This window comes from Phaeoacremonium minimum, assembly GCF_000392275.1.
Source record: "Phaeoacremonium minimum UCRPA7 unplaced genomic scaffold PA7_03_scaffold_610, whole genome shotgun sequence".
Lineage (NCBI taxonomy): Eukaryota > Fungi > Ascomycota > Sordariomycetes > Togniniales > Togniniaceae > Phaeoacremonium > Phaeoacremonium minimum.
In genome coordinates, this window is record NW_006921512.1 from 727,736 (window position 1) to 869,585 (window position 141,850).

At 49.2% G+C, this 141,850-nt stretch overlaps 19 protein-coding genes across 19 annotated transcripts; 11 read left to right on the forward strand and 8 right to left on the reverse strand.

Moving 5' to 3' along the window:
- Positions 1-6,873: 6,873 nt before the first annotated feature.
- Positions 6,874-7,613, forward strand: UCRPA7_8876 (putative endo alpha- protein; the record flags this gene model as incomplete). Its single annotated transcript, XM_007921383.1, has 2 exons — positions 6,874-7,146; positions 7,218-7,613. The coding sequence occupies 2 exons, from the start codon at positions 6,874-6,876 to the stop codon at positions 7,611-7,613; spliced, it is 669 nt and encodes a 222-aa protein (XP_007919574.1).
- Positions 7,614-8,231: 618 nt separating this feature from the next.
- On the forward strand, positions 8,232-9,055 carry UCRPA7_8877 (putative cell surface spherulin 4-like protein; the record flags this gene model as incomplete). Its single annotated transcript, XM_007921384.1, has 2 exons — positions 8,232-8,546; positions 8,594-9,055. 2 exons carry the CDS (start codon positions 8,232-8,234, stop codon positions 9,053-9,055), a joined length of 777 nt encoding a protein of 258 aa, XP_007919575.1.
- Positions 9,056-25,653: 16,598 nt separating this feature from the next.
- UCRPA7_8878 (putative small secreted protein) lies at positions 25,654-26,070 on the forward strand (the record flags this gene model as incomplete). Its single annotated transcript, XM_007921385.1, has 1 exon — positions 25,654-26,070. The coding sequence occupies one exon, from the start codon at positions 25,654-25,656 to the stop codon at positions 26,068-26,070; it is 417 nt and encodes a 138-aa protein (XP_007919576.1).
- A 3,568-nt stretch (positions 26,071-29,638) lies between these two features.
- On the reverse strand, positions 29,639-30,846 carry UCRPA7_8879 (putative zinc-binding alcohol dehydrogenase domain-containing protein 2 protein; the record flags this gene model as incomplete). Its single annotated transcript, XM_007921386.1, has 3 exons — positions 29,639-29,673; positions 29,790-30,752; positions 30,834-30,846. 3 exons carry the CDS (start codon positions 30,844-30,846, stop codon positions 29,639-29,641), a joined length of 1,011 nt encoding a protein of 336 aa, XP_007919577.1.
- Positions 30,847-32,504: 1,658 nt separating this feature from the next.
- UCRPA7_8880 (hypothetical protein) lies at positions 32,505-32,963 on the forward strand (the record flags this gene model as incomplete). The annotated part of the gene is made up of 1 exon (XM_007921387.1): positions 32,505-32,963. The coding sequence occupies one exon, from the start codon at positions 32,505-32,507 to the stop codon at positions 32,961-32,963; it is 459 nt and encodes a 152-aa protein (XP_007919578.1).
- Positions 32,964-33,708: 745 nt separating this feature from the next.
- On the forward strand, positions 33,709-34,666 carry UCRPA7_8881 (putative carbohydrate-binding module family 1 protein; the record flags this gene model as incomplete). The annotated part of the gene is made up of 2 exons (XM_007921388.1): positions 33,709-34,409; positions 34,561-34,666. 2 exons carry the CDS (start codon positions 33,709-33,711, stop codon positions 34,664-34,666), a joined length of 807 nt encoding a protein of 268 aa, XP_007919579.1.
- An 818-nt stretch (positions 34,667-35,484) lies between these two features.
- Positions 35,485-35,970, forward strand: UCRPA7_8882 (hypothetical protein; the record flags this gene model as incomplete). Its single annotated transcript, XM_007921389.1, has 1 exon — positions 35,485-35,970. One exon carries the CDS (start codon positions 35,485-35,487, stop codon positions 35,968-35,970), a length of 486 nt encoding a protein of 161 aa, XP_007919580.1.
- A 23,717-nt stretch (positions 35,971-59,687) lies between these two features.
- On the forward strand, positions 59,688-61,628 carry UCRPA7_8884 (putative major facilitator superfamily transporter protein; the record flags this gene model as incomplete). Its single annotated transcript, XM_007921390.1, has 5 exons — positions 59,688-60,032; positions 60,091-60,179; positions 60,263-60,471; positions 60,534-61,395; positions 61,451-61,628. 5 exons carry the CDS (start codon positions 59,688-59,690, stop codon positions 61,626-61,628), a joined length of 1,683 nt encoding a protein of 560 aa, XP_007919581.1.
- A 493-nt stretch (positions 61,629-62,121) lies between these two features.
- On the reverse strand, positions 62,122-62,604 carry UCRPA7_8885 (putative metal tolerance protein 3 protein; the record flags this gene model as incomplete). Its single annotated transcript, XM_007921391.1, has 1 exon — positions 62,122-62,604. One exon carries the CDS (start codon positions 62,602-62,604, stop codon positions 62,122-62,124), a length of 483 nt encoding a protein of 160 aa, XP_007919582.1.
- A 9,302-nt stretch (positions 62,605-71,906) lies between these two features.
- Positions 71,907-72,813, forward strand: UCRPA7_8886 (putative short-chain dehydrogenase reductase family protein; the record flags this gene model as incomplete). The annotated part of the gene is made up of 3 exons (XM_007921392.1): positions 71,907-72,124; positions 72,182-72,534; positions 72,596-72,813. The coding sequence occupies 3 exons, from the start codon at positions 71,907-71,909 to the stop codon at positions 72,811-72,813; spliced, it is 789 nt and encodes a 262-aa protein (XP_007919583.1).
- Positions 72,814-75,241: 2,428 nt separating this feature from the next.
- Positions 75,242-75,616, forward strand: UCRPA7_8887 (hypothetical protein; the record flags this gene model as incomplete). Its single annotated transcript, XM_007921393.1, has 2 exons — positions 75,242-75,440; positions 75,510-75,616. The coding sequence occupies 2 exons, from the start codon at positions 75,242-75,244 to the stop codon at positions 75,614-75,616; spliced, it is 306 nt and encodes a 101-aa protein (XP_007919584.1).
- A 249-nt stretch (positions 75,617-75,865) lies between these two features.
- UCRPA7_8888 (hypothetical protein) lies at positions 75,866-77,272 on the reverse strand (the record flags this gene model as incomplete). Its single annotated transcript, XM_007921394.1, has 1 exon — positions 75,866-77,272. The coding sequence occupies one exon, from the start codon at positions 77,270-77,272 to the stop codon at positions 75,866-75,868; it is 1,407 nt and encodes a 468-aa protein (XP_007919585.1).
- Positions 77,273-85,325: 8,053 nt separating this feature from the next.
- Positions 85,326-86,728, reverse strand: UCRPA7_8889 (putative regulator of g protein; the record flags this gene model as incomplete). The annotated part of the gene is made up of 4 exons (XM_007921395.1): positions 85,326-86,158; positions 86,220-86,374; positions 86,423-86,504; positions 86,560-86,728. 4 exons carry the CDS (start codon positions 86,726-86,728, stop codon positions 85,326-85,328), a joined length of 1,239 nt encoding a protein of 412 aa, XP_007919586.1.
- A 2,378-nt stretch (positions 86,729-89,106) lies between these two features.
- UCRPA7_8890 (putative cytochrome p450 pisatin protein) lies at positions 89,107-90,672 on the reverse strand (the record flags this gene model as incomplete). Its single annotated transcript, XM_007921396.1, has 1 exon — positions 89,107-90,672. The coding sequence occupies one exon, from the start codon at positions 90,670-90,672 to the stop codon at positions 89,107-89,109; it is 1,566 nt and encodes a 521-aa protein (XP_007919587.1).
- An 11,381-nt stretch (positions 90,673-102,053) lies between these two features.
- UCRPA7_8891 (putative aaa family atpase protein) lies at positions 102,054-103,760 on the reverse strand (the record flags this gene model as incomplete). The annotated part of the gene is made up of 1 exon (XM_007921397.1): positions 102,054-103,760. One exon carries the CDS (start codon positions 103,758-103,760, stop codon positions 102,054-102,056), a length of 1,707 nt encoding a protein of 568 aa, XP_007919588.1.
- Positions 103,761-104,581: 821 nt separating this feature from the next.
- UCRPA7_8892 (putative iron sulfur assembly protein 1 protein) lies at positions 104,582-105,127 on the reverse strand (the record flags this gene model as incomplete). Its single annotated transcript, XM_007921398.1, has 1 exon — positions 104,582-105,127. The coding sequence occupies one exon, from the start codon at positions 105,125-105,127 to the stop codon at positions 104,582-104,584; it is 546 nt and encodes a 181-aa protein (XP_007919589.1).
- A 668-nt stretch (positions 105,128-105,795) lies between these two features.
- UCRPA7_8893 (hypothetical protein) lies at positions 105,796-108,057 on the reverse strand (the record flags this gene model as incomplete). The annotated part of the gene is made up of 6 exons (XM_007921399.1): positions 105,796-106,807; positions 106,857-107,116; positions 107,242-107,354; positions 107,410-107,563; positions 107,619-107,822; positions 107,974-108,057. The coding sequence occupies 6 exons, from the start codon at positions 108,055-108,057 to the stop codon at positions 105,796-105,798; spliced, it is 1,827 nt and encodes a 608-aa protein (XP_007919590.1).
- Positions 108,058-124,087: 16,030 nt separating this feature from the next.
- Positions 124,088-125,992, forward strand: UCRPA7_8894 (hypothetical protein; the record flags this gene model as incomplete). The annotated part of the gene is made up of 1 exon (XM_007921400.1): positions 124,088-125,992. The coding sequence occupies one exon, from the start codon at positions 124,088-124,090 to the stop codon at positions 125,990-125,992; it is 1,905 nt and encodes a 634-aa protein (XP_007919591.1).
- A 1,573-nt stretch (positions 125,993-127,565) lies between these two features.
- UCRPA7_8895 (putative het domain protein) lies at positions 127,566-129,008 on the forward strand (the record flags this gene model as incomplete). Its single annotated transcript, XM_007921401.1, has 1 exon — positions 127,566-129,008. One exon carries the CDS (start codon positions 127,566-127,568, stop codon positions 129,006-129,008), a length of 1,443 nt encoding a protein of 480 aa, XP_007919592.1.
- Positions 129,009-141,850: the final 12,842 nt, after the last annotated feature.

The window sequence follows — 141,850 nt, forward strand, 5'->3', positions numbered from 1 at the left end:
GATCCGTTCATAAAAGCCTGTTCTAGTCTGACTGGTAATGCTCATCTGCCTTGTCTTAGCTATACTACATCCTGCTAAATTCCAACGTGAGGTGAGGTGGAGAAGATGTCACAGAAGTCTTCCAGGCCGTGGCTAATGAGGCATGTGTAGTACGAGTCTTTCTGGGCAGCCCCGACTGAGACCTCCCCGATTTGGGTCGCTTTGCTCTTTGCGATTTTGAATTTAACAGCAAGCGTGCATGAGATATCCAACCAAAACAAAAGCTCAGAGAACTCCATCCCCTCGGCTAGGTTGTTCTCGAAGAGGATGGAGCAATGCCTTGTTCTCGGAAACTATGCCCGAGCGGACGAGTACTGCTTAGAAGCCCTATTAATTCATCTGCAAAGTTGTTTTTTGAGATCGAGGGACTCAGACGTCAATCTATGGCTTTTGATGGGGGTTGTCACACGGCTAGCCATTCGCTTAGGGTATCATCGCGACCCTTCAAAACTCCCGAAATCAAGTCTATCTCCATTCGATGGCGAGATGCGTCGCAGGGTATGGGTCAGCATATTTCAAGTCGACACGCTCATGTCATTTCAGATGGGGTTTCCCAGCATGATTCCCTCTGCATATTGCGATGCTCAGCTACCCCTAAATCTGGAGAATCATGACTTTTCCCCGGAGAGTGCGGTGCTTCCTACGTCACGTCCGCTTTCCGATAATACTCCAGTGCTATATACAATTGGCAAGGCTGCCGTTGTGGAACTATTCAGAACCGTTGTCGGCCATACACGTTCTCTGATACCCTCGCCTTATGAGACCACACTGGCTCTGGATGCCCAGCTCCGAGATGCATATGTACAACTGCCAGTCAGCTTAAAATACAAACCTCTGAGCCAATCTATCATTGACAGTCCTGGGATGATCATGAAACGTACAACTATCGAGATACTTCACCTCAAAAGCGTCATAGTTCTTCACAGGCAGTACATCACTTCACATCGCCAGAATTCTGCCTACGATTTGTCACGGTGTGCGTGCCTCGAGGCAGCCAGTACTGTTCTCGACCGACAGGCGGAACTGCATCGGGCTACCCAGCCAGGAAGTCATCTTCATGATGATCGATGGATGGTGTCCGCTCTCACTGCGAGTGATTTCATTCTCGCGGCCATGATCATCTGCCTCGAACTTGCGATCAGAACAAAGGAAGCAGATACCTCAACAACTATCAAGACGTCCAGATACGAAAGCTATAGTGCCGAGTACGCAGAATATCTACGTGGGATTCAAGTCTCTCACCAGATCTGGCTGGTAGCGAGTGCATATTCTGTAGAAGCGCGCATGGCTGCACATGCCCTAGGGTCAACGATCGAGAGAGTGCAGGCTCATAGAGAAATGCTATCTAAACGTCAGACATCCAATGCTCTGAACCCTGGAACATTCCAGCCGAGCTCAATGTCCCAGGTTGAACTGCCTCTTGCCTTGGACCAGGATTTTGGACTTATGGATGGAATGGAATATATTGATTGGGTGAGTACTACAAGCCTATTTCCTAGTAGTGCATATTGCAACTATGATCTTGTTTTGCTTTGTGCCGGACCAAGAGCAACTACTGACCTAACATGTCTCTATCCAGGGCGTCCTTGACAATCAATTTCAGATCCCGGATGGTGTAGAAGTAGACTTGGATTCGTGGATCATTGACACAGTTGGGCCGTGGGGTCCCTCACAGTCGTTCTAGGGAGTGTGGCCTTTAAAGATGCTATCTTGGCAGGTGCTATCTACCCACACGAACTTCATTATGTATCACAGACTTGTTTTTGATGTGAAGTCCTAACCATTAAAGCAACGAAGAAGTATTTACACAAATAAGCCTTCAAACTGTCACAGCGGAACCAAGGGTGTAAGTGACAACCGAGCCCGACAACTTTGTCCAGTAGATCAGCGGCTCAGTCCCAACCTTATCCTGTGTATTACCACTGCTGGATGTTGTGGCTGTGCCGGGGAATGTCACCGGAACATTAACGGCACATGTATTGCCGTTAGCCTTGACCGTGACACTAACAATGGTTTTCCCATCGTTGGCATAGTTATAGGTCAGGTTGGGATTGCATGCGCTACGGGGTATTATTAGCACAAGATCCCAAGTCTCATGTGGCCAACCAGGATAGGACAGGCTCGATACTTACTCAAGAGTAACACGGTCTGTAAATAGCTTTCCTATATCATCATGCTTTAAGCTGAAGACAGGCCATTTGGTAAGTCGCACTAACTCCTGGGTGATTGTCTCAACCCAGATTTGCAGCAATGACAACTTGCCAGTTTGAGAGCCGACAGTGATGGTGTCGGTATCCCCTTGACGCATATTAGCCTGATGGAACATGTACCTGTAGAATGTAATTGTTAGCATCTGTCATTATGAGTAGAAACGATATGGAACGCAAAAACGTGACATGACGTACGGATCAGGATGAAGACCAAGTAGGTAACGTGTGTTCACAGCACGAGCGTCATTGAGCAAATCTGTAAAGGTCCCACTGCCTCCGGATGTAGCGATCCATTCTGCAAGAGTGCATGCAGCTTTGTCACAATTGTAATAGATTGTGGTCGCTTTTTATAGAAGTCAGCAATAAGCTTGTCGAAAGAAACACGTTTGACTTTACCCCATCTAGGAATAATGATAAGGCCAGCATAGCCGTTGTTAGCAACATTGGTGACAAGAGGATAAAATGAATTTGTCTAATCTGAGGGTTAGCCGAAAAAGAAGCTATGGCAATTGAATTCTTTCTTACCGGATGACGCAGTACGGGCCGAGTGTTGTCGCCAACGACATACTTGATGCCGTTATCCATCCAGGCCTTAATGGCGTCACCATTATGTAGACCAGTAATAGCAGGAGGGATTAAGCCGGTGGTTGAGAACTTGTTGGATGTCCACAATCCGATCTGCTTCAACCAGGCAATATTGAAGTAGATTTCTCGTGAAGCATCATGGTAGGTGGCGTTATTGAGCTCCTCGTGAGTGAACGTGTGCGACAGAGCGGCGAACGTACTGGGGTTGTTATAAAACCATGTGGCAATGCTATCGAGCTTTGCGCAAGTCAAGCTCCAGGTGTAGTTATTGAATTCTGGTGGCCACAGATCAGTACCAGTTCCCAAGGGCTTCTGAAACTCCAACGGGGTATCCGGAGGCGAGTCATAGTCTACGGCGTAAGGCGGTGTGCAGGCAGTTTGTCCCTGGCTTGTGTCGGTAGCGACATCGATATCGCCATTACCATTATGGCCAATCTCTACGAAATAATTAGATCCAGTATTAAGGCGTGTGTTGATGTTTGTTTGCCAGGTTTTGTGGGCGTTTAGATCACTAGTACGGATGCGGAAAACAGAGCCAGACGGTGAATATAATTCGGTATCCAGGTGCATATCATCTACTTGTGTATTCAGATACACCTTACGCTTTCCGACAACTTTAAGAAGTTAGTAAACCCTCATTACCTTTTAGGAGGAGGGTGCTTTGAACACTTACACAGACCGCGCGTTATCCAGTGGATGTAAGCGTGCTGTAGATAATTGGAGGTCAAAGACCAGTCCGTAGCCCACCCGATGAAAAACACCATCTGCTTGCGAGTGCCAATAGTGTTGATCACTGCGGCAGTTGTGTCAGTTGTGAAAGACCCGGATGGTGCAAACTTGGCAATTTGCTTGGCAATAGTAGCATTGGTGATGGTAGCTGGGTAATGCCATAGCCCCTGGGTGCTCACAGTGGCAGCACTTTGGAAAGATCAGTAATATCCACGACACTTACTACGCAGCATGACATACGTTTTGATATTTGCTGTAGGAAAATCTGTTGCGTCGGTGAAGCTGACAAGCTGTTCAACTCCTGTATTACAGCAGCCTGCACCGGCGATGGCTGTAGTAACACCTAATTCCGAGTTAGACGCTATGTTCTCCAAGTACGACCCGTAGATTAACTGGTCACGACCAGGGACAGGACTTACCCATGTCAGGGCCAGGGTACACATCTAGCCTTACCATACGAACGCCAAAGCTTGTCTGATAGTTGTACAACGTCTGCCATTGAGCAGTTGTGAGAGCGCTAGCAAAGCCGGTCGAGTAACTGTACGCGACCTCACTCAAAACAACTATGCCACCATAGTTACCGACAGTGGACGATGAGTTTAGAGTTGGCAGGGTGATGCCACTCTGTGGTACAATAACGGTTTGATATGGAATGCCATATCCCTGGAAGCCGGACGTTGCCGAAGTTGCGGATGCAGTATCACGAGCAAACACAAGAATTGTGTTAGACACGGAAATCGCGGCCTCCGAGAGGCTAGCCTGCAGAGCCAACAGCGTGCCCAGGGCAGCGCCCTTGATCATCCACTTCATGTTGTGTAATATTTCTGATCAGTGAGACAACGAGTGTTTGTATGGAGAATGAGAGACTAAAAAGGCATGAAGGATCCGGTAAAGATAACAAGTAGACTGTGCCGGAGCAGGCAGCGAGATATCGCAGACAAATGGGCACAATAAATCAGCCTAAAAGCCAGAGACGAAGGAGTCGGGTTTTAAGAACTGATCAAACAGGCGGCTGAAAACCCTTCATGAGATGGACTTGTGAGAACCACGGGTGAGCCTAAGGTGAAAGCTTGTTGACACTTGCCCAAGTAGCACTCCTGCATTTTTTCGTCCCACAAGGCTGGCCAGGGGTCAGATTCCCTTGTCCAGAAATTCTATCACTATTGGAGAAAAAACATATAGAGACAACGAGTGTCACTTCAGCTCTATTACGAGTAGCTCTGACCCTTCAATCGGGAATAGGTCAATGAGACTATTGAAAGCGGCAGTCGGGAGGGCGTGTCAGTTGTGCACACACGATGCCTGCCTGATATTGAGTGACACCGCATATTATTCCCTGATACGGAACCGTCGCAGGACCGTTGTTCAAAAACGGTATGTCTACCACCGTTAACCAAGTTTCCTGCTTTACTCGTATATGCGATCAGGGCTCTAGGAGCTGGATTGGCCAGGGAAACTTGCCACAACCACTAACCACACAAGTCGCAGTGAGCTTTGGTGTCCCAAGCAGGAGAAGACCAGCGAAAGAACAAAGTACATCCCTTGGATAGGTCGATCATAATAGCATCAAGTGGGTGTAGCCAAAAGGAGGCGGCTCACATATCACCACTGGTGGGTTCGGGGAGCCGGAGAGAGACATGCCAAGTGGGTGCAAACCGAGCCCGGGACGTACGTATACATGCATACATAGTAATGCATACCTGCATACAGGCCATCATACAGTGGCCCAAATATCCACTTGCCCTCCTTGGCTCCTGGGCACACAGCAAGGGGTTAGACGTTAGCGGGTGAACGGCACTTGGGATAGCTCGGGTGGCTGAGTCTTGCGCTGGCAGTTCCGCTGTCTCAGGGACGAGAGACAGGCTCAAGCAAGAAAAAGGAACAGCATGCATCGGGCTAAATAAAGACACGCTTCTAAAATTGCGCCATTGGCCGGTGGCCGTGCTGACCTGAATGCGGTGTGAGGTCGAGTGGCTATCAGCGAAGGGAAACAATTGTTAGTGTGTCTGGGCAACTTCGTGTCCTAGGCGCCACAACAAGCACCCCGCACGACCTGAATCGGCTTCTGTCTTTGACATCAATGTAGTCTGACTACCGAGTATCACTTCACTTCATCTGGTCCATTGAGGCTAACACCTCTTCCGAGGCCTCCGTATTGAACCTGAAGAGTCCTGTCAAAGCGCCTTATGAGTTAGTGCCTCAAAGCGGAAGCCCTTGCATTATTCTCAGCCTCACTTGCTGCAATTGCGCGATCTTGGTTTCCTACAGCAAAAGTCTCGCCCGGCTGACCCGGCGCACGATGCAGTCGGCCCACGATTACGGCTGTACCCAACTTAACAGTCACGACTTAGTCTAGCGAGCCTGATCAGTCGAATTCAACGTACGCACCAAGACTCCTGTGAGGGTCTTGGAGAATTACGCGCTCGGGCGATTGTCTCCTGTTGTATTGCTTGAGCGCGGAATTGCTGTTGTCTTACAGCATGTCGGGATAACCTTACAGCACTGCTGTCCTGCCCCCAAGCCTCTGTTATCCTCGGTATGACTAGTCTCACATTGAGCACTCTCTGCGCAACCCTGGGACTCGAATCTTGAGAGTTGAGAAGAGTCTTTGTTCGCAGCTTTCTCAATTGACATCAATATCGGTCTAGATCGTTTCCACCGCAGCGCGCTTAGCGGTTCCGGCGCAGCGGAAAGCAGAAGGATCAATTGCCCTGTCTGTGCCGCTTCTAGCTCCAATTCTGCGCTGCTGAGCCCCGTGCAACGTCGCACCTCATTTCGCCGGTGCCTGTTCGGACTCGAATTTGCTTTCTACTTCCCTTCTATGCCTCAAAAAGTCGCTGTGGCTCCCTGTTCTTATTGCTGCCGGTTCTGCGAAGTTCCTCTTAAGTTCCGAGCGTTTCCTGGGAAACAGGGCCACACACTTGTCACGATGACTACAAGAGAAAGAGCAGTGGACACCAGTCCTGACGGCCAGGGCCACAAGGGAGATTTGCACGGAACACAACAGCGCTCGGGTTTTCGACGGCGCACGATAATCATTTCAGCAATTGTTGGTGTGATTATTGTACTGGGACTCGCCCTCGGACTTGGACTGGGACTAGGCCTTCACCATGGCGAAGGACGAGGGGAAGGGGAAGAGACCCCGACGCCTTCCGGAACTTCGACACCTGTTCCGACACCGTCTTCCACGCCGGCCGGGGTGTGGCAACCAGCAGTCAATGCGTCATGGCAGATTATCCTCAGCAAGACTCTGGACATCGATGAGAGTGCCCCGAGCGTGGAGCCTGACGTCGCTGTGTTTGATATCGATATGTTTCTTCATCAGAACAACACTATCATCGATAGCTTGCACAAGCTTGGAAAGAAAGTCATTTGCTACTTCAGCGCTGGGTCCTACGAAGATTATCGTCCGGACTCATGGCAGTTCAAGAAGGCTGATCTTGGATCAGAATTGGATGGCTGGCCAGGGGAGTATTGGCTAAACATCAGCAGCCCTGATGTCCGCGATATCATGGCTACCAGGATTGAGATTGCGAGTCAAATAGGCTGTGATGCCGTAGATCCTGACAATGTGGACGGCTTTGTAGGTAGCATCCCTCAGAAATCCCTCTTCAGAAGACTGACTGACTGACTGACTGGCTTGCTTTCAATTAGCAAAATGAAAACGGATTTGACCTGACTGCGCAAGACTCGATCGACTTTGTTAAGTTTCTTGCAAAAGAAGCTAGGAATCGCAAGCTTGGGGTTGGCCTGAAAAATGCAGGCGACATAATTTCCGATGTCCTTTCCGTTGTTCAGTTTCAAGTCAACGAGCAGTGTGCCGAATATGACGAATGCGACACCTTCGCCGCCTTCATCGACGCAGGCAAGCCTGTCTTCCACATCGAGTACCCCAAAGGCACACCCGACAGTGTCTCGGCGAATGCTTTGACGAGCGACTGCTCGGCATCAGACTCGGACAATTTTAGCACAGTCATCAAGACGATGGATCTAGACGGATGGGTCGAGTACTGCAATGGGCAGAAAGCTGAGACTGCCGTGACATCATGATTGGCAGAATGCCGACTCACCACCTCCGAAACCATGCAATATCTGACGCACGCACTTTGGGATGGGGTTGGAGCTAGGCGTTTTTCAGATATCGCGCGATTTGATTCATGTCCTGGCTAGGTCCGGCTGCCTTTCCTACATTGACACCGCGATGAGCCTCATCAAAGCCCTGCATTCTCTTCTACCCCACACCCAGCTGCCGCTGCATCTTCTCAACCAAACTCCTGTCATTGTTCTTCCCCACCCAATTGCCAACAACCACGCACCCTTGATGTGCCTCGTTTTGTTCTTGCCAAGACAAGCCCCTTTCAATAATCCGCTTCCAATGCAGCTCTTGCGAGAACATGCAAGTAGAATAAGCCAATTTAGCTTCGGTGCCTGGTTACTTAGAGGTGTTGGCTAGGCACAATCGCATGTCAGCAGGTTTTTGCTTCTGTCCTGTCAAGCGAATAGAGATTCTGATGTCGGAAGGTGACACTTCTCTAGGTCACCGGCCCAAAATCAGACCGTCGGACCATCCCAGTTCCTGCATTTCTAGCCGCCATTTCTCACATATATGCCGGAAGCGCCCGACCACACCCGTCTCAGCCCCATTTCTTACAACATCCAGTCACACAAATGGCTCAGCAAAAGTCACCTTTCATACTTGTTCCTCTGTACATATACCCGACTCCGACGTCCTGGGAACCTCTTTTCTTGGCGGCGAAGTCGTGCCCGGATTTGGAATTCTTGGTTGTGGTGAACCCGGGTAATGGACCCGGACCTGAAGCGATGCCTGATGTGAACTACCTTGACGCTTTGGGAAAGCTGTCCATGATCCCGAATGCCAAGGTCATTGGCTATGTGCACTGCAGCTACGGCAAACGGGCGACCACGGCTATCGAGAAAGATATCCTAACATATCAAGGCTGGAAAATCAAGGACGGCATCAGTGTAAACCCACCGTTGCCTGATATTATTCCGTCACTAACACCTTCTAGCATATTCGCATGGAAGGCATTTTCTTTGACGAAGTTCCATCCAGTACTGTCTATGTCCAGTACATGGCGAATCTGTCCCGAGCCGTGAGGAAAGCCCTGGAGTCGTCTGACGGCGAAGCTGGTCGAAACAGCACAGTGATTTACAATCCTGGTGTCGTAATTGATCCTGCTTTCTATCAAACAGCCGACTTTGTTGTGGCCTTCGAGAATCAGGCCACGCAATGGGACTCAACCGTCGTACGAGGAGCCATGGCTGCGCTTCCTACTACCTTACGGGCCAAGTCTGTGGCCATCGCGCACAGCTCTCCTAACCTGCATGACGCCTTACAACTCGCCGAGAAGGTCCATCGTGAGGGGTTTGTAGGTCAATTCATCACCACCCAGCCCGGATATACGGCATGGTGCCTGAAATGGGATGCATACGTCCAGAAGGTTCGAGGGCTTACTGGACATGAGCAATAGGGTATTGGCCACTGGCCAGTGGCGATATTGCGAAGGAGCATGCATCATGCAGTGCTGACTATATTGGTCTTGTCAATTCCTACTCAATACGAAATCTGTCTATCTATCAATCCCACGTTCGCCTGGCAATGTGATTATTTCGCCATATCATGATTGCGATCGAGCCGACATCTTGTCAATCTGCCAAGAAGCGCTTTGCTTGATGACCGCGTCTGTAGAGTTGAGGTTGCTGCAAGGATTCAATATCTTTACGTAAATCCAAGCCTCTGGCTTTTTGGGGGCCGGTACCAGGAAGCATCTGATAAAGTCGTGGCAGGCATCAAAGTGCGGAGAGGGGCAGATGCGAGTGGATGTTGAGGGTCTGGTGGCGTCGGCCAGTGGTCAGAGAAGCATGCATATATGCAGACTCGATAATCGCATACATTCCACCCCTGTAACTAGGCATGCACCTTGTCCAAGGTATAGGTACCGATTACTTAGGACCGTATTGATACCCTGCCTGTAGACAGTCAGAAGTCGCATGAGGCTTAGATCACATCATCGAATTGCAACATGCGTAGCTGCAACGGCTGCATTAGAGCATTTAAAAATGCTACCTTATACGAACCTGCTCAACTTCATGTTTCATGCAGTTGAAATAATCCCTGGAAAGCTGTGGTTGAACGTGCGTTAGTGCTGGCTGAGTCTACTGTCTCACTGGAGGTTTCTTTTTCTCCCGCGCCGTTATTGACCAGGACACGATGAGTTGCAAAACAACATGGCAGGTTCAGTGAGCTATTCTCAGCTGGCATACGCTCCCTTGACCCTTGCGGCTCCTCATCCATCCGGACAATGGACCTCGGGGAATGTCTGAGACAACATTGGCAACGTGTAACCGCCACCTGCTTTGCTGGATCCACTTACCTAGATCTCCCGTTCAGAGCACTGCCATCTCGTATTTGATTGAGATGTAAGGCAAGGAACAGTTCCAAAAGTAGATCAGGACTGGAGATTGCCCTACAATACTTTCGCAGAAAGCCGGATGATTCCCCACCTCTTAATATCCCGTGAAATTTGTTTAGCAGTTTAGCTAAATCGTCCGTTCGCTTTGCCTCGCCTTTGCCCACCATCGCTCCATAGCAACGATGAAGCCTTCGTTTCTTCTCGTAGCTGCTATCTCAGCATTATCTTTGGCAACACCGATGCCAGATGATGACTTGGTCTTCCCCGCTGGACTTGTGCCCCGAGCGAAGCACAAACCCCATTACCATAAACATCGCACTCCTGACTTCCGCAAGCCCTGTGTCTGTCCTCAGGCTGTCTGTCCCTCGTTCTTGAATAAGAAGAGCGTAAGTGCAGTCTTGGTTTGACTTGATGTTTTCATTCTGCCAGGAAGTCGTCGAACGACGGCTAACAATGCCGTTTTAGTTGTGTGAGTGCAAAGCCGCTGCTGCTGAGGCATGCTACTTCAACTCCGAGCGCGGCTGCACTAAGCCAGTTGCTAAGGTTAGTAATGAAGTAAGATCTCTCATTGTGTTGCTTCCTTAACAGCATTGACAGGCCTGTTGAAGAGGGCAAGAAAAGTGGCGAGCTTTGGTGGAGCTTTGTTTGGTCAACTCGACCACCGGGTTCATCGAGGTGTTGAGGGCTTAGGTAGATACTTAGTTAAATGTCAATCAATTATTAATCAAGTATCATCTATGATTTCCAAAGTTCACATATGTATGTATGCTTATGGGACCAACCCAGCACAGTATAAGCCTAATCTTAGGAGATGACATTCAAAGTGACGGTGTGTTTCTCAAGCTCGTTGCTTTGGCATGGTAGTCAAGCTGGGGGAGCTCTCTCCAATTTCAACACTGTGAGTCGAATCAGGTGCATGATATTGCAGGCAAAATCAATCACCAAAAAGGAAGTTGCCGTTTTAAGAAGGGGCGATGTTACGGCCCTAGGATCTAAGTAGGCTAATGAATTAGAGTTGTTTTAGGTGCCTATACCTTATTGTCCTACCCCACCGCACCAACCATGGGTCTATCCCGTGAGGCTCAGAGACGGCGAAAGCCTAACGTCACCTCAAATTTTCCTGGCATTACCATTGCCGCGCCATAACCAGATTGCACCATTAAATCATCTTAGACGAGATAATACATGTTCAAGCGAGTGTATTTACCGCAACTGGCTTTTCCCTTGTGTGTAGACCGGTGCTTCGCTGTACGTAGTTCCACAAATCAATGGCACACCGAGTGATGCTTTCGCGCGGCCGCCAGCCAAGCTCACTCTCCGCTCTACGGGTCGATGCGACGCACACACCGACATCGCCTGGCCTCCTCTCAACCCACCGCAATGGTATGGGTAGTTTTGCGGCCGCCTCCAAGCTCCTGACAGCTTCAAGCACGGTAGTGCCCGTTCCACTGCCCAGATTGTATGCGCGAAACCCGGACTCCACTGTCTCTCCACGTGGACGCAGAGCCGCGATATGTCCTCGGGCGACGTCAAGGACATGAATAAAATCACGGATGGCAGTGCCATCGCGTGTAGACCAATCGGCACCAAATACCTCAAGTGCCGGTCGTTTACCGATCAAAACTTGTGCAAGCACTGGGTAGAGATTGGTCGCTGTGGTGCGCGGGTTCTCTCCTAGTAGACCCGACGGATCGCCGCCCACAGGATTGAAGTATCGAAGCGCGACAATGTGCCATCTTGAGTCGGCTACAGCAAGGTCAGAAAGGATGGCCTCGCTAAAGTATTTTGTACGCGCGTAAGGGCATGTCAATCCTGACACGACGGGTTCGATACGCGTCCGCACTCCCAACTCGTCAATCACATCTTCTCGATGATGTATGAGATCTTCTTCGCGTAATGGAGCTCCCAGGTCTGCTTTAGATCCGTAGACTGTTGCAGAACTGCTGAATATGAAGTTGCGGATGTTGTATCTATCCAGTAGCTCCAGGAGTGAGACGAGACCGCTCACATTATTCTTGTAGTATTGCAGAGGCCTGCCAATGGATTCAGCGACCGACTTGTAGGCGGCAAAATGAATTACACCGGTGATTCTCGAACGATACAGCATGTCTCTGTAATCTCTGTTTCCGGAAGTTGGCGTCGCGAGATCTGCATAACTTTCTAGAAGAAAACGCATTGATCGACTACGATAGTCGACTCTATGAAAATGTAACAAGGGCACAGGAACATCCTTTGACAAGCAATGTTGCCCGATAAGCTTCTTTATATTGTGCAGAACACTTTCATATGAGTTGCTGAGATTGTCGACGACGATTACTGGAGGTAGTTAGAAGAGAATGGAACCCTATCCAAGGCAATATTAGAATTTTCATACCATTATAACCCTCTCTCAGCAGCTCTAGAACCGTGTGCGAGCCAATATAGCCGAGGCCGCCGATCACAAGGATGTAAGATGGACTGTCCGCTTGTGTTGACAATATGCCACTGGTTTGACCGTTGAAAAAGATTGACGGTGGAGGGTCGTCGATCTCTGATATGTCAGGAGTTGTAAGCGGTGATGTTGCAGAAGAGAGGTCGATCATGGAGCCATCCAGTGATGACGGTGGAGAGTCGGGATACATGTCGATGGGCACGTCTGGAGAGGACATGGACAAATCACTCGCCATGGTAGAATAGGCACTATGATTGCGCTTATGGCGGTATCATGGCAGTGAGAAAGATGGGTGAGGTTTTAAACGAGTGAGGATTGGCTTGGTGAAGGGAAAAGTGCAAGAAAGCCAAATGGTCTATACTTCGATCCGACGTCAACAAGTAACTAGAAATTAGGTCATAACAGGGCATGAGCACATTTGGGGCTGCTATTGTGATGAAGAAACAGCTCAGAGGTAATAAGATGTCAAAACAGCGAGTACAAGCCTTGTCAGCTTTCAAAGATCAAGACGGACTTCACGGCTCACAGCGTAACGGATGTGTCCCGACTGAGAGATTAAGATTAAACAAGGGAGATCAGTTTGATCAGTAGAGCCCTTATTGAAGGGCATAGAAGGACGGATCCAGCAAAAGAGGTGATACGGTCATCGTCACGATTTGACCCGTTGTCCAGCCAAACTTACGAACGGTAGTGCAGGGTCGTATGCTCTGACATCGGCCATGTAATACGGTACCGAGACGGTGGTGCAATGATCTGCTCATTTTATTGACTTGACGTGTCCGGCGTTCACCCCGAATGCTTGCATCAACTCCCAATACTATTGTGGTCACACAGTCCGCATGCGAATACCTGAGGTGAACGCCTGACCAAGACAGTCATATTGAATATTGGGTGAAGAAAGGGACTGACTTGACGGAGACCTGACATACGTGGTGGCTATCACACGGTTACATGGAGGCTCTTCTGACGTGTGATCATCCACAATCTGTCTTCCTTGCCTGAGCAGCTGAAACGTACAGGGCGACTATTGAAAGCTCATGCGGATCTAGTCGCATCATATGACCTCAGATAGGCACCATATTCTTTGAATGCGCTGTCCAGCATACAGTTGGTTATTCAATACGGTTGAGAACAACTTGCATGGCATACTGCAGACCAGCACGAATATCTGGGGAAGTATCTATAGGTGTTGGAGAGGGCATGGGTTCCTTGCGTTCAAATACGAGATACTGGTAACAGACCTTCTCGGATGTAGCGGAAATGGAAGCTTATGCACTCAGACCCGCTGTCACTGACAATAGACCTTTGTACCATGCATTACTTCTTGAGTAAGTATATCAGGTGGGCTGGAAGGTCCCTGGGTAATGGGCTGACCGAACTCATCATCCTATAATAGAGCAGAGACATTCTGCTACGTCTAATGAGCGAAACCCAGCTATGGCGCATTCACGTATTAAACTGCCGTATAAAAGAGGCTCCAGACTTGACGAAGCCCTGAGTACATTTGGAAATTCCAGTGCCCTTACATTTGTGTGACCTTGGCAAAGCCCATCACGTCAATGCTGAAAGGGCAGTTTAATCAGGATTCTCGGAATATTCCCGCACTCGAAGAAAATAATGTTACACAAGGTCAGGTTTGGTACATGTACATGTATTAAAAAAGTGAAAGCTGTCAGGTGTTAACCCACTTAAGAAGAATCTTGCGTGGCTCCTACGTATCCGGTCTCGTCCACTAAGTTTTGTAAAGACGGTCTATCAACACGTGTTGATAGTCAAGGTGCTAAAACCTGCATGCCAAGAAATACCTTCTCTTCCTGTGTCAACACGACATGTCCTACAGCAAGCTAGAATCAAAGTTTCGTCTAATCCAAGACATTGATAGGCTTTAACAGTATGGCGCTATATCCCAAAATTAGAAATGGATGCCTTGCTTAAGGTCTAAAATTTGTGTCTCAAGGTCGGTCCGGAGATTTATTGGCCGGTACTCATGGTCTGCCAACAGGCTTGTCATGAACCAAGATTTGGGACTGTGGGCCACTAGACTTATACGAAGAGTAACGGCGTAGATAAAACATTGGACATGTCTTGTACATATTCCAGCCCCGTCTTGCATTGCTATACATAACCTGCATTTGTGTCGGGCGAGACTCAGCTGCAGCTGTCCTGCGATCCCCGCACAATGAACTCGCATTCATGATCTCCTCAGCTGGGTTGGCAGAGTGAAAAGGAAAAAATCACCAATAGGCAAGGATGCCGTAAGACCAGGCAATCAACCTATTATCGGGTCACATCACAGCAAGGATGTGACACCCCGGCACGGCACGTCTGTTTCGCTGTTTTCTCCACTAGGCGCCATGGCGGCTCTTGGCAACTCGGCCGGGGTAAGATCGCCACTTTCCGTTATCTGCATAACTCGCTTTTCTCGATCATCAAATGAAGTCGCCCAAGTACTGTACTTGACGCAACATGCGGCCATTTTCGACGTGTAACTCAGATACGCTCAGTCGCACCGTTTTACATCATGGGTCTTAGCCTCCCTTGTAGACTATGTGAAGCCTTTCCACTACGCCACTAGCCTCTTTAGCTAAACTCCCTGCTTCAACAGCTATATTCCGTCCGGTACCATGCGCGATACTAAGCTATCAAAAACTGCCATTTTTGGGAATATGATCGTGCAATCGCCGGCCCCACTTTGTTTTCCTTGTGACAGAAGGTTCTGAAACTGAAGCTCGTATTGCGGCTCTTAATGGTGTGAGACTTCCTACAGCTCAAAGTAACAAGAACTTGCTTGCTTTGTTGGCACGCTCTTGTGGCATTGCTAGTGCATCTATTGATTCACTTTCTTGATCCATTGGCTCCTCGCTTCCAAAAATGGCCGAAAACTTGGCTGTTCGACTAGTGGATTATGCCTCATCATATGGTAACTCGGGTCCGCCCGTCATGACTCTGTATGCAATAATGGCTCGTTAGCCATGACAAGGTAGGTCACGACGAATTGATTTGCTCCTTCATGGGTAGGCTACCATGTATCCTACCATATGTTGAATGTCTGTGGGCGTCTTGTAGCAGTAGAGTTAATGCTTAAGACACTCAATCTAGTTAATTCTCACCCACAGGGAGAATGCTTGTTCTTCTCCTACTATTGAAACGCACTGCTTTCATCTTTCATTTTTCAGCTGAGCCTCACCTATCTTCATGTGATTGAGTCTTGAACCACCCATTCATTGCTTTCCAGAGGCGGATCTCATTTCATTCATTTTATTTGTGGAATCGTAAAGTTATCCTTTTCGATTTGTATTATATCTCAAGTTATTGTTCACATGGCGTCTTTTTACCAACCTACTGCATCTAACGATGAAGACACATGCGAAGGTTGGCAGGTGTACTGCCCAAGTCTTCTTTCATCGTCGGCGAGATTAGAGAACACTTATCAATATGTTACTCTCATTGTTGCTTGCGTTGGTTTAGGGCTGCCTTTTGTCTTTTCTGTCGGACGGCGATTGCAAGATGTCTTATCAAAGATGAGACACAAAAGTAGTCGGTATGAAAATCCGCACTTTATGATGCCCGAGGAATGCTTCAACTAATTGCCATAAAGTATTGACCATCAGAAGTCTTCAAAGAGGGCGAATAGTACAAGCAGCTTTCAACCTCAAATTGAAGGCTTGTCCTCAGTGCACTCGTTCTATATCTTCAGTGAGCAAGAGTGCGCGAGGCAAATGCATGTGTGTCCGTCGGACTATGATCTACACATTGTACCTTTAGATGTTGTCAACGAAATTCCGACTCAACAGACGCGTAGCAAATTAACTCTCGGTATCATTGCCTTCGACCATGCGGATATCGATAATTTTCCAGGAATCACCGACGATGCATTCAGAGCCGTTCAAGAGTACACTATAGCTGGTGTAGTTCTTACCGCCGCTAAACTTAACGACATTAGCCCAACTAGCGTCGTCTTATTTCTGATGGAGCTACGGAACCGTGGTCTATCAATCATTATCAAGTGTCACCATGATGATCACCTACTGCACCAAATAGACCTAAATGTGGTATCTGGAGTCATAATCGAGAATGCATGTATCCTACCAGATGGCGACCGTCGTGATTATTTTCGCTCGCAAAACTTGCGAGACATCATGACTAGATGCTCCGAGGAACGTATTCAACGACCGGATTTCTTTGTGGGTTTTCACGACTTGTGGGAAACTAGGCCATCAGCTTCAGTGGTCCGAAGAGCCAACAAGCTTGCCAATCACTTTGGAGCAATTCTTCAACATGGCTCTTCAGCCCCTGATACTCTCAACACAGCAAACCTTAAGCGGTCTCCTGCCAGCATGAGTGGCTTTGAGTATCTGCGCAGATCAGAGACTTCGGAGTTACAAAAATCCTGGATCAGTCGCAAGCGAGTAGTTAAGGTTGAGACAAGTCTCTCAGACGGACCAGAGCAGGTTGCCAGTTTGCCATTTGGTGGCATACAGAGAGTGCTTCCAGATATCGACCACCTCATGCTCCCTGCACCATTGCCTTATAAGCTACAAGCTATACGCTGGGAAGATCCACCGGAGTTACCAGCACCAGGTTATGTCCAGCTTGCCCCAAAGCGAACGGACTTCTGGGATTTCTCTGCTGATGGAGAACAAGTCTCGTTTTACGGCTGTGTGCCACTAGTCGCTGGGGCATCTCCGAGGCATTACGACGCCGTGCTGAAAACACAGACTCACCTGCGAAGGTTGAAAATGTTGCAGCATCTTGATGAAGCGGAAATCAATAGGCATATCGACACGCTCGTCCGTTTTTCGCCTGTGTCAAAATATCAACATCTAATAGACACCCTAGTGGATGGCTTGACCAAGCAACGCGTAAATGTCTGCAAAGGTCTTGGGACTGGATTTACAGTTCCAGACAGCTCGGCCCAGTTCTTGGGGCTGTCTGTGGCGCTTTCTGATTCTCCGACCGGGGAGATTGATCTTTTCGTTTCAAGGAGATCGCCTAGTGATATTAACGTCATCTTACACACCTGGCTCGCCCATCATGGTGTCCCTCGTGTTCATCGTTTCGATGAAGAGATGCGCCTCGAACGCTTGTTAGACCCACTCGTGAAATCAAGTCTCCCTGTTTGCATCAGGCACGACCTCGAGAATGCAACACCTGCAGAGATTCTGTTCATTCTCCAACAAATGCAAATCTGTCAGGTAGAGAACCCGTTAAAACAACCAATCGAGACGTTTTGCAAGCGCGTCCTGATTGGTGATTCATCGGCTATCTCATGGAACGATGCTCATTCTAGACGTTACTTAGGCGGGTCAGTAACATTAGCGACCCTTCTTGAATGGCGTCTAAAGGAATTCGCGAAGTTGGGCGCCACTCGACTACCTTCACTGAAGAACCTTGTGCAGCTTTCCCAATCTGTGGAGAAAATCGTCCGCGATTCTCTTTATCACGCTGATAGAGAACCTCTCAATGTTTTCACCGATGCTCTTCTACATGCTTATGACCCGTGGAACTCATGGACTAGTTGCTCTTATGTCGATATCAATGCGGACATTTTTGCGTTGATCTTCTTTTGTACGCTCAGAAAGGCAGCATTGGAAGATGTTTACATAGAAGCTACGGATCACTGTCCATTCTTTCTATCACAGCCCGACCAGGCAGCTGTCTTCTCAGAACTATGGGTTCTTGGTTCGCAATGCGAACTGTATTTTGGAATACTTCCACGAGAACTTGGGGAAATTGTCTATAACCAATATCGAGGCTTCTTAGACGCGCATCCTCCTCCATCCGGAGATTGGGATGGCAAAATAATGACCGTGTACACCAAACCTGAATCATCCCCTCTGGTTCGAGAAATGGATCCTGATGGGCCTGCCCGGGATGGATTCAGCGTTCATAAGACCTCTAAACATCTTCGAAAGGTAATCATGGAATTCGGTGCCCTCTCCATCTTCTGTCTCCCAGCGATGCTGGATGTATCACTCCTGACTTTTGTCGGCCGCGGCTTGTTCATGACCGCCTGGATGGGGCGCGAAAATCTTCCAGCGGCGTGCTACGCCCTTTTGATATCATTGCTCATCTCATCGGGTGTCACTGGCTGGGTTGGTAGTGTAGGCAACTATTACCTGTATAACGTAAGACCCCAACCGCTAGCTTGATTGCTTTTACTAATTCATTTAGTATGCGTACGACAACATGATTTATTTTCATGTGCAGCGCCTTTCTGGCGGTTTTGTGATCACTGTTTTCGTTGGCATCGTGGGGACAATCATCTTTTCCATCAAAAACTCTGTTGGCACTGGCTTCGTTTTTCTTGCATACATAGTCGTCATCACGACCTATTTAAACATTCTTGGTATGTTTTCTTATATAACATGATAGCCACGAGTTCTAACAACAGAAGGCGTTATGGCGACTATGCATCATAGCGGCAGTCCACTTACTTCTGGGCGTACAATACTGTGGCGGACAATACCGGTCTTATTCTTGTCCCCAATCATCTCAACATTCATCAGCGGTCATGACCTTCTAATATACTTGCCTGTATCATATGGATTCCTCTTCCTCTTATTGATTCAATACCGATGGCTTTGTCACGAGTGGTCATCTTGGACTCATAAAATTCCCAATATCACCGAGGATGATATTGTTAGTTGGCATACATCTAAGCTAGATGTGACAGAGGACGTCACCGACGACAATGGCGAATCACGACCTACAGCAGCCCCGGAACTCGTCAAAAAGGCTGCGATAGAAGCCTTGAGACTCAGTGTCCAAGCTTTTAATAAGGACCTTTTCCAAGGATCTCTTCGTTCATCTGATCAACTTGTATCACGTGTTGCAATGGGGATGCCATATATTGAATGGCTACTCAAGAAGAATGCTGAGACAGCAGAGAAGGCAGAACCATTTTCATTGCCTTGGTTTGCTCAACTAAATCAAGGCATAAAAAGTCAGCAGCAAATGTCGCAAGGACTAAAAGAGCATAATATTTTCATGCTGTTTCGATACGCACGCTTTGATGTCGGGCAAAATGTGGGGCTCTTTCTTATTGCCCTCATGGACAGATGGGTTAGCGTCACAATGAGCGCCGAGTCTCAGCCGATTGATCTATTTATAAGTCATAGAGCAAAATACGGCATTTGCTTTGCAATACTCTATTTCTGTGCGTCGGTCATGACTCTGGATGGCACACTTCAGAAATACTGGAAAGAGCTCTTCGAACTGTCGGACGAAAAGCTAACTGATTATGAACATGCCAAGTCTGTCACAAGCTCATGGGAGAAACGGCGGCGACTCAAGTATCTCGCCGCGCTTTTCGAACTCTTACGACGTCTAATTTTCATCTTCGGGGGTTCGACTCTCTTTGTATGGATCCTCGTTGACGATGTGAATATTCTTATTTTATACTACGCATATGTCGTAGGGTATTCTGCAGTGATGATTTTTCAGGTAAATCTCCCAAGATCACTCCTCGCTATTCAAAACGCGCTGATAATGTAATCGATTTAGTTCAATCGTTGTTTTACCACTGACGTGAAATATCATGTGGGATCTATTCTATTTGCCGCATCGGTGGGTTATGTAACTGGCTGCCTGCTCCATTCGGTTTCCACGACTCAGAACTCTTTCTATTCTGATGTAATCGCGTTGAACATTGCTGCTATTCTTGCTGCACTGTTAACGTCTGTTTGGGTTTGGAAAGATTGGCATGTTTCTCAGGCAGGCCGATTGACCGAAGTGGTAGACTTGTCAACACCTTGCTACCGACAAAAGAAGATAGCAGACATAAATGCTCTTCCCATGGAGAGCAAATGCTCTGGTAAACGACAACGCGGCACATCCATCACCTCAAAGACGCCCAATTTCGTGGCTCAGAGAATCTCCGACATCCTCAGCATTAGCATTGAACAGCCTAACCCGACAGCTATGAACACTGCGTGGTCCACAGAGCTTCTGAGAACTTCGCTTAACATGTGGAATTCTGGACAGACTGTACTCACTATCTCGTCTAGAGCCAATTTGGTTGATCTCGGGTTTCCCGATGCGGCGTCTTTTAGCACTTACGAGGACGGAATCCTGTATATTACGACGGGGTTTCTCCTTCAGAGTGAGCTGGATCTCCCATCTTGGCAACCTCTCCACGCATACCTGTAATTAACTCCCATCCTAGTACTCTTCAATATCATGACTAATGTCTTTGATAGATTAACCGAAGCTTTGTTGCATCATACAGCAAGGGCAGTTCTTAATCTCGATGCCGCCCACGCGCTTTTGGCAGAACACTTTCTCTACGAAACAACGTCAATGGCAAGACGAATCGAATTTGAGATCTCAACTCAAAGCATGGAAGGCTTACTCAATATTTCACGGAAGACAAACCTCAAGCTCATGAAGCATCTCTGCTTTGGTGTGGATGTCGACGCAACGTGGGGTGACCTTCCAGCCGCCGTCAGAGAGTCCATTATATGCCGCATTGTCGGCGACAAGGTTCTGATGACTCAAGATTTATGCCACTGGATGACGACTATGGATATTGATATGCGTACGAATGATTTTCTAATTGACATATGTCTCGCAATTCACGAGAAAGTGAGGGAGCGTCAAATATTGTCAAATAATCTCCTCGGCCTCGAGAAAGTGTCTGTCCTTGATTCAAGCACTGAATTGAGGTGCAGTACAATCAATAATGCTCCGCCAGCTTATACATTGCTGTCGAGGGTATTATCCTTTGTCGCATCTATTCCTACCAGCTTTACCAAGTGGGTCAGCATCCTGTCGGGCGCCGGATCAGATGTTGAGCGTGAGATATGGTATTCACTGCGACATGTCTATGGCCGAAGCCTCGTCATCTGGATCGCTCTTTCCTTCTGGAGGTTTTGCTGGGTGATGAAGAACTTATGGGTTTACATTCTATTGATCTATCATCGCAAAGCCCTAGCGAAAATCTCACGGCTGGCAAAGAAGGGTGCAACCCGAACGTTGCACAAGAATGTTATTACAGTCGAATTGCGCAGGAAGACGATAACTGGCTTTGCGTCCCGAAATTGCCAGGGATCAATTACTCTGGAGATTTTCAACGGCCAACTTTCACAAAAGCCTACCTCCAGCGATCCGTGCTCGAAGGCAGTCTATGATGATCACTTCAGACTTGCGACGCGTGAAGACCGGCTCGAAGAACATCTTGTCACTGCAACATATACCTATGCTGAGGGAAGTCATCGACGATGGCCAACGTCTAAGCATGTTACAAGCCCTCTAGAGTCCAGATGGTGCTTCTATGACAACTATGGCAGAGTTACTCAAGGAACACTGTCCATCAATGGTAATGTCTACGAATTTCAATATTCATATAAGTCCAGCCCCAAAGGCAGCCACGAGATACTTAAAGCCGAGTACCGCTTAGCGCAGAACTCGTCCCGAGGTGATGACTGCCTGACGATATACTGGGGAGTCCCTTTGAGACCAGACGTTGGCAAGATACTGGATTGGGTTCCATCTGACAGGCTGTGCCGTGTCGTAAGAAAAATCGGAGACAAGACGTATACGACGACTAGTAACTACCAACATCGCTATGATCCAGTCATGATCACAGTTCTCGAAGACGGGAACAATAAATGCACTCTTATGGCGCAGCCACCTACAATATTTAACGACGAAGATCGCCTTAAGAGCCGCCCAACTGACGTCTCCTTCATTAATGACGACCTCTTAATCCACCACAGCCAAAGTGAGCTTCAGCGTATCCAGAAGTATTCATATCGGAGCATGTCTATACTCTCGCTCTTGAATCCTGCTGCCTGGTTCTATTGGCGACGTAAGGTCGTGCATCAAAGGGTTCCAACATGGTGGCTGAGAACAGAGTTGTGGAATAATTGGCTCAAGAGTGGATCACTTGATGGTGTTACTGCTTGCTGGCTCGACGAGATCATTCTTCGCGAAGAACCTTTACTGAAGAAATATTGGAGTGCGCGTAATATGGGTCGTCTCTCGATTGCCAAGGATGAACTTGATGCCAACATTAGCCAAATTGTGGCTGCCATTGAGCTCGACAAGGATGTATCGGAAGTTTGCCTCTTACCTATCAAAGCATCAGATCTCTATGCTATGGGCTTAGGAAAGGATGCAAACCAAATGACTACCCGTCCTCAAGATTGCTTCCAAGACACGACTGACCGTATCTCGGTCATTTTCAACGACATTGGCTGTTGGCCAGAATCACCTGGTGGCGTTTCAAACTGTAGGCGGGATCTTGTCAATGGACATAGCACGATCCGAAATCACGTCCTCGCTGAATCTGCCAACGAGTATGGCATTCCTCGTTTTCAAATTGAGAAGAATGTTCAGTCACTCAAAATCCTACCACTGTGGGGTCTGGATCGTAAAACACCTAACCATGGCGTGATCGACAACCTGCTACAATCAGAAGTGGACGAGAAGATTAGCAATACCGCCGTCAGACGTGACATAGTTGGTACATTTGTGCCACTTCTTAAGATGTTCGTTCTTGGTTCTCGATCAAAGCAAATATCAAGGAAAGACCTTGTCAAGTACAGCAATGCCATGCTCACAATGTTTGAATATTTCGAACATAAGGATTATAATGAAACATGGAATTCTAAGGAAGTGGCTTCTGCCTGGGTTGAAGCATGGCTAACTCCATACAATGATCCAAACATTGTGGAGTTTTCTAATAGCTTTGAGTTGGAGCGCCCCACGATGTCCGATTTTAGAGACGCGCTTAACATCTACGTCTCCTATTTCTTCATTTTTTCGGTGCAAACTCCGGACGATTGTCCAAAGGTGTTTCAGAGCACGCACCACGGAATCAGTAGTCTGTTTGGCATGCTGTTGAAATACCGAAGGGGCGCCACCTTTGGTATTTGGGACCACGCCATACTTTGGCGGGAGTGTTGTCTCAATATCAGCCCTGCACAATGCCAGCTACCGATTCCAGTCCAATCTATGCTGCTTGCAGGTATTGGCCTTGCCACACGATTGGCCTACTTCCATGCTGATGTTGTCTTACCGTGCACTCCGTTTTTTAATCCCATCTGGGAAGCCGAAATCGGTACCGATCGGGGTCGGCTAGGAAGCAAGAAACAGTTCATTCGCAAGATTGATCCAATTGTCAATGGCGTTAGCAATATGGATTCCTTCCAGCCTGTCGAGCAGGTTCGCTCAGAAACACCAACTGTTGTGATGCTATCCAACGTCCAGTTCATCAAAGATATCAAGACAGCAATCCTTTCAGCCGATATAATCATAAATAAGTTTGGCTTCAAGGATTACAATCTGATGATTTACGGCTCTAAAGACCGGGAACCCTCATACGCTATCGACATGGGAAAGCTCATTGACCAATGTAACCTATCAGACAAGGTGGTTTTGGCCGGCTTTGGCAATCCCCAAGAGGTCCTCAAAGATGCCTGGTTGTTTATGAATTCCTCATTGTCGGAAGGACTTCCACTCGCAATTGCCGAGGCAGCTTTGGCTGGTGTGCCGATTGTGGCTACGGCAGTAGGTGCCACTGCACTGGTTCTTACCGATCCCGATGACACGGAGCAAAAGTATGGGGAGGTGGTTCCGCCTAACGATCCTATGGCGCTAGCAAGGGCGCAAATTAGCATGTTATCCATGGCTGGGCCATGGTCAAAGTTCACTGGCGAAGTAGGCAAACGCCAATCTGTGCCACCCAGTCTCACCGTTCCAGAGGTCCTTGGAGAACATGAAGTGCATTGGCTTACACGTCGTATGTATGAGAAAACTGAAGATCGACGTAAACTTGGCATGCTGTCGAGGCAGACGGTGCTGCGTGGGTTTCATGGCAAACGGTATTTACGAGAGCATGAACAAATGTACTGGATTCAGTGGCATTTGGCTCGCATGCGCAAGAACCCGGAATTGGCGATGTCTCCTCACTCGCTACTCTGCTTTGGCGCACAAATCCCCCTTCGCTACGCAGACGGAACTAGCGAGCAATGCACCTACGACCTCCTGCCTGATGTTTTGCAAAAAGATGAAGGGTCTCATTTGGTGCAACAGACCAAGGATGCTCGGTGGCAGGACTTCCCCTCCAATGAGTATACAGGGAAAAGACTCAGCAAGCAAAGGGTTGAAGAGCGGTCAATTTCCCTAATATCTACCGTATGACATATATATATTACGAGTCTAATGTGTTGTTTTCTATTTCGTAGTGCACTCAACAACTGATACCCAGGGCTTGCTCGTCCGGAGTCTAGACCATCACCTTACGGCCGTGCACCTTGTGGCTTCGCCAGCAATGCGCCTCTTCATTAAGAGAGCGCCAACCATTCCACGGTCAGCCGGAAGTATATGTAATGACATCAACACTATTTAGGCTGTATGCTTTCTGTTCAAACAAACCCATGTGGGCTGCACCTTATGATGGGAGCTGGATACGACCCCAGCTCAATCCTTCAGTGTTTTTCGGTCAGCGCCGAATGTCAGACATGTGCTTCACATCGCAGCGAGCGGTTAAGTTTGCTCTGCATCAAAACAAATATTTGTGCATCCATTGTACCACCTCAAAGCTCTAAGAAATCTACCTCTTCAAAGTCATTGTCTCGTGCTGCTCTAGATACAACATATGCGCTTCCTCCGTGGCCTGGAAAAGCGGTGTCTTTCACGAGCTTTCGCGCTGACACGCGAGTACCTCGTGATGACCGCTATAAATAAAATTTAGGTTACGAACCGGCTCACATTCCAGGGAATGTGGCCGATTCGATCTAGGCCAGTCCATTCCCCCACACGCGATTCCATCGGCAGTGCAATACGAGCTTCGTCCAACGGCCCATTAATGCCAGCCCCGCTAAGGCCGCCGCCTAGCATAGCTTCGGCTCTGAACTCTCAGCGCCCTTTCACCAGCTGACCGTCCTACATACGAAGGAAAGTAACCTTGGTGTAGTAATAGAATCTCAAGGCTACCGAATGGGCACAATGAGACGTTGCAAACCGAGCGAGGTAAGACGGATTCGCCTCTTCGGGAGGCTGGGTATCGAGGGCGCAAACATATCGAGATCCTATACACAAGACAGGTGATCCTGATGTAAATCTGTATATATAGCAGAGGATTCGCCTCATCAATAATCATTCCAGAGTCATCAATACCAAATATCTCAAGATAATTCAAAGCCAGTCATTACTTCTCTTCCAATAGAACTTTATCAGACCTCGTCGTTCTATACCCATACCATCACAAGCAATCATCATGAAGTTCAGCATCGCTCTTCTCGCTGCCGCCATCACTGGCTCTGCTTTTGCCGCTCCCACCAAGAGAGCTGACCCCAATTGGACTATCGAGTCCATGAAGAGAACCTGCAACTCCGCAAATACTCAGTGTGTTTGGGACTTCGGCATCAACACTCACCTCGCTCCAACGACGCATTGCACGTTTACCGTCAAAGGCACAAAAGCGTCACAATTGCCCGGCACGGGTGCCGCTTGCGGTGCCTATACGGTCACATCCGGATGGAGCGGCCAATTCGGCGCTGGCAATGGTTTCACAACCCTAGCAGTCGTCGACAATACCAAGCACCTCATTACCTGGCCGGCTTACACCGATAAGCAGCTCGTCAACGGCGTTGCTGTAAAGCCTGACCAGAGCTATCCGCCAACAAAGCTCTAATCGTCTCCCAACCGCGAGATGAACAAGCCAATTTGAGTCCCAGCTTGCATGTATAAAGAGGTTGCATTGGGAAGGAAAATTTAGTTTATGAAACATCATGTACTACTCAACAATGTATTTAATTAAACATAATGCGAAACATTGCCACATTGTTGCGGTACTGAGCTTATAGTGTGGTGATATATGTGACATATGTTGAGCTTGAGCGACGTACCTACTGCATAGCTTGTCACAGAGCATACAAACAATGAATACAGATCATAAAACTAGCTGAAATCTCGTGGAAAGTCAACCGTGTATTGTTGCAACTTCAATCCTGAGGTCCGTCGCTTTGCGGTTTAACTCTCCACCAACCTCTCTGTCTTGCTCCCCAGCTCCAGTGTTTCATTGGTTCATGTGCCAAGTCCTGCATGTCCTTGATTATCCACTGCTCCGGGCCTACGGAAATGATGCCATGATCAACAGCTCTACGTGCAAATTTGACCGATGTCATGTTATCCCCAACGCTGTTCCATTGAACTGCAGCATGAAAATATGCCTGATGCACCTTCACTCGAATGCCTTCAAGCTCAAATAACTCAGCCATAAGCTCGGCTTGCTTCGGCGAGCTAGCATCAGTTCTGGTATAATCCTCTACTTGTTGTCGTAGTAGAGCAATCTGATTCAATCGGGAATCTGACTCTTGAGTGACGTGTGAGGGTGCACTACAATGATGACACGTGCAGTCGAAGCCCCAGATACTCTTTAATCTGTCTTTTCTCTGGTCTCTCGTGAGTAGAGAGCTAGAGTACGCTTAGTATATGAAGTAAGAATTATTGTGTATGCTACTCACTCCACGTAGGTGATTGTTATCTCCTCGCCTGGGTAAATATCTCGGTTTGCATAAATGCGGTGAGAGAACGTCTGATAGTCGAAATAATAGTTGCTATTAGGCCGGCAATCATGATTGATTCGCGACACTATGGCTCGTCTTTAGTAAACATTTCAGAATCCCGAAAAGCCGCAAAAACTGTGCTGATTTATATACCTTCTAGAAACGTGGCACAAAATGTCTGCACCGCATCGTGACTATCCCTGACTTGTATGTTGAACGAGTTGCTCAACATGATTCCCCGGATCTTGTCGGTGGGGTTATCCACTGGTATATGGGTTGACAAATTGAGATACGCATTCTGGTGAGATGAAGGCAAGTTTGCGAAAGCCTCTGGGAACAGTGTATCAACCACAAGGACGTCGTTAATTATCCTCTCATCCGCAAGGAAGGAGGGTTTCCGATTCATTATCATTTCACCACGACGGATAATGCGATCAGATACGAGACCCACGCCTTTGCCCGGGATCTCTTCATCATGATAACGAGGATCAGTATCGCCTAGTTGAGTGATCTGTGAATCTGATTCAAAGGAGGACCAAATTGGTAATTCTGCTAGCGTTGCTGCCACTTCTTGAGTAGTAATTATCGTTATACCTTCCCCATCATTGAAAGAGTTGCTAGAGAAAACACAGAATGTAGTTCCTTTGGTGTCACTGCAGTGACCCGGCTCGTTCCATGGTGTGGTCAAATTCTGCTTAGTGCCGAGGCTCGCAGTGTCCGACAGAAGATCGCTCAAAGGTAGTTCACCGGCTCTGTCACTAGTAGCACAGCTGATACTAGCAAAGGCTATTAAATGGATGGAAAAAATATTCATTATGCAATACTTTGCGCAGGATGTTGTCAAGGTATTGGAAAGTAGAGTTTTAAACCTCGCGGCGGAAAAGAGGTCTATCTGATACACAGTCAGGGGCTATAAATGGTCAAATCGGATTAGCGCCCCTGCAAGGTTCCCTGCGCTCGACGTTTCAGTGCTGCCAAGGCCTAACAATATTGACTCTATGATGTGAAACGCACCGTGAAAGATTAGAACCGATGATACCAGATATCTGAACGTCGGCGCACAACACGCACAGTTGAATTGTCCTTTGAATATGATATTTACTTACACTAGGTCACTAGCAAATGACTGGCTTCTGACGTCCAGTCAAAGCATGTTTTGGATATAACTCGCCTTGAATCCATGGAACAGATCACTAGCAAATGGAATCCCCCACTTGCATTTATGATATTCGCGCCATATGATTGCATGCCGCGTCGCTGATGAATCCCGCAATCTTAATGCAATCGACGTGAAGATCACGGAGTATTCGGCTATTTAGACGTCTTTCGCTCTTGATATAGTGGGCCCCCTTGCTGCCTATCCTTTACAAACTTTTGGATCTCATTTAAGTCTTTACACGTATGTACCTGGTCGGCGTCGATATAATTATGTCCTATGCCCTGATAGTATCTTGTGGGTATGAGGGCTGTGCTACCGTAACAGGCAATAGACTGCCGGACGATGTCAAGGCAGTGGTCTGTCTCACATTAGTCGATGCTCTCATCAGCATTCTATTACATACCTAAGTGAAGCGGGCCATGTAATTGAGTGAAAGGATAACGATCTGGATATAGAGCTCGACGAATGAAATCCTGGTATCAGTAAGATTGATGACACTTGACAAAGGCAGTACTGGTTAATTGGACCTACTACGCAGTGCAATGTATGAAACACGTCTAGTCTAGAAAGAGAGTCAGCTCATCTAAATAATCGGACCAGAATTTCCCAAACCATACCCTGCTGTATACCCACCCTCAACGCCATCGTAGTAATCTTCGTAATTGTCCCCAAATGCAGCCCTTGCTTCTGCCTCAGATATTGAAAATCCAAAAGGGTCCCAGAGTCTGAACCATGCATTATCCAGTTCCTCTGTCGGTTGTCCCACGTAAGTCTCATTTTCTGGCCAGGCCATACCTTGAGGTCGCTCTGGGATCCAAGCAGTGCCGTTAGTATAGAAATGCGGTGAGCCACTGAAACGGACTTGACGGAGTCTTGGTTGAAAAGGCAATACTGTATAGTGGTCAATGACATCTTATAGCGGGTGGGAAGGTTTGTATGTACTGTTGAATTCTTTTGCGCTGGGTCTGAGTGCCTCGTTCAAGGGGAAGATATAGCGGCCAACAAGAAATGAGACGATTGATGAGCAACAGATCACAAGCACCAGAAGTGTATGCCGTCTTCTTGATCCTGGCTTGTACGGCACTGACTCAGAGGCTCCTCCCTCGGCAAGACAAGGTAAACTCTCCTCCGAGAAAGAAGGAGTCCTTGAGGGCTTGCCCATGGCCGACAACTAATCCCTTCTCTTCATATATTCGACCGTTCTCGAAGATATTCAAAGTTTCGTGGCAACGTGTCACTGAGAAGGAAAAAGAGTCAAGATAATAGAAGCGAGAAGAAATGGGGAATGATTGGCTGCTGGGCTCTTTGTCAATTATATCTAGAACATGGCATGTAATGTAAAAGCCCCTGCACTCGGAACTGGTGCTAACATTCCATATGAATATGCGGTAGCTGCCGGTTGACTCAGTGAAATTATCAAGGTACAGTATCTCGAGAGTATTAAGCAAACTCTATAGTCTTTGAGACATGCTAGCGAACCTTGAATGTCTCAAAGTTCTCGTGCTTGTTATGTGGGCACAGTCTTTGCCAGTATGCTAGCATAGATCGATCTCATCGTACATTAAACTTCCTATGTTTAAGGTGGTTCAGTGTTCCTCAAGTAATGACGTACGCGGAGCCATTGCAACATTCCAGTCGAGACGGTGAAACAACAGTGTTAGAAAGTGACAGTACAAACTATTTTACCTTTTGAGATATTTTTCTCCATCAAACGGTGCGCCTTCTGCACTTCTTCCCACGCAAATGCCTTTTCAATCAGCACTCTCAAATTCCCAGATTCGAAGCCAGAAATATTTTCTTTCAGAGCATCTATGAGACCGGCTTGATAGTCTTCACTCCGGCTGCGCAGCGACGTCGCCTCGATCCTCATCCTTTTGAAGAGCCAGGGGCCATAGTCCAGCTCCTCGAGCTTCCATCCTCCCAAAGCGCCGACCATGACAAAACGGGAGTCCATTGCCCCGACCTTCAAGTTTTGCGCGAAGTATGGCGCCCCGACAAAGTCGAGAATGATGTCTACGCCTTGACCTCCCGTTGCTTTTAGTACCTCGTCAGCCCAGTCCACACCTTCAGCTCTGTAGTTGAACGCGGCATCCACGCCAAGGTCTTGTTTGAGAAATTGGCACTTGTCGTCATTCCCTGTCGTAGCCAGCACCAAACTTGCTCCCAAGGCTCGACTCAGCTGGATGCCTGCAATAGAAACGCTCGATGCACCAGCGTGCCACAGCACACGCTTGCCAGCGGCCATCTCTCCGATGCTTAGCGCCTGCCATGCAGTAATCCATGCTTCTGGAATGGCTGCTGCCTGTACCCATGACAAGGTTTCCGGCTTGTGAATAATCATGCGCGTGCTGGCGGCAATAAACTCGGCGTATGCACCGCCATAAGCGAGGCCGAACACTTCATCTCCAATCGTGAAACCATTAGTTTGGCCATCGCTTCCGAATGATTCAACAATACCAGAGAACTCGACGCCGAGAGTCTTGGGGATGTCGGGACGCAGTGGATATTTGCCCTCGCGCTGACCAATGTCCATACGGTTGATGCCAAAGGCCTTGACCTTGACGATGCACCAACCTTCAGGTGCTGTCGGTTTAGGGACGGAATCGTTGATGAATAAAGCTTCGGCAGGGCCTGCGCCGTCTTTTACATCTACCGCATCATTCAGTGAGTAATTGTACACGCTTCACGATAGCAACATGCCATAGGAATTCATGGAGAGATTTTACTCACCGATTGCCTTCATTGTTGTCCAAGAGGTTCGTATTCAACATTTCTTGTCGACCTCAAGGTCTATAATGACGGTGCCTTATGCCCATTTTTAATGCTTTTAGGATTGCCTGGACTCCTTTTGCTTATAAATCGGCATGCACACTAGGTCCAAGTATTAATCCTTTCTGCCTTCAATAGGCCTTATATCTGGCTGGAACCTTCCTTGATTCTAATATTTTATGTCCGTTTCCCTCAGCGATCATACGGCAAGTGAAGCAATAATTCCGAACTCCGTTTGCTATGACCATTTCTACGAATTAACCAAGACACTATGCCTCTTCGAATAGGCATTTCAAGAAACCCCAGCCTGAATCTCAGACATGGGGAGTTTGTTTGCTTGGTTAGTCTGTCCTAGTGTCGGCGGAGTTCAAACAGTCACTCGTACTCTACCGACGGGGCGGCTGCACTCCGAGCCCAATCCCTGTCGAACATGAACTAAACTTCATATGAAGCATACCAAGGCGTTATGAGAACACTGTTTGGAGTCGAATAGAAGTAGAAGGCATTGACGAGTGATTGGACCATAAATTAAGCAGAGATGATTATCGTTGTATGTCGCCTTGTTGAACATGGAGTAGCTAGATGTAACCAGCTTCTACAACTGTTTGGCCATAACCCGCTGTGTACAAAGATTTTTCTTCGACAACAGCTATAAGCATTCGGTCCTGGTGGGTGAAAATGTGCATATAGGCAAGCGGCATAATCCAGCCTGAGCAGCGTCCGAACTAGACATAATAGTTCTTTATGTCATCTGTCGATTACAAAGTACCGAACGCGGCAATGGATGCGTAGGGCTTAGCTGGCCGGCCCCGCTCGTCTTGCAGCTCGCAGTGATGGCCGGGCTTCTGGTCCAAGTACACTGCCGCATTTACACAGCTCGAAATGTGGAGGCGCAAAGGTGATTGTCAAGCGAACATGGGCACACGTGAATGCTGCGGTACATTGTATCACCCGAACAAAATGATCTCTGGAACATCGGGGATCATTACGCTTGGCTATTCGATAATCATTGAGCCATTGTACCAGTCTCGCGCTCTGATAGGAGAGGGGCGAGGCTTGAACTACCAACTCAGCCACCTGAAGCCACACGCTACGTCCACTGTTGCACAGTACGCTGACGTAGTAAGGGCGTGCCGGCTTCCGGGCCATTGGAAGCTTGAGCCATTGTAAATCATCGCCAGCATCCGCGAAAGTCCACTTACAACTTAACAGGGCACGATCATTTCGTCCTCGCACATCACATCGAGCAGCAACAGTATGGAAGCGGCTCACCAAGCCAACGGTGAGGAGCCGCCACCGCCGTATGAGGAGCGCCCTCCCCCGCGACTGCCCGTCCCTAACAAGAGCACACAGCAAGTACCAGCACCACTGCCAGCACCAGCGTCAGCTCCTCAGCAAGCCGGGCGCTCGACGGCACCACAAGTGAACAGGCAGTTCCCACCTACCTTCAACCTCTATCGAAAAGGGGGCTTCTCCCGCATTCACACTCTCGGCGTGCATCAAGACCAGCCGCTCTATGCAGTCTATCCCCACGGCGGGTTCTCGAGCGAGCCGGACCTGGTTCTTCACAACGGGCCCAGCGAGACCTCGCCCCCACTGGCAACCCTAATATTCGATTCATGGCATCGCCAGATGGAGGTCACGCTGCCGCCACTGCGAGGCGCAACTTCCGAAGAAGCCGTGCGCATGCCTGGCTTTGCTCATCCCGTCTTCGAGTTCAAGGTGCATGTGAATAAGCCCGGCGGACAAGGGCTCGTTTACGAAGCCTTTGAGTGGAGACGGAGCCGCGGTGACGCTGTCGGCCAGCTCGGCGGACGCTCGTACGGCTGGAAGCTGGTGAGATTGGCAAACAATGTGCTCCCGGGAGCTGGCGGAGGCGAGATCACCAGCGATGGTCGAGAGGTGCTTGCGGTCTGCACGCAAAACGCTTACAGCATGAGCAAGGTATGGAAGTTCGAGTTTACTGGCACAGGTGCATCGGGGGCCTTGGGCGAGAGATTCGCTGTCATGGCGGTCATTACCTCTTTGGGGATTTGGCTTCGAGAGAGCAGGCGAAAGAACTCAAGTGCATCTAGCGGTGGCTCCGCGTAGATGTGCATCATGGCTTGGGATGCAGAAAGAGTCGGAGGGAAATAGCATTGACGTCATTGCAATGATTGCATGCGATTGGACCTGGGAGGGCTTGTGAAGTCCTATTAATGAAGATACCACTGATTTCTGTTTTGTACTCTTATTGCGAACACTTGAACAACACCAGGAATCGACCTTCTGTTCAATTTACGGTTAGGTTCTCATTCGTGCACTTTCTGAGAGTTCGGAGCCTCGCTCCGCGGTGGAGCGCCCCTCAATGTCAAACCGCCAGCCCCAACCCCTGGGAACCCGGGTTCCAGGTCTTACTTGATGCGGGCAGTCTTTCCTCTGCCTCCGAGGTGTGTTGCAACCCCGGATTTGCTCTGCGGGTGTAGCATTGCCCTGTCACGGCCCGTCGAAGCGTGAAGCACCTTCTTTCTCGGCGCCTCCCACCTTCCGCAGTGTAACAGTGATCCAAGTTCCGGGGCAGATGGTCTCCTATGCCAACTATATCGATTGGATCAACCTTCGCCAGCTGACATTTAGGAGCGTCTGCAATTTATGTTACGCATCCCTTCGAGCGCTTCGATCATGGAAGTCGCTCCGGGTTGTGGACGGCCGGGGTTGGCTCGGTAGACTATAAGACGCTCAGATCCGGATACCTGGTCATCTATTTGTTCATAGACTTCAAGGCACTTGGTGCGACCGCTCTTGATTTCCACTGACCAGCCGCTTGTCGCGGCCTTCTGTGCTCGCAGTTCTCAAAATGAAGGCATCCTTCCTGTCGTGGCTCGCGGCACAACTTGCCTTGGCCAGGGCAGGGACTGTTCTCTGGGATGGGCGGTTCAATGACCTCACTTCATCGACCGACCTCAACAACTGGTCATGGTCTAATCAGGTTGGACCGTACCAGTACTACATCCACGGCAGTGGAGCCGTGACCGACTATGTCAACCTATCCCCCAGCTACAAGAACCCAGCCGACACGTCGTCCAAGCAAGGCGTCAAGATTACATTGACCTCAACCGCCTACTGGAACGGCCAGAACATGAGACGGACGGAATTGATCCCCCAGACAAGCGCAGCCATCAATTCCGGCAAGGTATACTACCATTTCAGCATCAAGCGCTCCGACACCAATGCGCCGAGCATCTACCGCGAGCACCAGATCGCCTTCTTCGAGAGCCACTTCACCGAGTTGAAGGGCGGCTGGATTAGCGGCGAGGCGGCCACGAGCGACACGAAGCTGCAGTGGATGGTAGGCGGTGTGAGCAAATGGAGCGTCGAGTGGGCAGCCGATGTGTGGCACAACTGCGTCTACGAGATCGACTTCTCGGCCAACACGGTGGGCTTCTGGCACTCGACCGGCGCCGACGCCGTGGTGCAGGTCGTGGCACCGATCAGTGCAAGCACCAGCAGCAACGGCGCCGATTGGCACTTGGGCGTGCTGGAGCTGCCGCGTGACGGGTATGCGGACACTGACGAGGATCTTTACTTCTCGGGCGTCTACGTCGAGAGCGGAAGCCTGACTACCAGCGTTTCTGGGCCAGGAGGTATGTCCTGAAATTATATGCTGCAGAAAGCAGAAAATGGACCATGGCACTAAAATCGCTTATAGGATCCACTGGTGGTACGACCACAGGAAGTACCCCATCATCCACCAGTTCCAAGCCGACAACTCTGTCAACTTCGACCGTTGTCGTGACATCGTCTACTTCTGTTAAGACTACCAGCACGTCGTCGGCGGCAGCCAGCTCCTCATCAGTTTCAAGCTGCACTGCTGCTCAGTGGGCGCAATGTGGCGGCACCGGCTTCTCGGGTTGCACCACCTGTGCCTCGCCGTATACATGTAAATACTCAAATGCGTACTACTCTCAGTGCCTATAAATGGAATATATCGAAGGATCATAAGCGTTTAAGCTGAGGATTATGATATACTGTATATATCTGCTTCTTGTCAATACTTAGAAAGAACTGGAACTTATCCTACTTTTCGTCAACTTTGCCAATTGTATCGCGTTGGCGCGCCTTTGCCAGAAGAGGTATCTTTTTTCGTTTTCTGTGCCGCACCGGGCATCGATCCAAGCACCTCAGGCGCTACACTTGCCAGGGAACGCCACTGTTCGGTGTCGTCAGCACCTTGCACTCTGGAAACAACCCGAAACAGTCTTTCCTGAAAGGGCTGTATAGGTATAGCGGGTAGGATCCGCTTCCCGCGTTATAAGCCATAGATTATCAACGGAATGACGGAGCTCGCATGCTTTGGTCTTCGGGAGATTCCATTCTTCCCATGGCGCATGGATAGACCAGACTCGCCGGAATTAGCGGCGACGCCCGCACCTTGTCTCCGAACTTTGTCCATGTTGAAAGATGCCGAACGGGCAGAAGTGGAGCATCATGGCGGTCATTAGCGGAGCTATACGGTACACGCTCATGATGAAATACCCCAAATACGGGCGTTTGTCCCTTTTAACGAGTCCTGATGCTTTTAGCATGGAAGCAAAGAGGAACAACCAGTCAATTGCAACTTAGAAACGCGAAAATGACATCCAAACTCCACCAGACCGCAAAACAATTCCTTGATCAGTTTGGAACGCTTGATGTCCAAGCACTCGAGTCCATTCTAGCGGACAATTATTACCATGAGTTCGCCCCAGCATCAATAAACCCACCCGGCCCATTTGATAGGCCGGGCTTCCTCAATCATCACGGTACCATTCGCGACATTATGATCGGGTTCCCCGTAGCTGCCAAAGAATACATCGTGAGCGAGGCCAGCAGACAAGTCACAGTATGGGCGACGGCCGAGACCGTCTTTCGTGACGAGGCCAAGGATGGCGAGGTTTCGGAGGAGGAATGGCGGTATAAAGGGGAGTACGTCTTCATGTTTACCATGGACGAGTCGGGCGAGAAGATCACGCGCACGATCGAGTTTCTCGATAGCAAAGCCACGGCTGACAAGCTGATGGGTCTCATGAAACGCGCACGAGAGAACAAGCAGAAGAAATTAGCAGCAGAGATGAAGTAATCACCATGCTAAGATTTAATTTTCTGACAATGTCAGTCAGCTTCAGGACCATGATGAAGACATATTCAATATACGCCCTGCGTGAATCGAGTACTCTGACGGTGAAATGGCAAGTACACCTGAAAAGATCAAAGCTGATCCAGTGATGAGAGCCTGTAGTCTTTGAAATGATCAGTGTCTTTTGAACGTCTTCAAGTGATTCTATAAATTTAATAGATTTCGAATGGTAAAAACGGTTGGTCTAATATAAATAGCCTATTTTATTTGATCTGGCATATTTCTCGACCAATTGACTAAGCTTATTTTGTCACAAAGTATCATGACAGCCCGGAGGAGACAATGAGCTCTATAATCTATGCCTTATTCGCTGACTCCATTCTTTCTTGATCTGCCCTCATCCGCCTTATCAATTGACTTTGTTCTCGAATTCGTCCACCCCAGAAGTAGAAAATAAATGGAATAGGCGCCAGAAGAACTTCCAGTCCTCCCATAAGTGTCCCAGCATATCGGAGTGTCAAGGACGAATACATAGTAGGACCCGCCAAAGGCAATACACCCGCAAGAACACATCTGATGACGCCATTACCAGCGAGCGCGCTCGCTGCATAGATTCCATAGGCGCCAGCAATGTAGTTACTGACATAGATAAAAGTAGCAGACTGCCCAGCCCCGAAAGGAATTCCTGCCAGGATTGGCCAAATCCAATGAATGGTGTTTGGTATGCAGGTCCAAGCAAACCAGAGTTGTCCGATAGGGACCAATACCGCTCCCACGCACACTATGCATAAAGTGGCTTCTGGCTGAACATGACCCGTTTTCGCATCCTTGGAGTGTAGGCTGACGATGTGCCGGACGAGAGGCTCGCTGCATATTGCGACGATATTGCCAAAGCCAACGCCAATGAATGCGAGGCCGGACATGCCGGGATTCCAACCACGATTCTCACTCAAGACGAGGGGATAGGCTACGAAACAAAGATACAAAATCGCGTAGAATGCACCCACGTACAGGTCCCAGAACCAGAGAATGGGTTCTCTGAAAGTTAGAGAGAACGGTCTTGGCAGACTAACCTTCAGCATAGAGGCAATAGACAATGGGTCATCGTATCGACACCACCACCTGTCATCACCAGTTTGCCTGCGCTTTGTTAGTACCTCATCCCTCAAAATCTTCGGCGCATAGGTTTCGGGTGTCCACAGTAGTAGAAGAAAACCACTCCCGGCTAGAATCAAAACCAGCCAGTTGGTCCATCGCCATCCTAAGTACTGGTAGACGAAGCCGCCAATAAGTGGTCCAGTGACAGGACCGTTGATGGGCCCAATAGACCATATACTGAAAGCCAGCGCACGTGTGTCTTCTTGCGAGATATCGGTAATGGTCCCAGGACTATTTGCTATCATTGCGGCGCCAAAACAAGCTCTGTACAAAGTTGATAACGTCAGCTTTGACCCTTATAGAAGGCTACAAAGTCAGAGTAGGGTAGGAGACAAATAGAAAGAATTGACTTTAAACAGTATAACGTACCCGAAGAATCTCGCAAGAATAATTTCTGTCAGTGACCTCGCTAACGCGCAGGGAAGGACAAGTAAGAAGAATAGTCCGTAAGATATCATGTAGACCATCCTTCGTCCATATATCTCGCTCAAAGGAGCTAGCATTGAGAAGCCCACTGCTAAACCGAGCATATAGCTGGTCAGCCCCAGAGTTGCCAGTGTCTTGCTACTGATCTCAAACTCATCCATCATCCCGGTCAATCCCGCGGTGTATGAAGAGGAGTAGAATACCACAACCCAGGTTGTAAAAGAGATGACTGAGATGATGTAGCTGCGTTTTAGGGGTGGCCAGGCTTTTGGATTCTCGGGATCATCTTCATCAAAGTCAATCTCGAAGTTGAAAGACCGCAAATCGGCATCATTGATTGAGGCTTCCAAGGTATTTTTTTGCAAGGGACATACTATAGATTTGGTGACGCTTTCGTTTCTGTCAGGGGTAAAGATAGAACTTATTGGTGACGCCTCGTCATTTTTTAAGACAGAGAGGGGATTCATCTGATGCTGCGTAAAGGTGTCTACATTGTCGTTTGGAAAACCACTTAAGGGATTTGTCTTGGTCCCGTTCTCGGGAGCTGGTCGGAAATGTTGCATCACTTTCTCCATATTGGCAAGTATTGTTGTAATGACCACGCAAGCAGGAACATGACGATTTTGCATGCCAAAGAATTCTTTGAAAAATTACTGTTATAGGGGTTTTATATGATCTCAAAGACTCAGCTTTGGCTATTGGATTTGTGCTCGGCTTTAAAAGTGGTGTGGGTTTCAAATAGGGTTCGGGTTAGCTGGTCTGTTCGGGATACACCACTTTGATATTTTCACCTTCTTAGGCCTGTGAAAACTTCTCAAACACAGATGATTCATCCTATTACATATTCAGTGATTGTAGGAGACACACTGAGGGGGCCATCAAAGATTAACGAAGATGGGTTCCTTATCGGAAACCTTGTTTTGCTCGCTCCCGCAGGTCGAGACCGACGAGATCTTTGACTTGATGGCGGCCTTCCGACGGGATACGCATCCAGATCGAGTGAATCTAGGGGCAGGAGTATACTGCTCTAATGAAGGCCTTTCACAGCCTCTCAAAGTTGTTGCACAGGCGGAGAAAATCTTGACTGAACAGAACGACATCAACCGACATGACTACAGGCCCATTAGGGGTGACCCGGAGTTTCTCGATCTCGCCCGAGAACTCACCTTCTCAAATCAAGGCAACATTTCGTACACTGAACCAAGTGCTACAGAATCTCGGGTCATATCCGTTCAGACCATATCAGGGACAGGCGCTAATCACATAGGCGCGCGTTTTCTAGCTGAAAATATGCGGCCACGCTGCGTATGGCTCTCAGATCCCACTTGGGGAAATCACAATTTGATATGGGACACTGTCGGTGTCGCTCAGCGGAAATATCCGTATTACAGAAAATCGAACTGTGAATTTGATTTCGTTGGTATGATGGCAGTGTTAAACAAGGAGGCCCGGCCCCATGATATTATCGTTCTCCATGCCTGCGCACACAATCCCACTGGCATGGACCCATCTCGAGAACAATGGATTGCAATAGCAGAGCTTTGCCAGAGGAAACAGCTGTTCCCTTTCTTTGATAGTGCATATCAGGGGTTCGCGTCTGGTGACACCGATCAGGATGCTTGGGCCATACGTTACTTTTATCAGCTACAGCACCCCATCGAGATGTGTGTAGCTCAATCATTCTCAAAAAACTTCGGTCTTTATGGACAAAGAGCCGGGGCTTTTCACCTCGTTGTCAATAGCCATTCAGCCTCGACGAACGAAAACATCCTCAACAATCTATGCCAGCTCATCCGTTCGGAATATTCAGTGTCGCCAAGATTCGGGTCTGATATCGTCAAAACAGTCTTCAAGAATAAAGACTTAACCGCTGGGTGGCATTCTGAGCTGAAGGAAATGAGTGCCCGCTTGATCTTGATGAGACAGAGATTATATGACGAAATTTGTCGTCTGCAAACTCCTGGGTCGTGGGAACACATTATAAATCAGGTCCGTTGACTTTTTTGCCCAAGTACACTAGCAGCTGGCACTAATGTTTCCAAAGACTGGCATGTTTTCCTACACCGGACTTACATGTCTGGAAGTGGAAGTCTTGCAAAAAAGATATCACATCTACATGCATTCTTCAGGACGAATTTCAATTGCAGGCTGTAAGCTCAAACCACCAGGCCCCTCCTCAAGTTAAAGCTAATGTATTTTAGTGAATACCAACAATGTGCAGTACGTTGCTGCTGCTATCAGTGCTGTGAGAGCCAAGTCAATAGATAAATAGCTATTGTCTTTAGGTCGCCCGGTGTACAGAGGAAGTATTGCGCGGATGATTCAATCCTGTATTGACAACCAGGCGGCTTAGTTTCCCCAAGACTCACATGAATAACTCAGAGAACACGAGAAGTAATATTTTAATATAGAGGCACAATGTATGTTATTTGATCAATTACATAGACTGTATATTGCTTAGAATCCCGAAGGTAGACTCAATGGAAACCTCCCAATCGCTTTGCTCCATTTCACCATCGGTCTGGCTCATTACCCATGATGAATGATGTCAAGTATTCCTCGCCAAGTAGAGCATCATTTAATCTCCAAATTTCTTCGTCGAAATCCAACACTTCTTCCACACCCGGGCCAGGAAATTCTGAGGGTTCAGTATCATACGGAAGTATATTTGGCGCAAGGGGCGCTTCAGCCATCACCCCAGGCGAACTATTAATCTGCGCATTTGTCACCTGCGGACTTAAGTCTTTGCTAGATGAAACTTGGGTGGTATATATGCTTCCGTATTCGAATACTTGATCGCCTAGAGACGTGCTTTTGTCGCCATATCTTAATTTACTAGATGCGGCACGTGCAAAAAGATGGCGAGCATCAGCCAACGTCGAGACCTAACAAAGGCATTGATTAGCAAGAATCACTTCTCAGGGAAGATAAACGTACCCAATCTTCCCCTATCTTCCATAGGTTTCCAAACTTCGTCAGATAGGTAATGAGCGTTTCGGCCCCCTTGTTAGCGTCCGGAGACCGCCCTAAATTGACGTGCGGAAAAGCTGCGACGTGAGAGAGAGTGATGGCGGCAGAGAATGCAGAGAATGCGGCTAATGGCGTCATCATTATCACATTTCCTTTATCCAGCTCGCTGAATATGTCGGCCACACTTTGCGCAGCGTGATGGAGAATTTCCGCAGAGGATTCCCACCAGCCGGGTGGAGCTTGATCTCGTAGGAACGGAGGCTCAGCAGGTCCCCCCGGCCCCGTTGCTCGGAGCGGAAGAAGAGGCACAAATTCACGATGCAAGAATATTAAACTGCTCTCATTCAAATACCTGTTTTAGCGAGGCGTGTTGGCATGGGAGAAATTGTGGATCATACCATAGATAATAGAGAAGGTTGATAAAAGCAAACGCCTCGGGATGACCTTGGTGCATTTGCGCTGTCACTCTGATAGGGGAGTACTTTACGCGTTCCTCCTGATAAGTACGCCAGGTATTAATATCGCAGTTGATTTTGTTCCATGTTGAAGTTGGTAACCAGGGGCAATCCTCTGGGTTGTACTGTCGTTTTGAGCTACCATTATTCGACCATTTGGCAAGAGTTGCCCATATGTCAATACCTCGAAGGATGATCGTAAAATGGTCTTGAATAGATAGTTGCGCCTCAAACAACTCAGGATCCGAAATCAAAGTTCTCAATAACCTGCGCTGCTCTTTCACATCCCCGAAGGCGTAATCTAATTCACTCAAGGGGAGAGGAATTTGCATCTCTGTCGAGACAAAGATCGACGGGCGGCCCTTGCCGCAGCTCAGAAGGCGGTCCATCGTAAAGCATGACCAAATTGTACGGTTCCGAACCTCTTGAGTAATCGCGGAATCGGCATTCGTTGCAAAAGGTTGTGGGTCTGGATCCGGTCTGAGGGCTTGGGCCATCCGGATTGCCATACCTTACGATACAGTTACTTTTGATACTCGAGTATGATTTGATGGTCACTTACCCGTGTACATCCAAGCATTAAAACCATGAGCAGCTCCCCACTCATACATTCCGAGAAGTAAGAGGCATTGAATCGAATCAACATGCGGGCCATTCCGCATCATTGTATCCAACTGTCCACGTACAAATTGAGCGTAGTATTGACCAGCTAGCGCCGCTGAACCATGGCGATCTCGGAGTTCTGGTATAAGATGTCCACACACAGCAAGCAAAGCACAGGCTTGAAGTTTGTTATAGGACCCGTCTCTAAGAGTTTGGATGTAACTTGGTGTGTGTATAAGCGAGACACCTGGAAAGCTACGGACAAAGAGCCAAGCCGCTTCTATCAATACTGGCAAAGGCGTCTCTTCAATTGGATTGCCTGACAAGTGCACGGCCACTAAAGGATGAGGCACACTCTGGTGGCTGTGCCTGACCTGCTGGTCCTCGTGTCTGGCTCTTGATCTAGGGCTACTGTTCCTGGTATTGTTCCCCGTGAAGGCTTCTTTTGTAGGCTCTGGTCTCGAGCGCCGACTCTGTCGCTCGGGGACTGATAGTACGCAGCTGGGCTCTCTCGACGTTCGTCTACAAGCACGGCATGGTGCCGTGCCATCATTTACGCATCTGATTTTTGAGCGTCTTATTTTTCTCGGTTAGACAATATATCGTTACGAACCGTGAGAGATTTGACAGAGTTGGATGAAACTGTACCTGCAGGACGCACATGCCAGAGTACTTCGCATCCTAGCGAGACATCTTTATTCCGGGTACAGCACACGGTGCTATTGCGACTTGTCGATAGGTCATCGACCGGTCATATGATACATGCGGGTTTGTAAGTGTACGGAATGCTTCGTAATTTTTTATCCAAATCCATTCCGAACTTTGCCCCGCTCTGTTAAAGCCGACTCATTCCGAACACAACCCGACACTAGCTCGATGGCAGTAGTGTAGCAATGGTTGGTGCTATTGGTAACATTAGAGAAGAGAGGAGTTTAAATGCATATTAACGATTTCTGCTCTCTTCAAACCACCATAGCCCAACCTGATGTGACAACAATTCATTCAGACAACGCGTCACCGTCCCGAGCACTGTGGCATCGAAGGATCATACGAGAAGCTGCCCCATAATAGAGGCTGAATTGGGGAAAGAGCTTTCCCAGGGGACTGGCTTGGAAAATTGCTGGTAGCGTGCTTGGCCCAATCTGGGTATACCTCTTTCGCTTAGTGGAATCAGGATTCAGGGCGTGCCTCGCAGCACTGATAGGATTATCGCTAAGTCGACAATCATACATTCATGAGTATTGGGCGAAATTTGCACTCTTCGTTGATTCTTCCACGAACTGTTTACGACCGCTCACTTTGAGTGGACTGAGGCTCTAGTTGAGAGCTCGGCAGTTGGAACACGATGGCATCGTATCTACTTCGCCTCTTGGGATACGGGCCACAGCGAGCTGTGCCGCCCAAGGTTTCGACCGATGAGGTTGTGCCCATGCATGTTTTCGACGACCACGACAGTGTGCGGAAATACAACATGCTGTGGACATTTCGCTTCGACGATGTTCTCGATGCAGACATGCTCGGCAAATCACTGTCTAAGCTCTTCCAGATGGAAGGTTGGCGCAAGCTTGGTGGCAGACTAAGGCTCACGGTGAGCAGCAACGCACAAAGGCCATTGAAGCCCTTTACTAATGCAATGCACTAGCCGGATGGGAAGACTGAAGTCCACATTCCCACCCCATTCACGACCGATCGGCCACCTCTCTATTTCACCAAGGACCATCATGCTATGCGCATGTCAGAGCATCCAGAGGCTTCCAAGCTACCAAAAGCGACCCTGAAGCCAGCCACATTCCCCTGTGCCAGGACCTTTACTGCGCTAGCATATGGACCTGGAGCACCCCGGTCTCTTGAGGATTTGTATTACTCTGATTTTCCACAGTTCTCACTACATGTTATTACATTTGAGGACGGCACTTTGGTCTCAATCAATCACAACCACATGACTGCTGATCTCAGCGGACTCAAGGCCATCCTGGATGCATGGCAACTTGTACTAGCTGGCAAGTCGGACGAAGTCGTGGAATTCATGAGTTTCCACGAAGACCCGATGGCTGGACTCTACAATGCACCACCAAAGGAGGAGTATGTATTAAAAGATAGGCAACTTAAGGGATTCGCCCTAATCAAGTTTGGGCTGCGCCTCGTCTTCGATTCTTGGTGGAATGGGAATCTCGATTCGCGCATTCTCTGTATTCCTAAGTCGACAATGGACTCATTTCTTCGAGAAGCTAGAGCCCAACTGCCGGTTCCAGCTGATGCCGACGCTGGACCTGTCAAGGCCGTCTTTATTAGCGAAGGGGATCTCATCATAGCGTTCATCAACCGCATGATGGCGCAGAGCCTTCCCAAAAGTTCCACCCGCAATATCACAACATTAGTTGCCGTCGACGCACGGGGTCGTGCAAAGTCTGTGGTCCGGGAGAAGGGTGCTTATCTTGGAAACTGGCCGTCGGCTGTCTTCGCTTTTCGTACCAGGCAGGAAGCAGCGGACATGCCCATTGGAGAGCTGGCTTTCGAATTTCGCAAAGCCATCGCCGTTCAATGCACTGAGGAGCAAATCAAGGCAATAGTTTCGTTGGCGTATAATTCACTGACTAGGACGGGGATGATACCAGTCTTTGGACCCAGCAACACCCTCCTACTAGTGGTATCAAGTTGGACTAAGGCATCTCTTTTGGAGACGGTAGACTTTAGCCCGGCTATTGTCAAAACAGCAGACAAAGAGCTGCCGGGGCGCAGGATGCCAGGGCATCCGAGCTATATCCAGTCTCAGTGCCTAGAGATAGTTTCGTTTTGCTCAAGCATCACAAACATAGTGGGCAGGGATCTAGATGGGAACCTTTGGATCAATGCCGACTTCCCGTCCGCTACGTGGCCTATACTACTAGAATATTTGGAATCATTCTCGTAATACAGAGTACTAAAGTAATTCAGCAGAAGATGAAGACAGACAGCTATTCATAAAGGTCACTCGAACACGAGCCTACGTTTTAGCGATATGTGCCGAACCAGGATCTTATTACGAGCACGGTTCTCCGCTTACTGGATGACGAGATATTGTTTTGATTGCTCGGCAAATATTGCAAATGTATGACGCACACACTTTTCAGACCCAACCAACAACAATCATAAGTTAAATACTACCTCTTGGCATATCAAACAATATGCATCTCGTTCTGTCTCCAAGCAGTTGCAAGGGGCTCATATCTGAGTATCTTCAGCAGGCAATCATTCTCAACAGTCAAAAACCATCACGTCTTTCAGAAATAAGTGGCAAGCCCGTCAAGGCTTTAACCCGTACTCACTACATACTTGCCAGGCTTCTTCGGGACCTTAAAACTGAGGCCACCATTGGTTCGCTGCTTTCGGATCATTATTTGATGGTATTCCATTCAATCCATTCAAGATCCCTGCCAATTAAAACTCTGCTGCCGAAGCGATTCCTTGACTTTAAGATGATAGCCCTCATCCTTCATGAAATTAGAAACCTAGAGGAATCTGGAGAAATCGAGCTCATCATGCTGAGTAATGCGTTTATTGCCCTTTATCAAACGTGGTAGGATAGACCACCCCTAAATCAACACAAATGGTTATCTAAGCCACTACGAGGCCCCACAATGCATCATTGTAAGTCGCAAACTTGTCCCTTAGACGCACTAGTGACTTTGAGCGGCAACGAGAAGTGTCAAATCGTCCGCCGCGCGGTCCGGACGAGGTGGGCGATATAAACATTCAAAAACTATCAAGTTTGCTCTGCGCTATTTTCTTAACAAAACACATTTCGAACGTACACGATGTCGCCCTCTCACCCGATACTCCTTCTGGGGGGAGGCAATATTGGCAGTGTTGAAACAAGTGCGTTCCATACAGTGGAAGCGGTCGAGTCTCTGCTGCTGGAGGCCAAGGATCATGGTGTCAATCGCATAGACACGGCTGGCCGCTACCCCAGTGATAACATTGGAGAATCGGAACGACTTCTCGGCCAGGCTGGTGCAGCCTCACAAGGTTTCTTGGTCGACACCAAAATTCTGTTTGAAGGAACTGATCCGAGTGGAACACTTAGCCTCGGAGCCATTAGGAAGAGTGTACCTGAGAGCTTGAGGAAGCTTCAGGTTGACAAACTCAACACCTTATATAACCATATCGGAGATCCGACAACACCACTAGAGGAACAGGTCAGTGCTATGGATGAACAATATAGAAGTGGCGTGTGTAATCAGGTATGCGCTTTACGTTGCTTTGTCAATATTTGTCCTTTTATTCAAGCTAACAATTGTTATAGCTAGGCTTGTGCAACTTACCTCCGGACATGGTTTCTAAATGGTTGAAGATATGTGACGAGAAAGGATATACCAAACCGAAAATCTATCAGGGCATGTACAACTTCATTCGCCGTGATGCTGAAACCTCGCTTTTCCCAATTCTTCGGGATCACGGAATGAATTTCATTGCGTTCGGTCCGCTTGCTGCCGGTTTCCTGACAGGCAACTTTACTAAAGGAAACGTCCAAGGTACCAGGGCTGAAGGCAATGGTGCAATTTCTAATGCATTTCGTGCAGTCTGGGGTGGCAAGCCAGAGTTGCACGAAGCCATGAACAGACTTCACACAGCACTCGAGCCCCATGGAATCAATTCTATCGAGGCCGTGCTTCGGTGGTTGTCTTATCATTCTCAGCTCGGCCCTGATGACGGTATCATTCTGGGCGCCTCCAAGACCGGCCAATTAGAGAGAAATGTAGAGGCAATCAGAATGGGGCCTCTGCCCCAGCAAGTCGTACAAGAGATTGAGGGTGTATGGGCCGCCCTAGAAAATAATAAGTAGAGCTCTTTGTACAACTAGAGCCTCCTTTCAATTGCAGTCCTCGAGAATCACTAGTATCAATATCACTGAAGTAATGCTATTGCTCAGTGCTGCGTCAATAGGAAAAGGTATGAATCGCTGGATAGCATCACAAAGCCAAAGAGTTGACAAGATGGCGGGACGTTCAAATGAAGAGGCAACTCTTCCCAGACTATACTGATGGCTTAATAACTCTTAAATACCTCGATCGGTGACTAATGCATTTGGACAAACTATCAGACTCCGTGATCACTTAGACTCCTCCTTGGTGTCCCTATAGAGATATGAAGCAAACGCCGGGGGGTTGCTGGGCCCGGCAAGCTCCACGGCAGCGCCAAAAGCCCTGATCTCGGCATTCTCCTCGTCAGTGAGGGCGACATCCAGAGATGCGCAGCTTTCCTCCAAGTACTTCATTCTCTTTGTACCTGGAATGGGAAAGATGTCATCGCCCTGCTTCATGACCCACGCGAGGGCCAGCTGTGATGGAGTGCATCCCTTTTTATCGGCAAACGCCTTGAACTGATTCACAATCTTAATGTTGTGTTCGCGATTTCCATCCTGAAATCGTGGCATAATGTGAGGTCGCTTGTCTGTACTGTCCCCCAACGCTTCGCCGTTGCTGAATGTTGACGTGATTAAACCTCGGCCCAGGGGTGTGGCTACCACAATAGCGACCCCCAGCTCACGACAAGTGGCCAGGAGGTTAGAGCCAGCGGGGCCCTCGATGTCATGGGAGAAGACGGAGTACTCGGTCTGGCAAGCAGAGACATGAGCAATCTTACAAGCGCGGCGTAGAGTCGTAGACGAGACCGCTGCGAGCCCAATGTGTCTTATCTTGCCCTCGCTATAGTCATGTCGTTAGTGAGTTCTCTGTCACTAATTTTAAGTGGTATGGGTCATGCACATACGCCTGTAGCTCTGCAAGTGCTCTCATGGTCTCTTCAATAGGCGTCTCGGGATTGGCATTGTGGACATAATCTAATAAATTTGACAGTGAGTGACATTCACCAACAAGACCAGTATTTTGAACATCCAGAAATTGAGTGACTCACAAAGGTCAATGCAATCGATTCCTAAGCGTTTCAGGCTTGCATCGCAGGCTTCTTTGCAATATGCAGCTGAGGTGTTCACCTCGTGCGTCGTGCTGCCCTTAACAAAGCCGAACTTCGTCGCAAGGAAGATCTCATCACGCTTTCTGGTCCTTTTAAACCACTTTGCTATGAGGTCCTCGTTATCTCCATAAAGACTTTTAATACAGTCAGTAGACGCACAACACCAACCATCTTTAGCATTAAGTGTAGCGATTGAACCATTGTCACTCACTCAGAGCTGTCCCAAAAAGTTGCTCCCAACTCAAGCGCTCTATCCAGAATGGTCAATCGTTCTTCGTCGCCGGGAATTGCTCCGTAAGTTGAATGTGACAGTCCCATGAGGCCAAAGCCTAAGGCTGGCACGAGCGAGCCATTCTTTCCCAACGGGTGACGTGGTACGGGCTTGGAGGACATGGCTTTTTACGAGTGTACGAATTAGAGCAAACGCGTATGGTAGCTTAAATACAAGCGATTATGGAAAGACAAGTTAACCTTCGTGAAAGGGGGTTGAATGTGGCTTTTATAGGCGTGCGTGCTGCGAGATTCCGCATCTAGCATCCAGTGGGTCAGGGGTTGATCGATTGTTAGCGAACACATTCTTCCTAATGAGCTGATATTATCTCCGTCGTGACCCGTTCAAAATGCCTTAAATCCACGATTATGTCTGGAAAAAGGACAATTATCACAGCCCGACTCCGAGGTCAAGAAGTTAGAGGTGACTTGATGCTCCACTTCGTACGGTGCAGCGTCCCTATTTTATAGCACTCAACCAATGAGTGTGCAAGGAATCCGAGCAGACCAATCGAACTAGCGACCAATCAAGAAGTTCCCACTACAAGGGATAGGGCGGGTTAAGAGCATCGCCGATGCCAAACCATCACATCAACAATGATCGCATGACAAGCCATGCGAGAAGTCATCTAGAGCCGGTGGCATTGAGCTCGGCCGCTTGATGATAGTTACCGGCAAGGAAACAACGTTTTTGACTTTGGCTTCACAAAAGTGTGATATAACCTACAGAGTCGGCAAGATATGCATTGCATCGAAACTAAGTAAATTGAATTTTGCCTCTTCATACGCAATTTCTCTTACGCCTCCTCAAATCACTTGCTTCTTGTTTCGAATTATCTCTCCCAGGAGACTATTCAAACTGCGGAAGCTGATGTGCGACTGTGCTGTCCTCTGTACAAGGCAATAGTGTGGAAGGTTCCAGTCTACCGAGATTCGTCTAAGTGTGTTAGTATACAACTTATTAGTTGAGAAGTCAAAAAGGATTGCTGACAGACGATCCCAGCGACGAGTAATCTATAGACTATTGTTTAGCGGTTTCAAAAAAAATGGTATGGAATATGGCGTCATATGCCATCCGTATCTCATTTTTGATTGTTGGCGCAGTGTAGTCCACTCTACTCCGTTGATGTAGCACAATTGAAAATGTCTCCCTGCACGAAGTTTATGTTGCATCATACAATGGCAATGACCAGTATGTGGTTTGTCATGCCTATGGTATTCCATTGACAAGATCGGCTTGCAAGCCATGTTGTGAGGATGAAGGACAGACGAACGGCTTGTGTAAGCCTGCCACTAGCCCCACCTAAGCTCCTACTTAGCTCGTCACTTCTGGAAGATGCATAGTTTAGCTAGACAACAACAATACATAACGAATGCACAGCACAGCTTCAGGAAGCCTACGTGAAGCGTAGCCGGTCAAAGCCCGTGATACTATCCTGTTCCCAGGACGTGAGCCTTACAAGCCAGCTGCCATCATCTAAAGCCTGATATCAAATCGCTATTGTATAGATGTATGTTACCACTTGCACAACCGATTCCATGTTTAAGGATGACAACATTTGTATGTTTAATGTGCACTCTCAGAGAATCTCCATAAAATATACCGCGGTGGTCATCGTCACTATATCCTTGATTAGTTACCTCGTGTCGGTCATGATGCCTTCAAAGACATGACAAAATGATCGCGCATCATTAAAAGTTGATACGGGACGCAACAGCTGGCAAGGGTATGAATTATATTCGCGGAGTATGGCATGACGCTATAAGACTCAATTGTTTTCATCATTTCATAATGTATCAACTTAGGTTTTAATGCTATCGCGTTTAGGTTAGGTACTTGCGCTCATTTGAAATAGCTGGGTACGGAAACTAGTCAGTATTGCACTTGTAATATACCATTCCGGCTGACAGCAAAAGAATTTCTGGCTCCAAAAATCCCAGAGAGAAGAATCCAAGGAGTAGATCAAAATACAGTGATTGCGCTGATAAGGACGAAGTACGACGCCCCAAAGGCGGGAGAGCCCAGACTATTCTACATCGTAAGTGGCGCTAATTTCAGGATTCAATCCATGGCGCCGCTTGCCCCATGCTCGTCCCAGATAACTAAATGCTGACCAGCCAGATCGTGGAACTCGTCAAAACGGACTAACCTGGTAAGCCACCTCGGAAAGCGGCGTATTAGGCATCCACGCATGAATTGAAGATGCGGCGCAAGCAACTGGGCGTCCACTGTACGGCATTAGCCGTGCGCTCCAATTAAGAGTGCTTATATGGCTTTATAACATTTGATCCCTCAATTGGGAGCTCCGTCCACTTCCAAAACTCATACGTCAATTTTTCCATCTTGATCAAACAACACTGTTCGGGAATAAATATGTCCCTAGGTCGAGTTCTCGTCACGGGTGGCTGCGGCTGCTTGGGATATCATGTTGTGAAGCAATTAATCGAAGGCAAGCACGCGGCCGAAGTTGCTGTTCTGGCACGGCGACCGGATCATAATCTCGTCGACGGAGCACAGTACTTCAAAGCAGACATCACAAATCGCGCCGAAGTAGACAATGTCTTCGCAAAGTTCAAGCCAAAAGTCGTCATCCACACGGCAGCTTCACTACCCGCAACCTCGAAGGTCAATACATTCGCCGTCATGCAGAATGTCAACATTGACGGGACGCGCAATGTCCTTGAGGCGAGCCAGCAGATTGGCACCGTGAAGGCGTTCATAAATTGCTCTAGTCCATCCGTGGTACATTCTGGAGCGATCTCTCATGTCCTGATAGAAGCGAAAGAAGACCTCCCTGTGCTACGCATTCCAGAACAACAGCAACCGTATGCACATACCAAGGGCATCGCAGAAAACCTCGTATTGGAGGCAAATGGCAAGAATGGCGTGCTGACTTTGTCAATCCGTCCGGCCGGTCTATTGTAAGCACATGTCTTCGGAGTTTCCCAATGCGATTGTTGACCCCCTGAGCTCAATCCACGGAGACGGAACGCTAACGGATTCTATCATAGCGGAGAAGCCGATCTCATGCAGACGAAAGCAGCCATCGATCGTGCTCGAGCCGGAAAGGCGAAGGCACAAATCGGGAATAATACCAACTTATTCGATATCACATACGTTGGCAATGCAGCAGAGGCACACATCCTGGCCGCGAAAGCATTACTCCGCGACCCATTACCGACTGGAGACCTGAAGGTTGATGGAGAAGCCTTTTTCATCACGAATGGTGACCCGCGTCCATTCTGGGACGTTGCTCGTATGTATGCAACCGCCGCTGGATGTCCTGTGAAGAAAGAGGAGATCAAGGTTGTCCCTGTTTGGCTGGCATTCTTCATGGCTGGAGTGATGGAATGGTTATATTGGATTTTTACGCTCGGCACTAAGCAACCCATCATGAACCGAAGGGGGTTAAGCTATACTATCATGCAACGGACTTTTAGCATCGAAAAAGCGAGAAAGAGGCTGGGCTATGAGCCGAAAGTGAGCTTGGAAGTGTGACAAAAGAGAGCCCCGCTAAGCCTAGTGGTAAGCTCCCTAGCCCCTGACAGGGGTCAATTCAGTATATATATGGTGTGAGAGCACCCCAATTCTCCTTTGTACGTTCTATATAGTTCAATAAACTTTCTATTACCCAATTATATGCTCGTATACGCTCTACGGTCCGTCACAGAAGAGGGAATGAAACGCGGTGCTCTTTGGTACAATAAAACCTTCTCGGATGGTACGAAATAAGTCGAGTCGATCTTCAACCCGGAATGATCTAGAAGTTTCGTTGTAGGCTCGTTGAAAAATGTTAGGCTCAGAAGGATGAATCTGAACGGCCAGCTGTGCTGGGGGTTGTTGCGGCCGCTTCGAAGTCGCATAGGCACTGGCCTTTCGTTGAAAGACGTCGCCTCTTCTGGTTCAGACGAGAAAACCCGATTTGAAATGATGCGTTCGAATTGGCATCAGGGGCAAAGGGTGTGTTATGATAAGTCCGAGGTAATCAAATAATGGCTTTGGCGAGACAAAGCCTCTTGAATTGATGCAAGAAGGGGCACTTGAATCTTATGCGAAGGAAAGCAAGGAGCAATGGATTGAAATGGTCGCCCTCTGCCGAAAGTTTGAGACGGTGTTAGGGTATTGTGTAGTCTGGTCTTCCGCCAGGCAGCATCATACGAACCGACCACCCTTGCATGCCATGAACCTCTGCATAAATTCTCTGTATCCATACAGTAGGAACAATTGGAATCCAAAACTCGCATTTCTCCCTTTTCAAAATCTCGACTCCTGAGACCCAGGAGTTACGGCCGCCATCTGTGTCGCCACTCATCAGCTGTGCGTGAGCCATGGAGAAGTATATCAAGGCGGACGTAAATCCGTCCTTCGCTTTGAGAGTATGCATTCGATCAACCTCTTGCAATGCAAACCTCCAGCGCAGTACAGCTACGGCACGGTCAGGCTTCATATGAGCTATACGAGCGGTAGCAAGAAGTCTACGCATATGGAGCTGTTGATCATAGATATCCTCGAGCTCGAAGGGCACAGCATTCTCAAGTTCATTGAGCACTAATTCTGCAGCATCCAATCTGTGCAAACCTATGTTCGCCTCTATTGATGCTAGCAAAAGCCGTCGAAAAGGACGACGTAGACGATCAGATTCGTCGATGCTCTCGAGCTCTGGCTGTAGAAGAAAGTTTGCTTTGGAAAACTCGCTCATTTCGCAATATATGTCAGCGAGTCTTCCAATTATAATACGGCGTGTACTATCACGTATCGGATTGGCGGTGTTTAGGGATAAGAACTGCTCCAATGAAGCCCTTGCTGCTGCGAAGTCCCCGATGGATTGAAAGAACCGTGCTGCCGCACTTTGGAGCCTGAACGTGACCTCGATATCTAAGGTCGAGAGCGGTTGTTCCGCTTCCCATTTGTAGATGTACGAGGGCACGTCATTATCGTAGCATTTGATCTTATTCTCGATCTGAGAAATGTGAAGACGCCCCTGAAGTGCGTGGTCCCGGCGTGTGCTTGGCTTCGGACCTCGCCACTCAAAGTCGCGTATCTGAGCCTCCGATTTGGCGAGTTCTCCATCAAGCCTGTATAGTATGCTCTGAAATAATATCACTGAGGCATGGAGATAGTATGGCATAGACTTTCGCAGCAACTTCCTTGATTGGTCGACTGCAGCACGACGAATTGCAACGGAATCTCTTTCGCAAAAGTATAACGTCGCCTCGAGAACTTGTGCTCTTTGTGACATTTGCATCTTGCTCGTCTTTACTAGCTTGTCCAGCAAGTGCCAAACTGCTTTCTTAAGCGACGGGGACCTATCAACGTCTAGTCGGTAATGTGCTACACACCTCAACATCTGGGATCATACCAAGTTGTATTACCTTCGTAGCATGGAGGGCATACAAAGCAGATCAGTTTGAGAGCCATGGCAGCTAATTCCTCTGCAGTCTGAGTTGTCAAGGTGCCAGATAGCACTGACACTAGATCTGGGCAAAGAGACCAAGCCGCAGTGCCGTCGTCTAGTGCGTGTTTCGTGATGTACGGACTTGCCATGACCCGAGCAAATTCAATATCATCAGATAGAACAGTAACAAGGCCAGTAGGTAGTCCAAATTGAACAGGACCAATGCTTTCTATTTCTCCGTCAGAATCCCAGCGCCTCCGATTGTGACGAACGCCAGTCAGAAGGATATCGGGAATAGTATAGTCCCCTAGGGCATGAAGAAGTAAAATTAGCTGTTCGGATGCTGGGACAACATCGTTGAATTCAGAGAGCAGATTGAGGTATGAGTATGGTTTAGATAGGTCTAGAAAACTACATTAGCGTTATTCAATCAACGCGTACCCCGATTACCACTGACCACGAAGTTGACTGACAATCAAATATTGCACAAAATCTGCATAGTTTCTGGCCTGTGGCCGAAGAGAACCCAAATGATGGAATACCTCATCGTCATCTATGTTGAGATACCTCTCGTAGCTGTCAAGTATTAGCATATTACGGATATTGTGGCAGGCGCATTCTCCATTACGTTGAAGGTGGGACCTCGAGAGGAAGCCAAATAATTGAGCCGAGACCGCCGAGTTTTCGAGCTATCTTGATATATTTTCGGCCTGAATTTCGAAGCTCTGAATAATTCTGTTGTCCTTGGAACAGTTTAGAGATTTGAGGCGATACCAATATCTCAGCATCAAGCTTCGATCTCAGGAATATGATAATAGAAGCGAGTCGTCGACGTAGCTCAACATGTACGAGGTTGTATGAAGAAGTCCAAAACCCATCAGCATCGTGCTGAAATCTTTCATAAATTTGATCAACAGGTTCAAAGTTGATAGAATCCACAAAAAGAGCTTTCATTGTCCGTTGGCTGTTCGATGAGACACGATACTGAAGGCCGCGGGCAAAGGATTTTGACTGGGCTAATAGATGTTGAATATCTCTCAAATGATCGTTCAACGCGGGAATCAGAGCCAAGGCTCGGTCCTCGTCAAAGTCCTCCGCCAGCGTATGAACCATGTCACAGAGGCACATAGCCATCATTGGATGTCGTGAATTCGGTGTTTCGTGAGATCAAGATATCCAAATGATTTCCTTCACCGTCCGACATCGGTCAAAGTTGGTGTTGAAACACATAGCAATAAACGTCTGGGTTCTCTAGCAGATGCGAACAACTTCAATGGAGTCTGGCCTTGAATGATCATGCTCTCTATAACAGCTTTGAATGAGGACGATTCATGAGAAGATATTGCATCAGTTCACGCAAAATGAAGAGAATGCCTCTTGTCAATAGTGGAGACTAGGAGAAAACCCCGCATAATCTGATCCGATTGATAAGACTTGCATCAAGCCTAAGGAGAGCTAACGTAGGCTAAGGCACCCAAATAATTTACCACTATGACTAACTATAAACAGCTAACCAATAAGTCTACCTCTTGAAAGGTCGAAGTCAAAGGTCACTGCCTTTAAAAAGCTCAGCTTCCACTTTCTTTACTGTCCCTCTTATTCCTCCTCATCTGTGTTGTGTTGGTGACAGTTCGGCGCACGTTTTGCTGTCAATCATGAATCATCCGCCTTCCAATGAGTCTCATGAAGCCAGAGAAGCATCAGACGAAACACCTTTGCTTCAAGCAACAGCTCAATACGTGAGCTTGCCACCTCCAAAAGAACCTCAAAATATTTCCTGGGCATCAATCCCAAGGAAGGGCCAATTGGCTATTATTGTTTTCGCACGTTTGGCAGAGCCTCTCAGCGAGAGGTCTTTCGCATCATACCTCTTTCACCAACTACAATGGTTCAATCCCAACCTCGAAGCCTCTGAAATTGCTAAGCAGGCCGGATACCTGACTGCTGTTTTTGCAGCCGCGCAATGCCTCACTTCTATGTGGTGGGGACATGCGGCAGACAGTCCTCGCCTTGGCCGGAAGCGTGTTCTAGTCATTGGTCTCGTTGGATCAGCGATGTCTGCGTTGGGAATGGGATTTTCAACATCACTGTCTTTTGCCTTCTTCTTTCGTTTTCTAGCTGGTGCGCTGAACGGCAATGTTGGCGTACTCAGGACAATGCTATCCGAGATCATTGCAGACAAAAGGTACGTGACATCAATTGCAATTCAACGCAGAAACATACGCTGACATCCTCGAAGATATCAGTCTCGCGCCTTCCTCCTCCTACCAATGTGTTTCAATGTTGGTGTCATCATTGGCCCTTTCCTAAGCGGCTTTCTCGCGGACCCTGTTCAATCCCTGCCAAGTTTATTCGGTCCTGGTTCGCTCCTTGGAGGCGCTGATGGCGTTAAGTGGTTACGGGACTTTCCGTATGCGCTGCCAAACTTATTCTTCGCCATAGTCTTGAGTACGGCGTCCCTTGCGATCATTTTAGGTCTTGATGAGACACATCCGCATCTAAGGCATAGACCAGACTATGGCCGTAGGCTCGGCAAGCTCATAATGGGTGCAATATTGCCCGGCTGGCTGTTCGGACATACCTCCTCGGAATATCAAGCTGTCCCATGCAGTTCCACTAGTCAGCTTATCATCAATGAGGTTGACGAGGCATCTGTTTTACCACCCGAGATCAAAACGAAGCCCCCTTTTCGAGCTATTTTCACCAAGAATGTCTGCTTAACTATGCTTCAACACTTTCTTCAGTCATTGCACGTCTCAGCATTCAATACTATCTTCTTCAGTCTCCTTCCAGCTCCCAAGGCAGGCAACATTAATTTTCATCTGCCTTTTCGCTTCTCTGGTGGTCTTGGGCTCTCAAGCAAGAAGGTAGGTTTTGCAAATACAACAATCGGCATGATTGGAATACCATTGCAGTTGGTTATTTACCCAATGCTCATTGGTAATCTTGGTGTGAAGAGATCATATCGAATCTTTTTACCCCTTAGCATCGCCGCATACTGTCTGCTACCCTACTTAGTTCTATTACCCGACAATGTGGTTCTCATTTGGACATGCTTATCAGCGGTGCTTATATTGCACCTTCTATCCCGGACATTTGTCAACCCTGCGACGGTCATGTTAGTAGATGATTCAGCACCAAGTCCGAACCTCCTTGGTACTGTACATGGGGTGGCTACGAGCATCTCGAGCGCTGCGCGTATCATGGGACCAACCGCAGGTGGTCTTATGCTTGGCTGGGGGCTCTCTCATAATATCGTCGGGCTGCCACTATGGGTATTGACTATTGTGGCGGTGGTGAATTGGACCGTGCTGTTCTGGATCAAGGATGTCAATATGTCTCACTAGGTAACCATTGTGGTGCAGCGCGAGCCATGATCTATAATATAATCCACATGACACACATTCCCAACAGCCGTTCCATATATTAGCGTGTGTATAGATATCATGAGGCTCACTTATGCAGCGATTTATTCAGAGATTGACCCCATGATAATTAGTCACGGACTTGATCTCCTAGCAGTCATAAGCTGACCTGTCCGTTATCGGATACCACAAATCCGTGCCGAAGAGTAAAATATTGATGTTTGGAGCATTCGCCATTTTCTTAATCGCTCCGCTGTGAGAAACAGTTGTGGGGTGAGATCCTTGCCTGCAGCCATCAATAGGAGACAAACACTCACCGTGAGGAATCTTGGTGGGCATTGACCCTTGTCGACCAGGGTTCTCCAGGAGACTTTTCTCTCACAGTGAGAAATATGCAGCCTTGACATCCCTGTCTGTGAAAAATAATCCACTTTTTTGTTATCAGATCACTTGGCAATGCTTAGCGTTGCCATCTTGGCTGCTTCTAGCTTGTTTCCCGCCCTCGTAGAATGAAGACACCGCTTGCGTGGCTTACTAAAACAGACAACTACTTTCTCACGATGTATCCGGTACTTGTACAAGAGGTGCTCCATGACCTGTCCCCCACCAATAGACCTCTGAGTGCGAAAGTGCTAAGTCCAATTTGCCATCGAACTAACCGCCACTGAAGTGGTTCCACGAGGCGATCGGGCCCCAACCAGTCAAAGTGGATACTATAACGCCTGATTATGCGCCTAGATTCTGGTTCTCTGTTCACTTCTTGATGATGTGGGAAGGGCGAGAAGCGCGTTGTTGGAGGCTCCTTGATGGGACTGATGTGCTTGAGCAGCGGTTGATTTTATCTTATCAATCAGATCTATGTTCAGGTGGTTCAGTCTCCCCTAGCCAGATACCACGTCGGCGAAAGCCTGCTCACACCAAAAATGATGAATGCGACCAAACCTCCGAGCATAAAGCAATTGAGGAATGAAGAGGCGCTGAAGATCTACGCTGGTCTTCTCGGTAGCTTCATATTCCTTGTTGTTGCCGGGCGCTGGCTACGCACAGCCCGCGATGAGCGTCGTCCTGAGCTACAGCATCCTGGCCTAAGAGTTCTGCATTATTTACTCCGGTTTGTATTTCTGATAATGATTCAAATCATAGCATGCTAAGGGTTCCCTAGGAAGCTAGAAAGGCGTGTAAATTGGAAATGGATTGGCCGACCGTCTTTTGGACTCGTTGCAATGGTCGGGTCCTATGTTGTTATCAATGCTGTACTCTCCTGTACCGTTCTCGCAACCTACCAGGTGAATCATTTTGCGTCTAGATTTGGATGGTCTTAACTTCAATCCGTCCCTGTTTTTGAAGTGTAGTGGCTAATGTGTCTATTCAGGATGGGAGCTGCCAACATGGTGTTATGCGTGTTTTTTGGCCTCAAAAATACACCATTGTCCCTTTTGGCGGCCGTTTCTCATGCTCAGATGAATTATTTTCATCGGATTGTAGGCTACACGACGGTATTACTTGTGTTCCTTCACGCTGTCTTCTACACAATGCACTTTGGCCGCCTGCATCGCTGGGAAACACTGGCAGAACCAAGCAATATACTGGGCATCAGCGCTGGTGTCGCCATGTTGATATTACTCATGGGAATTTATAGGCATTGGCACTATGAATTATTTTATCTGAGTCATATCGCTGGCTTCATATCTGCCGTCATCATGACCGGGTTACACCGGCCAGATTGGGCAAAAAAGCTGCCTGTAGTGATGATTTTCTCTGCACTTCTTTGGATGCTGGATCGAATCATTAGAGGAGGCAGATTATCCTACAACTTGGTCAACAACCATGTCAGCTTCTTTCCGCTTACGGATGGTGGAACATGCTTGCTTCTGAAAAAGCCGTACATGGAAGTTGCGAAACCAGGATCACATTGTTTCCTTTGGATCCCACGACTTCAATTCTATCAAAATCATCCGTTCACTATTGTCAGCAACGGCCCATATGGCCTCGAGTTGGTGATAAAATCACAGGAAGGTTTCACAAAAACTGTGTCCGAGTTTGCAGTCCGGCAACCAGGCCGTACGACGTGGGTTTCGGTCGATGGTCCATACGGTTCGTTACCGGATACGACAGCCTATGACAAATTGATTCTCATTTCTGGAGGAAGCGGAGCTGCATTCACATTTGGGCTGATGAATCGCATATTGGATCACTCTGACGGAATAAGACTGCAGTCTATCGACTTCATATGGGCGGTAAAGAGGGCTGGTGCGTATTCCTGCAGATTTCATGTACAGGACTCTTGTTAATGACTGACAGAACACCTGATTTGGTTTTGCCGGCATTTGTCTAATTTCAAGATGTCGGGCTTGCAGATAAATGTAACTTTATACGTCACCAACGACGAATCGGCCACTACAGATGTTGAGGATACCGTGCGTGGTGCTACTAGCTGTGTCGAAGCCCGAAACGGGATGGAAATCGGATGGCCAAAGAGACCATCAATACTTCATGAACACCTTGTGGAGACCGACGACTTGCAAGTGCCTACCAGCAAGATTGTTGAGCTCGCTGATAATGTCCATTACACGAGAATGAATACCGATACGGTGATTCAAGAGTCAATGCAGAAAATTGGAAGTCATCAGAGAGTCCTCGTGGCGACTTGCGGACCGAAATCGCTTATGGATGCCGTAAGAGATTCGGTTGACATTTGCCGCATGGATCCAAGTAGTAGAGTAGACCTCCACTGTGAGGATTTTAGCGCCTGATAATTCGAGTAAAAAGGAGCAATACCGTTCTAAAACCGACAACATGAGTTGCAAGTGTTTCGATGTCCTACGCGTCCATCAGTAGATTGGAGCAAAATAGAGTGACATTTAGCGTTAATTCCGTAACGAGGGCTATAGACATCGGAGATGCGAGTTACTCGAGTCATCCATCCCCTAAAGTCTCGAGTCCGTTGCACAAACTAAGTGGTCCTCGTGGGTACTTTGGCGCCCAGTAGCTGGGTACTTCTGTGGATACAGCGGTGGGTACAGGCAGGGCAGCACGTTCCCGAGCACGGCCTTGGCAGGATGAATTGATTTTATCTGATCTTGAGATAAGATGAGATATAAGCCGCGACCGATCGCAACTATCTAATGGTATTCGCTTCTTCGTCAATTCAATCTTCTATTCCTTGGGACTCCTTGACTATTGATACTTCGCGACTTGATCTCATGGCCTCGGACAAAGCTGGCACAGGGCCTATCGTGGCCGTGGACGATGCCATTGTCTCACCTCCTCGCTCCGAGCCCGATGAAAAGGGTCCTACGGACGTTAGCAGTACCGAAGAGTCCGACAAGCCCAAGGACTTCCCTTTGAAGTGGAAGCTCACGGCTCTTGCTTGTGGTATTGCCCTCTCGTGGGGCTCATCGTTCTCAGAAAACACCCTGGGGCCATTGAAAGAAACATTAAAGAAGGAGTTGGAGATTACCAATGCTCAGGTACGTCTGGAAGTTGAGTTCATTTCTGAGTGCAGAGTACTCACGATGTGTTCCGTAGTACGGAGCCATCTCCTCGGCCACGTCGCTTGTGAATACAATTCTCCCAATTATCGGCGGATATGGGCTCGACTACTACGGTGTTGAATGGTGAGCACCTCCTCCTACATACTCTCAATTAGCGAAGTATATGTGCTTGCTATATGAACATTGCTAACATTATCTGCGAACAGGGGATCAATGGTTTGCTCAGTCTTCATTCTCCTGGGTGCTATAATATCGGCTGCTGGTTCCAACCAAGACACGTTCGGTCTTGTCATGGGCGGTCGAGTCGTCATGGGTTTCGGCAGCACTGTCATTGAGACTGTTACATCCAAGATTCTGGCACATTGGTTTCAACACAGAGGACTTGGCCTAGTCTACGGTCTGGACATTGCCGTCGGTAAGTCCTGATATTATATAGAATAAGTCATCAGAAACACTAATAAACGTTTTGTATGATAGGAAAACTTATCGTTCTAGCAGCTAAGGCCGCCGCCGTTCCTATGAGAGATGCTTCTTCGTTCTGGGGCTGGGCATTGTGGATTCCGGCCATTGTTTGCTTCGTCAACCTCATACAAAACATCTTCTACGTCTGGTGGGCCAGCCGCCGTCCCGAGTGGGCCAAAATGCCTACAGGCAGACGGCTAGCCCAGCAGGCAAGAGACCGTCAGGTTGTACAGGCCGAGGGCGGACAAGCCGTCGAGATAAATAACACCGGCTCCCGTCACTTCACATTTCTTTTCGATTGGAAGACTATTGCTCGTGTGCCCCGTTTCTTCTGGCTGGTGGTATGCTCTCAAATCCTTCAAGCTGGTGTCGTCGGCGGCTTCAACGGCCTCAATGCCGACATCATCCGGTCGACTCGAGGTTCCACTGAGCAGATCGCCGGCTACACGTCGGCCGTGCAACAAGTCATTCCCGTCGTTTGTACACCGTTGGTCGGCAGTTTCTTCGACTTCTTCGGCCACAGAATGATGATTGTCAGTCTGACATCGGCTATCTGGATTCTGGTATATAGTCTCATCGGATTCAGCCATGTCAATGCTCTCGGCGTCATGATTATTGCATCTGTGGGATCAACAATGAACGCTCTACCGTTCTTAGCTTCCATTCCCCTGATGGTCCCGAGCCAAGTCGAATTGGGTCTCGTCTTTGGCATTTGGAAGGCATTCAACAACAGCGGAAGTGTCGTTGTCGACATGATTGCGGGCAGGCTGCAAGATATTACCCCGGGACAAACGTATGAGCGCGTGATCGCTTTCTTCGTGGCTTGTAAGGTCTTAGAGTTCTGCCTAGGACTCTTCTACGGTGTGTTGGACAGAAGGTAAGCCATGCCCAACAGGATCGATTGACAAGGTCTTGTTGCTAATGATTTATAGGTATCTGGCTGGCATTCTCACCATGAGTGAGAAGAAGCGCCTGGTGATTGAGCACGAGGGCAAGCTCGGAGAACCTATCGGACGCAAGCCCGCCAAAGTCTTCACCATAACAGGCATTAGCCTCTTATGTTCTCTAGTCGTCATTGCTTGGGTTCTGTTCATTAAATACTCTCTTTAGTTCAGATACAGAGGCGGGTGGGCAGATGTAACCTGAGAGCAATAGCTCCACACTTTGGTCCTATGGCCGCGACAGCTGGCCCGCGTCATTCAGGTTGTATGGGCTGGATGATTGTGTATGATTGTCGTCTAGGGAGCAATACTTTAGTGTTCTGGACCCGGGCAATGTAGAAAGTCAACCCCTCCGAAGTAGATTGAAAGAAGATAATCGGCTTCAGGGTACATAGAGAGAGGCGAAAATGTATATAAGTAATTAGTGCAGGCGATGGACATATTGCAGTAGATGAGGAGGTATTGATCAAGATTCTTCACTGTCTCAATTCTCAACCTATTGGCATCACAGGTCACAGGCCTGACATAGCTTCAACACTCCTATTATCATCCATCGCCATCTAACAATACGCGTTATTAGGCGCTTGAAATCATCCTGTTCTCGGCTGCCCTCTCCTTTGCCATCCCCAATCCAATCATTCGACAAGCTCTTGTCATCCCACTCAAACTGCCAGTGCAGTGCCGCAAATCAGTACAATGCCCATAACGGTTGTGAAGACGACCGCCAGCCCATTGTCCACCGTGATGGCAGGCACGTTGTCGAACTGGGCCACAGTACGCAGTGTGAGGTTTCGCTCGGCCTCGGTCAGCGCGACAGTTGTCAGGTTGCCGCACATGTCGTTCAGTGCCTGGTCCTTCGTCATAGCAGGCAGCTTGGCAATGGCGGCGTCGAGCATGGCCGCGTTAATCGAGGTACCGACAGGGGATGCGGCCATGAACGGCGCTCGGTAGCTGCTGTTTGCACCAATTGTAGAGAGGTTGGCGATGCGGCTATACTCCATGCACTGCAATGGCATGGAGCCAGTGCCGACGGCTGCGGTTTGGCGAGCAACAATCTCGGGGGCATCGGCGGGGACGCTCACGGCCAAAACGGCCTGGAAGACGGAGAGGGAGAGGAGAACGTGGGCGAGGAGAGAGTTCTGCATGTTGGCGGCAGCGTAGAGAAGGATTACAACAGAGAGAGACTGGAAGAGAGTCGTAGAAGAAGTGAACGATATCGAAGCGAAGGAAATGCGCCGGGCACAGAAGCAAAAGTGGCCAGCCACGAATAGAACAAACGACAGCGTTGGAGACTTTGATCAATGGTGAAGACACGAAAAAACACAAGAGAAAAGAGAAATCGAGGGTGGCTCGGCGTTGTACGAGACGATTAGTCTAGTGCAGATACCGTCATAGCGCCTGTCATCTGAGGCGGACCCCTGGGCCTCCGTTGAATCGCAGGTCGGACGGTTCGCGTCTCAGGATGACACGATCCCCTTGCGGCGAACCGTCGCACGACCACGTCAACGTCAACGTCTATGAGATGAGATGGGTTGACATCTTCATCGTAAGATTAGCTCTTGCCAAGACATTCCTTGGACGAAACCATCTCAATCTTTCAGAGGCAGTACTCTCGCTCTCTCCGCCATTGAGACTGAATTGATTGTTGTCTCTATCTTGTCTCTTCAGGGTGAAGACTGTAGTGTTTTGGCAGCAATTAAGCTTATCCGCCGCTAGTCTGGCCTGCCGAGTTTCATGTATCCCTGTGCGCAAGCCACCTGCCGGAGCTCGGCTGCGCTCTTGGCAGTGGCGTTTCCAGTGCTTCTTCAATTGACGGATCTGGGTGAAATCTGCACCGGGGAGATCTTAAAGCCTGCCGGTACTCTGCAGCTGCGTTTCTGTACAAGAGAGTTGCTCTGAAAGTGGCTCTGAAAGTGGCTCTGAAAGTGGCTTGGAGCCTCCTCACTACTGCCATGAGAAATGTCAGCCCTTACGATGTCCATGTTCAACGTCATGGCAAACCAAGATCAGTACAGTCAAATCATTTATTCTATCATCTAATTATTCATTACAGTGTTCGCAATCAATTACTTGAGGCTACCTTTCCTGCAGTGGCAAGTTCATTGTCTGGCGAGGGAGATCTGGCTCTCTGCTTCCATGGCCGACACCTTTGTCTAGACCAAGCTTCTGTGCGACTTTCTTCCCAACCTTTACGCTGGGCATATCTAGTGTCCTCGTCCCAAAGTCCGCAACCACGAGGCAGATCGGAAGTATAATGGCCATACTAGCCACGAATCTAGAATCAGGCCCTGCGGGGCCAAACTTGGGAATCCATAGCCGGTTGTTCCACCAGCTCGGCGCTGTGTCTGGATAGGTCACTCCCACCATCCGGCTGACTCTGCCACCCAACATGGCCAGAATCGGGAGATGAACCAGGTATAACATGAAACTGACCTTCCCGAGATATCGAAGCGGTCGTGTATTGAGAAACGTCTGGACAAACGATAGCCGTAGCGCGGAGTAAACAAGGAAGAGAGCCCCCCAAGAATGCCAATATCGATAGTACTGGTCCTTGTCGTAGGCACGAGGCGTCAGCATTGTCAAGTGCTTCCATCCAGGTGTTCCAAGTGAATATTCGGGGGAACCGGCGTGGGCGGGTTGGCATAGCAAGTAGTAGCCTACCACGAACGCGAGAAGCCGCAAGGCGGCTTGAGCTCGCAGGGTGAGATGACGGGAAAGGAATGTTGTATCCATGGAGTCTACATCCAGCATCGCGAGAATAAGTCCGCTGATGAAGCAGGCCATTGTCCAATAGCCGAGCTGAAGTAGGGTGAAAACACTAACCGCCAAGAGGCATAAGCTAGCACGCAGCGAGAGATCGCTGAGTGCATATATGGCGGTTAGCACGTAGATCAACATCGAGCCCTTCAACTCAATTGGAATTGTCCAAACGACAAGGCTGTAGGGATACCAAGCCTGGTTGGAACCGTGCGTCCGGAAAGGATTGAAGAACTTGACGGATTCCGAAACCCAATGCCCAAGCTCGGCAAGGAGCGACTCTTGCGGTGGCGGCCACAACACTTCTGCCATGAGCCCAAACGGTGCGTGCATCAATATAGCGACGGCCAAAGTGACGCCAAGGGTCGGGATATAGAGACGGAACGGCCGGCGGATGACGGCAGAGAAGAGATTCAGCACCGCAGCATCATGCTTCCCATCTCGAACGAGCCGTAGCGGCGACACGCTTAGAACATACCCAGACAACACAAAAAAGACTGCAACGGCTGCACTGCCGCCGCTAAAGGCAATTCGCACGAAGGGCAGGCCAGCAAAATAATAGTTGCCGTTCTCACCGAAACCGTGCTCGTGAACATTCTCGTCAAATGTCCCAATGTAGTGTTGAATCAGGACGAAGAGGGCGGCGATACCTCGAAGACCGTCGAGGAAAGCGGTGGACCGAGTCGTTGCCGGTGTGGCCAAAGGCGTCCGTATGGCTTCGCGCGTCTCCGTGGGCTGCTCGGGTTCGTCGACAGGTATTGGTCGATGCCGCGCAGTCCCGAATACCCAATCCATTGCTCTCTCATAAGGTTCCCTCCACCCTTGTTTCTGTTCAAGCATCGTTGCGGCAGAGGGTCCTTAACATCGTCGTCTTCAAGCGACTCCCACTCGGGGCGGGTTAGGCGAAGAGTTGAAGGCACGAACAAGAGTGTTCTCACAATGGCAACGATGGATTTGAGCTTTGTTGTCGCGCAGCTCAGTTCAACCCCCCGCATTCCGGCCGGCACTTCTCCTATTTCTATTCCATAAGGAGAATTGGAGATCCAGGATGGGTGACATCGCATTGCCAAGTTTATGCTAGGCAAGCTTGTAATGGGGCCCTCACTAAGCCTGTTGTGACCATGTCCGTGAGGGGTGCCAGCAACTATTCCCCAACTATCAGATGCTAACTCGGACCACACCATCCCAAATTGCATACAACTGGCGTGCTGATCGCCCGCCCCCTGCCTCGGTTCATTTACCCGCAAATCAACAAAATAAGCTCGCTCGTGATCATAAGCATATAATAAGATTACCTCAACAAGCAGTAACAAAGCCGTTATTCAATTGGCCATAGCTCGAGAAAATTACATCTCACAACAGGTATTGACTTATCAAAGACAGTTCTGATCATGAGTCAATAAGGATGCCTGTGCAACAGATAATCAAATCAAGCCCTTGAAAAAGGTCTTTACTTTCGTCGACGAGAAATATCATTCCTTGTTTGTAATCATGCTATTGGTTTACATTGAGAGTAAGAAAGCCTTCGGAGTCATCAGACTCTTCATAGTCGATAATGACTTTAAAGATGGGTGTTCATGGAAAGTTTGAGTTTACTGAAACATATGTATATTGTTGAAAGCGCTGTTAAGATTATGTGTGACATGTATGTTAGCTTGTTCTTTGAATAATTCATAGTCTATCATTTTTTCCAAAGAACATAAGTTTTGATCAAGTTGTAAATCTTGATTCACAGGTAGCTGCACATCCCGACATTCGTGTCCGTCGCACTAGTGTATATGATCAAAATTGGGTCTCGATTTATTCAGTACACAGATGAGCAGTAAGAGGAGCCACGATTGCGAATTTCGCGAGGAAGGAATGAAAATGCGCTTACTGCCATAGACGTAATTGCCAACTAAGCAGTCCCAATGACTTAACAGTGACTCTACTGAGCAGGTTTTGAAACTATAAGAAGAGTCTACATCTCTAGAAAAGGCACAATTTAAATATATAAAAAATATATAGTTTAATGTCGCAAACACAACTCGAACGATTAGAGAAAATTGCGTAAAAGGGACTTGGCCATTATGGCATCAAGAGCCCTTAATCTGAGCATCCAGTCTTTGAATGTACGGATATTCCAAGACCCCGTAGCGGCAAGAACAGAAGCCTTCGAAATCTTCCGCATCCTGGCACACTATCTCCAGCCTGGCAACGTTAGGTCAGAGATAGAGACGGCACTTGAGATTCTTGAACCCTATTTCGCCAAATCCGTCTTCAATTACCCTATGCTCAATTTGGTCGTCTTGGAGCTCGCAAAACAGATACCTAGCCGTCATGCCTCGCAGCTCAAGCTCGCAAGGCTCATGCTTTGTATCGGAAATCGTCCAGAGCGAGTCGAGAATCTTCTCGCTAAGGTCTTGCCACCTCACAGAGATTCCACTTGTATTGGACAGCGATCGCTGACCTAATTTAGGGGGCCACGCCGGACACATTTTACAGCTCGCTCCGCCAAGAGATATTAGTCCGGAAGCCCGTTCTTGGTAGTCGCTCTGTGACGGCCTACAGTGAAGAGGCGATCAACTATACAGCTTTCTATGCCAATCTCCACGTCGTTGGATTCTGGAAGGGCGATGTTCGGCCTGCGATGAACGCCATGAAACAGGCTCTTGAGAATCCCGAAGCCCTTCCATTTACACAAGATCTTCGTAGACAAGTAGCAGCCCAATGGATCATATCATACGGGCCAGGGCTATTCCAGCAAATTGATTGTGTGAGTGATGTCTGGGACGGGCAAATGAGCTGCTGGAGACTCGCACGGCCAACAGAGATTCTCACACTGGAAATGTGGCAGCAATGGAGAGAGGGATTCCACGAGCGACTACATGATCCAGATATCCCTTCGTGGCTTGAATCGTACTTTACTGTAGTGTGCAACTATATGACGGCTATAGAAGCAGCATTAATGCCATTATCTGTAGAAGTAGAATCTGAGTGGTAGGTTGAATCCGAGACATGTGTAGTTGAGAGGTGGGGCTCACTTGTGCGTTAAATTATATAGGAGACAAGGTGTTCTTAGATAGTCAGTTGATATTCTACCTTCCATTACTTTGACACTTATTTCCAAAAAGACTATCAATGTGCCGTGGTCTTTAGGAATACATGCAACATCCAAGTACGGTCTCCCCTCCCAAGACCGACGAGGTGACTTGGGCTTAGCCTCGGTCATTCACCAGTGGCATCCATTACCTCCCGGTTCGTTCATTGAACATACTAGTCCAGGTCATCACTATCAGGTGACTGAGATGTTTCATGAGGCAACCTGACACTATGCTCACACCATGACCATGTAGGAGTGTGAATATGACGTGGGCATGCTCGGTCCTAATGGCTGCCGGGCATCGTGCTGCATGTCTGCGAGTAGCACTCGTACACATGTGAGGCCAGTAGCAACCACTATATGTTTGCTCCATCGAGATAGAGATCTGAAAGAACTCCCCTGAAGACGACATGTCTCTTTTGGTTGATGCTGTAATCGACGAGGAGCCGCTGATCTATATTTCTTGACCAGAATTAAGCAGCGTTTGTCTCAAGATTGTGGTGCATCATTCAAACCTTCCATTCATCCAGCAGGTCCCCCGTTTCTATGAGGAGACCTCTGCTGTCGCAAGGGAAGCATATCTTGCAGCAGGAACTTCTGTTCCTGAGCTTCTCGTCCAGTTGGCACATATTGCCTCGGCTGGTTTGCGGTATCGGGCAGCTCTTGCTCCCACCCATAACCATGATGACCGTCTCTCGAGGGCAGCTCCACGGCACCCAATACTGGCGATGCAGGCCGCACCGGAGGCATATCCGGAGTAGCAGGTCCGTATAAGTTCGTCATGTCGGATCTCGCGTCGTCCTTCCCGTAGAAGCCGGGCAGTTGCTGCGCACCGAGCATCTCTTCGTCCTCAACATAGCCTGGCGGCGAGTGTGGCCGCTCGTCTTGAGGCGAACGCTGCGGTGACTGTTGCGGCGAATGTGGGAACAAACTCGACGTAGATGCAGCGTGGTCGTCGTTCCAGTTCTCGGGCACGACCGAGAAGTAGTATGATCCGCCGCCATACGAGCTGGGTCGCTTCTCGAAATGACCTGCATTTGCGAGATTGATGATCTGTTGCTGGGCTTGCTGCTGTCGCTTGCGGCGGCGCCACCATACGGACGCAAAGAAGCCAGCCACACCGAGGATGACCATCGTGACGCTTATTCCTATTCCAGCTTTCGCACCGGCACTAAGCCCTTTGGATTTCTTATCAACCCTCTCCTCCGGTATACTTGTTTCGGCCGTGGATGTCGCGGTCTCACTCGGAGATGTCGATGTGGCGGTCGCTTGGGGAAGTCCCCATGTGGTTTGTTCGCGCTGGTTCGACGACAGCGTCCAGCCCTGACTGTTCGCTCCACCGCCTCCGGACGTCGCCGGTTTCAAGTCGAACCAACATACGTAATTACTGGTAAAATTCATCGATACAAGCGTAGAACCGTCGTAGGGTGTCGCTTCTTGCATTCGAACTGCGGGAACAGCATAGGTCAGCATCTATTCAACAACGCTCCTCTCTTGAACTCGAGCCACCGAGGACGTACCTTGTCTTATGGAATCATCTGCCTTTCGGCAGAAGGTGAAGAGATACGGCTCGGAAAATGATGATGTGTAGGTCACATTGACGGTGTCCAAGTAGTAGAACATCTCGCCGCCGGCGGGATAGAGGAAAGTAACGCCATTGTCGGTTTCAGCTCTTGCACCACCCGAGAGCAGCAGACTCCAGCACACCCCGAACAGAACGAGCGGAAACGAGCCTACACCGCGATGGCGGCTCTGATGTCGCAATGCCGTCCCCATCCCCGCGATGACGATGGGACCGCGAAGGAAGAGACCGATCCGAGACGGCCAGGAAAATGGGGGTGGGTTTTCATGGACTGCGAGGGGAGAATGGGAAGGGGAAAGACTGCGCTTAACGATCCTGCCGGGCGCGGTTCAGCATTATGGGCAATGCGAAATGACGATCCTGGGCCAGCTGGCCACTGAGGAGGCTTGGACTTGGTTGCAAGGATGGATTTAGCAACAGCGCTGCGCAGCGCTTGGCCATTGGCTCCATTGGCTCTTACTAACGCGAGACGCCTGGGATGCGAATCCTTCCACTGCCCGGCTCCAACAGCGACTCTTCAATTTCAGTGCTGGTCACTGCATAAGCCAATTGAACGCAGCAGTTAGACGGCCACGCTTTAAAAGCTGACGAGAGAGAACCAGAAAAACGCCTGTCGTGTTCGCCTTGTCGGGGGCCGTATCAAGCTCTTACTGTCAGCCATTCTCCATAAAACCTAGCCCAGCCCGCTGTTAGCTCGCGGGACCTACTTAGAACGGCCCATTACTGAGCCGGTGGTGGCTTGAAGCTGAAAGTTTGCTGCTGTTAGTTCCCGATCATACGCCACTTCGAGATCGAGACACAGCTGTCAAGATCTACGCCGCGAATGCGTAACCGCCCAACATCGAGTATATGTTCCAGAAAGAAACGTCGGGTGAATACTCCAAAATATCGGCTACGTTGGCCACAGTTCGCATATTCCCTGCCTCAGCAATGTGTTTCAAAACCACTACGCCCCACACGCGCATGTTGGGGTCCGCGCCGTACTTGACAGCTCCATACAGTGGCGCTATCAGCGTATAGCACTGCAACGTCTGGAGAGGCGTAAATGGCAGCCTATTCTCGGGCCTTGCGTGTGGCAGGACGAACTGCGGGACGCTGGCGCATATCTCCTGGGAGAGCTTGCTAATGGTTGTAGCAGCAGACGCACTTTGAACAGCATTGCCATATTGCATGATCATACGATTGATGAGGATCCGCTGTGTCCGACTGACATTGCGCACTTGTGTCACGAAGTGGTCGTGGTAGACATCGTAGAACCTCCCGAAAACGAGTGGGCTCTCAGAAGCGGTCATCACTTTTCGGGGCTGCCAGAGCGGTTTCAAGCTTTTGTCTAGTTCAACAAATAGCTTATCAATTCGCTTTGCAGCCGCGAGAATCTGGGCATCGCTAGTAAGCATCCCGTTGCGTACGTCGGCTTCTAGGTTGACCACATCCATCACAAGTCCTGTCACAAGCCACTTCGAATCGTCTTCGTCCATGAAAGGCTTGAGCTGCTCACGCAGCCCCATCACAGAGTCCGGGATGCGTTCGTTCGCTGCCCCGCAGCTGATGATGAGGGTTATTACAACGCGGACGGCCAGGCGCCGGCTCACATAGTCCCTTATGTTCTTGTTTCCACGCACGTGGACAAGAGCCATAGCCCCATTGACATGGCTCATCCACGAAGCAGACGACAGTGGATCTCGATTGACAATCTTTTCATAGAGGTCCAGGAGCAATGCCGACTGTAGAGTTGCATCGGTCACTTCCAAGCTCGATGTTTGTAGCGACGAACCCAGCCGCCGGATCGCCGTCAAGTAGCTCTCACCTGCAAGAGCGTAGAGGAAGGGGGCGTCATAATGATAAGACAGGAACGCCAAGCTAACGGCATCCACACTTGCGTACAGGTGGTCGTCAACGACGGCATGCTCATACAGCGGCGCGAGCATATCATAACTCCGGGACAGGCCGAAGACGTAGTGCGAGAAGAAGGCATGCCGAGCCCGCACCTCCCAAGCGGGAGAGAGTCCAGCCGGAGCCAGCACATGGGACCGGTGGGCGCGTACAAGGGCTTTCTGCCTTACAGCAGGGGTCTCATCGTGAATGATAAGCTGATTGGGTTCCCGGTAGCCGAAACAGCGAAAGCCTTTCCTCCTACATTGACCACAGCCTTCCTTCTTTAGATCGCACTGGACAGGTCAGCGCACCAATGCAAAGTGTAGGGGTGCTGGGCTAGGATACCGACTTTGAGCTTTCGCTTCCTGCAAGGCAGGCAATCTCTAGACGGCCTACCGACATTGACCATGACGCCTCACGTCAACTCTCATCTTCAAACAAAGGAGAGGCTGATACACGCTGACATTTCCGTCCTAGATGTCGTCGGCTTGAAGCAGCTAGTGAGAAATGCCGAATGCTCCCAGATCTCCTTGGGAAGGATTTAGACTCCACGATGGTGCCTGGTCCAGCGCGGCCGAAGTACAGCGACACTAAACCTAATGAAGCTAGCCTTCCGGTGACATCACGAGAAGGTGGAATATATAATATATTTTGAATGAAGGGCAAAAGTGCACTTTCCACCGCCTGATATAATAGCGGACCGGTATCAATAATCATTTGCGACTACTTGGCTTTCATCGAGCCATTATCTCCGTCTTCCCGCGATGTTGGTGCATAAAGCCGATGTGGCGAGTCGTAAATCGGCATTGTGACACCCCAGATGTCCTGCCAGAATTCCGGAACGCTAGCCGCTTTCGGCTGAGCCACCTACAACGTGCAGTATCAACGACAGCCACAGATGAGCCAAGAGGCGTCATTGAAGCACCAATATTGTTGATGAGACTTGTGCTTTGTAGGCGATAAATGGAGTTATCTATTTGGATTCTATGCCGGTAGACACACTGCACACGTTTGTATAACCGGATAAGTCCGATTGAAGGCCGACACCTGTGATACCGTCCCAGGCATACTTAAAGACACTGTCCGATCTCAAGAATTGTAATAATCACAAGAGAGCTCAAATTCACCTACAACACCTGGACACCATAAACATGCCTTTTCAGTACAAGCGAGTGCTCCTCGTCGGTGCAACAGCGGGCATCGGCGCCGCCATGGCCGACAAGCTCATCCAAGAGGGCAGCAAAGTCATCGCCGTTGGTCGCCGACAAGATAGGCTAGATGCCTTCATCGAGAAGCATGGCTCGTCAGTCGCGAGCGGTATTCGTTTTGACACCACTGATAGAGATGGTATGGACTCATTCGTGGATAAGTAAGCAGATTACCCCTGAAGTCCAGACTTTTCACTCGTGATGCTAATTGTGTCCAGGGTTCTGAAAGACTATCCTGATCTGGACTGCGTCTTCCTCAACTCCGGGACCCAGAGTCAAATTCGACTGTCTCGGCCAGGCGAGGTGGATATTGCGGCCTTCCACAACGAGATGAACACCAACTTCGGCAGCATTGTTGACTTGTCGCTCAAATTCCTTCATCACCTGCAGCAGAAGAGTTATCCTACTGGGCTGATCATCACGGGGACCAACCTCGCCATCATCCCAGCAGTCACGATTCCTGCTTACTCTGCATCAAAGGCAGCGCTAAATGCGTTTGTCTACTGTCTACGTCGTCAAAACCAGGATAAGTCAACCAAGATCATCGAGCTTTGGCCACCTGTTGTTCAAAGTACGTCTCTCGCCAAATAGTCTGCAATTGAAATGAATGTTATGTGCTAACTACCGTCCAGCTGAACTCCATGATTACATGGGTGAAGAAAGGGGTCGTGCTCTGGGGATGCCCGTGAACGAGTTCGTCGATAAGGCGTACGCCGGGCTGGTGTCGGGGTCAGACCACGTTATAATAGGTTCTGTCGGGCCCGAGGATCTGTTCCTGGACATTGCGCATAAGAGGCGGCAGGCGTTTGACAGCTTGTCCAACATTATGCTCCAGCACTATGAGTTGTAATCCAGGGAGCTCGTTTACTGCCTGATGTATCCCATCATCGAATAGCCATATCAATCACTCAAAGTTGCCAATCATCTTTTCCAGTTCGCGCTTACAATTGTCTCTTTTGGCTCGTGCCTCCTCTAGCTTTGTTTTCAGGACATTTGACTGGCGAACTTCCGAAATAGTCATGATAAACTCGCAAGACAGGCAGTGTTCCAACTCTAGATCATCAGCTTGAGTGACGAGATGGCGGTACTCTGCGGCCTGAGAGAATGATTTGAATTTGTGTCCTAAGTGTTTGTCGCAGTTTCACAGGCCAGCTCTGATGCGTCAATGCATCAATACCCTGTTGATTAGGGAACCACGCGCCTGACATCTTAACACCTGGGATATGCTCTCTCGGTCAGTATCGAAATAATTGCCACTATAGAGAGTCGTAATTTGAGGTCTGCAAGCTTTCGGAGGACATACGTGTTCTGATTTTGCAATGTATCCACCGATCATGGACAAACTGATTCTGGTAGAGCTTGGTGGCAGGAGTTGAGGTAACGGGCAACACAGCAGAGAGAGATATGAATATTTAATATAGCATTTCATGTAAAGCACTCGCTTTACAATTCTGCCTTCTCTTTATGTAGAAGTGTACCAGCGGCGACAACTGCAAGCTGCTCCAACAGACCGAGACCCCAATCAGGTAGGAAGCCTTTCTTTCTCGCTACTGAACGGCAGGCTACAGCAGCCCTTTCCGCAATCATATGCTTATAATTATCAAAGCCTACTTTATCAAAGACATTCGAGCATGAGAGAATGGATTTCCATCAGAAGATGATCTAAAGTGGGTTTAGGCAGCGTTATCCAGAGCTGTACATGGGAACAACTGGGCATGATGGCACTGCGCCTACAAAGGTACTCAAACACTTGGAGATGCTTCATTGTTCTCAAGGCGAACATTGTGTAGGGTTATGTGTATGACCCTCTCAGGAATCAGATGCTTTGTACCTTAGCTGCAGTATACAAGATTGGGGAACACACCTCGTTTGGAGCACGGATCACTTTCTAGAAGCAGCATCGACTGCACACGGTTGCGGCTTCATCCGCTATCAAGAATGGACAGTTGATTATTAGATGGCGGAAGATCTGCAAAGCCGCGAAGCGTGTCCCTGCTAGACGCCAAAACCTTGCGCGAAGTCCCTTCTCGTTTCGCCAGAGAAACAGGGCAACGAAGACAGACTAAAAAGCGATTGACTCCGACGACAGAAAGGGAAGAATTCAAGACGATCATTTGTTTCAACTGAGATAGATCATATGTTGAAGAAGTTAGAAATATCATGCAGGAATGGCCAATGTGTGATAGATAACGGCGCCGAAAACAGCGTGTCTACAGACCATCAGTGGTCACGAGATTCACTTACATATCCAGCTGTGTGTTTCTGTCTACCCCAGGTTTCACCCAGAGCTTGAAGAATGGGGCGCGAACGGATGTTAGAACCGTTAGCGGCCATGATAAGGCTTACGAGAAGCGGCTCCCTTACCCGGTGCCTTGTTTCTTTCGTGTGTTGTGTTGTAGCCTTGATGTGTGGCTGTCATTATTGTTCTGGTGCGTGTAAGTACCCAAGCCGCATCATTAATATGTAGAGCGACTTGCCGAGATGCCACAGGAGCAAAGACTCCGGGACCAAAACACTGGGACCGCTGCCTTGGAAATGACAAGAATGCGCTGTAAGCAAGCTGTGGCTGGTAACGTCAGGCTTGGATGCTGGAGCCAATGGCATGGCAACGAGGACAGCATTCCAGGCGGCAGATCTGCAGCCTCAGGGGCCAGTAGCGGGCATCTAGCGAGGACGTTCGCGGCCTGTCTCGCCTGTCTCGCCCGTCTGGGCTTCTGTGGTGGGCAGCGGTGTCATCCACACGCAAAACATACGCTATTACCCCGCGGGCACAGCGTCATCCATCGACGATCGCCGGAAGCGTTTTAGTTGCCGCTTTGGAGAGTCGCCTGCGTGCATTTGCCTTTTGGCGGGCGTGTCGCGTGGCCTTCATAGTAGAGATGCTAATAAGGATGCTACCTTAACTAGGTAGGACATTTGCTAAGCAAGCCCGGCTAAAGTACATTTAGTATGGTTTGCTGACCAAAAAGATACCTTGGACCAAAGCCTTGACGTCATCGTGCGAAGGACGGACGCAATGGGCCACAGTGACGATGGGAGGCGGAAGGAGCGACACACACCAAATGCAGCCAACCTGGAACTCTCTGCCTCTGCACTGAGTCGTTGATCCTGTCGTTATAAAGCCACAGTACAAATACCCGTCTAGACCCTCCTCTCTCAAACCTTCGTAGAAAGAGGAGCTACACCCGAGACACTCATTTTACTCGTCTACTCAAACACACTCAACAACACACCACTTACAGCTTCTACAAGCACAAACAAACCAAGCTCATCTAAAAATGGCCGTCACTACCGCAGTCGAGGATCTCTTCAAGAGCTTCTACGAGCTCTTCGCCTCCATCTTCAACACCATCTACAATGTGCTACACGCCTTCGTCGCAACCATCGTGAACTTCTTTGTCGGCATTCTGAACCTCGTCCGCGACGTCCTGTCCGGTGTTGTTGACATTGCTGGCGGGCTCGGCAAGTTCGTCGCTGGTAAGTGCCCCCTCGACCATGTCATCACTTTTACACCGTACGAGATAAGCTGACATCTATGCTCTCCAGGAAACATCGTCCTCATCGGCATAGTTGCGGCGGGCGGCTACCTGTTCGTGCGCTACCAGGCCCAGCAGGGCAAGCCCGTCAAGGCTCAGGTCAAGAAGACCAACTAGACCATGGCCGTGACGGTGACGATGAAATCAGAAGCATGGATAGGAATAGCAGGGAAGGAAACCTAGGAGTTACGGCAGGATTGTGAGGGACATACCACTATGCACTTTGCTTTCGACTTAGATAGTCATCACAATACCCCTGGGGATGAAAGAAGTGATTACCCTCGTTCACACGAAAATGACACGCAAATTGCCTGCATTGTGAAGGTCGAGATTCTGTTTTATTTGATTGTCATGTTATTTGATCGGTTACGTGGAAGACCGCTGCCAGAAGTCGCGCCACATCTCCTTGAAGCCATAATTTGGCACCTTGGAGTCGTAGATCTTGGACGTCTTGCTCTCCCTGGCAAATCTGTCCAGAATGCTGCCCTGGCCATGGCCAATAGGATCAATCAACGACTTTTGCGGTCGCGTTGCGCGTTCCTTGATCTCCCGGGCCAATTGGGGCGCCACGTCCGCGAAGCAAGCCTTGAGCTCGCGGTCGAGAGAGAAGTACGGCTTCTTCGCCAGCTCGGGGGCCATCAGGTTGTATGACCTCGTGAGAGCGTTCATGTTGTTGATCGCCAACTCCATGTATGATCGCTCAACCGCCTCCCATTCTGGATCTCGAAATGGTTCGGTGAAGCTGATATCGGGTTCGGCTGCGGCAGATGTTGTTGTCGCCGGAGCGGGTGGTTCAGGCAGTGCCTCTTGCCGTATAGCCACCATGACCACATCATCCGTTGTGTTCGTAGGCACAGCAATCTGGTCGACGTTCCGTCGCCGCGGGTTGTGCACCTCTTCTGCCCTGGCGTACTCGTTTGCCCTGCGCATCTGCTCCTCCAACGAGCCTCCGCGGCTGGAGATGGTTCTGCAAGCATGCCTCCTCCAGTCATTCCGTAGTCTCGCCCGGAATACCGTAGCCGCTTTCACGAGCTCCTGCTGCTTCTCAATCCACGGCGGCACAATGTCCTGCCTCTTTATCATCTTGTTCATGATGTATTCTGTCGTATCTATGAACGGATTGTCCGCTCTCGCATCCCGCTCTACACCTTTCCCTCTCGGTATATTCTTGAACTGCCCTCGAGCAATGGCGTCCTCTATCCTTTCGTTCGCCAGCGCCGCCAGTCCGGATATCGTGTTTGGCAAAGCTCTCGCAGCAGGCGTGAACCGGTCTCGAAGCTCCTTCTTCATCGCCTCACGCTCCTCGTCCGTCAAGCCCCGCGTGTCCTTCATCCCCATGCCCGAGTACACGGCCGCCTTGTCCCGCGCGCTCGCCACCTTCCGCCCGGGACTGACAACTGGCTCCCGCCGTAGCCGCATATCGACAGGCACCGGCTGCGGTATGTTCGGCTTGCCGCGCAGGCCCGGCCGCAGCGGCTTGTGCGCGTCGTCCAGCATGCGCAGCACGGCGTCCGACTGCGTCTCCTCGCCCGTCCACGGCTGGGACGCCGCCATCGCGCGCGTGCCCTCGCCGGCGCTCGCGGGGAACTTGGATGTCAGGCCGGCCTCGCGCAGGGCGCCGGCATTGTCTTCGCGGAAGCGCGCGTCTGCGATCTTGTCGAGCAGGCGGCTCTTCAGCTCGTCGCTGAAGCCGGCGTCCTCGACCGCGCGGCGGCCCGCTCGGCCTCCTGTGAGGAGGGCTTCTTCGGTCGCTTCTTCGAGGCGGCGGGCCATGGGGCCAGGCTCGGGGTTGGAAGCTTGTGGTGTGGGTTCCGAGGCATCTTCAGTCGCCGGCGAGGCGGGCTTTTGAGCTTGGACATCGTTGGAGGAGCTCTTCCCGCTGCTTTCATGGAAGGTTCGGAGGGCTGTTCGGGATGGCCAACTCTGAAGCCGTTGTCGGATGACTTTAGAGCAGCTTCGGCAGAGATACGGCGTAGCTACCATTGCGAATGATGCAGGCGCCGATGCGAATGGGCATCATTCCTTGGAAATACCAATTCAATGGCACTCTGAGAGCATGTCTCGATGGTGAGTAATGTCGATAAGCTCTTTGCCACTCTGCTAAAGTCTGGAAGATCGGCGTTTAGATACCATCACTAACCCCGCTGGTACCTGAGCTCGCTGAGGTACCCAGGTATCTCGACAGCCCCATGAAGGCAGATGTCAATGAATGTTCACAGTTATAATCAAATTGTTTTATCAATCCATGCTGTACGTGCCAGGTACAGTGAAGCTGGGAGTAAGATAGCATAAAATATCACACGCCCACTTTGAGTATATTGTTCACGAGGTAAGCTACTTAGTTGCAGCCTAGCTGCAACCCTTGTTTATTTGGGCAAAGCCGACTCGCAAATCAATCTTTCTGCTATATCAAGACAAGTCCGAAGTGTGCGTTGGCTTAAATGTACATTCCTTTAGGAATGGGATCAATAGTTTCAGTCTCACGAACCAAAAGTGTGTGGTATTTAAAAGAAGGAAAGGCCCAAAAAAGGAGCTGTATCATATCACCATTGAGGACCAGGCTGTCTAATGGCCGGAAGGTAGACATGATCCCTTGTGTTCACTTCATGATCAGTATCAATTTATAAACTTATGGGTGTGCTATGAACTAAGAGTTGTTCAATTTCCTGAGCTTGACGAAGCATTGTCTCGGAAATGTTGTTAGCATGTCCACGCCATCATATGAGCTCAACTCTGGCGCACACTGCTCGAACTCAAAGTTCCAGACCAACAGTACAACAACAATGCGTAGTTCCAAATATGCTAGTCGCCTTCCAAAGCACCCTCTAGGTCCAGCGCCAAATGGAAGTGACGGGCCGGCATGGAGATTGAATGAGACTCGCCGAAATTCTCCATCTCCTGCTCCGTCTTGATTGGGCGTCAGCCACCGCTGTGGCTCAAAGGCTGCTGTGTCTTCCGGATCCCAGTCATGCACGCGATCTTTCGATGCCTTGCTACTTGTAGATCGGACAAATTCGGGTACGGGAACTATAGGCCGAGAGATCGAGGGTCCACCGGTATACATGAGGACATTAGTTCCTTTTGGAATAGGATGGCCGAGGATAGTAGTGTCTGCCGTCGACTGGCGAGTTAAAATAGCAAGTGTGTTAGAATGACGAAGAGACTCCTCGAGAAAGGCATCGAGATAAGGTGCCGTCGTACTTGTAATTTCTGTCACACTTGGTATGCGTTTCTCAACGAATGCCACGGCGAAAGCTTCGTGGAGCTGCCGCCGTAAACATAGCTGAGCCGAGTGATGATCCGCCAGGAACTTCATGATCCATGCTAAAGTCGTAGAGGTAGTCTCATGGCCTGCCAAAATATAACCGAAAAGCTAAGGATAGAATTAGAGTTATCGACACTCTCATGAGTACTTCCACATACCTCGTCCCTCATTCGAGGAGTCTGGAACTCGGGTGTTCGACCTGCTTTGTCGGCCGCCGCAACTTCACGCAAGATCATGTGATCCATTGCACATTTGGCATCTCTATCATGTCTGCTTCTCAACAATCTTGTGGCTGCCTCGTTGATATGTTTGCTGAGGAACTTCTCCTTCAGCTTGAAATCCTTCCTCCACTTGGTTTTCCTCAGCACCCAGTGATGAACCTCGGGTATAGGCGATGTCAAGGTCACCTGCAAGGTCTGTGTGACTTTCATCAAAGCCTTGACTTCTAGTGATGGCGCACAACGTTGGAAATTGATTGGTTCATCCACTCCTATAGGCGGTATGAAGTCCGTTTGTTTCAATAATTCGTCTCGCTGAGCTTGTATGATGCTGTGTTCTCGACTCAATGCAAAAGAAACAGCTAGAATAATATCCATGGCGGCAGCGTGAATGTCTTCGAACGCAGAGAAAGGCCGCCCTTGGGCGAGATCTGCCTTAACCGTCCACAACTCAACAAGATCCAGAGTTGTAGAGTATATTGATGGAGCAGAAACCTGGTCGACATTAATTTCAAGTCAGTAGTGGACGTCTGTGGTTTCTCACCTCGCTTAGAAAGCTAGGCGACATCAAATCCTTGACGAGTTCTTTGTTTGCTTTGAACCTCGAATCGATAGAGCGCATCGAGATATGGTGGTCTGGGATAATAGGCCCAAAGTACTTGGTCGTCATCATACCGCGGTCTATCTCTTTCGTTCGATGGGTAATGATGTCTTGAATTTCCCAGTAGTCGACGATCATCACTAACGGAGGCCCAAACGGCACAGGGAAAAATTGAAAGATCGGCGATTTATGTCGATAACCCAACTCTCCAAACCAAGGTCGAAAACCTTTGCCCTCTCTGAGAACTTTGATCATCTCAGGTATGTCTCCAAGGATGCTCGACGCCGCTGCTTTGTTATATGGTATACCCGGCAACGGTCTGGGCAGAGCGAGACGGTAGACAAGATAGAACACGCCCGCGAAGACGGTGCTGACCAGAGCCTTTGGCCACGAGCCCTGCAATGGCAGTGAGAGTGTTTCCCATATTGCAGAGGCCATTTTCGTCTCAAGATCACGCAAGTTTATCCTGGACTGTTTAGATCGAGGGGAAAGATTTTTGCACGAGCTCTCTGCGCTGGGTGAGCCAATGCTGATTGTGGCTGCTCACATCTGGCAGTTATGAAATCATAGCGGCCATGTCAATATCTTGAAAGAATTGACTGTCTACTCGTGTATAGTTGTGACAGAATGTCAAAGCCGGCGACTGACGATGGCGCAAAGGCCATAAATTGTTTCGTGTCCCAGCATGATTGCGGCGGCACAGTCCGTTATCCACCTCCATCGCAACCATAGCGAGCCAAGCTTGTCTGGCACCTGTTCCAGGGCATTGATTTTGCGACCCACAACGGCAACCAGACAGGTAGCCACTGTGGCCTCGGCCTTATCGTGACAGGCGACCTTCACTAGTATTCAGGAATCTCAAGAAAGCGTCGAGATATGGTCTTCTCGAGCCAGTCATGTTTACGTAATTGCTTTCAGCATTTTGATACATGATCTGCCGTGCAGTAAGCACTTTTAAGTCATCCAAATAAGCGCACTCCAACATATTATATCATTCATGTGGCCTCTGCAGGTAATCCTTATCCGAATTACCGACTGCCGACAGTATAGGGACCTGAAGCCCCTCACCAATCATGCGATCTCAATTCAAATATCTGCCTAGAATTTCCGGTAACAAGTCCCAATCTCAAGGTCGCTTGAATGACTAAGGTCCAGGAGTGTGATATGGCGACCACGAGTATACCAGAAAACTATTCTTCCCTACCATGGAGGCAAATCAAGGTCTTGAACCATCCGCCTGGTGCTAAAGCCGCGACAAAAGTCATAATCCTGACCATCAACCGCCCTGAAAAAAGCAATGCATTCACGGAAGAAATTGAAAATGACATGATCAAAGCTTTCAATCTTTTCGATGTCGATGATCGCGTGAAAGCGATTGTTGTCACGGGCTCTGGTAAAACGTTTTGTGCCGGCGCTGACTTAGACATCGGGCTTGAAAGAACGCCAGGAGAGAACAGCAAGGATCATCGAGATGGGTATGCAAGATCAAGTGACACTTCTCGTAGACTTTTCATCGATGTTTTGAGGATCAACTGAAGCCCATTTCTAGCGGTGGTCGACTGTCGTTAGCTATACACAGGTGCCGGAAACCTGTCATCGCCGCCATTCAAGGCTCAGCAGTCGGAGTATTCATATCTAATGGTTCTCATTATAAAATGGAAGGAGCTGAAACTTATACAGGTTGGCATAACTATGACGCTGCCAATGTCTATCCGTATTGCTTCTGCCACAGCTAAGATCGGCTTCGTCTTCGCCCAGCGGGGCGTTGTTATGGAGGCTTGCTCGAGCTTCTTCTTGCCTCGGCTGATTGGATTCTCTCGTGCTTTGTTGGTTTCCGCTACTTCTTCTGCATCACAAAATAATAAATACTCATTGTATCTCAAGGTACATGACGACGACGGGATCTGTCATATCTGCAACGTCACCAATCATACGGGACCTCTTTGCTGAGGTTTTGCCTTCTCCCGAGCAAGTGCTTCCCCGAGCACTGGAACTCGCGACGCAGATTGCAGAAAACACTTCGACAGTCAGCACGTACTTGATGAAAGAAATGATGTGGCGAAATCCGGGATCCGCTGAAGGAACTCACCTGTTAGACTCGGAGATCATGTTCCAGCTGTATGATAAAGCCGACAAGGAGGAAGGCATCAAGTCCTTTCTAGAAAAGAGACCGGCCAGATTTATTGGAAGCGTCAACGCAGACTTACCTGAATGTGTCCCATGGTGGCAACCACTTGATGTGGGAAAACGGAAAAAGAATTCTGCAATGTCCAAAATTTGACCTTCAGGGTGCCAAGCAATGGACGATATTCTACTAACCTGGCAACTTGACTACGTCCCGGCTACAAATGGCTTGGTACAGTGCTATTTCTAGTGCATGAAGACGAAATCTCCGCTTTAGCAACACCTGTTGATGAAGAGACCACAAACGCCACATCAACCTTGATGGGCATTTTAGAACTGCTAGATCAGATGCCAAGATGATCCGAAGAAATCGCTCGTCTGAGTTGGGCTAGGTGTGGCCAATGAGCTCAACAAGACAGTCTTAGGTCTACAAATGACAGCAAGGTATGGATTTTCGAATAACTGGTCTTTAGAAACAGAATATCTCGGCTTCTAAATTGGATGTTTACTGTTTTCCAGCGGACTTTATATTCAGTGTCGATTGAGGCTCGGATATCAAGTTCACTTCTATTATTAGCCCAAAAAAGGGTGATCAGAGCACAAAGCCATACGAATATCACAGTACAGCTCTCCTCGATATCTGAAACGGACTTTTGTCGCGTAGCAAAATTAGCTGTTGCGAGGTTATGTGATAAAACGATATTTACTACTGCATCACGCGAGATGGCAATTGTGGCTATCAAGGTTCCCTCGCTAACTGTGATATCAGTGCAAGTACTTTACTAGGCGCGTGCGTGACTATATAAATGCCCTTGCCCTCATATTGCAGGGTCAATGTTTGACTGCTTTATATAGTCGAAAATACGAACGCATGATATTTGATATAAAGTGGCGACATGTTGATGTTGCGAGCCTTGCCAAGACTGGCCATCTTTGGGCTGGTTACTATGTTCTATGAGTCTGTTCACGCGCATGTCGCCTATTTGGATCACGGATACCACAACTCTCTCACCAATGCATGGGAATTTCCAGACGATGTGGACACACGGTTTCTCATGATTAACTTCGACTGCCCCTCAGAGGCTTCCTACATGAAAGTGGTAACCAACGGTACTACTCTTGGTGTTGGAGTCGGCATCCCTAACATCACGGCAATCACCGACTATCGACCTTCACTCTGGGTGATTGGAAAAAATCTCACCATCCCGGACTCATATCAAACAGATGCGGCCAGGGAACAAACAGGCATTGGGGCGGGTGATACCTTTCAGCCTGTCATTCCTCGCGGTTTCACAGCCATCGAAATTTCGACTGAGGGCACAAGCAGCATCCACCCGTTTGCTGAAGATGGAGGCGAAATTTCAGGTTTTAACATTCTTGGATCTCGTATTACACTCTCTGCTCCGGGAGAAGTGTTCTTGGTTTTGCAGCCAAAGGAGAACCGGCGCGCAAGGGCTTACGTTGCTGTCGGAACTCATGAGACAGCGGTGGCTCAACCAGGCTCCGCATCAGACATTGAGATGCGAGCATGGTTCTCTGAGAGTGCTACCCCTCGGATAGGAGAACGATGCGTTCCCTGGTCGGGTTGATCACCTTTCAGTCGAACTCACAAACAAGCATAGCAAATCGGATGGTCTTTACCCGATCAAAAGAGAGTAATAGAAGCTAATTACCTATGATTTCAACATGTCCTAAATTGTCCTTGATGGATGTGCACCAATCTCAAGGCTGTACGACTTTCCAGTTTCTGGAATGGGTGTATCGTTTGAGTGAAACAAGTGTGGCCAGAAGTTAAGCTACAGTCCAACCCATGTCTGTAGGGACTAATGCGCCATTTATGGTACTCATTCCATCGGAGCAAAGGACCGTGATTGTCTTGGCCACCTGCTCGAGCGGTGACCATCCAACGTGCCAACAATTACTTTCAGGGTTGAGCGGCTCCCCTATAGCACTTCTCGATGTCGCGCTTGCTGTACAATAAGTCAATAATTTTCTGACATCAGTCCATCAGTGCTGCTTCAGATGATGAACTTACCTAAGGCAAGGCCTTCTGAATGTAACTGTGATACATCGTGTGAAGATCGGGCCATGTTGGTCATCATCGGCCCCGGCATGATGGCAATGCAGCGGATGCCCTTAGGCCCATAGAAAGCCGCAGTGCTCCTAGTCAGACCGGCAAGGCCGTGCTTGGACGCTGTGTATGCCACACCTAGGGAGTTCTACTGCTTAGCTGTGTTGTGCCGGTGTGCTACTGTACGAGAGGTCTTACCAGCTCGACCACCGAAACTCCCTGCTGCGCTTATAACATTTAAGATGATGCCTCGCTGATCACCTATCAACTCTTGTTTCAGAAACTGCTTGATTGCATGTTGACTCGTCACAAATGGTCCTGTCATGTTCACCAGGATGTTACGATCCCACATCTCGCGTGGACAGTCTCCTGTAGGATCCAGCCGGTCGTTGACCGCAGCATTATTTATGAGAACATCTAGCCGACCAAATTTCTCAACAATGTCTGCGATGAGCTTTTGCACCTCGGCCTCGTCGGCACTATTGCATTTGTACGGCAGAACGCGAGAACGGTCGCTCTCTTCTATCTCGTCCGGCAGAGCAGAGAGAAGGGAATCTTGAACGTCAGTGGCAACTACATTGGCACCCTCGGCTAGAAAGTTCTTGACAACGGCGAGTCCAAGACTCCCCGCACCTCCAGTCACGATCACAGTTTTGTTGTGGTGGGTTCCTGGCATTTTCAAATGTTGCCAGTGATAAAATTGTGTTGAGTTCCTGCTGAAGTCCTCGGACAGGTGATCGCTGTGATTCTTGTGGGATCCAACTTGAACCAAACTTTGACACTACTTTGATAATATTCCGGTATTGTACAAGTATTTTCCGGCCTCATTCTTTGCCGGCAGCGATGGTATGATGATGCTTTATATGTGCCTTTGGATACGGATACGAGACTGAGACCGACCACAGACTACAACTTCCCCGCATCTGAAGTCTTGTTCGTCTATCAAGTATTGTAGTGATTAAGTACATGTTCACATCACTGCCATGGGTTCCAGTAATTGGCTTCATCGCACGCGAAGGGGTGTCGCCGTAGTACGGGGTGTTGGTGACTCCGACGAGGACGGTGTGATGCTGACATGTTGCAGTAGGAGGGCACTTAAACGTTTGGCGCAGACCTGAACTGGTGAGTCGGTAATAGTATTGGGTCGGACATATGTTGAGATTTGTTCTAAGTTGCCCCAAAACTTTGGCCTAGAAAGTCACAACCCAACTGAGACGTAATATGCTTAATTGCTAGGATGTACGCTGAGATGAGTATTCAACCATCAGCGGGTATCCCTTATTGAAAAGACCATACCCCTTATCATGAAAGCCGTTCATTAAGCCCATCACTGATCGTCATTATAGTTACATGGCACAGAAAGTTGCTCATATATGCCAGAAATTGAGAAAAACCACCGAAAAGCTCTCGTCAAGGACCCTCTGCTATGCCAAACCATAATGCCAACAGGTCTCCACCCAAGGGGTTATATACTAATGTACCATGAGTTGCAACAAAAGACATTTAGCGCCATGACATACAGCCACTGACCAAGTTCTACTCTACCTTCACACAGTCTCTGACCAGATTGGCAAGAAAATGAACAACAAAACGCCCAGACTAGCAAATACCGCACCGCCAATCAAGCTCTGTACAACGATCTTTCGTTGCAGCATGCGCAGATGGGCATCCTGAACCTTCCACTTGCGATCGAATATCATCAAGCGCGAGAAGAACTTCATGATACCAGAGCGCTGAGAGAGCAAAGAGGCGCTGTCGTCGAAACGCTCCCACGGCAACGGCTGGCGGCGAGAGAAGAGAAGAAGAAAGAAGCAGCTACCGCGAAGACCAGAGAGAATGAGCGATATACCCAGCCACCACATCGGCCACGCAGCGAAGGTATCCCAGCGGCTGTGAGCACCCATATGCGGAGTGAAGGCGCGAAGCAAGACGCACATGAAAGCAGCGACTGTGAGAACGATGCCGAGACCAGTTGCCATGCAGATCGTCTCGAAAGTCCCGTTAGAGACACCAAGACGGACGAAGTTACGATGTGAGCAGTTACGTAGAAGCAGGTATACATGCTCGGCAACCGGACGGAGGTGGATGGGGTCACAAGACGTTTGTAGCTCGATGAGGGCCTGTTGTCGCATGGCAGGAGGGATGTTAAGCTCCTTCTCTGACCCGGGTAGTAGGAATGCTTTGGTAATAGCATTGATTTCTGCACGATTACCAGTACCGGTAGTGCTCAGGGGAAGCGAAGCCGTGGTATCGTGACTAGTACTGGTAAGAGTCTGCTGTGACGATTTGGATAGTTTGCCAAGTTTCGGTGAGCATTTTCCAGTTGCGCATGGCACGTCAGGACTGATGAGCTGAGTGATCCGCTCAAGTGTGTCATTCGCTATGTCTAGTGTTAATATGAAGGCCTTTGGAGCTCCCACTTTTGAATACGGATGACACACCTATTTCCGGGTCGCAGGAGAAGTCAGGGACCTCGACGGTTGAGAGTCTACCACGATGCTTTTCATCTGAAATGGTGCTTCCTGGGGCGCTGTGGAGGGAGCCATCATCCTTGTGGCCTGCTGTTTTCGTGTAGCTGGCCTCATAGTTCTTGTACCTATATCTTTGTGAAAGGGTGTCAAGGCCTAGATGTTGGTAAACTCACCATATATAGAACTCCAGATTCTCGGGAGAGAACTCGATATACTTCAAATACATGTAGAAATCGTATAGCGACATCGGGCTGCCTACAGCACGATTTAGTCAGTACCGAACAATTGCATTCGTCGCGGCGAAGCATACATGTCTTGTTCTCCAGAACCCTTTCCAGTCTTAGTCGGGAGGGGATAGCACTCTTGCCGCGACCATCGGGACTGATTGGTCTCCTCCCGGTGCCGACGAGAGTGGAATACTCTTTGATGTCTCTGTACTCTGGCTTCTTGTACCAGATGAGGAAGGAGGGTAGACGCATGTTGATGGTTTTGAAGTTGCAAATCTAGAACAAGACTGACTTGGGGTGTTCAGAAATGGGGCAGTCTAAAAGCTACTTATCTCCCGTCTGGACTACGACGTTTGAGAGCGGAAAGCGGACGGACAATGTGGAATAGTGTACTTCGGCCACGCGAGATGCTTATATGGTCAAAGACAGCCCTACCCTCCATCAATGTCCCCGCTTGCAAGAGCGGGCACCGAAAGACCGGGCGTGCAGCAAAGACGTGCACTAGCTGGACTTCACGGACACGCTATGGCCGTAGGGTAACTGGACTGGGGTGGTCGATGGGAGGAAGGGATGAAAGATTGTCAACACCACATGTAACAGTGCGGGATTTGCCCTGCAGCCCGCCAAATGAAGAGCAAGCCACGGCAATCAATTCATTTAGGTGTCACAGTCCAGTGGCGGCTTGCAGAAAGTGTAAGTGCACCTTCCCAGTCTGCTGGAAACATGGCGGCAAGGACTGGGGTCTATCGATGATGCCTTCTCGGCTTTGCATTGTCAATGAGAGGGATTTCATGCCTTCCACGTGGCCCCGGTGGGTGGGCGAGGCCTGCGAGACCATCACAGGTGGACGGGCATAAACAATGAGGCGCTCAATAGCTGCTTGGGGGTTTCCGAATCTGTTCTGAGCTGACATGACGTGCCCTACGTGCCTGCATCCATGACCACCCACTCAAGGAGGGTACTCTGGTACACAGTCCGATCATGCAGGAACCTGCATGGACTCGGATCCGTGGCCCTTGGAGTGGATGTCTGTGTGTCGTTGCTGGCACGCCTGGTAACCTCACGTCGATCAATGATCTGCGAAGATCTGCGCTGGGACCCCCTGTCCCTCCGGGCTTGGACCCATGCCAAAGCCGAGCACTGCAGAAGGTGACGGCCCAAGAAACCTGCCCATAACGTGTCTTCACGAGTTAAAATCCAGGCGCCGTGGCTGAAATGGCGGCCGAGAAACGGTATTACAGTGGACGCACACGGAAGTCAGATTGAGCGTGCCGTTGTCCAGGCTGTCAGGAGCGGAGGAAAGCAATCTGAAGAGTCGACCCAGCCGTTGACCTTTGCTTTTTTGGAAGCTGTCTCTTTTTGTCCTGCAACTAAATTATGTATCTAAACTCCCAACGCTGGTACAGCAGACGGCTTTGCGCACCGACTGTAGGCTAGGCATCTTAAGTGTCCTGATTCGTTAATCTGGGCAATTCCAATCCCACTGCATCAGCGCCAGTGTGCTTTCCAGGTGAGGGGATGAGGAGATCGCCCACTTAGATACCCATGGTAGGGGACCGCGGCGGTGTCGCCCCCTGGAAGGAGGCAAGCGGCTCAACACGTCAAGCTTGATCGGTCTCTTAGATTGTCATGGGATGGTACGCTAATGTCCACCGAGGACTGGTGACAATGACCATTTCCAGCCACCAAGCTCAATCGCATGCATCTTGGTTCGGCATACCAGTGATAAGCTGGATAAGATGAGGCCCTTGACCTGTCACAATCCGTTCCACATGTGGAAAACACGCTATCGGTTCTTGCAGCACGTCAACATGGTCCGCGTCTGTTTCTCAGCTCGTCCGTGTGAAGAGGCGCTGGCTACTAGGGCCGTGATTCGCTCAATACATCCGACCTTTACGCCGAGACAGCGTTTGTCCTTGCAATCCCCCTCCGTATCCTCGCCCGCCTTCAAATCCCCCCATGACGTTACATGTCTTTGTCCTTGTCTCCGATCGCGATCGTACTGGGACCCTGGGTGACTCCACCTCGAGAGGGTCTGGCGCGTGGAGTAGGCTCTGGGTCCGCACATGAGCCCCTGTACGTCAGCTACTTAGAGGCTGTATTTCAGCTGAGCGGGCTAGCAGAGGAGATACTTCATTTGAGATACCAAGTCCAGTTCACCTGCTATGGATCCGACTTGTCTGTGGGGTTTCGCATGCATCGACCACGGGCATCACGGTCACCGAAGGAACGGCTTTGCAAAACACACTTCGAAATGATTTGCTACATTCTTTCACGCGTTATCTATGCCGAGCCGTTGCCGGAGCCGTTGAGGGGTGACTTGCTCAAGCGGCCCTCTAACGTGTTTCCAGCACCACTTTAGAAAAAGCAATCATACTGGTGCCCCAAGAACGCCTAAGGCAGTATGACGGAGGAAATCCATCCCTTCAATCCACATCGGTTTAGAGAAATGGATACTTGGCGACAAGAACCAATCGGTTTCCTGGTGCGCCTCCCCGTTTTGACGACGGGAGGATTAGTACGCCGTTTATGTCGATCCAAGGGATGAAGTGACCAAGTTTTAACGTCTTTGGATTGAGTCGTGTCTTAGACAATATGTGGGGAGCGAGCGTTAACAGTCTACCTGGCTTCTATGCTTTACCATCTAACTTATCAACCGCCGTCTGTTGGACCTTTACCGACAGGCTCTTTGGACGCACAAACCAGAAGTTTCTCGTGTCCCATTCCTTCTCCGGGTGTTCGAGACAAAAGTCGAAGTCTCGTATCAGCCGCGGGATCAGTTTCGATATTTCTAGAAGGGCAATGTTCTTCCCGATGCATGATCTCGACCCTGCCCCGAACGGCAGATAGTAGGTATCCATCTGTCTCAATCGTTCTTTATTGCCAAGTTCCGCCTCAGTCTCAGCCTCGAGCCAGCGCTCGGGCCGAAAAGTATCTGCATCAGAGCCATATATCTCCTTGTTGTGATGTGCTACCCACGCATTGATCCCAATGACTGTCCCTTCGGGAAAGTATTGTCCAGAAATGGTGGCGCCGCCTTCAGGGACGAGGCGCCAGAGTGGAAGTCCACCTGCAGGGTGTAGCCGAAGGGCCTCCTTGACAATAGCTTGAAAATAGGGTAGGTCCTGACTCTCCTTGAACGGGATATTCTTTGCATGACATCCATGAGCTGTGAATCCATGTATCTCCTCTTTTAGTTTTGCCATCATTTGGGGGTTCTTCAGCAAGTAATACAGAACGGCGGAGAGACTTAGAGCTGTGGTATCGAACCCGGCCATAATGTTCGACAGGCCCACCATGAATACGTGATATTTAGTGTACTTCTCAGGATTCTGTTCGTTGAGGGAGAGCAGTCTGTTCAGAAAGTCCTCTTGAGACTCGTCCGTTTCCTTAAGCCCATTCGTGGCATTGGAACCTTGTCGAGACTGGAGTCTTTCGCCTATTTGCTGCTGCACAAACTTCGCTATTGTGACCCGACCTTTCGCGCCAGACCACGAGAATTTTGTTGCCAGAGTGAAGAGCCAGTCATGGAGCCCAGCATAGATGCCGGCCAATGTGCCATGCCATGTAATCTTGTCCACTTCATTGATAGTGCCGTCAATATCTTCGCCTTTATCGAGGAACCCAAACCGGCGGCCATAGGTAATGGATGAAATGACATCAAACGCGTAGCACTGGAACCAATGGGCCATGTCGATAGGCTTCGACGCTGCGACCATCTCGTTCAGCCTGCCGACGAAGATGTCGGCACACTCATCTGCAAGCGGCTCATATGAGACCACAGACGTCATGCTATATAAAGATTGAAACCGCTTGCGTGTGTCGGCATGACGCTTGATGTTCCTGTCGGAGAACAAGCTGTACTTGTCATCACCCGGAGGCTGCCAAGCGTAATACCAGTCGCCCTTGGGGAACTTGCTTCCAGCCCCGTACACCATCTTGACTGCGTTGAGATCATCAATGCTGTAGTGGCGTGGGGCGAGCCGAACGACCGGGCCGTACTTGCGGTGAAGCGCAATGTCATCGTGGTGAAAATGACCTTGGCGGACGCGGTTGAACCACCACAACTTGCCAAATCTCGCCGCAAGCGGCCCTGGAATTCGTCGTAGTGGCGACAAGAAATCTTGCAAGGCGGGGAGGAAGATGCGGAGCAAGATACCCGCGACGCAGGTGAAACCCAGTATAGAAATATGCATGGCGACGCCGGTTCTTGGTGTTTAGAAGCGATTAAACATCCACGTTGGCCGTCTTTTCTGTTCAAAGAGATAGGAGGTTGTAAAGGTTCTGAACTACTGATTTCGGAGGAAACATACTACGTCACTCAGCGAATATGAAATCAAAGCGAGCCGTCGTTCCGAAGTAGTCGGTGAGTTGCATTTGCTTTACCCCACATTGCAACTTCTCCGCTCCTGCCCGTGATAACTTGTTGTCGGGGAACAGCTTTGACACTTTTCGACCTAATCCGGCAATAAAGCGGCCAAAGTCAAATCAGAAAGAGACCCCTTTTTGGGTTCTGTCGGCAATTGACTGTACGGATCAATCTTTGCGTGGTTGCGGAACAAAATATTGCCAACGCTACTCAAGCAACGGCAGTTGCAAGCCAAAAATTCTCGCTTTACTATCAAATTTTCCAAGATATTCAATATTTGTCCTCCGTTTTACTCTTTCCCAGCAATAATGAATCCCATATCAAATGACCCGGACCTGGCGTGCCGTACCTTGCTAGAAAAATCAGTGATTGGTTGCCCTTCGTACGCTGTCCCGAATATAGACTCTAGGCCGTAACGACCACCGAGAGAACATGATATGCGCTCTAAGACTAACATTACATATTCTTCTGACTACAAACATTGAGTGTTCTAGCACGGGAACTATAAGGAAGGCCCCTGTGTAAGAGGGCGAACGGAGACAAATGAAGCGCTTTCCGAGTCAATGAGTACGGCTTCGTTGTCCTAGCTTGTTTGTCTTTTGTAACAAGTCTCTAGCCGATCTCGGTAGGGAAATAGTAGTTGATATCTTGACCTCAGTTCTCGGTAGCCTTTTCCGCTGCCATCTTCTCCAGAAGTTCCTTAGCCTTGGTCCTAAACAGCAGACTCTCTGTTGGGTCAACATACTGCACGATCTTCGTGATCTGTGTGCCATCGTCATTAAAATCCAAGAAATAAGCGAATTCCATCTCATGCTTTTCTCCGTCAATGAATTGTCCATAGCCTACAGTCCTCGCCGCTGCCCTTTTTCTTTCTGGATCAATAGTCAAATTGAAGATCTTAGTCGACTTTACAGCCCAGATAGACATCTGCTTCTCGTATTTCACCTGGTATTCAGCGTTGCTGTGCGGCGCTCCAGGGGCCAGATCAACGGCTTCTAAGAAAGCTCTGGAAGCGAGGAATCTTTTACAGTCAGGCGCTAGGTGAATTGAAACGTATTTTGCATTTTTCATCTTGCCTGCGGTTTCGTATTCTGAAACAAACTCCCTAGTTCTGTCTTCTATTGATTTGCTGATTGCCGAAAGTGACGATGACGCTGCCATTTGTTTTGGATTCTCGAGCTTTCTCTCTCGTAACAGTAGGTCAAACAAAATATCCTAAACGAAGTAGCTAAGTATTGCATTCTTCATCGAGAAGGGAGATGGACGCCGCACTCCTATTTATCTCATTCGATGAGGCAGCGACAGTCTGCTGGGTCTAGAGATCTACACGATGAACAGCACTGGTTGGTCGAAGGAGGGTCGTAGACGAACTCCATCATACTGCTTCTGGAAAGCTAGACGACAGGCACAGGTAATTGGTCAGATGTTAGACGCTGAAGGATTCTCAAGCTCCTTCTTATGCTGCTTTGATCATAGCGAGCGGCGTAGTCAAGCTGTATGTAGTTCTAATATAGCTGTATTGTCAAACCAATGTGCGATGTGCTGCTCCGGCAAAACTTTGCTCTAGAGGGTTCGTATTTTCGTTTTTCTTCTGTCTACCTGTAACATGATTACAAATGCTACCCGTGCTGTTCCGCACCATTTTCTTGGCTGAGTCGGTGACTTCACGTTTTAGGAGGCACAGGCGGCGGCGGCGATAATCCAGACAAAGGCCCATCCCGCTCAAGGTCATTCACCAATGATGACCAAGTATCTCTATCACGACTTTTTCTGAAACGACTCTCGCGAGGAGACAATCCCCACGAGTCAGACTGGGGTGAGGCTTGAGTAGTGAAGTTGACAGCGAAGCGTGGGGATAGAAGTGATTGCGGTAGCTGGCCGTTTTCTGCTGTCTCAATTGACAGCTTTGAATCATGAATCAAATCAACTTTATCAATGCTGCTCCTGCCAGCAGATTCAGCGCCACTCGTTGCGCGCTTGCGGGATCTGTTCGTGCGGAAAGAGCTGCGGGAATGAGTCAATGTTGAAGATAGTTTCTTGGACGCTAAAGAAGTATTGATGTCCCTCAAAAGCGATCTTAAGACAGGAATGCACTGGACCATAATCGTTCCGGTGATTTCAGACGAATACCTATTGTTCTTGTAAGTATAATACGGCCTGCGTATGAAGTCGGGAAATCGAGTCAATCTTACCACACCTGCGACAAGCCGTTACGCCCTGTTAGATGTCAGTGGGTGTTCACCGACATGGAGCAAGCAGAGCCACTTACATATATACCACTCATCCCTTCCATTGCCTTCATCCTTCCAGGCCACACGAACGGCTGCTACAATAGCAACACTTGATGGCCTTGTCAGTTTCTCTTTCACTTCATTGTATGTCGCAGAGATCTCACGTCATGCCAAGGCTCATTGTGACCCCAAGTCCTATCTTCTCTACCCTTTTCATGTCCAAAGGCTTTAATACCAGCCATGGAATGAAAGCAAACACAAAGTCCATGATAATGTTGTAGACTATCAGAAATTGTCAGCATGTGGTCATCATCATGGCCTTAAGATATCGGAACGTACTATTTCCACCTTCCTTGAAATCATCGCGGAAGTCCGCGCCAATGCAGAAGTCCAATCGGTACGAGTTCTGGTAGCTTTTCTCGTTACAGACTTTGGCCCACTGAAAGATCGCTTTTAATATCATCCATAGGTTCATCGTACCAATGCAGAACCACACCACCCATCGCAGCCAGTTCTTGGTCATGCGTAAGAGTGTTACTCCAAAAGCTGTTTTGGTCAAAGACTGCCCGATCAGGGTACCACAGGTCGTGATATTGATTAGTATATGCATCCTGTCGTCCCATTTCTGAGTTGAGTCTTTGAGCACGTAGCCCGTCGCAAATTCGTGGACAATGAGGCTGTCATTCACGAGAAGCACCATCTAGGCGGGTACGTTAGGCGGACTTCAGGTAAGCCGTTAAGTAGACTGTGATTCAAGTATAACTTACCCACGACAGGATGAGAACATAGTCGTCGTACCAAAGCCCATGACGTCTGGTGACCTTCACCCAAAGCCTAAGGGCCAAGAGGACTGTAGCGCCCGCGAATAAAGACCACAATCCGGCATTGAGTTCGGTATAGGGATTTACGAAGCCGTGCACTTCTGTTCCATTGTGATTCCGTCGGTCGAGAGCTATAGCCAAATCCATCTCAACGCAGCCTACTGGACGGTAGGTCAGGAAAATGAAGCGATGTCAATAAGCATTCAGGAGAAACCATGGCTTGGTGGGAACGAAGGCACAGAGCGGACGGTAGGGAAATAAAATGTATCGATCCAATGTTCTAATTGATGGGCCCAGGAGATCAACCCGCTCTGTCGATCAGAGGCGTGGCATCCTAGTTCTGTTTGAAAAACCGACCCTAGCAGGGTGGTAAAACGAAACCGTTTCATAATTATGTCGCGAGCGATATAGTGCCAAAGCGTCCGAACACCACTTAAAACACCCCACTCCGATCATCCTATTTATCGTCGCGTATGTTGTACAACACCTTTTGTAGCTGATTATACAATAGATGAGTTGCTTTCAGCCTCCTAATGTAATGCTTGATGACATTAGAGACGAGAGATAACAGCTCAGTTATCTTTCTGCACATGTATGGCCAAGCTAGGGACAGCTTGAACCAAGGGTGGACTAAGATGCAGCACAAATGGATCTGTGCGGTGGTTGTTTGCGGGGTTCGACAGAATCAATAGATCTCAAACTCCAGCCTCTTCTTGCACCAACCGAGCTGGCGAATGTAAATGTAGAATATATTCACCTGTTTTCTACAACAATACTCCATAATTATTGTCGCTCTCCCGAAATCTCTCGGTTAAATATGCGGCGTATACATTATTGGCTCATCTTCTTTCTCATCTCCTCGGCAAGCTGCCTCACTTCACCCAACGCCTCTGTTACAGCTGGCCTTGCGCACAGCCTTTCAAGCCAAGCCGTATACTTCTTCCATTCACTTGTGTCCACCTCCGGTGCCATAACTGCGAGCATATTGGTGAAATACATGATGAACATGAGATCGGCGTAGGTCACTCTGTCGCCTACCAGGTAGTCTGTCCCTTGCTTGGTGAGGTGGGAGTCAACCACGCCGATAACTCTCTTGATCTCATTTCTGTATCGCTCGATTGCTGACGGGAGTTTCTCTGGATGAAACATTTCAAACCAGCCTTTCTGTCCAAAGTACGGGCCTTGACCACTCATCTGGAAGTGTTCCCAGCTGCGAGTGGTATATTTCTCGGGGAAAGAAGTATAGTGCAACAGCGCCTTCGTATCGTATACATCAATGAGGTAGTCAATAATGGCACCAGACTAGAAAAAAATGTATGTCAGAGTCTCGTAACTTTACTTTCTTGCGCTGTGGGTTGTTTTACCTCCCATAATGTGATGTCTCTGTTTGGATCTACAACTGCAGGGGCCCGACCATTTGGATTGAGCGACAGAAATGGCTCCTTTTTGAGCTCAGCCGGATCAAGATGCTCAACTTCGTAAGGAAGACCAAGTTCTTTCAGAATGATAATAACTTTCCAGGGATTGGGGCTTGGTCCGTGGGCGTAGACTTTGAGGGGCTTGAGGCTGGCCATTGCTTTGTACTGTGAGCTCAATGTGTGTACTCTGTTGTAGATGAAAGGTAAGATAGTCCATCTCGGCCGACAGCCTCTGCTCTTATAGTCGACTTCTTTAAAAGGGGTTTGCTGACACATCCAACGCAGTTCTGGTATCCGGACGTCATCAGCATTAGTGAGTCCTTTAGACCTTTACAGACTTCTGCCGGGACCCACTTCGGATCGGGCTTCGGACCACTCGGTGGACGGGGCTTGGCATGCCGTCTTTGCGGCTCGGCAGTACATTTCTCAGCATTTCTAAGCGCGGACCTGGGTGCGTCCCCCGGCACTAGCATCACTTCTTCCCTCCCGGTCTCAATCTTCACGAGACACATCCAACCACTTTCGTCCGGACACCGATCAGCGAATCCTACAGCGTCTTAGGCATTTCATTCCGATGGCGTCGGCGAGGACCGAGAACGCGACGGTCAGCCCGTGGAGCTGCTTCAATTGCCGGAAGCGCAAAGTGAGGTGCGACCGAGTCAGTCCGTGCACACATTGTTCCAAGGCCGGTCTGGATTGTTCATTTCCAGCTTCTGGGCGCATGCCAACACGGCGCCATGACATGATTTCTTTCCAGAACGGGAAAGAGAAACAGACAGAACTTCTGGGTCGCATCAGGCGACTCGAGGGCTTAGTAGAGGGGCTAAGCACGCAACTTGAGACTAGCACTTCTCAACTCGATCCTGCTATAACAGACGACCTCACTTTTAGCGATGGCTTTTCCAATGTATCAGGTCCACTGCGCTCAAGTATGCGCACAGCGTCTGTAGATAGCGACAGTCCTCCCAGCGGATCTCGCAAGGAATTTGGAAGATTATTCAAGAAGCAGGATGGAACCATGTACATTGGAAATCGTTTTTGGGCTGTTCTTTGGGACGAGGTACGTATCGAGACCGTTTTTCGCAGCTCGCACTTGCTGCAAATGATGTTAACAACTGAGCATAGTTGAGCTATGTGCGCCAGGCTCTCGAAGACGACGGGGAGTTTGACGTCGATCCCGCTGCAGATTTGTCCGATGAGTTATCAACTCGCAATCAATCCTTTCCATGGGTGCAGTCACTTGATCAGCAACACCAATTACGGCCGTTGCCCTCTCAGGTCTCGTTCATCTGGGAGATATACGTGGAAAGGGTAGATCCATTTGTCAAGGTCCTTCATCTGCCGACAACATTTAAGACTATAAAAGAAGCCAAATGTAAGACTCAATTGTCAATTGAAAATTTCTCAATGTCAATGTGACAACTACCAGCATAATAGCATTTACGTCGCTTTCATCTCCATGAAATTCCAGTACAGTTGCTGACGTCATACAAGCAGGCCAACTTACTGCTTTATCTGCTGGAAGCCAGGCTCTAGTAGTAGCAATATCTCTTGCGGCAATTAGATCACTTAGTGAAGATGAGGTGATTCATATTTAATCCTCCATTATTTGACATGTGCTAATGTTTATCAGGTCATGGGCAGTTTTGGCGAGTCAAAGAGCGAACTTCTCGTGCGATATACACTTGGAACCGAACAAGCATTAGCAAGAGCTGGTGTCTTGGATACGACAGAGCTCAGCGTCATACAGGCCTTCACGATATACCTCGAAACGATGCATCGCAAAAAGGGGATGAGAGCTGTTTGGTCATTAACCGGACTGCTGATTCGAGCTGCAGAATCGATGGGCCTTCATCGAGATGGTTCGCATTTCGCGGAACTCTCCCCTTTTCAAGTCGAGATGAGACGTCGTGTGTGGTGGCACATCTGCTTCATTGATTCCAAAGTAGGAGATTGCCAGGTCTCCGAGGTTTCCATATCTGAGAACATATTCGACACCCAAGAGCCGGCCAACTTGAACGATGCAGACATTTATCCTGAGATGACCACCATACCAGCGTCTCGCACAGGATTTACAGACCTGACTCCTTGCCTGATCAAATGTGAACTCTGGCGGTCGAGTCGCCGAATACAGTCGGTCATGTCGCTGCTTCGGTCACAGCAAGCTGCAAATTCTGCCAAACAAGAAAAGATGCTCGATGTTCTTGTTGAGTCCAGGACAAGAATAGCTAGGAACTGGCTGCAAAACTCCCAATCTGACAAGCCGATCTATCCTTTCATCAAGTCGTTCGCTGATATCAATTTTGCGGACCACTACCTTGTAATCCATCACAGGGAGCTCTTCGGCGACATTGCCAAGGTTCGCACCGCAACTTGTGCCCGGAAGCAGAAATTCTTTCTCTCCGCACTCGCCGGGTTCGAAAGGACCCTTGCACTGGTGACACAGCCAGCCACATCCAAATGGGGATGGATCTTCCACGACCAAGTGCAATGGCCTGCAATTTCGATTCTTCTTGTTCAGCTGTGTAGTCATCCCTGGGGACCGACATGTGAACACGCCTGGATTGTGGTTCAAAGGATGTTCAGTACATTCGCCGACGTTTCTAGAACACAGCTATTGCAGCCACCTTTGCGAAGCCTAATAAAAACCGTGCAAAGTCATAGGGCCGAAGAAATTCAACGGCTTAGTATGCTCCCTGTCGCAACTTTACAGCTAGGCCAATTGGCGCGGTCACCGTCTCTATTCTCAACAGATAGAGATTCATCGTGCAGCGACACGATATTTGACATCTCAGCAGCTGAGCAAAGACTGTCACTAGAAAGGACGGTTTCCGCAGGAGAAATATCACCGTATCTCGACCCAGAAACTTTTGCAGCGAGTGATTCGGAGGTTGCAATCCATTGGGAGGCCATGTGGAGAGATTTAGAAACAGCCAGAATTGCTTCTACCGATTCAGATTTCTCGTCTCTTTTCCTTCCAGAACTTTGGGTCGAAATTGAGAATCAGGATCAAATCAATGAGCATGCATTACAGAAAGGCATTGGCTGCACAATCTAAAAAGAACGCACTAACTGAAGGGAGAATGTCGTATCAAAGCGTTATTCAAGGCGAATAGAGGACGGGAATTTTCTGATTCGTATTCTGGATAGCACTAGGAGGCAGTTCAGACTTTGCGCCACAGATAACTGGATTTACCACATGCCTCTTCTTACACACTCTCCAATCAAATAGCAAGTATCACCGAACACTTGAATTCACGCCTGCGATCGCCGGCGCAGTTGCATATTGTGCACATGGAATTAAACATCAAGGACTACCCAAAGTCTTCAACAAATTTCATGCTGCACCTACGGCGCTCTGGTCATCTTTGATGCCAAGCTTATTGAACACATCCGCGAACTTTGCGTGATCTGTCGCATGCTGCATGCGATGACACCACGTGATATGCTTATTCCCAATCCCACCGGATGATGTGGGCTCAAATAAAAGCTCGCCACCGTTTTGGAAGGGATGACCGCCCTGGTGAAGTCTGTGAGGCATCCGAATAATCTGCGAAGCGGACTTCAGAAAGCCCTGGAGAGGGGACAGATCATGGTACTCGGAATCGTTCCCCTGGCCTTTGTCGGGGAGGAACTTGAATGCCTTATACAATTTGATCGAGGAGTCAGTGTAGACTGGGTACGGGCAAGCGGACTCTTTGACCCAATGATCGATAAGCTCCGGACTACCACTCCCGATGATGGCTATGGAGGCCTTGATGGGCAGGGAGCTAAGCACCTCTGGTGTGGCTTTGGTAGCTAGCCTTCGAACGTAGCCTTGACAAGCCTGTTGTTCATGGTCAATTCTATGATAAATCTAAGCCCGACCCATTTGTGCAAACTTACAGGACAGAACCAGTGTCGAATAAAGATGACCAGCACGCGAGGTGCGGCATCTGGTCCTGCCACCACATCCCTGAATGGAACTCGTTTCCCTGTTCGATCACGAACAGGAAGTTCCCAGACAGCTGTCAGCGTCTCGGCTGTCGGAATGGCATCAGCATCAGCATTGCGCCCTTGAGCGTAAGCCTCCGTCTCAGTCAGTTTGGTCGTCATTCTGGGCAGATCTTTACACTATAAATTCAATCATGCGCTTGACGCAAAAGGGGATCAAAGGAGTCAAGGAAATACATCAACAATCCCACGGATGAGCGAGAGTGATGTTGTTTAAATCAATCTTCATTCAGAAGAGTATCCACTAAAATGCTGACCGTTCAGTTCGATGAGGTTTCGTGTGATTTGCCCTCTACGGCCGTGGTGTAGCTTTCGAATCCTTCGAACCCATTGGCGTACGGCACAGGTGGCCTAGGCTTGACCTCTCGGGTACTACTGATTGCGATTCGCTGTAAAATACGGCCAAGACTGCCAAGGCATAGCTTGCCTCACGGCTGTTAATTATCCTGTAGCGGTTGTCTTTCTACGACGACTAACTGAAGAATTATTCTGAATGTGCATCATTTCAGTCAAACTAGAACAATTTCTTGGAAGTCCTGGCTGTTTTCCATTGCTTCCCCGTCCATGATACCCAAAGCGTAACACGGTCCAATTAAATGGTGGTTACCATCTTCGCTTCGACGTATTGTGAACGGCACAGAACATCCTTGAAATATAACCACTTTATCTTCCACCTGGATACTTGCTTGTCCCAGCCCAGGGTGTCCATGCGAAGTCACGTAGGGGCGATACTTATGAAATCTGAGAGCATTGCGGTAGAACATGGCTTTCTGTTCATACCAATCGTGGCGTCTGTCAACATGCAAAGAGTCGGGAGGTTCTTTAATTCCTACAAAAACTTCGTGTGCGGCCCGTAAGTGCTCCTTCTCTGAGTCTGTGACTGGCCGACGGCACGAGGATGGAGTGCCCATCACCGCGAGCCACCACAGCCTGGTGCAAAAGCCCTCAGCGGCCTCTACCTGCGCTGCATCCTCAGCCTTACGCAAAGCGGAGGTAAACTCGCACTCCCACAATTGGTAATCCTGCAAGGTCGGCTTCTTTCCGGGAGAAGCTCTGGTGTCACATGTCCAGGCTTGTGTGATATGGCCCACTAGTATGCCGTTCAACTCGAGTTTTGGATTCGTGAATGATGTGGAGAGCAGCTTAGGAGTCCAGGTTGTACCTTTGGCAGCATCATAGACGTCGTCCCAAGCCCAAAAACTCTCCGATCGACAGTAATTCCAGTTCGGGGCCCAAGAGGGGAGATCTGAATGACGAGGGCAAGCGTCGTTGCTGTAGATCATGCATCTTGGACCGGTCCGTCCGATGGCGATGCGGCTCACATCAAAAGCTATGCTTGCCACTGTGGAATTACTAGAGTAGTCCACTGCAACATCTTTGCGGTCTTTCTCCAGCAGCAATCCCATAAGACCGTAAACACGATCGCGCTCGTCCGTCGCCTCAGGCATAAATGGCCATTCGCAAGTGATGCCGAGCAACTCCTCCCAGCCAAGACCGGGTACCCATTCTCGATAACGACCGAGATAGTCGAGACGCAGCCTCCTCAAATGTGCCCGTTGAGTGATCTGATGCGCGAGTTTCGTGATTTCCAGTCCGATGTAAGCATCCGGATAGGAAAACATCTCTATAATACGCTCTATATCGGCCCAGTCAATCGCGACGTCGCCACAGTGTACAGTGGCCCTCTTTGCAAGGATGAGCTCCTGCATCACCCAAACTCGACACCACCACGGTCTCGCAAAGAGCCTTGCAACTGGCTGAATCCATGATGCTACCGGGAAATCATTGGTGATTCTTGCCATAAGCGCTCGGAGCGGCGTATGAGGATAGACGCCATCATCGCCTTGTTCTTCGAGGAAAGCTGCATATTGGGATGCCCATCCGAGGAGAAGTGATATCACCTCGGCACTTTATCTGCCGCAGGCCCAAGCCAAATGAGAACCTCTTCTGCCTGCCCATAGATGCGATGCATCAAGGGTACCTGCGTGCGCTTTTCCTCGTCGTCGGCTTGGTTGATGCACACGGCATCAACCCAGGTGTCGGGGCAAGTGGAAAGCGTTTGGAACCACTCTAGTGCCTCATAAAGGTTCTGTGTGATCATTACGGCATTGCCATCAATCAAAATGGGAACCTTGGGGGACACCAGCGCGCCCCAGGCGTACGAGAGTGCCTTATAGGAAGGATGCACATCAAGAGAGACGTGGCTGAGTGAGCTAGATATTGCGTGGCGAGCTGTAGCCTTGTCGCGAGTGTTTTCGAGCGCTGTGGGTGGATGATCCAGCTTGAGCAGGCGGATTTGTGTTTGGGAGTTGATTAGCGGCTGATAGGTATAAGTTGAAGACATTTCGTCTTCGGTGTCGCATCAACGGCGACACAGAGCACTCTTTAGTCGATGGCAAAGATAGCTAAGGGTGCAAAATCAAGGCTCCGGGGCTGTGTCACAGAAGCAGGCCAGGCTTCCCAACAGTACATATTGCTTTGCGTATATTCGGCAACAGCCGTGCAAAGGTTGCGTTGAAAGCCTTTGTCTTTTATAACACTGTGTTCACGTCAACTATTGACAGAGATGATCGGAAATATATTGGCTTGTGTTTCGCTTGGTTTCTTTGTCCTAAAGGTCAAGGCTTCTAGCACTAACACGAAGTGAGTTTGCAGATACGGACTGCCACAAGGCAGCACTACTGCTAAGCACCTAGCGGAATGGAGCACTCGGGCTGTAATGACTATACACATACACATAAACATCTATCCTTCCATTTCCAAGTCCGGATCGATCTCCGTACCCAAGTCTCTGTCCTCCAAGAACCTGCGTCCGAGCAGCTCATCAGGCAGATAGTCTTGCTTCACCCGCCCATCCTTATAGTTCGGGTTATACTTATATTCCGCCCCGTAGCCCATCTCTCTCATCAGCCTCGTCGGCGCGTTCCTCAGGTGTATGGGGATCGGCAAGCCTGCCACGCCCGGCTCCCGCAGCGCCGCATACGCATTGTTTAGTCCTCTGTACGTCCGTGTGCTCTTCGGCGCCATGCTCAGCGCCACTGCGCAGTGCGCCAGCGGTATCCTGGCTTCCGGCATGCCGATCTGCGACGTTGCTGTGTAGGTAGCCGTAGCTAGAGGTAGGAGTGTGTTGTCCGCTAGGCCCACGTCTTCAGATGCGATGACGACCATGCGCCGAGCGATGAAGAGCGGGTCTTCACCAGACTGTAGCATGCGCGCGAGATAGTATAGTGCAGCATCCGGGTCGGAGCCGCGTACAGACTTGTGGAAGGCGGAAATGGTATCGTAGTGTTGATCGCCAGCACGGTCGTAGACAAGTGTCTTGGTCAGCGCGGCTTTTATGTCTTCTTTTGTTAAGGGCTTCGCGGGATCCGCCGAGACTTTCTTGCTCAGTGATAGGGCGAGTTCCAGCAGATTCAGAGCTGTCCTGGCATCGCCATCTGCGAATGCGGATAGGTAGGTGAGGAGTTCTTCGTCAATTAAGGGGGAAAGGGGCTCTGAAGGATTCGCCTCGTATTCTTCCTTCAGAGCACGGAACAGAATGTGCTGGATGTTCTCCGTCGACAGTTTCTGTAACGTAAACGTCCGACATCGCGATAGCAATGCCGCCTGGACCTTGAATGACGGATTCTCTGTTGTGGCGCCGATGAGAGTAATTGTGCCAGACTCGACCGGTCCCAGAAAGACATCCTGTTGCGACTTGCTGAAACGATGAATCTCGTCGCAGAAAATTATTGTCTTCTTCCCCGTCAACTGTTGCTCGTTCGCCGCCGCCTGGAACAGCTTCTTGCACTCCGCCACGCCAGTCGAGGTTGCGTTCAGCTCGATGAAGCGGCTGCCTACCATGTGTGCTATACATCTTGCGATCGTTGTCTTTCCCGTGCCTGAGCCTCCCCATAATATCATCGACGGAACTCTGTCCGACTCTATCAAGGCACGCAGAACACCGTTCGGTCCCACGAGATCTTGCCCAAACACGTCGTCGAACTTGCTCGGTCGCATTCGCTCGGCGAGAGGTGCAGCTCGGTTCGTCTTGGTCCTTTTCACTATTGGTCCAGCCTCAGCCATAGGCGTGTCCGTCTTCGACTCGGGAGCCTGCAGCGGAGAGCTTTCACCAGGTCCTTCGTCGAACGACCTCTTGATACCATTGACCTTTGCCGTTGTCCCATTGGCAGCGCCGTTCACCACTGGTGTCAAAGGCTTTGAGTTGGTGGCCTGTCTCTTCGCTGCGGGAGTCTGAAAGAAGGTGGAAGCAGCGCTTCTTTTCTGTGATGATTGCGTTCCATTTTGTGTCTGTGTAGGAGAAGGGATCCGCCCATTCGCCGTTCCATTCGCGGGCGTTGCCGCCGTGGCAGCTTCGCCGTTCTCGAGGAGGAAGGTCTCGCATCCCGAGTCGATGTGGCTGTTGATCTCGGAGGTCTTGACCGGACGCTCACATATCGGACACACGACCATCCTGAAGCGAGCTGATAGCGAGTATCCGGCACGCTTTGCGATGTCCTGGTTGGTGGTGTGGCAGCGTTGTCAAAAACCATACACGCTGCTGATTGACACAATTTCGAGAGACGCGTCCTTACTCAGTCGGAAGTTTAATGGCAAGATGACGCGCTGTTGCACGCTAAAATTTGGCCTGGAGACCGCCACCAAAGACCCGGGCAGGTAGGGCGTGGGGCAACAATAGGGCCCCCTGCCACGCGGGACGGGAGCCAAAATCCTGGGACAGGCTTTTGACAGGCTATTTATTGTTCTGGTGAGACCTCGAAATGCCGAGTGTGATTTACCAGGCCAATACTACAAAGGCATGATTTGCCTTCGTCAATCTTCTTGATGACATCACAAAACAAAGACATCAAGTTGCAGGAGAAGGACGGGCATCGAGCTCGGGGTCCGGTCAATTAACACCATTCGTAGACTGGAGACGAGAAGCAGTGGAAACACTCCATTTGTTCGATACCATCAAACTCTTCACTAAGTTACTAAGTTGAGGTCTATACAGCTATTTGTGACATGTATAATCGCTAGCAGCAATAGCCGCTGCATGCTTCCGAGACGAAAGCATTCTAGAACGCCGTTCCATGGTCCCGGTTCCCAATGCTGGTAGCCGAAGTTGCATATGCTTGCGTACTGTTCTGTTCGACAACCTTGCGTGACCCGGTCTACTAGAGTCCTATCTCGTTTCATTCCTATCGAGTTTTCATACCATGAATGACTCGCCACAGCCGCACTGTTCCTCTGTAGAGATAGACACATTAGCCACCAGCCTCTCACAATGTCTGTCAGACAGGAAGGTACTCACTGATATTTGGATTCCGGAACACAAACCGCTGGTTCAGCTTATCCTCGACCCAGTCCATCTCGCTCCCAATGATGCTGAACAGCGCCTTGCTGTCGATCAGCACCTTGACGCCGTCCTGCTCGACCGTCTCATCAAACGCCCCCGCCTTGTCCACGTACTCGAGGTGATACGCCAGCCCGCTGCACCCGCGGTTCCGCACCCCAACCTTGATCAGCTTCGGGTCCGGCTGGTCGAGCAGCGCCCGCAGATGGTCTACCGCCGAGGGTGTGAGCTTCATCGCCGCCTTGCGCGGGGCGCGCAGCTTCGAGCGGGGCTTGGCCTTTGGTGCCGGCGTCGCTTGTGGTGTCTCCGACGTCGCCGTCGAGGTAGAGGTCGTAGCGGCCTTCTTCTCTGTGCTGGGGGCGTTTGCGAAAGCTTGCTGCGACTTTTGCGCCTCGCGCTCCGGGACTGAGGTCTTCTTGCTTGCCGCACTCAGGTCTGTATCCCGCGGCGTCTTCGGTGGCCTCGTCTCGTGGACCCGCGGCATCGGCGGCTCGATGGGATGTGTTATCGATGTATCTGGCACGCCGGCATTGCGTGGCGTTGAGGGCGGGTGGGGGTTGAGGCGGTAGGACTGGAACTCGGGGAAGGCGAATGCTGGCGACGAGGAGAATTGGCGCAGCAGGTTCCGGCGGCAAGAGAGGCAGATAGAGGAGGTAGTCCTCCGAGCTGCTATTAGTGGCGCATTCATTATGTGTGTGATAAAGAGGCTTGCACAAGCTAGTCGAGGGACGTAGTGAGGGTTGTTGTTGTGCCTTGCGACGAGGGTGAAGTTGATGAGGTTGAGGTTGGTTGGAGCCGCTTGTTTGTGGTGTTTGCTTGATTTCAAAGGCAATTGAAGCTCGGCTGATGACATGATGGTCCGCACCGGTTACCGGTGTTTTCCGAGCCAATCAGCGTCTCCACATTGTCAGCCATGGCAAAACTCCTGCCACAGCCAACCAAGTGTCAATTGAAGTGAATTCGCTTTACAAAGAATGCTGCTTGTTATCAGATCAAATTAATTGTCTTTATCTTTACAGAAGTTCCTTTTCCATTCTAAATCGTCCAACGCCTTTTTACAATGAAAAGTCCCCGAAGGCAACATCAGGAATCTGCATGGGTATCATGCTCGGAATGCCCTCTAAACCTGTATGGAGAACCCAACATGGGCCGTTATTCTCCCACGAGCAGTCTTACATCGGCCACAGCTACTCTAGCCACCTTCTTCAGCAGCGTCCGCTCGTCAGCTTCTCTGTACTTTTCCCACGAATCCAGACCCTCCTTGGCCTGGATACTTAGCGTCTCATATCCCTGCTTGATCACCTCCGCGACCTGCAGGCTTGTGAGGACAGCTCCCCCACCGATGCGGCTTCCCTTGCCTCCTTTGCCATGTGTGCCGTCGGCCAGTAAGTTCTTGTAATGCGTGCTCACGTTAATGAGAGTTTCGATACTATTGCTTGGCCTGTTTACTAAACCATACGTGTCCCGGAACTTCGTCAAGATATCACCAGACTCGACCACCTTGTAGAAAAGGTCGTCGTATGCTGCCGGTGTGGGTAAGAACGCTTCTCCTGCTGACAAACCTAGTGCAAGCAAATTCACCACATGGTCCAGAAGCGTTTCGATATGCGAGAGGTCCTTGAGATCAGATGCGTATGTGGTCAGGAAGCGGATAAGTGACAGCAATGACCGGAAAAGCTCGTTCCAGTGATAATGCAGGCGTGTCCGCGACCTCGACATGTAGGAGATGATGCGGAGGAGAATGCCAACGCAGAGAGTGTACAGTCCGACATCCAGTCGCCGCCGAAGGTTATGGTTAATGCCGTCAATCATCGTATCCAGAACAGCCGTTGCAATGGTCCGTTCATTTCTCACAAGAGGCAAGTATGGTGAACGCTGTCGGCAGAGACGGACTGCCACCTTGCCTTCATCGCTGCACATGCGTTTGCAGAGAACAGGGTCCTCAATCAGAAGTCGGAAAATCATCAGACTCAGATGACTGTAGGTTGTTGTCCGTTGCGAGAGATGGGCGTGTGTCAAGAGATATGAAGTCAACGAGATAAACGCTGCAAAGGATTGCTCTTCTCCCTTTTCAGGGGCCAGTGTAACGAAGTTGAAGCAGAACAACTTGTTGGCATGCGCGAAGTCATATGTGGCCAGCAAAACGGCAGCATCAAGCCCGGGTCTGTATCGTATAAGATGACGCCCTTTGAAGGGGAGGACTCATGACTTACAATTCTGCAAACATCTTCTTCTGTGTCTCGGAATCGTATACTGGCTTCTTCTCCGGCTTCGGTCCCGGCACGATCGCCCCAAGTCCAATCATATTAAGTGTGCTGCTTAAGGTCCAGCCCTCCGGCAGATCCTCCAGAATATCGATATATTGGCCCCTTAACCTTTGAGAGGCATACCCCACGCTCTTGATGATCCTTTGTATCGTAGCCTCGTTGACAAAATCGTTCAATCGTAATTGATAAGGGTTTTGGAACTCGAACTTATTGTAGTTGGTAAGCAGTCCAAGGAGGGTAAATGGTTCGAATATCCTCGCGGGAGTGTCGCATTCTTGTATGAACTGAGAAGGTCAGCCAAGAAACATAACTGTGGCATCGTCCTGCAAACCTTCATGATTGCCGGGAACAAGTCTCGTTGTATGAAGTAGGTGAGCAAGCTCGTCTGGTATGCCCCGGATGTGACGGCCAGTGCCACCTCGACAGCCTTCTGGCGAACGTCCACTACCCCGTTCGGTCAGCCTTGCGCATCATCTTCGACGGGCATCTCTTAACATACTACTCCTGCCATTCCGCAGTATCCAGTCCAGCGCCCCCGCAAAGTCCGTAAACACGGTATCGATATGGTCGAGGCCGGCTAGAACGTTTATGATGTCGGAGCTAGGGTTCATGTACTTCTTGGCGAGGACAGCGGAGAGGAACGTGCTCAGGGTCTGTAGGCAGGCATCAGCTTCTGTCTCGGTATCCAAGGCCTTGTTTGAGGCGTACGTCAAGTGCATGCAGGTCGGCAGCTCCTTGTGTCCCCTTGAGGGCCTGTATGGATCTTGTGAATAGCTCGTGACATTGCAGCTCGAGCTGGAGCAAATCGCCAGGGCTGAGTTCGTCTAGGATGTGTCGCAACGAGAATTTGTCGGGTTTGAGCAGGAAGAACTCCTTCCAGAAGCCCTCTGACTTGTCGCCATCGTCCTCTTCCTAAGTGTGTCGCATGGCGCATTAGCAGTCGCGTCCTGTATCGGCGGGATCTAAAGAAGAAGCAAACCTTCAAAGAGAAAGCCACGTCAGCTCGGTTCGGCGATTGCACGCGACAACAGGCGCGAACGGTAGGAAATGGAGGCAATCAAACCTTGAATAGCTCGTCGTACAGCTGAACAATCTTCTGCTGAAAGGCCTCGGGTCGAGGCTGCTGGGTGAGGGGGGATTGCTCCATATGATGGGCATTTAATATGGACAAGTCCTCAATAGGGACGCGCTTCTTTGGGAGAGAATGTCATCTAACGGCTGGAGGCAATTAATGTTGATACCAGGATACTTACTATGCACTGGAAAGCTCGCGGGTAGGGTGGGTATCTGACTAACGTCGCCTTTTAAGCCTCCCTGATTTCTTGTCTCGTAGGGCTGAACATGAACTGGGGATGCAACCTCAATGGAGATACATCGCATGTATCTCAGACTTGTGTAATTTCTCATGACTTCCTGCTACGACAATATTGACAGCTATGTTCCAGATTCGAAGTAGTGATATTCATTTGACGGCCACTCATATCGAATATTATAATACACAGTATTTTCATAAGCAGTGTACAGGCACAAGCGAAAAACACAATAAGCTTCCCCACGAGACAGACAGATCTCAGTTCTCTTGGTTTCTCAGAGCACTAAAACAGCCAGAGGTATTTCTGTGGTATGTGGTATGTAGTATCTGAACTCACGATGAACAGCTTCTCCTTCGGCTAGCTGGCTCCCTGGTTTCAGCTTTTTCTGCGTATTCAACTGCTCCTCTCTGCCGCAGCATCTCAACTATCTCGTCCCGCTCGTGTGGCCACTGCTCCAGCCCTATTCGCACACAATCCAGAACGGATCTTGGCTTCTGATCTGGTTTCTTCCACCGAGATCCATACCGCGATAAATCGAATTGGCAATCCACATCGGCTCCGGCGCCAATGAGAAGTTTCATATTATCAAGCCACCGTCTCTGATCCCGGCTTGTTCGCGGTGCTGGTAACCAGTCATGATTGAATCTCAATGTGCCTGCTAATACACTCTCCCAAACCGTGGCTCCATAACCGGCTTTACTGAACCACATCTCATTGACATTAGCGCCAAGATTCAAAAGACACCGCACTAATTGTGGACTGGAAGGACTGAAGCCAATCATTAGATTTGCCATGCCATACATTTCCATTGGATGATCCGCAATCTTAGTGGCGAGGGCATATTCCAACAACGGTTTACCTTGCTTCGGTGCAAGACCATGCCGTAGCTTGCGGATGACATAGCTCTCCAAGTTTGCTTGAATAACGAAGGACAGAAAATTGCCATAAGAGTTATAGTCATAGCCTCCACTTTCCTGTGGCTCGCTGTCCCTCCAGTGATGGGGCATATCTCCCACACGAGGAGTTCCAAGTACCGAAGTAGCGATAATGTCCAGGTTATCTAATAAAATTTCGACCTCTTCCGCGTCATCGTCGTTCTCATCTAGTAGCCTCGCGTAATAAATGGAATTGTAGATAAAACTCCAATTGAATATGAGGGCTTCAAACTGCCCTGGCTTATGGTCGTCAATTTGCACCTCGTCGAGAAGTTTTGACAAATGCCGAAGCCCTAGAATCGATGCCCTCAGGAGTCGGAGTGCCGTCTCAGTTATGCTGTAGGTGTTTGTGGCAGCGAAGAGTCCTGATAGTCCTCCTTTCTCATCTATAAAATCTTTCACCGTCTGGTGCATGAGCTGTACCGGGCAGTCTATGGGATGGAACAGATTATCGGATATACTATCCCCTGTCGATGCGATATGCGGAATCTCAAGCAGGCCGGCGCAGCGAGTTTTGAGCCTAGCCCGCATTCGATCAACTATTCCCTGGGCTTCCTCGGCTCCGAGGACTTGGCTTGCATTCCCGGAAACTATCTGTTGAGTTGTTGAAGTCTCGGCGTAATGTAGTGTGATAGCTGAAATATGCCCCCGGACCTCTCCGGCAAAGACAAGTGCGAAGAGCAGCGCGCTCTGTGGTTGTAATTCGTCCTTGATATTGCTCAACATTCTTGCGTAGAGCTCGTGTAGGTCGTCAGGCATGCTATCAATAAGAGATGTAACCTCGCTTATGTATGCTCCTTCGTCAAACGCATCAACGACTTGTTCCACCACGAGTTTCACCCACAAAAAGACTCCACGAGCTTTGTCAAGGATGACTTCAATTTTTTGAGACATCTCATCGGAAGCGCCAGAAGATGCTTGACGCCAGCCTGGGTTCTTGTTTAGATTCTCCGTGACATACTTCCTGATATCAGGACGTGTCAACTCCTCTAGCCTAAGAAGCGGATATGAGGCAGAGACTGATGAGAACTCGTTTATGTCTCGACTCGATACGCATATCTTGACATGTGATGAGGCGGCTAGCTTTAGTACTAGTTTGAGAATATCCTTGTAGCCTTTCTTCCTGGCTTGGTGCAGTTTGTTCTTTTCGAACTTCGTCATCTGCGCCATAGGAGTAGTTGATACTAGGGTATCCACAGTCCCGAACTCATCTAGTCCATCTAGAAATAAGCAGAATGCTATTTTCTCTGGTAATTGATGTTGATCCATGACCCTTTCTAAGGCGAGATGAAGTTGCCTCAGATTCCATGTCAAAGTTTTCTTGTCCAGAGGGAAACAGTCGCTGGGTAGGATGTCTTTCAGTAGCTGTGCAAGAGATCGATACTGAGAAATGAGCTGGTAGAGCAGCGCTCGGAGTAGGCCCTCTTGTGTTTTCTGAAGCGCAGATTCCCCTCGATCAAAAAAGTAGAACGCAGCAAAGGCCACGGGACGTATTCCTGCCCACTGTTTGACCTGTTCCCGAAGTCGAGGTAAGTGGAACAGGCGTTTCATCAACGTCGATTTCCCAGATCCTGGCTTGCCGTATATCCAGAAGGGCTGCGACGATGACTGTTCCAGCCAGTCGAGATATGTTTTCTGACACTTGATGCTTTGGTCCTCCTCTTCATCACCATCTTCCGATTTGCGGGTGTGGTCTGGGACTAGCCATTCAAACGTTCTAGCCCATGGATCGTCAAGGTCATTTTCGCGATAAACCATCTCAGGAAAAGCCAAAGACGACAGTATATCTTCGTTTCGATTAGCTCATATTTTTAGGCATCGACCATCATCAAATCCGAGAGATACAATCACGTTCATGATGGATAATTGCTCATCTATTACAGGAGGCTCTAACGTACCGTCTATCATTCCTGATGCGCATGAAGTCGTCAGCAAATTTGGCCCCAAAGGTCGAAAGACAACTTAGCTATACCTTCATCAATCGTCATCTTTGCTTGGCGAATGAATGTCTTGATCTCCTGCACAATACGTTTATATCCTATGTCATATCGAGTGGCAAATCGACACATGTCCATGTGATTCTCAGGTATACTTCCAATTCTAACGTTCGAGCCATATAGTATGGCCGACGATTTCGAAACAATCTACATCAGAGTCAGACACCGATCCCAATTGAGACTGTTAACATACGAGCCCGGCTCCGGTAGGCGCCTCTTCCGCAAAACAAGCCAGAGGGATGTTTTTGCTGATCGACGCGAAGGCGGCAGCCTGTTGGTGCAAAATCTGAGATTCTCTTTCCAGCGTCTCTATATTGTTTTCATTCGGCTTCTTTAGTCCAACCTTGACTACCCCAGCGAGAAAGTGGGCAATCCAGGTTTTACTACTGCCATCGTGGGGTGTTCCAAGGAATATCTTATGTGTCTTAGAGCCCCTTTCGATATTTTATTAAGGGGTCACTTACCACCCCTCTTGTGGACTGATAGATCCTGCCTCTTTCCCGGTCCTGGATACTATACCAGTATTGTTGCGAGCGGATGAGAGCCTGAAGTGGTGAGCATGGGGACAAATGTGGGATTGTCTTAAGTTGACACACTTGTTTAATGATGAGGCCACCCATGCTGTGCCCAATAAAAATCATCGGCCGCCCATTCTAAGTATACTATTAGTGTTCGTTCATGAGTGGAGTTTTGCTAGTGAGAAAGAAGCAACGAAGAATGACTGGGACATCAATGACTCGACTGACCGCTTGTGCTTCAGATCGCAGGCGGACAAGGTCACTAAGAAGATTCTCGCTATGGCCAAATATGCCTTCCTGGCTTGGATATCCATGTAGCTTGGCAACTTTCAAATCATAACCCCAGGTAAAGATTCGTGCGGAGTCAACATCTTGTGGTAGTAATTCACGCGGCCAAGTGAACTTTTTATCCTCTTTTTGACTGTCAGCCTGATCCAAAACATGCGATGGATTTCTCACTTTTGCTAGACCACGTTTCGAAGTGATGGCCGTTGAGACCGTGAACAAAAACAATGCTATTGAGTATATTAGTTCTGACTCATATGCTGTCTCATTATCCTTGAAAAGAGCGCAAAATGTGTGTATCTTGGATAATCTTGTTGTCTTCTGATGCCATGATATCCCAGCCTTCTCCATAGAGAAGGACCATCTTGTTTGCATTGTGTTAGTTTTCACATGACTTACTCGGCATCAATCGATATTTCATTTCCCGGATGGTACAGCAAGACCTCGCCCATTCTCGAAGGTGCAGCCTGGTTCAAAATGTTTAATCGATCGTGGAGGAAGGTGCAGGTGAAACAGCTGAAAGAATAGGGAAACTACTGGGCTGAGGGCGGGGTTTTCTAGAGTAGAATGATTCCTTGGGCATCCATGCAGCTATGCTGCCAGCCTCACTATCAGATACAGCTATTCATATAGGTGTCACACAATCTGTCCACTTACAACTATACAGTACAGGAATACTGGGTATCCTTCCACCTAGAGCTCGCTATGAGTGAGGAGCAATCGACTATGATTTCCTAGACTGTTGTCATTTGAAACGATCCGAGGAGGGTGCTTAATGAACTAGAAAGCAAGGGCATAGCGATGAGACGATAAATATTCATTGAAAACGTTAGTCCATCTTATCACTGACCTTCAAGATCAAGTTAAGCCGAGTAGGATTGATGAATAGTCGTTACCTTCTGGATCTCTGAACCCTCGCTGGTTGAGGGTGGCATGGCTTTATTATAGCTTTCCTGATCAGCCAAGTCATAATAGTATGATTCGGTTCAAAAAGCTGCCTCGGCTAGACATCCAACATGACCACGATATGAGCTGACTTTCATACTAGTACATTGATTTATAGTATCATATGAATTCAAAAAGGCCCCCAAGCTATTCAAAGTAACAGCGTGACTTAACATATTTTCGATCGTGGGCGAAGACCTAGCATACTCGAGTGTAAAATGTCCCAACCATTTACAACGTTGGCCAACGAAATCTCCCCAGCGTTCGCTCGAATACGATACCCCTGTTATTCAAAACACTGGCAATGGCTTGCAAGAAGATATTTGGCCGTTTGCCGATGACACAAGGGGTGTGGTGCCATAATGGAGGTATCTATGACACAAAATCGCCTTCACCTCGGCCGGAACATGTATCATTCCTTCTTGCTCGATCCCCAGCCTCCAGATACCTGTATTAGCCCCCCGAAAAAGTCCAAACCCCCCACGGATGTTGCGCCAGTCCCCTTCAGGTTTTTTTCATTTATTTTTAGAAAGCTCGTCCAGAATCGTCCTGCCCTTCCCACTCCATCCAACTCATCAAACTGCTATCATACCCAAGGGACGCCACGTTGAGGGGGTGCTGCAAGTCTTTTGGTGGGCGCCATGGGCTACGTGCTGGTGCAGTTTGCCATAGCAATAGTGGAATCATCAATAGATATAGGGCCACCACTGCCAATGCCGCAAACAAAGGGCTTGTTTGTACCTCGCCGACTTTCTATTGTGGACAAGCAGGTAGAGGCGGTGGGAAATTGTCTATCTGCAGAAACACTGTGTTCCCCATCGAGACTGATGTGGATGATGTAAAAGCTTCGATTAATGTATCGCTTGTCATTGGGACGAGGTCGGTGGCAGCCAGCACATTAGTGGCTAGGGCAAAGACAGAGTCGGACAGTGCAGCTAAGTCAGTAGGCGAGAACAGCCACGATGCCCGAGTGGATGGCCCTGGTGCGCTAAAAGCCGTCGCGTTATGAGAGCTGTTCGCTAATGTGCCAGTCGTGTTGCTAAACAGCGCAAGAGCCATATTACTAAGATAGTCTAGATAGAGTGCTGGTCCAACTGGACGTAGTTTCCGGCGGACAAAGTAGTGTTGAGAAATGCAGAAATATATGAGGCGAACGAGGATACACTGGCCCTGCCAAACTGCGTTGACAGAACCTGCAGCTCCTCATCCGTCCCTTCAGCAACCCAGTGACTTGAAGGCAGTGGCTCCCTGGATGTTTTATTGAGGACGGAGATAGCCACGGTCATAGTTAGTTGTTGGCTACCGCCGAGTATTTGTGTAAACTGGAGTCTGACTGAGTCGAGAGAGAAGCTGAGTTGGCACAAAATCGATGTGACGCTGACATTGCTGCTATCCTGGACATGCGCGTTGTATATCCACGACATTGAAGGTGACAAGGCTGGATCGTACTTAGGTATGCTAGACAACCATGTCCTTTGCAGCTCATAGCAAGAAGTACTCCATTTACGCTTTACTCTACTGTGCTCGGAATGCTTCCATCAATTGCTCAAAGCACGGCTCCGAGACCCAAGGTTTGAACGAATCAGTCAATATCTTCTCCGCATCCAACTTCCCCGTTGAAGTATTAACGACGGCCCTACGGTTAACTCCGTGGCGGATGAGGTGTATGAAGATGTGCACCCTAGACTCGGCTACTTCACGCGCTTCCTTTGAACTCCAGGTCCTTCTGCCTTGCTGGATAGTAAAAACCTCGTATTGCCACCTCAAAGCATCTTCCCAACATGTTCTCCCTTCAAATCGCACTTCGGGGTCCGCCCCCCAGACAAGTAGAATGTTCACAATCTCTGGGGAGATGAGCTCATATTTTGATATGGACAGTGGATCGAGAACGTAGCTTAGGAGTGGCCGGCCTTCCTTGTTCTTGACGAGATTGGGGTCTTTGGCAAGCTGACTTAGTAGATACTTGCTCAGACCAAATTGGATAGCTAGTCCTAAAAATGAATCCTTGGACCTCTTTAGATGTTGTCTTTTGTTTTGTGATGGTGGGCCGTTATCATCCGGAGGAAAGCTGGACCAATGCAGGGAAGCTAAGCGTCTGGATTGTCTGCCCCCGTCACCCCTTTCTATAGTGCCGTTGAAGTCCTGAAGGGATCTTTCGATCCATCGGCCATCCTGGTGCCTCTGGAGATTTTCATGGTGTCGGGTCATAGTCTTATCCAACTCGGTCATCAAGTCTTGATAATCCTTCGACGTCGTACCTTGACTCTCTACCAATCCCGCAGAAATCAACGCCAGGCTAACAAAGTCCCACATATACACCAGTGCATTGGGTGGCAATGGATGCGGGAGTATCTTGAGTCGGTGCACAGCGGATTTAAGATGCGCCAGGTATGGACAAAATCCAGAGCTCTCAGTAGCCTCTTTGAGAAGTGTTTGAATTTCTCCTCGGCTTAAAAATTCCATGGTGGACCGATGGCAGTACCGAATTTGAGATGATGGCACTGGAATCGGGGCAACATTTTCATGGCCTGAAATCTCGATGAAACCTGGCCAATGACGTGTGAAGCCAACAGCAATTTGATTGCAGTGACTAAGAATTCTTCCTTCATCCCATGGCGAGACCTCGAGGAGAATCGTTTCATATGGTAGTCCATCTCCGAAAGCTAAGTCAGCTAAGGTCAAAGGTTCGACATCATCTGTCCCCACTGCAAAGGTCTTCCTTATCGACCTACTTGTAAGGATTATTTGAAGAACACGAGATGCTTGAGGCTTATGTGATGCTGGAATTCTTGTCCAAAGTCTCTGATATAGTATCTCGAGTGCTGGTGGGAGTTCATCCTCTAAATCCTGCAACAACGACATCCTATACGGCCTCGAAACCAGTATTTGTTGAATAGTCCGTACAGCTAGAACCACCCAAAGGAAAAGTCCCCCGGAGCGGTCAACCAAGAAGGAAATAATTCCCTGGGCAATATCTGGCCTTAGCTGCTTCACATACTGAAAGTCTTTCGAGGACTCTAGATGTTCACTGATGTAGGCCTGGATGTCATCTTGGGTGAGATTGTGGAGAACCAACTTTTTAACTTCCCCGTCAAGCGGACACTCTTCCGGTCGACTTGAAACTAAAGCTTTGGCATTTGCAGAGGAACTGATGATTTCTGTGAAGAGTCTTAAAATCTCGGAAGTATCGCCATCTTCATATTCATCCAACCCATCGACGAGGAAAAACAGTTTCAAGGGGTACTGATCTTGATTGATCAACTTTGTGAAGGCCCTTCGCAAATTTGCTAGATCCCAGACTCCAATTTCAGGAGTGGAGAGGTTATTTCCAGAAACACGACAATATATCGTTGCCCACTCTTGGGGAAGCACCAGTGGCAGCAAGTAAGAATGCTGGGACAAGACAGTATATAGCAAGGATCGCAACAGACCCTCTTGAGACTTTTCGAGTGGAGAGCCACTCCGCCAGGAAAAGAAAGCAGCGGTGGCTAACGGAGTTGACTGAGCCCAGGTACTGAGATATAGTTCTGTTTGGTCGTGGTTGCGAATATATTTCATCATGGTCGATTTTCCAGATGCTTCTTTGCCACTGATCCAATACAATCCAGACTCGCTAGACAGCCAATCAGGAAGGCTGTCATATTTCTCAGGTTGTTCCTCAAACACCCACTCGAATGTTTTTCCGCTTGGTGACTGAATATCCGAATGACGATTCAACATAACTTCGTAGGTAAGAAGCCGAAGGAGAATGGATGCTGTGTCTTTCCTAATATCATCCTCAACCCTGCCACCGATATCCAGCCCAGCGACTCTGTTTAGAAGCTGCCCACACGCCACGCCGCAGGATTGATCATTTGTTTGTTTAAGACGCTGGACTAGAGCTTGGATACCAAGACGCGAATACGGGTCCAAATTAGGAATGTCGGTCAAGCTTTCCAGTGTTTGCCGACCGAACTGTTCGGCCCTTGGGAAAAGTTGGCGTAAGTGAGCTATACCATACCTTTCCTATAACAAAGGTTTTGAAAGACCTCTCAGAATCCAAGGAACTTACAGAACAGAGCTTAGTTTAGATGCTAAGGTTCGCAACATAGCTAACGCTAAATTTACTTCCTTTTCTCGCCTCTTCCTGATGATAGGTGCCATATCTACACTTCGCCTCACAACCCCCCAGAAATTTCTTCGCTCTGTATTGGAACCTAGATATCGAGTCACCGTTCGAAGCAATTTTTCGGCTTCTGTGTAGAGTTGTTGAACATCGCTTTCTTGTCCTAGGGTCGATATGCCATCCTGGTAACGCTTGAGCTCAACTTGCATATTCTTGAGTCGGTTCGACTGGTCCCTAGTTGCAAGCCTGTATGATTTAGTAATTCGGACTAGCTGAAATGAGAACTCGATCACTTGAACCACATTAGCGGCAAGGGCTATAGCCTTAAGTGGCTCCATTTGTAACAAAGCAAATAGATGAGAGTTGCATGATAGATGAAAATGGCGAAGGAAAAGTGCCGCTTGAAATGAGTTCCTCGAAATACTACAGTACCACGTGATAAGCTGAAAACATGTGAGATTTTTGGTGTACCAATCAACTTGGCCTGTTCCCCCTCCCATGAACCCGAAACCTGCGCCTTCTCTCTTTGCTCATGTTTTCTCCTGGGTGTGAGCCCACCTCTATTTTCTCTTAATACATATACAGATTGGAACCAGCAACGAATCAGTCAAGTCACTGTTCTTGTATCATCAAGTGCTCAAGGAACTCCAAACAGAAAACGCCATTGCGTTATATCGAGATATGTCAGATCCCAGCAAAAACTCTACGATTGATCCAGTTGATATTGTGAGACTAGCATTGCGCATGATCAAGGATGACACATTATCAATTTTCCGACGCTTCGATGAAGTGAACATGATTAATTTACTCTATCTGCAAAACGAAATCCAGGCGTTGATTGACGAGTTCCAAAAATCATGTCCAGAAGATATGACAATTCCTCAAGATACTATGGCAGGCTATACTTTGGCATCATATACACTAAGGGGCGCAGAGACGCACAGCAATTTGAAGGCAGCGGAGAAGAAGAGGAGACAAGACCTCATGCTTCGTCTTCGCTCAAAGATAAAAGAATATAGTAAGTTGTCTGTCAAGGATCAGAGCAAACGCAAGTGCCGCATCTTGCTGAAAGGGACATACAGATGGAGTTCTGATCGATGTTGCTCAAATCAGAAAACTCGATGTACCAGACAGCGCCGACATTGCCCGTTTGAGGAGATTTCTATCTTCCAGACCTGGCTGGAAGGATGTGCCCGAGATGTCCCAAGCATGCTGGGCAAGCGAAAATGAGGACGACTTAGTCGTTCTCAGAAACGAGGTTTCACAAGGCAACAGGCTCTTTGGATGGTTTAAGTTCATGCTCGATGTTCTCCGCTGGGAGTTATGGGGCAATAAGCGCGTAGGTTTACGCGTGTTCTCGGTAGCTTGGATGGATTATCTTGCAGACCTAGCTAATCGCTCAAGAGCAGGCCACAGTAACAACTGAAATCTCTCCGATCACCGTGAGCAAAAAACCCCGTCCAATGAGCAGGAAGAAGCTGGCGAAAAGGGCGGCACTTGCCTCGCGTCTTTTCATGGCTCTTTTCGGCGGGATTGCGCTTATTTTGCCTACGGTGATAATGGCAAAACTTCAGAGTGTGAATACGAGCCTTATTACGACGTCGGTTGCTACCGTCCTGTTCGCCTTAGTATTGGCGTTTGGGGCAAGTGACAGTACGGGAAAGGATGTCCTAGCTGCCACTGCCGCATATACTGCTGTTCTGGTGGTATTTGTTGGTACAAGCACATCCAGTAGCTCACCTGGGACAGACTCAACAGGTTAGCGCCTCTGTAAAATGTCTCAAAGCTGGAATCTATGCTTGTAACTCTCCTGATCTCATCTTCAATATAATTATGACGCGCTATCCCCGAAGCCTAAACAAGTACTGTATTGTCCTCAATGAAATCGGGCCACGTCGACCTAATGGTGCCCCCGGTTTTGATTCAATGGAAACGTTGTCGGCATCTGAACCGTACGTCCAAGAGTTAATACAACGTGAACCATCCCAGGCTGACTTAGCAGATTGGAAGTTTTGGCCCGCCGCAAATTTATTTGGAGCAGGTATAAGAAGATCTGCGGGGTGGAATGCCGAGTGCCTAGGCCTGTTCGGCGTGAGGCGATTCTTGTCGTGACATAGCAATGGATAGGCTATTATTAAGGGGGCCTGCTAGGTTAGTGGCAATGAGATATTGTCCCCTTCTACAGAGGAAATACTCAAATACTGTCTGACTCATCGACTCTTCGACAATGCCGTCCGTACGTCTAAGGCAACAGACGCAGCGAAACAAATGACTTCATGTCTGGACAACTACTGCTCTGTATATTAGAACAGCGACAGCACGTTGGGAGACTTCTGTACTATCACTGCCTGGTTGAAGACCGCGAAAGGTGGTGCACACCTGCATGCTCCTAGCTGGAGGTGATCCTTACCCTTATCAGATCTATTATTGTCGTGTAAGACTTTAGACGACATCGAAAGACCCTGTGTGAGGTACGTATATTATAATCACAGCTCTCGGTCACTATGCCCATTTTTGCTTAATTTTATTTTACATACACATTGCTAGGCGCGAATATACTTGCTACGTCATCGAAATGCATCAAGAGTGTTATTCCGATGCATAAGCAAAAGAATCGCTGCAAGGTGACCATGGGAGCCAACGTGCATGGGAGCTACTAGGTGGCTGCCGGGGCATGGCGCTGCGCGAGTGTCTAACAGGTCTATCAATGTCGGCATCTTCCCAACATTGCTGCAGCAGGAATATGACAGGATCACAGTCACCACCAACTGCTGCGCTGCTGCGACGGTCGCGACCGAGGTCGGGCAACCATCAGAGATGCGCCTACCGCAGACACGAGCGTCGATCGCCAAACACTGGCAACGTGCATGTGACGAGTAACATACTGTCTGCGGCAAACAGTGTCCAAGCTTCCTCTCTCCTGGCAGGAGTATCATCCAGGTTCCCCAGATCAGCGCTTAGGATGACCCCCACAGGGTATCTTATCAAGCACAGTAGTACAGTAGATACTGTAGCATGCCTGCCTAGGAGACGGGCAGATAAAAAAGCAATCCAATTCGACTGGAACGCAGTTCAGTTCAAGACAACCTAACACCAAGCCCCGTCCCGGCTGGGAGCCACCATGAGGTATACAAGTCGATGACAGAAGAAAATGCCTACCTACCTACCTACATACCCCCAAAAACCCGCAACCGGCACCAGCTGCTGCTACACTGCAGCGCGGTACCGGTAGTGTAGTTCCCCTTCGCAATTCCATTGCAATGAATCTGCCGCACCGCTGACCACCACCTTCACGCATACCGCCAATCATCAGGGACAGAGGGTGACGACGAGCCAATGGCAACATTGGGAAAGAGCGGTGGGCTGCGATTGCCCGCACAGAGCTTGACACACCGTTTGCTTGAGTTGAGGAGACGCCCGTTTGGGAAACTGCTCATCTGACATCCTTCCTTTTTGCAAGCTTGCAGCACTTGCACTTGCGGCAGAAGGAGCGGCCGGGCCTTGGGAAGCGAGGAGGGGAATTGGCAAATCGCAATGCTTCCGGGAGTTCCAAAGGTTGCCCGTGCGTGCGTGCGTCCTTGTCTTTCCCTGGCAGGAGACCAAACAAGGCAAGGGGACGGGAAGCGACGAGACAGGCGGCGGGGTTCCAATTGAGTGAAGCATGAAGCTCTCTGCCTAACGTTACCAGTTGTAGGCCGCTTAAGGTAACTGCGTCTTGAAACGCACAGGCGGTTGTCTGTAATTTTGCAGTCACAGGACTCGCAGAGTTGTCAGTTGTCGAGGTGAGGGAAGGACCGAGTGGTGTTGGCTGCTGCAGTACGCTCGACCGTGCTTTCCTCTTTGGCGAGGAAGCTGCATGTCTGCAGACCGCCTCGCTCAAGTCCGGCCCCCAATGAGCTTTGATCTGTATACATTAACGTTAGTGACAGTCTGAGCTTTTCTCGCGCTCTTCCTCCCACGGTCTGCAGACAAAGCATCTACTGGCTGGTGTTTTACGCACGAATGGACGTTGACAAGATGCACTAACGCAGCAGCAATATGGGTCCTTGCCTATCTTCCTACATACGTTACCGGGAGGGCCATCCCGCGCACCGCTCAAAGTGGAGTGGATCACGAGAGGGTCTTGAGCTGCGTGCGGCGAGTTTTCGAGTGTGCAGCACAGCGCAACATGGCTTGCGGGCTGCATGCCCCAAAAATGCCGAGAATAGCGACAATCGAAGAATCGCATCCACGAGAACCAGATTACGCTTCTTCGCCTCCGAGACGGTCTCGGCGAAGTCGCGACCTTCCGTTTCGCGGCGACTTTGTGTGACGACCATGCGACGTTATCTCTGTAGTATCAGACGGTTGTGGCCGTACTACGAACGAGTCAGATCGTTCTGTCCAACACCAAGCAATGGATGGATGCCCACCTCCAGCTCGCCGGACGAGGTTGCGGTGTAGGGAGACCAAGTGGGGGTTCCGGGCTCCTAGCTCCTAGCATATGCCGGCACCGCTTTCCTGGACCCCCGCGCGTGGATCGTCCAACACGGGAATCAAGCTTGAAGGTATCGGATCTCTTGGAGACGAGCAGCAGACCGCTAGTATAACACCACTATCCGAGTTGAGCATCCGCCACGGTCAAGGACATTTCTGTCTGTCTGATCTTTTCTCTCGACACTGTCAGAGTTGCAGAGTTGATTCCGGGGATGCCAGAATATGTACAGCTTTCCTCCCACGTGGCTTGACCAATTTGGCTGAGGAATTGCCCCTTGAAAAAGATGGCACTCAATCTCCAAGATCTAGGCACAGGGGGTTGCACCGGGGGCAGATGCCGCTAACTGACCATGTGTTCTAGACTCGCAAGCACACTGGGCTCACTAGTCGGCGGTTGAAGACCACCAAAATGAACACCTGCTCCAGTGGCTTGCCATCCCCGTGAACGGGAGCTTAATTTAGGACCTTCTATTGATTCTACGAAATTACACAAGCCCTGAGGCAGCCTTCGGGCTCCTGTTGTTACGCGGCTGCCCATGAAGCGCTCGCTCAGCCCTGTCAAGCCTCGGTGGAGGTTGCGAAAACTGCGTGCTTCAGGGCTTTGTTCTCCTGTTTGTGGCGAGCCCCAGCGTTTACGAGCCGCCCACCGTTGGCTCCCAATGTTATGCTGGGAGAAGAGTCATCGACTGCCACTTGAGTTTCTAGCTGAATGGGCAACCTCTTGTTGCCAATGAGAAAGATCTCTCGCGACATGTGTGCCTGACAAGCCTGGCTCGAGTCTGGCTAATTCGAAATGAGCGCAACGTGGATGGAATTTCCATCTCGTAACAGAGCCGGCACTGGGGGGAAGCTGTCACTTGATCACCTGGGGACCGGCGCCCGAAATTGGGGGAGCCCGTGTTCTGTGTGGCTCCTGTGCCTGACTCCATTCCAGTGAGGCTTTAGCGGGCAGTGCGACGACTTCGGATGACGCATCAATTTGCTGAGGCGGAGCTTTTCCACATCTGTTTTAACGTTAACGTTATGTCTTGGGCGAAAAGCCATTTTTGTACTCTGGTGTACTGGATGTACTGGTTGCCCTGTGTCAGTTGTTTTGTTTGTTTCGCTGCGTCTTCCACCTGCATCTTGCCATTGCCAATGCCCCGAATGGCCTCCATCATATGGTATCTCTCATGTCATTTCGCGTTTTCACATGAGTGAGGGAGGGTAGGTCGAGCAAGGCGAGATGGGCCCAAGGTAACTAGACAGTTCAGGGCAGTGTCAGCTAGCCCGAGACTACCTATCGAGCGCCTCCTTCGGAAGACGAAGGGACGCGTAGTAGCACACGACAGCGATAAGAGTAGCGACACTGTGTTGCTGCTACGGATACGCAAGTTGGCGGTAAATGATGTCAGCGGAAGGGACAGCCGCATTCGGTCTCGCAGCAGCACCCGCATGCCTGTCCTGTGTCCTGTGTCCTGTGTCCTGTAAGCTGGGGCCTCTCTATCCACGCCGGCACTGTGCAGCAGGGGAAGAGATCAAGGTGGCACACCGGGACCCCTGCGAGGAGGAGGAGGGAGCTGGGGAATACCAGAAAGAACAAATGTTGAGATGCAGGTAGAGATGCTGTAGACAAACAGTACGGGGCGGAGGAGCAGGACAGTACCAGTACAGCAAGCTTGCTACACCACCAAACATTCGCCATTGCTGGTACAATTCAGAACTGACTCTCTCGGCTTAACGTTAGTCAGGCACCGCATTGAGTTTGAGCGGTGGAAACCCTCTCTGTTGACCGTTGCCTACCTCCTATGCTATGCTGTTGTGTTTTCGGTGCTGAGAAGAGACTCGGCAATGACGCAAGTGTCTCACCGATAAGTTAACGTTCGTTCATTAGGATTAGGAACGAGGACCGTGTGAGACTGGCCAGCTGGCGCACAGTGCAGGAACCTCTAGGGCCGCCCTTGCCATTTCTCCTTGATTCAGGTGCAAGCGGCTTGGTGGGTGGGTGGTGGGCGCTGCAGGCTTAACCTTACCTTGCCTACCTTGTCTAACTAACAGGTACGACGCTGTACTTGGTAAACCTACCACCTACCTGGCAGGCGCATCCCACCCTGTCTGCCCTGGTCCCTTGTCTGTCATCATCCCGTTCTCGCTGTCCTTGTGACCGCCCGACCCTTGAACTCCCCCCCGCTACCCACTGCCCAGCACCCAGCACCCAGCACCTATTACCACCTACTACAATACAACCTCGCCTTTCACTCACCAACCGTCGACGACAGGAGTTCAGCAGTTGCACCACAGACAGCACACTGTAACACATACTACTACTACACCAATCTCTTTCTTAGTAGAGAGCCTCTTCCATCTTCCTCCTTTCACATATCAAGCAGCTCGCATCACGGCCCTGATGATGTGTGCCGTGCGATTGACACCTCTGCCCTGACCTGCGATCGCCGAACCACCCAGCCAGTTCAATCGCTGCTTTTGTCCCCTCCTGCCACACTCGCCCTCCACGAAATTGGCCCTAGAGCCAGTAGGGGATTGCGAACAGACTTGAAAGATTCAACCTAAGCACCGATCAATTTCAAACTACTCAGATCTGATTTGGTCGGTAGCCATCAGCCATGGCCCAACCAACGCAACCGCGCAGGCGGTTTGCCCCTGTGCCCATCGAGACGACCTTTGAGCGATACCGAAAGACTGTCCCTGCAGCAGAACCTACTCCCGACCCGTCACCTCGAGACTCGCCGGTATCCATGTCCCCTCCTCCCCCGCTCCCGAAAGAACCCGCAAAGCGAGATGCTCAGAGCAGACCACCAAACAAGGAGAAGAGGCGGTTCGCTCCCCAGCTCGTCGAGTCAAGTCGGCGGTCTCGGAAGGCCGGCGATGTAGGCCCGACCACGAAACCCGTCGACAAGACGGACATCACACCTTACACCAACCATATCTACTCGTTGACGTCCAAGAAGAAGCACAATAGCCGGCATCCGGGACATGCTAGGAGAGAGTCCTGTGATGATGAGATATCAGAGCTTGTCTTCGACCTCAACAAGCTCGATGCACAGCGACGGATCGAGGACATGGCCATGTCGGCCTTCCCAAACTCCGGGATACGGCTGGGTGGAGCAGAGCATTTCTTCGTCAGAGAGGGCTCCGAAGACGATAGCGACGGCTCCTCACAGCGGGGTAGGAGTCTGACCAGGCCTCAGAATGAAAAGAAGCACTCAAGACGTGGTTCGTCTGAAGTAGGATGGGCAGTCAAGGAGATGCAGGAACATGCAGAGGTCCTGCGTCACGAGCGGGGAGAGGATTTTGACTCGTCCATGTCCGAAGTTGGCAGTATCGGCCCACCCGATAACACCTTCCATTTCACCGGATCAAGGGCCCGAACTGGGCCGCTCAGCCCAATCGGCGAGCACCCAATGCCTCTGATTCCCAGCGAGCCAGTCAAGCCAGAAGGGTCCCAGCTATGGAACAAATCGCAAGATCCCGACTCGTACTTCCCCCGAGCTGAGTCACCGCCAATCAGGCCAATTGGAGAGAGCTATATGCCCTATATCCCGTCCGCCCCGCCTGGCAAGGCGGCTGACATGCCGTACATCGCTCCGGCCTCACAGATCCCGCCGGAGACAGGATTTCGAAACAGGGCGCCTTTCGGTGCTTTTGCCGGGTACCGTAACCAGGATCGCGAGGCCGAGCGAGATCTACATCGTATGCGGACCCAGCGGAGCCCACCGATGCTTGGCAAGGACCTCGTCTTCCGGATGTGCCCATCCCCCCAACAGACAAAGCTCGAGCCTGACCAAAAATGGGATAAGGAGACCTGCACGACAGAAGAGCCTAACCGGGATGTTTCCGGACAGCGTGGCTTGTGGCGAGGCTATTGCTATACGAATGACACCAAGCACGAAGCGCTAGTCCCTGCCGAGCGTCCGGCAATGATCTCCACCCCTATGCCACCGGCCACCCCACGCGAGCACAGTGACCCCTTTTCGACGGCTTTCAGTGCCCACGCCACCTTCAGTCTTTCCGAAGAGCCTACGCCATTGCACACAGGCTCCTATCCCACCATCTCCACCTCGGAACATCGCTCCCGCGGTGCACCAAAAGGCCTTCATATGCTGATGGGTCTTGAGGAGCGACTCAAGCAGGAGAAGGCACTCGCGGACCTCGAGGAGAAGATCGCTTCTGAATTTACCGATGACTTCGTGACGCAGGTGTACAATTACCTCTCTCTTGGGTACCCCGCCATGGCACGCATGTACGATGACGAACTCAGCAAGATTAGCCGATATTCGCTCGAGGAGCTCGAGCACGACGATGATGCCGTCATGGACGGTATTGGCAGCAATGCGAAGGGTCACATCAAGATCGAGATGGATATTGACACTGCGGAGGACGACAGGTGTCCACGTTGGAGAGCGTTGAAGCAATACATCTTTGAGTGGGCCCGGCAGCATCCTGACCTTGATAACATCAGTCCCCGACCGTGGGGTGTACAGGAGCGCCGAGGCTCTTGGGGATTGTGAGATCAACGACCTAAATTGTATTCTTGTTTACATCCTTCATTTTCTATCTTCTTTATACATTCAGCCTCGGATAATCATGGCTTGGTCTGGTTAAGGGGTGTTCACTGTGGTCCATTTACCTGTTTCAGGGGGAACCAATTTTTCTGCTTTTAAACCTTTGTCACTCATGGTCAACGGCATTATAGGCATGACTTTACGACTTTGCACACTTGGCTTGGCCTAGCATTTCCACGGATACATAAATCATGGAGGGAGGGGTGGTGGATCAGGGGACAGTTGCATTAGAGAAAAGTCCAAGACAGTGGTTGGTCACTTTTTCTTCCTGGCAACACAATTCCGGATGAGACATCTAGAATGAGAGTTATTTGCGAGCGAGGCGAGTGATGGCTTAGGGAGATCTAAAGCGCCTTTTTCACGGTTGTTACTGGATTAGAGCCAAGGAGGGACAGACAGAAAGATATGATGAACAAGAGGGACGTGCTCAATGGAGCGGACTCAGATACAGGAGGTTATACCCAAGCCATACTGTGCGAGGCTTTTTAGTGGTTTCAGACGAGGACTGTGGTAGTCCATCAATCAGGATTAAGAAGATACAGAGTTGTGAAAGCAGACAACATCTTCTGGCGGAAGAGGAATTTTAGTCCGCAATGCAATTAAATGGCAATATCTTTTACCTTGTATTGTCACACCTGATTTGATATTTCAAGTTGACGAGTTCCTGTAATCGTAATGTGTAAATGTGGATTTGACTTCATAATAACGCGACTATTAGGAGATGGTCATTTCGGGTGTACTGTCAGGCGCTCTTAAATTGATACTTTGCCAGAGACACAAAAGCTCGGCGGTGAACACCTAACTTAACTGAGCAACTCTATCCCACTTTGAGCCATCGTAAGTTTTCTATCAATCCGGTCAAGAGCTCTCCAAGGCTGACTTTGAGATGGTGGGTCAAGGCAACCACGATAAGCTATCTAAAGCATTGCGGCTTAATCGTCAATTCAGCCTCACGAAGTCTCAATAAACCGTCCCAGCACTTGATCGGCGGCCCACACCCTCTCTATTTTCTCTCATAACCTCGCTTACTAGAGCCATGAGGAGAAGCATCAAAGGCCTATTAAAGTTTCCGCGTAGCAAAAAAGACAAATCTACGCCTATGTCACCACAACCACAAGTTGATCACGATCCGAAGCCATGGCGCTGCGGGGTCTGCCTCTTTGTACTCCCGGGAGACCTGGAGACAATAGAAGACGACTTTCCCCCTCCCGTTGCTTCGCACAAGTTTGGAGGTGCTCACCATTCCCGCCTGTCGGGACTCTGGCGTTCTGTAGATCGAGGGTGCGAGGTCTGTGTGGCGATCGTGTCGATCACGGGCCTGTCGCGGGACAAGGATCAGGAGAGGGATCTGGTATGGGCTTATGGCAAGATGTCAATACCGAGTGTGATAGATACGGAGTATCGGATCTTTGTAGGCTCGGGAAATGAGCCGACGAGTAGTGATTTGAGGGCGATTCATCCATGCCTCAATGTGGGAACTTACCCGTCCGGAGACACGAGCAGCGCGCGGGCATTTGACATGCTGAAGGCACGCATGGAAAAATGTCTGAGCAACCACTCGCAGTGCTCTGCCCTGGGTGAAGGTGGACCGAGGCCGGGGCGCGTTCTCTACATTGAGGATCCCAAGTCGCTGGCAGTGAGGCTTGTCGATGATACGAGCAGCATGGAGCCTCAGCCGTATGCATGCCTCAGCCACCGATGGACAGAGCAAACCGAGTCGTCCAGCCTCACGCTCGACCGGCTCGAGACTTTCAAGAAGCAGATCCCAACAGATCTTCTTTACCCGCTGCTGCGCGATGCTTTCGAGGCTGCTGGACGGCTGGGCTTTCGCTACATGTGGATCGATTGTCTGTGCATTTGCCAGGACGATCTGGATGATTGGAACCGCCAGGCCTCTGGGATGAGCGCGATTTACGAGAACGCAGTGGTCACCATTTCGGCTCTGGATGCGCAGATCAACGACTGGCGACTGTTCGCCAAGCACCCTCCCGAGAAAACCCAGAAACTATGTACTCGGGACGGGCAGACCATCATGATCTCGGAACTGAACAAGGAACATCCATTCTTCGTTGACACTGTAGGCACCAAATACAGAGCCAGCAGCGTAGAGAAGGGCTTTCCCCTCCTGACTCGCGGCTGGGTGTATCAGGAGCGCCTCCTGGCCCGACGCATCATTCACTTCACGCGCAACGAAGTCATCTGGGAGTGCAAGGAAGCAATGTCGTGCGAGTGCGGCCACAACGAGGGCGCCTGGAAGATGGTGAAGCGCGAGGCGCCGAGCTTGTCTGACATGACATGGAGTGGCATCTGCGCGGAGTACACCAAGACAGAGCTGTCAATCGACGCGGACAAACTACCGGCTCTCTCGGGAGTTGCGAGACGGTTTGGAGAAGCGCACGGATGGACGTATCTCGCTGGTGTCTGGAGGGAGGACCCGGATCTGTGCGCTTTGCTGCTCTGGTTCAGTTCGAAATCGCATGTCCGCAAACGCATCCCTGGCTTGCCGTCGTGGTCGTGGGCTTCTGTCGAGGCCGCGAGGTTCTTCCCAGTCTTCCACCAGCACAGGATGCTGTTCCGCGTTGTTGCGCACGAGGTCGTCCCGGGTGCTGTCCCCTACAGCACGCCGGCATCCGCCAAGCTCGTGATAGAAGGCCGGTGCAGTCCCGTTACCATCAAGTTCAAGGCGGGCTCAAGTGAAGATGGGATTCTGACATTTTCCGGTGAGGAGACGCAGCACACCTGTTTTATGGATTACGTGCGTGATGAATCTGAGAAGAAAGAGATAGAGCAGAGTAGCGACATTGTTTTCTTTTTGTGCTTCCGGGATGAGGACGGACCCTGTGGACTTCTTCTGAAGCCAGTCGGTCGAGAAGAGAACACATATGAGCGTATTGCTTTGTTTAGTTTGTGGGGATCTATAGAGGAGAGTTCTTTGGATAGGAAAAGGATTACGTTGGCATAAACTCTTTCTTTGGCAGGAAATATCTGAAGAAACAAGACATTTCGATTTTCAGCATGAGCATGCTCGATCTGAAGAAACGGGTTGATTCTCGGTGCTTTACGATGATGGCCATCATGGTGAATATACGTGTTCGAAAAGGTTAAGTGCCAGCCTGAGTAAGAGCGAGGAATTCCGGTATGTATGCGGAAACAGTCTCTGACGACCACCAGTACAAACTCATGTGAACTTGATTGTTTCTGGTGGAGATCCCCATGACCAATAGGGAGCGACTCTCCACATTAACAGAGGAGAGCAGGTGAAGTAATTGGGAGTGTTTGTCATCAAAAGCCCAAGCCTAAGATACTACATGTACCTCTGACTAACAAATAGGCTGATCTCGTCTCATTATTATGCTCAGGGCCTTCGCAAACCGAATCGCATATGTCCGTATTCACCTCTTTTACTCTTTGTCCCCTGTCGAGTCCACGAAGAAGAACACGGCTCGAACCTCTAGACTTTGTCTTGGTTGCTTGGCCTTATCCTCGGGTTGATGATCAAATGCGGCATGAAACGCGACTATAGGATTTTGTGACTAGCTGCGAGTATAGCCAAAGGCTTTGAAGGGTGGCTAACATGGGGTCTCGAGTGGTCTGCTGTCACTGTTGCAAAACATGATGACCTCATTTGGATCTTGCTTGTCAACAAAGTACCAAACCTGATTAGGGTTGTATTTGAGTTCAAGTCCCTCCGTCAAAGTCGCGTCCGATGTAGTCAATTGTCTCTATATCATCCAAATCCAATGTGGTATAATCACATACGGCCAGCGGCCAGTCTGTATTTGGCCCACTTAAGACTCTCCAGATACTAGACAAGACAATTAGTCTGATTCGAAATTCATGTACAGTCGAATCCATCATCTAACTTCATGACTTTATAATATCGAGTTTTGAGAGTCTCATTTTGTGGGAAAAAAAATTTGTAATTGAGGTAATACGCGCGCTGGAGAGTAGTCTGCTTAGATCAGCAATCTATCTACGTGAGGCCAGGTCTTCGCGGCTCAATTTTACCTGCATGGGCTCGATTAATTGGCTGAAGTGTATTGATCTTGTCGAGGTCCAATGTCGGATAATGGGGGCTTCTGCGGCGGAGCTGAATTGTGAGTTTGTACGCATTCTCATTGGACACGCTAGGCTGTATTTCTTTTTCCTACATTGGAAACCCACCTAATGGTTCAGAATGTAGACCTGATTCAACTTGGGACCAAAGTGAGCTCGTAGAAAGGCCTCGAATTGGGGATAATAATTGGTCCGTACGAACGAGTCCTGACTGCATTGCTCTGGAGTGACAGGGAACGGAAATAGCTTGATCTCAAAACCATGGACGTCCAGAAGGAACTTGTGTTCTGCGTCTTTGTAGTTACGAAAACGAGTTTGGTGGGGCTCCAAGGCGAGATTGGTTTGCTGCGCTTCTGGTCCATGTTCAGAAACGTCAAATGTAAATACGTATGGTTTGGTCGACTTGTATATGTTAAGATCTCGAGTGTAGAGAAGGTCATGCGAGGTTTCGGCATGCATCTTGTATCGCCGCAGTAATCTGACAATATGCCAAGGGAAGAGAATAGGTTGGTGGCCTCGAAGAATGCCTTACGACTTCGCACAAGGTGGGCGGCCTAGGACGACGCTGTTTAAAACCTAGGAGCAATCCTTCAGTTATTTAGCCTTGGTGGGACGTCAACCCCCCTTGTCATCGGTTCCGTGGCCAAAGTACTGTACAAAGGTATACTTTCGGCTCACAACTGTCACTATTAATAGGCAACGCTTCGTGCCACCTGAAGTTGCTATGGGTACGAGGCAGCTATATTAACGCCGAACTACGCCCTTAATTAAAGGAGAAGAAGCAAAGATCGAAAACACCAGCAATGCTCCACCATGTCCAACGGGATACCGGACGAGAGTATACAGAAATTCCTACATTCTGGTCTACTTGATCATGGGACGTTTTCTACCAGTGCGACCATCTATGATTTCCATTTGTCACCACACATCGTTCTTTACTCCCGATGGCAGCTATCACATTACCTGACGCCCGTGAGGCAAACAGTCGGATCCCCTAGTCCCGTTGTGGGTGATTTGTCAACCAGTTATTCTGGTTCACCAGATATCACTCTCCTACGGGGATATCCTAAGTCATCTAACCTTCAATCTCTGAGTCAAGAGTACCAAAAGTACGGGCTACCCGCTACATTCTTCTTCGAGCACTGGAACCTACCGGGCACATTTCGGTGCCTTTCTCTACCTACAGCATCATGGGCACCTCTGAAGATACGCCTGATCTCGCTTGGCACCTGGGGCTCAGACTTCTGTCCCTTGTCCCATCATAGCCCCAGTCAACAGCAAGAGCAAATGGACGAGATAACACGGAAGTATAATTTGAACCTCCTGAAGACGGACCACTATGGGGTAGAACAGTACAGAAAGATCAATATTCATCGACATTTCTTCAGTATTGAACAAGAGGCTCTGTTCTCTATTGTTCCTGGAGAAGCGGGCTGGCGGGCGATTCTCATGACCGACTGCGGCCTGCAAGACAGCCAATCTCCCTGGCGTAAGATAAGAGAGAACCGACTTGGCCGCTCACTGGCTCGGATCTTACCTCTATGTCGAAATGGTCGATTTGCTCTTGATAATCTTCAACTTCCTGGTCCCTATAGAGGAGCTGCCGAAATCTCAGAGCTCCAAACCCTCGATCCTTTTTCATCGCGAATCAAGTATGATAATTGGCATATGAGCAAAAAAGACAAGACTTTGGCGGTAGAAGACCCCTTTGTTTTGGTTGTCGATCTAATGAATACCTTTGTTCTTTGCTGGATTAGGCTATTCTGCTTTCTTCGATGCTTCCATGAAACATTAGCAACAGCCGAAGACAAAGTCGCGTGGTTACAGAATGACAGATCAGTACTCGACAGAGCGCGCTACCATATCCGTGAAATGGTAGCGTTTGTCAATAGTAGAGAAACGCTGGCCTGGCCCAGAGCTTCCACACAAGATGGTAAAGCACACGTCAACATGCTTGTTACTCAACTTCAACGCGACCTCTCAATACTGTTGCTCGAAGCCGATTCCCTTTCTGGCGATACCAGCGAAATGTTGGCAACCGAGATGAATATCATGAGCATCCGCGAATCCAAGATTGCAGTATCTCAGGGAGACAGAGTTCGTTGGATCACGTTGCTTGCTTATTTTTTTCTTCCAGCAAGCCTTGTCGCTTCTTGTTTTGGTATGAATGTCGACACTTTTGATGATCCAAAACCAAGAATGACGACGTTTCTTGCAGTCGCACTTCCCTTCACAGTATTGTTTGGAATTCTTCCACAGCTGTATGATGCATTTATAAGTACGGTGCGTCGTGTGAAAACGTGGATCAGTTGAGGTCGATATGAAGGAGGAGTCAAAGCGAGTCGTTCATCAAAAGGCACTAGAGAACTTCTGTCTATATATTAACGAGCCCATGGACTAACCAATTTCTCGAATGAACTCTCCGTAGGGGCATCCAATGTTTTACCTAGTATTTTCTGTAGAATTCCCACTGCCGTGGTCATTTCTTCGTCGGCTTGCTGGTTTAGGCCAGTCTTTCTCAATGTTAGCGCCTTGTGATAGGTTGTTCTAGGTATCTCTCGCTTTCGGAAATCTTTGTCGGATCCTGATTTATAGGCTCGAATAGCCTCGTTGAAATGAGCTCTAAACCATTGACGAGGTCTTAACACCGGTCATGTTTCCAAGTTCGAAGGGCTAACTTACAATGCTTGCATATATTCACCACGTCGCGCTAAATGCCAACCAAACTTGTGGGATGCATCCCCGGTTTTGTGATGATCTTCTCCATAAGTTACTGTCCAACATGCCAGTGCCTTTTTATGAAGATCATACACATCCTCTAATCTGCCTTGAGTAATGCGCACGTTCCCCAGCACATAGAGTGCCGAGCCTGTCCTTGAATCCCAATATATAAGCATAAGAGTGTATCACAACTCATTGAAAGCTGGAAAACAATACTTACATGAAATCGCCGTGCTTGGTATCGTCATGGCCCAGATCAAGTCGTCTCCTTTCTATCCAGGACTCTAACCTAGACTTGCTTTGTCTAGCTTGCCACTATCACATTGACATCGATACGTGTTCACTTCGTAAATAGAGTATTTGTCGAATTTGTTCAGTTTGAGGCATTCCTAAAACTTCGTTTCAGACTCTTCGTTTCGCCCTAAACCATTAAGAGAGTTTGCAATTCCCCCGCATAAGGCATGTCGCATTTCTTCGACCTGCCAGGCATGTGAATTGTTGCTCATCTCTGTGGTGGGAGATAAGTTATTTGAGAGGTCCCACCCCTTCTGAAAAGAGGCGAGAGATCTGTCGAAGTCGGCTGTCTCTGTGTAAATGCAACCCAATGCATAGCAACAATCGATCTCCTCGCGTACTATGTCTTCCTCTGTAGCATCTATTTGTTGTCTTGTCTTGTTGAGTATTGTCATCGCAGTATCTAACAGGCCCAGCGCATCGTTGAGAGTTTTCCTTCTATACGCCAAACTAATGATAATCAGCTTATTTAGCTTAGAAAATGCTTTAGAAACTCTATGTTAACCGAACTCACGACCCTGCCTTGTGTAGCAAACGAATGAAGTCCAGTGGAAGTTGCAATCTTGGACCCAGTTCTTTGTGCAAATCACGAAAATATCCATGAATCTTCTGTGCATGAGGAAACACTTCAGAAAATTCTGCTCGAATAAGGCGGAAATTAGACTGCCAGAGGTGAGTCATTGCTGCACAGACTATCCTTGTGGCACCTTGGAACGACTCTTGTACAGCCTCTGGTGACATGCTCTTGTGAAGAAAGCCCTGAAGAAGACGATGCATGCTGATAGGACTAGTACCCTCTGTTCTTTTCTCCTTCAAGGTCACTAATGATTTAGTAAGTAATAGTCCGCGATATTTGATCCGGAATCGAGCTAGCTTGGCTAACGACTGTATGTCTGATGAGCGGAAGCGGTCGAAAAGCGCGCCTTCTTGAATATTATCTGGATCTAGATAGGACAGGATCTGAATCATGGCCTTTGGATCAGGGTCCAGAGTTGAGAGCAAGTCATTATAGACCTTTTCAATAAGATTCGGATATGGAGCAAAGGGACGGTTGATATGTTCGATATTATCTTCTGTAAGGACATCTTCTGGCCTGGACCACTGCTCGTTGTAATCTGCCAAGGAACAATGGTGACTATTCAATATGCCGATGGCCAGAACAATTCCAAGCGGTAAAAAGTCGAGATTCTTGACAATTCTGAGGGCCTCTTCATCATTGAAATTGGCAACTGAAGGTTCGATTCTGTCTTTGAGCATTTTGATGGCGAGTTCCTCACTCAAAGGCGGCAGTTGACAACCGAGTCCGGCAACTGTAGGCGTTCGAAAAACGGGATTTCGAGCAGTGATAAGGATGGCCCCGACTTTTGACTGAATCCAAAGGTTATTGATGAGTTTTACATCCTCAGCGTTATATAATACAAGCAACCATGGCTCATTGGTAGTCTCCAACCAGTCTCGAAGTTTATTCCAGTCTCGGTTTGAATCCGTCTGACTGGTGATGAGGCCCAGCTTTAAAGCAAAGTTGCCAAGGCCTTCGAACAGTTTGGCTTCTGTGTCTGCGGATACGAAAAGAGATGCTTTGAAAGTTTCTCTCTTACGGTGGAGATATTGCACCGCTGTCTGTGTCTTGCCAGTTCCTGCTGGACCACATATTGCGAACATTGCAACTTTTGCGGCTGTAGAGTCTGACACGGGGGAGCTCTGGCGAACAAAAATTTTGTCGATCTCGGAGTGAATGACCTCACGCCCTACAAAGTATGGATTCTCGGGGAATGAACACTGAAAGCACGGCAACCTCGCAGTTTCAGTAATCTGCTTCGGAAATTGGTTTGGTACTGTCTTATCTAATCACAAGTTAGCCGCACCGATCATTTAGTTAACACGCGAATTTATGCGGTCTTCGGTCAAATAGCGCTTAGTACATACTCAAACTAGTTACGAAAGGCTTGTCTTTAATAGTTTGGATGCTTGTAGTGGTCGCGCGCGAAGACAAGGGCGGTGCTGCGGCATGTAAGACTGTCTGCAGCTTCTCCAAAAGTTTCGCGTACTCGGTGTAACCCAATTTGAAATAGAATGATGATCCAATTTGAGGCCAAGAGATTCTGCTAGTGGCAAAGTAGCTAGTTCTTTAGTCACCTTTGTTCCATATCAGCATAAATGGCCGATGGGACATTTTGAAATAAAAAGGTACTTACGACAATCTTCCTCCTGGTTAGCCATTTTGGCTCTGAAACAATGACTGTCTCTTCTTCTTCAAACACGGAGATAACATTGAAATGGGCTTGTTCGAGTAAGGGAATACAGTCTCTGTACAAATCCATGACCGTCTCGTTCATAGTCGACTTCCCCAGTTCTGTTCCTAGAGTTAAATCCCAGCAGAGCTGGAGCTTATGTACTAAGTCCTTTGTACGGTTCAAAGGTGTTCCAAAGAAGACCACTGTGGTCTTGGCGGCATTCGATAAATTATGTGTTGGCCGCCATGTTCTCAAAGCCTATCTTGTTATTTGTTGAAAACCAAGGACTTAAAGTTATAGCCTACCTGTAGGAATATAAGCCCTCCGAGAGAGTGGCAGAGAACGAGCAATGGTCTCTATAATATTGCGTTATTCAATACTTATCCTATTGACGATGCAGACTTGGCTCACAGTTGAATTGAACTTTTGTAGTATTTGCCGAAGATCGTTGCTCTGCTCCAGCAACTTCTGCCAAGTGGGTTGATTGTCGGCGGTAACTTTGTTCCATGTGATGAGAAGACGACCACCATAATGACGAAGCAAAAGGTCTTCAGGCCAGAATAGATCGTCTGCCGTCGTCCATGGAGAGGTATGGTCCAGGCCTGTTGTCAGCCCGTTGATAGCCAAGACACTGCAAAGGTCAGTCTCAACACGGCTGAGAAGATCTTGACACTATGATTCACTGACTCTAAGGGGGTTCTGTTGCTATTTTCAAGAGATAACTCCGCCGAGAAAAACAAGGTGTTGAAGCCGAAGTCTAAGGACATATTCGCAAAGAAATATCGATCTGAGAGAAACCTGCGGAACACCACAGACAATGGCTGTATGACGTTGTCTTATTGATTTCTCTGAGACATGTGGTATGGCTGAAAGATTCGCCCACACACAAAGAATAATTTTATTCTTGCCAGACTCTCCACAATGCGCAAAAAAGGTATTTCGTGTTGTTGAATAATGGTAGCCAGGCCAACTACCTCTAGAAGTCACCTGATTGCTATTGGGAAGAGGAGAACACAAGAAGGGCCGTTCAAAGCCGTGCTTATATATGTACCCAGTGTGAAGATGTGTTCAGGCAGTCTGTTGGCATACAATAAATGCTTAGTATTGAAACAGGGCAGCTCTTCAACGTTGGTGACGCAGCCTTGACACAATATGCTGCAGAGAATAAGTGGCCGTTTTTCTGAAGTATGACTTTACCTGAGTTGTGAGTCATATATCAACGCTGACGATGAGGACCCTAACGGCATCACACTGACCAAACATAAACGTGGATTTCGAAGACTACGAAGGGGATTTCATGCAATGTCATCCTAATAGATAATTCGCCGTGACAACATGTCCTTGCAGATAGCGGTATGAACTTGGTGTTGGCTGCTGCGTGTTGATGCGATCGTCTGCAGCTCCTTATTATGATGTACGGTCCTTACTGAATCTAGAATATACAGTTTATTACTTCATGTGAACCTCCCCAATGGCGTCGTTACTGTCGTAGAAGCATGCCATTTTTATCTCAATACTCTCTCGATAAACAGCGTTTGAGTCTTGATCGGGATGCTGGAAAGACACGTGGAATGCAACTAAACAGCTATTAGTTGTGTTGTACCCGCTTGATCTTGGTGCCAAAGGCGTTGAGTGCTTACTTGGGGCTTCTGAGTTACCGGTATCTGTATTGCGGAAAATTGCAACCTCTTTGGAGCGTTGATCTTTGAGAAAATACCACTGTTGATTTGGATTATGATAAAGTCTGGTGCTCTCTCCTACATGTGTTCTATGAATCACATCGTTGGATTCGATGTCTTCCCTTTCAACAGTTTGGTAGTCACAGAAGGCGATGGGCCAGTCGGGGGAGAGACCATTCGTGACCCTCCATACACTAAAGCAATTTTAGTCTGTCTCAACACCATAAGAAGTTCTGGCCTCACGCATACTTTATAATGGCCATTTTCTTATTCTTAAGCGTTGGGTGATCGCCTAAATAGTCTTTGAGCGCCGCATGTGCTCCTTCTGGAGTAAAACCTATTAATTTGGTAAGAAGTAATCAAGAAGGTTGCATAGGTTCAAGTCTTTGCCCACCAGTATGCGCGCATAAACGATTGGGTCACAGAACTTGGGCTCAGTTGTTGCGACGCCCAGGAAGTCACGTCTGCTCTTGCGTCTCTGGTCTCGATAATCAGACCAGTTTCGAAATTTAAACATAGTCTGGGTCACCACACCAAGTGAGCAGATATGTGGATATGATCATATTGTGGCAGAGTGGCTCTGGCATGCGCGAGGATCTCAGGATAATATAAACGTTCGACGAGCACGTCATTGTCGAACATGTCATCTCTGAGTTCTGAAGCCCATCGACGAAACTCAAAGCCGTTTCGATTAACGGTGAGTGTTGAGCTCGTTTGTCGGGCGTCAGCCATCTTCACAGCATGCTTGGAGTACGAATGATTTGCTTTCTCGCCCGGGAAGTCAGATGTATCAAAGGTGATCATGTAAGGCTTGGTGTGCTTGTATAGGTCTAGACGTTCCAGAAACCACACCTCTGCTCCTAGGACATCTTGGCGTTGCTTAGTTTTGGTCACTGACATGGCGACTTTCGTTCAAATCTGCCACTCTTTAAATTGACACGATCATGTTTGCCAGAAAGTTTTGAAGACTTTGGATTTTCTACTATGGCTGGACATGAGTCCGCAATTTCCTTGAACACTTGCTCGGTTACTGCACTGTATGTTCGAGTTTATACGGCACTGGCTACATGTCATATCGTCTGCCCGACTCCGAGTCTTGGCAGCACCAAGCTGAACTCTGGTGGTTCAACCGATGCGCCCATTTGCTATAGTTAGCGAAGTTGTACAAAATGTGTACCCAAAAGTGCACGTTCATGTTTCTGTGAAACAGCATTTTCGGTTAGTAGCCTGACTTTTCTTGTAGCGGAACCTCGAAGAACATTTGCTGCTCTGTGGCCAGGCTTGTGGTCCCTAATCAGACTGATTGCCGGTGTTGTCCACCTGGCGTGGCGACTATTGAGGGGACATGGAAAGACAAACAAGGCAACTTGAGGGCTTCGGCAAAAGGCGCTACGACAGGCAAGGAGCTGAGATCGAGACCCAAAGCTGCCCTAGTTCTCAATCATTTTCAACTATATCATGCTGATTTCATTCATCTTTTCATCCCAAGTCTGTCCTGACTTTGGGGGACCATGATATCAGCTAGGCTTCAGCTATAGAAAATGGCCAGTCTCAAGATCTTCACAACAGTTGACCTAGCCGGCATTGCCTATTATGTCGGAAGCCGCGTTGAGGTGTGTTTGCCCGTTCGTATTGTTTATTAGTAGGTAATCGACAAGGTGCCAACTGTATTTCTGACGTCTTGATCAGTTGTCGTTGCCGTCATCGTACGATATTGGTACTGCTACCGCACCTGCTGTTGTCTGTGGCGGGGGCAATATTATATTGACCGCCGACGGGCTACAACAGATCTTCGCCCGTTTTCAGGAGGCTGACGATGTTTTCCAACTAGCTTTCACTAAAGGCGGCTATCTGATCGCTCGAGGTGATGGCTCCGAGCCTCCTTCACCGACGTTACCTGACACCTTGACTGAGCTTTTGAATGAGCGGTCAAGTAAGCTTCTGTTCGTAGCTGCACATACGGCCAGTCTTCCTGACGACCCGTACTTCTTGAAAGGATACAACCTCCATAAAGCATGGCGGTTGTATCCCGACGAGAATTCTGCATTTACACTTGCTGTTGTCCCCTCAGAAGATGATAATCTGTACACGTACGATCCTTTCATCGCCTTAATGCCCAAGGAAATTTCTCACTGATAATTGCAGATTCGAACCCTTGAAGGCGGGTGCTTATTCGGGTCTTTACCCTGTTGTAGCAGTTTCATCTAGGTTGTACACCCCTATTAGCTTCGAGAAGCCTCTCAATGGACTTCGGGTCACTATCTTCGAGCATCATTTATCCAACCGATTGGTTCCCAATGCGGAACAAAGGTCAGCAGAAGATGATTGACGAATTTCTAGAGATACTCGAGCAGTATCTTCACTTGAATATCGTCAGGTTATCATTTGAAGAGAAGTGGTCCAAGAACGGCCCCGAGAGTCTGAGGTCGATGTCCTTGGAGAAATACCTCGAGATGGTAAAATACTCGACCTTTTGCACCATAGAATTAAGCTCATGCATTTAGTCTATCTATTGGCCAAATTACTACGACGGATACCACTCGTACGATCGGTTCAAAAAAGACTTCAAGAAGCAGTTCGGCCATAAACCATATGCGAGCCCCTTCATGACGAGACGATGGTACCTCTTGTATGGGCAATATTACTATGGCCGATGCTAATGTGTTTCTAGGGGTCTCTCTGATGCAATTACCAAAACTCACAGTGACAAAGGTCTAAGTGAACTGGACGTGTATTATGACTGGGTTCATGACCACGTTTTGAAACCTGAGACGGAGTATAACTTTGTTCTTCTGCCTATTGGAAGTCCAGGAGCTAACTATAGGGATTCTGTTCCTGCGCGTGGGTAAACGCCTGTATAAACCAATGCGAAAGCCATTGCGCTAATTATTGCGTTGAACAAAGGCGAGTTTTCTGAGTCCGCATACGATCCAGTGGATTTCGCTTCTGTTCTAGGCCTTCCACAGCTTGTTATACCTGGTAGGACATTTCCTTAGTCTAATCAATTTAAGGCGGACTGACGATACGGCAGTTGGGCAGAATCCTTACGAGTCACGAGTTACTGAGACTGTTGAATACGCCCCGATCGTGGCATCGCTGGCGGGGCCTCGATGTACGAGATCTAGTCTCCCAGGCATATGCTTACTAAAATGAACTGCTATAGGAAGCGATGAAGACCTCGTTCGACTTGCGACTGAGGCCTTGAGTCGTGCAAAATGGCCACTTGATGTACGAACTGGGCAGACTGCTTTCGTTGTAGATGGCTCGAATGATCGCAATGTTGAGCTTCAAGGTGACACCTTGCCTCCGATCATATCCAATCATATCGAGCCTGGTGCTCTTCATGCACTTAGGACTATTGCAAGGACCACGTTAAATCATCCGGTCTTCTATGCTGGAATGGTAGGTTTTCATTCATGGTTTAAAGCGAATGTAACTTAGTTCATGGCCATGACTTGCTGGCGTACCTAGTTGATGGATACGTCCCCAGAAAACCTTCTGGAGGTGACGTTTACTCGGACCTTATCTGGTAATTTCGGCGTGCCGTAATCAGTCGCGCTCGTTTTGACAAGAAACAAAGATATGCTTGCCCCCATACATGCACTGACCGAATACCAGCATGTAGGCTCGGAAAGCGATCGGAGCACTAGCGTTCGCCGAAGGTGGTCTGGGCCTGCGATATCTGACGAGACAGAAACTAGATAAAATTAACCCAAGCGGTGCATATTTGACCGTTGATGACACCTGGCTCGTGATATTGCATTGATTCTCTATGACGAAGCTTACGAAGTAGTCCCCTGCTGGCCGTGAACTAGCCCGCGTCTAGACTGGATGGATGCTCGCCCGGCGGTTCGACTAGCCCTTATCCGGTGGTGTCTGGGGCCCCGGAGAGACTGACGGGGGAGCCCCAGTCGGCCCTTTGGTTGATCAGCCACTGGCCTTGCCAAGCGACTATCCCCGTGCACCCAATGGATTGGGCGTGCTAAACTGTTTCTAGAACCCGTGTACCCGTCATCGGGCCTTTTCAATGCGCTGCTAGGAATCTAGACACCACTCGAAACTGGGAATAAAACCAAAGCAAAGCCGCCAGACTTGTCTCTTGTCGATTGATCTTTTGCCTCTCTTGCTCTATCAGACAGACCTGGGAGCAAAGACACAGGCTGCCGCCAGGCATATCAGCGCGAAGTTGAGAGCCGCGACAGCCACTTCAACCTCCAGACTACTGCAAGTTGCCCCCTCCCGGATTACGTGGAGTTACGCACTACGAGCCGCCCTCCGCTAGAAAAGCTTATCTTGCCCCAAGTCCGTGCATTCGACAACGACGTATTGCCGAGGACATCAACGGTATCCTCACACCTCTACACATACAAACCACACAAATCATAGGAAAGATGGCCAATCTCAATGTCATCGTGCCGTGCGCCGTGCTGGGCGCCATCTGCGCGGTGATGCTCGCCTTCATCTGGTGGTGGTTCCCACGCACGTGGAAGAAGGGCAACAAGCAAGACAATGAAGCAATCGATCTGTCCGTCGATCCTGGGAGCGACGGAGACGGCCTCACGCAGAAGGAGAGAAGACAGCTAGCGGGCCAGCGGGCGAGAGAGTATCTGCAAGCCATTGATGCGAGGAACAAGGCGAGGGCCGAGGGCCGAGAAATCGACGAGCCACCACCTGTATATCCAGGATTTGGAAGAGGAGCACAAGGGAATCAGGGACAGGTGTACACCGTCTGATATAGAGGATGAGGTATAGACCGATGCGAATGGCTTGGTGACGAGCACTCCTTGGCTGTACCAGCTTACTCGTGATGGGAGTGATGG